General features: G+C 43.1%; 2 protein-coding genes and 2 long non-coding RNA genes across 7 annotated transcripts; 3 read left to right on the top strand and 1 right to left on the bottom strand.

Annotated features, from left to right (window-relative positions):
- Positions 1-6,889: 6,889 nt before the first annotated feature.
- Positions 6,890-34,907, top strand: RUBCNL (rubicon like autophagy enhancer). Its single transcript, XM_058685258.1, has 15 exons — positions 6,890-7,222; positions 8,879-9,487; positions 12,564-12,646; positions 13,371-13,581; positions 18,062-18,163; positions 18,643-18,703; positions 19,289-19,421; positions 20,360-20,505; positions 21,978-22,042; positions 28,566-28,804; positions 29,796-29,857; positions 32,237-32,390; positions 33,027-33,117; positions 33,604-33,669; positions 34,346-34,907. The coding sequence occupies exons 2-15, from the start codon at positions 8,971-8,973 to the stop codon at positions 34,456-34,458; spliced, it is 2,043 nt and encodes a 680-aa protein (XP_058541241.1). The 5' UTR covers positions 6,890-7,222; positions 8,879-8,970; the 3' UTR covers positions 34,459-34,907.
- A 17,264-nt stretch (positions 34,908-52,171) lies between these two features.
- Positions 52,172-75,082, top strand: LOC131485601 (uncharacterized). The gene is made up of 3 exons (XR_009248926.1): positions 52,172-53,617; positions 54,777-54,851; positions 74,949-75,082. It is a non-coding gene; the product is annotated as an uncharacterized LOC131485601 (long non-coding RNA).
- On the bottom strand, positions 74,378-117,196 carry LRRC63 (leucine rich repeat containing 63). 4 transcript variants are annotated; one of them, XM_058685216.1, is made up of 10 exons: positions 116,367-117,196; positions 116,019-116,263; positions 100,473-101,162; positions 99,861-99,929; positions 97,262-97,422; positions 86,822-86,920; positions 86,151-86,287; positions 83,072-83,155; positions 79,733-79,972; positions 74,378-75,071 (listed from the first exon to the last, which is right to left on the bottom strand). In XM_058685216.1, exons 2-10 carry the CDS (start codon positions 116,101-116,103, stop codon positions 74,852-74,854), a joined length of 1,785 nt encoding a protein of 594 aa, XP_058541199.1. In that variant the 5' UTR covers positions 116,104-116,263; positions 116,367-117,196; the 3' UTR covers positions 74,378-74,851. The 4 variants fall into 4 exon arrangements, with proteins under 4 accessions (XP_058541199.1, XP_058541216.1, XP_058541226.1 ...); XM_058685233.1 differs by lacking the exon at positions 83,072-83,155; XM_058685243.1 differs by lacking the exon at positions 86,822-86,920.
- A 128-nt stretch (positions 117,197-117,324) lies between these two features.
- Positions 117,325-140,002, top strand: LOC131485583 (uncharacterized). Its single transcript, XR_009248921.1, has 2 exons — positions 117,325-117,414; positions 139,422-140,002. It is a non-coding gene; the product is annotated as an uncharacterized LOC131485583 (long non-coding RNA).
- Positions 140,003-140,435: the final 433 nt, after the last annotated feature.

Below are 140,435 nucleotides of genomic sequence, written 5' to 3'. Positions count from 1 at the left end.
CATAAAACCTGTTCTTTGTTTTGTGTTGTTTTTCTTGCTGGCTCACTCTTCGTTTAAACTCGGTCTCTGTGGAGATTTGGGCCAAGGTCACTGACATTGCCAGCAGCTACTTCGTGCTTGATAAACTTGGATAGTCTCCAGAAACGTTTGAACCTCTGAGATTTAAAGGTCTTTCCTTCATCCCTGTGCTGTTGCGGGTAAGAATGCGAACTTGGGAGCAAGACTGCTTGGGTGTGCAACGCTCCCCTTTATTGGCTGTGCCTCGGGTCTGCATCTGTAAAATGAAAACAGTGTTGTTGTATCTACCTCATAGGTTGTTAGAGGGATCAAGTGCGTGTGTGTGCGTGTGTGTGTGTATAGAAAATCTAGAACAGTGCCAGGCACCTGCTAAACTTCATGCAAGTGTTAGTTATGAGCCGATGACGATGGCTAAGATAATAGGTGAGTACTCTGGAGGAAAAAAAAATAGAGCAGTAAATGAGGATAGTGTGCACCTTAGGGATGCAGTTTTAAAAAGGGTGATGAGGAGAGTCTCATTCCAAAGGTATTTTTGAATAAAGATGGCGGTGCCGAAGACTATAGAGGAGTGTAGGGGAGGGGTGCAGAAGGGTATAGAGGTGTAGGGATGTAGAGGTAATAGATAAGGAGGTCAGAGAGGTAACTCAGGGACACACGGACAGATATTGCAAGTGTTGAAGCGTTTATTTTTGTTTGTTTGTTTGTTGGGACCAGCAGAACCTCCCTCACGGTGCTGGTTTTAAGAGAAGGGTGGGTGTCTGACCTCTGGGTGTAGGGTCTGGGAACCGGTGCCCAGTTACTGGTTGCCATCACATTGATGATGTTGTCTTTACCAGTGCTTGGTTTCGTTTTTTTTTTTTTTTCTCTTTTCTTTTTCTAGATAGTTCTGCTGTGGCATTTTCACTTCTTCCTCTCTCTTCTCTATACCTACTTTAGGCACACATATTCAGTATGCCTCTTATTTGCTGTTTCCCCTTTCAGCTTTCAGTACCTTAGTTTGCAGCCTGACTTAGAGCCAGCGCTCCTTCCATCCCTCTGCCCATGCACACCAGCATTCTCCAAGCTTCCTAGACCTTGTTTAAAGAGAGATGGGTACTTCCTCCCATCTCATTTTTTTTTTTTTTTTGGACAGCATTATTGAGATTGAGATAGAATTCACATAACCTACAATTCACCCATTTACAGTGTACAAGTTAGTGGCTTTAATATATTCACAGATATGTGTCCTCACTGTCACGGTTGATTTGAGAACATTTAGAACCTCAAAAAGATACCCTGTACCCGTTAGCTCTCACTGTTTATGTTCTCATTCCCTCCTCCCCACCCCCCCCCCAAAAAAAAAACTCCACTCATCTATGTTTTGTCTGTATGGATTCGCCTATTCTGGACATTTCATAAAAATGCATCTGTAAATATGAAATACTTTTGTGCCTGGTGATTTCACTTAGTATAATGTTTTCAGGGCTCACCCATGTCGCGGTGTGTGTTAGTACTTCGTATTGTGGCTAGATAATACCGCATCGCATGCAGCCCCACGCTTGGTTTATCCGTTCATCAGTTGATGGCCGTTTGGGTTGTTTGCCCCTTTTGGCTGCTGTGACTGTTTCTGCCGTTGACATTTGTGCGCAAGTTCTCGCGTGAGCACATGCTTTCGTTCTCTTCGGTATATCCTCAGGAGTGGAATTGCTAGGTCAACTGGTAACTGTATGCTTGACCATTTGAGGAACTGCCGGACGGTTTTCCAGTACGGCTCCCCGTTTTATTTGGCCCAAACATGGGAACTTTGCCATTGTTCCAATGCAGGTCCCTACGCTTACTTCGGGTAAAGTTTTGAATTAATGTTTTTTGTAAGTCTTATTCAGTTATGTGATGTTCGTGTGTAAGTAATTTTTTGTTTGTTACTGTTTTTTTAAATATTTTTTAATGTTTTGTTTATTTTTGAGACAGAGGGAGAGACAGAGTATGAGCAGGGAAGGGGCGGAGAGAGAGGGAGACACAGAATCTGAAGCAGGCTCCAGGCTCTGAGCTGTCAGCACAGAGCCTGATGCGGGGCTCAAACCCACGACCCTTGGGATCATGACCTGAGCTGAAGTCAGACGTTTAGCCGACTGAGCCACCCAGGTGCCCCTGTTTGTTACTGTTTTTTATATAAAAGGTTTTAAGTAAAACATTACTTGAGTGGTGGTATGTGCCTTTAGATTACAAGATGATTTATTGGAAAGCAAGAACAAAATGTTATGTTCATGAATTTTTACATTACATATTAGTATACCTGTGCCTCTATAAGGTTTATAAATAAATATTGGAGCTGTTTGTACAATCACTTTTGTTTTTTACACAAATAGGTGTAATCATAACATTCTGGGCACAACTGTTCTAAAGACATGGAATCAAATACAGTGGTGTGGTTCTTAATCCTTTGTTTTGTGACAGATTTAATAGGAACGTTCTTAAATTTACATTGCTAACGAAATTGAAAATATCCCAACTTCAGCCCCAGTGATATACATAAATAGGAGTGGAAGGAGCTTTGGATCAGGTGTCAGACTTTTGTTTTTTTGTTCTCCTGGTAAATTACTGATGGTGAGGCCTTGGGCAAGCCCCCTAACGTTCTTTACGTCCATTCCCAAATTGGCATAATACCACCTGAAACACTCCGCGAGAGTGGTCACTGTGACCTACGCGGTGACCACAGGAAGTTAGTCATTTGTGTGTCTTAGGCAACCTTGCAGTTTTCTCAGGCACATGGTTCGTGTTCCTTGGTCTTTGCCTTCGTGGGGTCTTCCCAGGGGAACCTTACCCCACGCATTTGTCATAATTGCTTTGTGTCCTTCCTCCGTGTTCCCCTGAGGGCGGACCTTCCAAGTTAAGGGTCACTGCCAAAGTTCAGGCGGGCAGGGAGGAGCCCATGTGATGCCACCAGCCTCATTGCTATATGCCATTGCAATAGAGCACTGCTTCCTTCCTGGTGCTGTTAGTGTTCGAACACAGAGTTCAGCATGTGCCGTGGTGAGGGCGCAGCTGTGTGAAAACGGCAGTTGACTCTGATTGCGGACCGCGTTGTGGAAGCTATGGAGTCGCGTTACTGGGCCTCGAAAACAGTCGCTCTTCTGTTTGATTAGTGATGGTTTGAGTTTCTCAACATCCTTGGGGGTGGGGGTTTGTCCAAACGCAGAGCATGAAGGGAAGTAGATACGGAAAGATGGGGAGAGGACCGGGGAGCTTTGTGAACGAGACACCGTCCATGCTCTTTGCTCACCTGCATTTCGTTACTACTGAGCATGCTCAGTAAGCCGCCTTAAAGTGGGCATAAACGAATTTTACCCTTTACCCCAACTCTCGTTTGTGATTTCTGTTCTCTAGCTTCCTTTATCCTAAGGAAACAGTTGAACAGAAATTTTAGGTCGTGATCTCCAGCTTCTTCTAAAGGTTGACATCTCTTCTCCATTTTCTTTCCTAGGCGACAGAAATAACCAGCAGAACCATTCTTAGGTACTGTTGGTTTGTTCATTCGTTCATTGTATTCACACTCAATGTGTGTTTGGTTGAACACCTATTATGTGCCCCTGTTCTAGATTCTGGGAACAAAGCAGTGTCCAGAGTACAATTTTTTTTTTAAAACAGTTACCCTCAGAGATTTTCCATTCTAGTGGGTGTTCGTGTTTGAGGCTAAATACAATGGGGATTAATGCCAAGGAGTAAGGAGAAAACCAGAGGTGGGAAGCGGGGCGGGGGGTGGGGGGAGAGGAATTACTGGCTGGGGCAGTTGCCATGACATAGGGTAACCATGGAGGCCTCACTGAGGAGGTAACCTTTAAGATCAGTCTTCAGTGCTCCTAATCATGTATACAGTTGGTAGTTAGTGCTGGGGCAGAGAAAATCCGAAATCCGAAATCTGACATGCTTGTGTCTATTCATGGAGTCACTCTAAGATTGTTAGGGGTATTGGGAGCGAAAACTGCTCATCTACATCAAAATTCTGGCTGCTTATGGTCTGAGAGATGTTTATGAGGTCACTATAGAGGTCACGGTGGCTCATGCCCAACCGAGTCGTCCACCCCTTTGGCAAAAGCTGCATCTCTGCAGTCAGTATTGTGGCTCTGAGCTTGTCCTCATTATGCAGTCGTTCGTGACGGAACCACTGACTTTGATGGGCAGAGACCCATCTAGAATGACTTGCCAGGGGGAGTCCAGGAATCTCTCTCTTGTCTAGGACCTTTGCTGCCGCATATATGTTAACTAGTGGTAATCTGGCCTGTGCTCACCCTCAACAGGAAAATCACAGTAGAAATGATGGTAAGCTTCGTAATCTTCCTTTACAATGTTTTGGGAAGGGGGCCTGGGTGGCTCAGTCGGCTAAGCGTCTGACTTCGGCTCAGGTCATGATCTCTCAGTTCGTGAGTTCGAGCCCCATGTCGGGCTCTATGCTGATGGCTCGGAGCCTGGAGCCTGCTTTGGACCCTGTGTGTGTGTCTCTCTCTGTACCTTCCCTGCTCTCATTCTGCCTCTCTCTCTCTCTTAAAAAAAATAAACATTAAAAAAATTTTTTAAGTGTTTTTGGAAATAGATTTTAGCTTTGTACCTAAGCCTTGCTAATTCAAAGGACGCCATTTATCACAATGGGACGCATTTTGGGAAGATGTCAACCACTGCTTAAACCCATACTACCTGCCGGCCGTCGGCACTGAAATGTACGAATGTATAGGTTCAGTCACTGTCTTCCCTCTGCCGGAATGTAAGCTATTGGAAGAAGCACGGACTCATTTTGCTCCAGCGCTTCCCAAACAAAAACAGTGCCAGTCATGTAGTAGTTGCTCAGTAAATATTTAATTGATTACCAGACGACAAGCAAGGTGACAGTGAGCCAAAACACCGTATGATGGTATTTCATCAATTATCTGTTGCCCCAAAGATCAGGCAGTGGCGATGTGGACCCCCGGGGCTAGGGCCAGTGCTTTGTTTCTAACCATGGCTCTCTCCTGTGTCAGTCTCCCTCTCAGAGAGGCTCATGCTCCCGAGTGACTGTCCAACCTGGCTTGTCATCCTCTCTCTGCTGTGTCTTTAGACATGGCTTTGAATCTCTATGGGCCTATCCCAGCTCTAAAATGTGCTCATTTTATGGGACGCCTGGGTGGCGCAGTCGGTTAAGCGTCCGACTTCAGCCAGGTCACGATCTCGCGGTCCGTGAGTTCGAGCCCCGCGTCAGGCTCTGGGCTGATGGCTCGGAGCCTGGAGCCTGTTTCCGATTCTGTGTCTCCCTCTCTCTCTGCCCCTCCCCCGTTCATGCTCTGTCTCTCTCTGTCCCAAAAATAAATAAAAAACGTTGAAAAAAAAAATTAAAAAAAAAAAATAATGCATTACAATTTAAAAAAAAAAAATAAAATAAAATGTGCTCATTTTATAACCTGGAAAAGCCAACACCTGCTGGTTGTTTGTGTGAAACAAGAACACCTTTCTAGAAGGAAGTGGAGCAAGCACCGCTTCTGGAAATCACTTTTGAAAAGGAAGTCTGTTTCTGCTCAGTGCCGCTAAGTCAATTCCGTATCTGGGAGGCTCATAAATAACATCATTCTTCGTGAACTGTGGTCTTTAATCTGTTTGTAAAACACACAGGGATCCCTGCCACTTGTCATTAGTTTGAGGCTGTACATTTCTTTATGTGATTTCACATCTGTAATCATCTCCCCCCCCCCCCAAGAACAGCTATGACATGTAAAGAATTGATCATAGAATATGACTCATACAGCTTCATTCTCTTGGAAACAATGACGTTATCATGAGCTATGGACTCAGAACTAAAAGTTTAGCGAAAGAAAATTAATAAAAAGCAACATGAACAAAATTGTTCATCGCTATATATTTTATAACTGCGAAAAACTAAAAATACGTTCCCGTCAGTAGTCTGGTGACGTAAATTATGATCCTTTTATACTATAGAAAGTGGTAAGATAGTTGAGTGATATACAGCCTCAAGAACTTGTTGAGAGAAAAAGAAGTCTCATTGTAGATGTTGTCCAGTGTGAGCTCATGTGTACGTATAAAAGAGAAAACAAAACACATCTTCTGATCTGCCGTATGTATGTTAATTCATAGGGAAAAGTCTGGAAGGGATGAAGTGGTTACCGATGTCATTTCTGGGACTGAGGTAGGATTGGCAGGTTTGGCACAATGTGAGTGCTTCGTTCACTCTAGGCTTCTGCGTTTTTGCCATTTCATAAAAACACAGTCATGGTTCCCATTTGTAATTGTGATACTCGGAATTATTGGAGGGGAAAAGACGTGTGGCAAAGAGAAATTGGGGCACCAGGTGAGATTTGAGGTCTGGAGAAAGAAGACGAAGCACTTCAGATGAATTCTGAGAATTGCCACCACATCCCATGATATTTTGTGAGCAGTGATTTGGAGCTCACGCAGTATCGTGCAGTATTATATGTATACCATATACAAACACGCACACATACGTATATATATGTATGTATATATACATCATTGCAAAAGGTTTGACCTAGGATGGAGGGCCCCCACCTCAAGAAAACCCAAGGAATTTAGTACAGTTTTCACATGTACCTTCTTTTGGTCTATTTGTAGACATTGAGAAAAATGTCATATCTTCAGGAAATATGGATTCACTTCTATCCTTGTACAAACAGTTCTGTCACAGTAACAGAGCAGTTGTATCTACCACGGAAGTCTTCTCTCTAGCTCACGATGTTATTTCCACCGTTGAATTTGCTCTTTCAGTCGTAAGTGTATTGAGGTCCCGCGTGCAGCCATCGGACCTGGCAGAGAACAGACGAGGCCCCATGTTCTTGTGGAGCTTATCGGCAGGGGGGGACCGTGGGGGCGGAGGGGAGTGACAGTGAGGGGTGGAAAAAAAATGAGGAAGTGAGACTACTAGGATGAAAATTAAGCAAGGTGATGTGATAGAGAGTAACTGGGGAACTACTTTAAGAGAGGTGGTTAAGAAAGACTTCTTTGAGGAAGTAATTGATAAACCAAAGCATGCAACAGGACAGGAAGGAGCCACATGTATGATCAGTTGGGGGAAGAACGTTCCAGGCAGAGGGACTAGAACAGCAGCAGTAGGGTGGGCGAGAGCTTGTAGCACGTGAGAGTTTGGTGAGTGGTTGGGACTTATGGAGGGTGGACAGAGATAAGTGAGAGAGGTCTACAGGACGGGATCATGTCATGCCTTAAGGACAAGGTAAGGATTTTTGGATTTTATTTCCAGAGTTGATGGGAAGCTGTTGGGGGTGGGGGGGGTGGATGGTGATTAGGGGAAAGACATCTGATTTACACCTATTTTTAAAAATATTTATTTTGGGGAGCGCAGAAGCCAGGGAGGGGCGGAGAGAGGGGGACAGAGGATCCAAAGCAACCTCGGCTCTGACAGGCTTACAACAGCGAGCACCATGTGGGGCTCGAACTCATAAACTGTGAGATCATAACCTGAGCTGAAGCTACCGACCGAGCCCCCCAGGTGCCCCGTGACTTACACTTAAAAAGATCTCTCTCTGCGTACCTCTTGATTGTAAGTTGGCCAGAGTTGAAGCGGCAAAACCCACTGGAAAGATGGGAGGAGGCCCAGGTGGGAGAAGATGGTGACTTAGATTAGGGCAGTGGCGATAGAGCTGAATTCGCTAATGGATTAAAGATGGAGAGCTACGGAAAGATAGGATCAGAGAGGACTTCCAGAGTTCGGGCTTTAGCACCTGGGAGGTGTGGTTCCTGAGATGGGAAAACTAGGGAGGAGCAGACTTGGGCGAAATTAGGGTCTGTTTTGGATGTGTCAGGTTGTGGTGCCCCCTGGATGAATGTCAAATAGGCAGTAAAATATGGTAGCCCATAGTTGGGCGGGGCGGGCGGGGCGGGGGGAGGGTGTCAGGAGTAGGGATCCAGGTGCAAGCCCTCTGGATACATAACGGTGGTATCTAAAGCCCTGGAACTGGGGTGCCGGGGTGGCTCAGTCAGTTAAGCATCTGACTTCGGCTCAGGTCATGATCTCATGGTTCGTGAGTTCAAGTCCTGCATCTGGTGAGCATGAGCCCTGCTTCTCTCTCTCTCCCTCTCTCTCGGGCCCGCTCTCACTTACACCCTGTCTCTCTGTCTCTCTCTCTCTCTCTCTCTCTCAATAAATAATAAATAAATAAAGCAAGCCAGCCTTGGAACTGACTCCCAAGCCTCAGCTCACCACCTTGTAGCCCTGTTCTCCACTCTCCCCTTACGCTAAGCTCACCGAAGCAGACCACTTTCATTTCTTCCTCTTGCTGACCTTGCTTGTGCTTCCAGGGCTGCTTGGAGCCTCCCAGTGTGAAGGACAGTGGGAGCAGTAGAAAGTCACGGACTGGGCCAGTGACTGCTTCTCTCTTATCATAAACTAAGTCCCATAAAGCAAAGTTTTTAGTGCTGTGAGTTGCCCTCAGTTTCACGTGCCGCTTGTCTGCTTTGTTGAAATACAAGCACAGACTAAACAAAAATAAGGAACTGTGAAAATGTGTCTTTACTTCCGAATGGTATTCCCATTTCGGGTTTGACATTTAATTTCGTTGGAAGAATGCACGGCCGTCTTTCACTTTTATCTGTCGTATCAGCAGTTTGCTTATATGACTGTGTCCTTGTATAAAAGCAGTCCTCGTTTATGCCCTGAAAACCCTTTCCTATCCTGATGTCACGCCTCGTGTGTTTGCTGCCAGTTTTATTGCTGATTTGTTTGTTTATTTCTTGTCAATCCAGGTGGAATTTACTGTATTATACAGAGCGAAGTACAAACTTATTTTTTGTTTCTTCTCCTCAAAAGATTTTGGAGTTTACAAATAGGACTGAGTTCTTATTTACCTTGAATGATTTTTGCTCGTTGCAGGTAAGCTCTCTGGACCTCAGCTGGCCTCATGGTGAGTTCAAGGCCCTAATCCAGTAGTCCAACGGAGTTCACACCACCCTGAGCCTGGAAAGATGGTGTCACAGTCTATGGGCCGGCAGGATTCTCCTGTGCACCCTTGGGAAGGGGTCAGCAGTGACCCTGGTGACGTTGAGGACTCGCCCAATCTCCTGGACACTGACCAGCCTCCTTGCAAATCAGACGTCAGGTTCATGAGGCACAGAGCTGCCTGGATTAACCCCCAGTGTGCGCAGCAGCTACAGGATTTGCCCCCTCAGGTGCCGACAGCGGGGAACAGTGGGAACCACTTTGGAAGGGATACGGCCTGTTCCCTGGGCCCTTCACCGTCGTCCCTTGGGGACTCCATGGTGGAGACATCACTGTCCAAGGATACTGCAGACTCTGCCTGGGGCTCCGGTGACAAGAGCAGCGACTTCTTTTTTGCCTCCAAGGGAGAGCAGACAGTGCTCCCAGGAAAGTCTCCTCAGATGTCTGTGTTCACAAGCTCCAAGATTTCGGCTGCCTCCTCGTGTCCGGAAGCTGACAGCGCTTTTTTGAAGCCTTCCCATCTGACAGCTTCCGCTGATGAAGGTAACTTCAGTCGGGACTTGCCTCATTCTTGTCTGTTGACACGCAGGCTTTGCCTTGGCCTAAAGCCTGTCTTACCGTCTGTCTCATGAGGACAAAAGTCCTGGCTTTCCACTCTGATTGGAGGCCAGTGCGTTAGCTCTTTTAATAATCTCAGCCCAGCTACCTGGATGCCTGGATGGTCACAAAGGGTAAAAACAAATATTTCCACTCTCCTTCCGTAGCAAGATGTCATCTTTGCTCAGCTTAAGTGGTAATCCATGCCAGCTGTCATCTTTGAATGGTGTGTGCCTTTGGGAGCGTCCAGCTCATGAAGTTGCTGGCAAGGGAGAGTATTAGAAGTGCTCTCAATCCAGTGTGGTGGGAGAATGTGTTTCCAGACAGACTGGGCTCCATTTCACACCAGTGCTTTCGTAGGAGATGAACTCACCTCACCTACATTGACCTGGACAGGGTGTGGCTAGAAACTAGGCAGATTTAAAAACACTAATCGAAATTTCCCCAAAGACTATACAAAACCTTTTTTTTTTTTAAACTAAAACAAGGGCTTCCATTGCTATGAAGTAATGCACATATTCCTAAAATAAGATAATGCATGCAAATGCCACTCAAGGGTCAGTAACTTCTCTTATTGCTGTTACAATTTGTGGCATTCTGTTTTTTTTAATGTTTATTTTTGAGAGAGAGAGAGAGAGAGAGAGAGAGAATGAGCGGGGGAAGGGGCAGAGAGAGAGAGACACAGAATCTGAAGCAGGCTCCAGGCTCTGACCTGTCAGCACAGAGACCGACGTGGGCCTCGAACTCATGGACTTTGAGATCATAACCTGAGTCAAAGTCGGATGCTTAACCGACTGAGCCACCCAGGCCCCCCAATGGCAATCTAAATTTTTAAAAATATATTCATCATGTTGTATTTGTGTTAATTTATATTCTTGTTAGAGCCCTAGTTCAAAGAGTCAATGAAGTTTCTTTCTTTCCTAGCAGTCTGAACACTGCTGGCCTGCCTGTGTGTGTGTCTGTATGTAGCCATTTATTTATTTCTCACTAGCAAGAACCACCCCTCCACCTTTCCTAAAATATGGGGTTTCTTTGTTGTACTGGAAACACTTTTGAAAAGCTGAAGATGATGACAGTCTTTTAACATATTCATCGCTTAAGAACAGCAGATTTTGGACGGTCTTAAAATAGGGTCATTTTGAAAGAAGAACCAGATTTGAGCAAAATGACACGTTCTACCGGAATTGGTTCCGCAATTTAAAGTTATCCTGGAGTTTGTCTTTCTCCCATAAAGAAAACAGGTACCCTGGCCCCTTTGTCCAAAGACAATAGCCCCCAGCAATTTCTCTAAGTATCTTTAAAAACCATCTTCACCTTGGTAGGGGGATTCATCCCATGGGAGTAAAAAAAAAAAAAAAGGAAGTCCTGAGTGATCTGGTCTTTCTTTGCTGTGGGACAGCATTGCAGAGAACAGGCATTTGCTACTAAGACACAAGATTTTTCCTATGACTGCTGCATCACGAAGGATAGCACACTTTTCCTTTTCTAGATAATGTGGTAGAGAAAGGCCCTCCCCCACCCCAGCCTATAAGAATTTCTTGAGGCTGGAAGAAACAATCCCACAGTTCCTTTTTTCCTTGCGCAGGATTTGCACATTTATAGAGCACATTCACATGCCTTATCTGCTTTAAGCTCCTAAGGGGTAATTATCCAGTTTAAGGCATGAGGACATTTCTTTTTTTTTTTTTTTTTTTTTTTTTTTTTAATTTTTTTCAACGTTTTTTATTTATTTTTGGGACAGAGAGAGACAGAGCATGAACGGGGGAGGGGCAGAGAGAGAGGGAGACACAGAATCGGAAACAGGCTCCAGGCTCCGAGCCATCAGCCCAGAGCCTGACGCGGGGCTCGAACTCACAGACCGCGAGATCGTGACCTGGCTGAAGTCGGACGCTTAACCGACTGCGCCACCCAGGCGCCCCAGGGCATGAGGACATTTCAAGGCAGAGGCACAACCAGCTGGTAGAGACAGAATTGGAACTGGAATCCTCACTGTTTGATTCTTCTCTGTCCTTTTTCTTCTATACTCGGGGTCCTAACACTATGACCCGCAGGCCATAAAACCTCCTGGTTTTACAAATAAAGTTTTGTTGATGTTGCTGATGGCTGCTTCCTCACTCCAGTAGCAGAACGACATAGTGTTAACAGGTGGCCCTCAGATCCTGCAATATTCACTCCCTGGTCCTTTGCAGACAATGCTCACCCACCCCAGATGGATCCTGAAGCTAAGAGATTCAGCGTCCTTCACGGACCAGTCCCTTTCTTGGAGAAGAGACAGGGGATTGGGTGATTGTGGGCATCTCTGTCTGTCCCCCCGAGAGCTGTCTGATCATCAAGACGTCTATAACATTTTGTTCTAATTTAGCAGGTTGGGATAACCGAGCTCTTGAGGCTCTCACAGAAAGACTTTGCCTTAAATGCTCCAGGAAGAAATCACATGACAGGAATCATTTTGTTCTGACGGTGTTCCTGCCGGTAATGGAGTGGCTTCAGGGTGCAGAATGGATGAATCAGCGGAATATACCCTCTGTGGTTTCTTCTTGTTATTGGTCTGGAGGAAGACCATTTTAGAGAAGCAATGCTGGCCTTTCCAAATAGATTATCTCTGTAAACAAGAAGTTTGGGGTCAGTTGCAGTGCATGGGAGAAGTGATCCTATAATTTTTAGGACCCTGCTTCTAGACTGTTCCTTCTGGCCCTTCTCCATCTCTTTTAGGTAGTTTCCATGATCTCCTCCTCTTTCTACCCTCTCCTCCTCACTGGTCTCCTCCATTCCAGTGGTTCTCCCATCCCTCCTCTGAGGATCCCTCCCAATTTGCTCCAATGGGCTCTTGTAGAAACGATCACCATAAAGGCAATATCTGCAAAGCCTACCACCAGGAGGATCTGTCTTCTTCTTGCACCCTAATGTATTCTAGAATGCTGTTAATTTTTAAAAAAACAGGTTTTAAAGGCCACTGCCTAGAATTGTTTTGTTTTCCTTGAACATCTTTTTCTCCATTTTTAATAACTTGCTGCATTGGCAGGTGCTGTTCCAGTCGGTAGAAGAACCACTTCTTTGAATTCCTTCTCCCCAGAAGCATTCTTGCTCCCTGTCGATGTAGAAAAGGTGAACACATTTTTTTTTTCTTTAAAACACACACACACACACACACACACATGCAGAGTGTAAATCCCTTAGATAGTGTTGTTCTGATTTAAATCTGGAAACCTCACTTGATGAAGGATGGCAAATAGGTTTCGTTTCAGCCTTTGGCTAGGCACAGGCCACCAGGAGCTAAGGAGGGCTCTGAGGCAGCCCCTGTGCCCAGCTGGGAAGTTTTCCATGATTGATGCATGGGTCTACCATTGGGCCATGCACCGTGTGGGGTGTATATCACAGTAAATTCAACTTAGCTTGTCTTTGGGTCTCAGTGGGCTAAATTTGATGTGTCTGGAAGATATGGGCTGTACCTCATGTGATAACTCAGTTAAATGAACATCTAAATTTTTTTTTAATTTATTCATTTTTAAAAGAGAGAGAGAGAGAGAGAGACAGGGTGTGAGCTGGGGAGGGGCAAAGAGAGAGACACAGACTCCGAAGCAGGCTCTAGGCTCTGAGCTGTCAGCACAGAGCCCGACACGGGGCCTGAACTGAAGGACCGTGAGATCATGACCTGAGCCGAAGTCGGACGCTCAACCGATTGAGCCACCCAGGTGCCCCTTAAATGAACATTTATATTCCTATACATTAACTCTGCTTAAATACGGCGTCTTGGTTTTCAATTTAATACACCCTCAATAAAGAACAGTTGGTTACACTTGCAATTTAACTGATAATTATTTTTCTGCAGGAAAATGCCCACTTTTACGTAGCGGATATGATGATAGCAGCCATGGAGGAAATAAAGTGTACCATCCTCGGTCAACAGCACACACAGAGTTGGAGCGTAGAAGAAGCCAGTGCGTCGCTCGGGAATGATCAGGCGGACCGCGAAATGGCCTTTTATACGAGTATAAAGCAGGAATCTGGGTCTTCTGACTCTTCTGACAGTGGCTACGAAGGCAAGTGGGGCAAATCAGAGAGACTTTGCGCTGTGTTCCTGACGTACATCTCTTTTCCTGTCACACCCCGAAGTATGTCTTCAAATCTTTTGTCTAAAACGTCCTGAATAACCATCATCCTCAACATCTCTGCCGTTTGGGCTCGGCATCCATTATCCTCCCCTCTGTCGTTACATCGATGCGTTGTTCTGATTTGAACTCCATCCTACTTTTTGTTTGGCAGTGGCTGCTGGCTTCCTTCTTTCCCTGTTTTCTGCCACGTGGCCTTCCGCCAGCTCTTCTCACACATTGCTTCTTTTTTCCAAGTAGACCTCTTTTCATTCATTCCACAAACCAGGATTCTGAGATCCTGGATGCCGGGAATCAACAGGCAACAAGATACATTATTACATCCCTCAAGGAACATCCCTGCGGGAGCTGGATAGACACCGAGGACTGTTGTGTGGGGTCAGCCTGGTAGCGGAGGCAGGGGCCCCATGCAGCGGGCCCCAGAGCAGGAGGAGCGGGCCTTGCTGTGGCAACCGGGGAATCCTTCCTGGAAAGGAGGGTACCTCAGCTGAGAACTGAAGTTAGGGCGTGTCGTTTTCCTACCACTTCCTAAATGGGAGTCCTGCTTCAGTCCTAGATTCTTTCTCTATATTCACGTCCTGGGAGAAGTTGTCTACTGCGGTATCTTTCCCTGATTCTCCCCTGATATCTCCCAAATCTGGGTTTCCCCTCCCGTCCGTCTCGGACAAGTGTTTGTTCCATACTGCAGGGACCTGCTTCGCTGGTTGGCAGGTAACTAAACTAACTTAACGTGTCTACACTAGTTATCTATTCCTCACAACCCCCTTCCTTTAAAAAAAAAAAAAAAAAAAGATGCCTTTCGTCTTGATTTCCTTGACTTGAGCGTCTTAATCAGGAGCCTTACGGTAATGAGGGGAGAACTCACTCCAGGCAATACCGTGTAGCACAATGCCTGGCACAAAACCTATGTACCATCAACGGCTGTTGAATGCACTACCTGGCTCAAATTGAGGATACAGAGCATCCTCAGTGAACCCAGTGGTGGGAACCACAGAATGACCAGTGTGGAGGATCTGGCCTTTCTGGGGTCCCGTGGTCTCTTACCACGTTGTGCAATTACTTTGTTCTCCTTTCCTGCAGCCTGACTTCTCCTCCTCGTGCAGTATCTGGTTTCTGCTCTGCAGCTCTGTGGTCTTCCTGACTGCCGGCCGGGACCTCACAGCTCAACCCGGTCTTGCAAGGACCCCAGGTCCACGTTCGCAGGGAAGGGCGTGTGCGGGGGCGGGCTCTGATTGGGCGCCCCCAACTGGTCAGCTGGCCGTGGCCAGGGGAGCGAGGGAATGTGATTTGGACCATCATCCCCACTGAGGCCACTCCTGGAGAGAAAAGAAACGATTCCTGTTTCAGTAACTCTTGTACTTTATCTTTGACTCTTTCTTCTTTGTGCCTGTGTCCCTGCCCTGCTTCTAGTGAACAGATCGGCCCTGACTTTTCGGTAATCGTGACATCCCCTCCAGTCGTTCCCTATTCCTGCCTTTGACCTGGACCACCTCAGCCACTGCTGGCCAGTCATTCGATGGGAAGTGCAGTTAGGTGCTCAGTGCACATTTGCTGCCTTTGATTGTCTCTTTACTCACAGCCTCTTTCCTTTCCTTGAATGCTGCACACATCTGGCTTCCTAGGATGACTTGTGCTCCTCTAAGATGGCCTGCTGACTTTGTGCCACATTTTATCCTGGACTTTTTAGCCTCGTGGGATGCAGCTTCTCCGTGCCTTTCCAGCAGGCATCTCCCGCCATTTCCCATGGGCTTCAGTAATCCTGGCCTGTCAAAGTTGACAGTGGTCATGTCTCCCAAGCTCTTGCCTTCCTCCCTTAGCTTGGTCTAGGCTCCCCTGGAATGCTGGTTCCCCAGGAACTTCCCATTAGTTCTTTCATCCCTCCCATCCTTGAAAGCAGTCTCCTGCCGCCAGCACTGTGACAGGCTCCCAGATTTGCATCATGGGGCAGGGGCACCATTCATACAGAGTTAAGCATAAATTGTGCTCCAGAACTTTCTATAATTGTCCACGTGCGTGCCTCAGTCCCTCCCGGAGTTGCACGGTGTGGAGCCCCGCCTTCTTGTGTTTTCTTACAGTTATGTGTGTCCGTGTCTCAGCTCCTTATGAGGTTTTAATCTCGTTGGGTAAGTATTTGTCTTGTTTGAATTTGCCTTCAGCTTGGTGCCTTCCTCAAAATCGGTATTTTATAAATATTTGTTGAATGGTTGAGTGGAAGCTCGTGTCTAGCTCAGTTTTTTTTAATGTGAATGTAAATATGTGAAATGAAACCGTAAAACATTTCTACCACCCCGATAAAAATATGCATCCTTTATTAAATGTCTCTCCTGTGACATTTATGGTGAGAGATGCCACTCCGTTGGGGTAGGTCAGTATTCTTCAAGTTAACAGGTGGGTCTTGAGAGCATTTAAACACAAACCAAAGAATAGAAAGTATCCGCATTCCCCTCACCTAGAGTGAGCAATGCTTCCTGGAACTTTTATTCTTATTATTTTGTATCAGTGGTATAGATTTTTGTGTTTGTACTAAGTGTGAATGTATGTTACTGTGGATCATCATCAAAAGGGTGCCAGGAAGCACAGAGAGCTAGGGGAAGTTACCCCTATTTTACCCAGAAGGAGACCAAAGCCAAGAAGTTGGTTATCCATAGTCACATAGCTAGGATCGGACAGTGTGGTTTTAAACCTTGGCCAGTTCACTGCAAAGCCCACGCACATAACCTCTGCGTAACCTGAGGGCTAGAATTTTTCCCTAAGCAATAGAAACCCAAACATTTCTCTGTGTTTTTCTCTCACATTTATTCAAATGAATACAGTTTTGTAGTGATTATATACTCCTATTAATGTAATTGTATTCATAATATGATTGCATTAACAGTATTTCATATACAGCTTTCCGTGTTGTTACAGTTTTCACATTTTTCCAGGATGCTATTTCTTGAGTCAATAACATAATTTGTGAAATCAATGCACTAATATTTGTCATTTAGGTAGCCTTCAATATTTTAATATCTTAAATGGGCTGCAAATAGCTCCTTTATGATCAAAGTCTGCATTTTTCACTTAAAAAATTTTTTTAATGTTTATTTTTGAGAGAGAGAGGGAAAGATAGAGCTCGAGCGGGGGAGGGGCAGAGAGAGAGGGAGACACAGAATCTGAAGCAGGCTCCAGGCTCCCAACTTGTCAGCGCAGAGCCTGACGTGGGGCTCGAACTCACAAACCATGAGATCATGACCTGAGCCAAAGTCGGATGCCTAACCGACTGAGCCACCCAGGTGCCCCCATTTTTTATTTTTATTTTTTTTTTGCTTTTCAATGACACTCTAAGGATAATACCCCACACTAGCATTCGGGAAAGAAAAGCATGGACATATTTGTAGTAGTTTCCTATAGTTGCTTTAACAAGATACCACAAAAAGCATGGGGAGCTTAAAACAACGGAAGATGTATCATCTCACGGTTTTGGAGGCCAGAAGTCAGCAATGAAGTTGTTGAAAGGCTTGGTTCCTCGTGGAGGCTCTGAGGGAGAACCCGTTCGTTGCCTCTTCCAGCCTCCGGTGGTTACTGGTGCTCCTAGCCTGTCCTTGGTTTATGTGTGAGACACATCACTCCAGTCTCCGCCTCCACTGGGCCTTCTCCTGGTTTAGCAATGTCTGGATGCAAATTTCCCTCATTATGTTAATACCAGTCACATTGGATTTAGAGCTCACCCTAATCCGGTAGGACCTCCCCTTAACTTGATCACGTCCGCAAAGACCCTGATTCCAAATAAGGTCACATTCACTGGGTGGGTATGTATTTTGGGGGGACACTCTTCTACCCAGCACAACATTTATGTCGCTTATGCTCTTTGCGTCACTCTGAAGCTGATTTTTGCCCTCTTTCATTTTTAAAAAAAATTGTGTATTATGGAAAATTTCAAACACACATCAAAGTAGGCAGCTTACTCTTAGGGACCCCCTCATCATATATACTCATCAGTCTGCTTTCTTAGTCACAGTGAATGCAAGAACAACACAAAAATAGCTCTCTACATCTTTTAATTCTTTTTTTTAATGTTTATTCATTTTTGAGAGAGAGAGAGAGAGAGCACAAGCAGGGGAGGAGCAGAGGCAGAGAGGGAGACATAGAATCCAAAGCAGACTCCAGGCTCCAAGCTGTCAGGACAGAGCCCGACATGGGGCTCGAACTCATGAACCGCAAGGTCATGACCTGAGGTGAAGTCAGATGCTTCACCAGCTGAGCCACCCAGGCGCCCCTGCATTTTATAATTCTTAAAGCTGGATTTTTAAACTCTTTTAAAGTAAACTCTCGGCCCATTTTGTTCCCCAGTTTCTAGTTCATTGAATATGACAGGTTGTGCAGTTTTTCCTTTTCTCCTTGTTGGTGAAACTCCCTTCATTTCTTTTTCTAGGCTGTGCTATGTTACAGGGCAGCCCAGTGGCTGGAACCCCCACTTACTGTGATGTGCTCAAAGAAGGCTGTAAATGTGACTTCGATGACTTTGTTGTCGTAGGTAAGATTTGGAAACTCACCAGCTAAGACTCGGTACTTCCCCTCCCCTGCACACACATATTGACATGCATCACAGGTGATATTGCATGATAGTGGCTTTCAGAGAGACTTCTCTCAAGATCAGACTGTGGCCCTGATTTAAAAAAATAATAAGATGTCCTTCTTATTTCGGATGTCTTGATAACCAGTCTGTCATCTGACTTGTAGAATTGAACGCAAAAGCAGATACTCATTATGGTCTGGTATCTGGCCCCTCCATCATATTCTCATGGAGTCCCAGGTGAGTATATTTTGAAATCCCATCTCTGGTCCTTAGCTGTAGTCTCATGATAGAAACCCAGAGAACCTGAAGTATTAAGATGCTGAATACCGAGTTCTTTTTGAGATGCAGGCATTTATTTTTGTGTTCTTATAAAATTGGGTATGAACGAGCCAAACAGACCGAAAGACTTTAACACACTTTCTTTTATTTGCTTGCAGAAGTTGGTGAGTTTAACAATATCACAGAAACCTGTGGATGCCCCTGCAACTCCTCTAAGAGGTATCTATCTGTCTTCCGTGTCCCGCTGCACCTAGACCCCTGGGCCCTTACCTCTGAGGCACTATGAACACCAAGCCTCTGACATCTTGGACCAAGTTCAGCCAGTTCCAATAATAGAGATTAGTAATTAGCAATGAAACAATCACCGATAAAGTTTCTATAGAGCTTTCTACAGTTTTTATTTAATAGCGTTTAAAAGACTTTGGTATACAGTCTCATTGAATCAGGCTGGGCAGAGTTTTTAACCCCATTTTATAGATGGGGAACTGAGGCTCAGACCCAGTGTGCCTCAGGACATAATGCTGTTAAATAGCGGAGGTAGGACTTGAACTCAGGTCTTCGGACTCCAAATCCAGTGCTCTTTAACCACGTTTCCTCGTCTTGGTACCCTCAATAAATAAAAGCTGCTCTGTTGAGCACGGAGGAACTGCATTGAATAAGACATCCAACGGGTATAGATGCCTGGTCTCCTGCGTGACACATCTTCTGAGTTTTTGGAGTGGGAAGGATAGTTGAAAACACAAAGACGCTTAACATACTGCTCATGAGTATAGTTTTCCCCTTTTTGCATCTTGTACCTTTCAGTGTCACTTATGAGCCAAACTTCAATTCTGCTGAGCGAATAGCCAAAGAGTTGTACCGAGTATTCCGGAAGTGCTGGGTGTTGTCAGAAGTTAATCATCAGCTGGCAGGTTCTCCGAATGCAGCTGGCTCAATGGTAAGTACCAAAATTAGTTGGCCTTGAATTGGAAGTTCCTTAATTCTCATTTTGGCTGCCGTTCACTTCAGACATTTATGCGTTTCCTTGTATGGTGGCCGGGTGTTGCCGGGACACTTGAAACAAAGAATGAATCTGACATTTATTGAGTGTTTATTATGCACCAGGGGATTCAGCATTTCACATTTTTCATCCTTCTAAGTATCCTATTAGGTAGATGCTGCTATTATGTTTATTTTATTTTATTTTATTTTAATTTAATTTTTTTTAATGTTCTATTTATTTTTGAGACAGAGAGAGACAGAGCATAAGCAGGGAAGGGGTAGAGAGTGAAGGAGACACAGAATCCAAAGCAGGCTCCAGGCTCTGAGCTGTCAGCACAGAGTCCAGTGCGGGGCTCGAACTCACGAACTGTGAGATCATGATCTGAGCCGAAGTCTGACGCTTAACCGACTGATACACCAGGCGCCCCAACAAGTTTGAATTTTAAATGCTAGTAAGAAACTTGAGTGGTTCAGAGGGGAGCCACTGGACATTTTTAAGCAGGGAAATGGTCTTAAAAGAGCTGTTTCTGGGGAAGTCTGACAACAGCTGGGCGTTCTGGTTGGAATTGGTCTCAGCCTCTTGACTAAGAGGCGTAAGGCTTCTGCTGTGCATAAAAGCATTCCAGGTCGCAATGACCTACTTCCAGTAATTTGAAGTCTGGAAACAAATGAACTACTGAAAACACGAGGAAAAGTGATCTCAGCTGGGTGGTGTTTCAAGCATGTCTGCAGATGGCTTTAGATACAGGGAGGGCTCCTTTAGTTCAGTTGAAAGCAGTTTCAATTGTTCGTGGCAAATGTTAATGCTGGAAACACACGCGAACATTCCTTTTATTTCAGTTCCTGGAATGTGCTTGTTCAAGTTGCTCTGAAATTCTCTTCTGTGTCGTGCAGGTTGTGAATGAAGAGCGTGTCCGAAAAGACTTTGAATCCAGCGTGGATGTAGTTCAGGAAATTAAATTTAAGTCGAGGATCAGAGGGGCTGAAGACTGGACGCCCCCTAGATTTCAAATCGTATTCAGTGTTCACCCACCACTCAAGTAAGTCCAGATTGCCGCTTGGGCCTCCAATCCAGGTAGCACAAGTCGAGATGGCCCCCACTCGTGGAGCCATGGCTTCCTCTTCGTGGAAGTCGAGGAAGGGGAAAAAATAACACACCAGGGGACAAAGGAAGTTTTGTTTTAGGAATAGGAAAAGTTGGGCATATTTTTCTGAATTAGCTTCTTAGCACCCTGTTTATCATGGGTTTTGGAGGGCTTGGGGGTAAGTTTGACAAGTTGAGAGTTTAACTATGTCCTTAATTATGTACATTATATAGCAATTAAAAATCAAGTAGGTTTAAAGGGGATATTCTTTAAGTAGCTAATATTGAACCTTAAAAACCATATACAACAAATTTATTTATTTATTTATCTATTTATTTATTTATTTATAAAGTTTATTTATTTTATTTTAAGAGAGAGAGAGAGAGTGTGAGCAGGAGGGGGGGGTGGGGTGGAGAGAGAATCCCAAGCAGGCTCCACGCTGTCAGCATGGAGCTCGATGCAGGGCTGGAACCCACAGACCCGTGGGATCATGACCTGAGCTGAAGCCAAGAGTCGGATGCTTAACCAACTGAGGCACCCAGGCACCCCGACAGGGGGACATTTTTTAACCAGTTACAGTCTTTCCATTCCTCTTGGCTTGTATTTAATGTGGCACCCAAACTACAGTGTAAAGAAGGGATGGTGAAGGTTATTGCCCGGGTCCCATGGAAGTGCCTTCTAGGCTCTGTGTTACGTTTTCTTTTAAGAGAATGCCAGGAAGATCTCTGGGGCGGCTTGGGCAGAAGAGCTCCTTCTCCAGGACTTGCAAGGGGTCACTTTCCTTAGCAAGGGGTGACTCTTCTCTAGCATTTCCCTATGTCCTCTCTAAGGGACATGGGTAGGGTTCTGTACATTTTTACCTCCATCTTTTTTGCTGACCCCAAACTGTAATAAAATTTTATAGCTTTCTTCGTATTTCCAAATCACATGTGAAGTTGTGAAATCAATAGTTCAATAGAAAACCCTCCAGCAGACTGTCTCTCACCAGAAACGTCCGATACTTCTGTCTTCTATTGCCTCTTACTCATCTGAATTTCTTTGGATCCATTTGTCAACTTCCCAAGTGCATTACTTCTTGGTGTTTCATCTCCCTGAACTTTCTCCAATGCATTATGTGTCTTAAATTCTGTCTGATCAGGAACCTGTGCCCTCACAGCGAGAAGTCTCTAAAGATCCCATTGCGGAAGAGTTATTCATGAGACTGACTTCTGCTTTGGTGGTAGCTGGGGCTTTTAGAAGACCCACCAATCTCAACTCTAGAATAAAAAACTCTGTCAAATAATCCTATTTTTTCTCCAGATGAAAAGTGACAAAATTAAGGCTCCAAGCCAAGACAAGTACCATGATGTCAATTTCTTTTCTAATCAGTTGAGAAATGCTCCATTGACCATTTCTGAAATGTAACCGTCATCATTTTCTGTACTCAGGAGGGATCTCGTGGTAGCCGCCCAGAATTTTTTATGTGCTGGCTGTGGAACTCCAATAGAACCTAGTAAGTATGGACAATGCATTACCTGCTTAGTGTTCGGTCACAGGGCAAAGGGGAGCAAAGTTGGAGAGCGCATTGTTTTTATGAGAGATGCCTTTGATGAGGAGTTGTTCTAGGAACTTCACAATTCTTATCTAACTCAAGAGAGTTGCCCTCTCTTCCGCGAAGAAGCCATCGTAACTTACAAGGCTATAAGTGGGCCTTATAAGGCCATTGGTGGGCCTGTTACCTCTCGGCCTCATCCCCTAGGGCACTCAGCTCCAGCCACATGGCCTCCCGGCTTTTCCTTAAAGGAGGCAGGCTCACTGCTGACTTAGGGATTTTCATCTGTGGTTTTCTCCCCTTAGAATGACATCCGCATGGCTGGTTCCCTTACTTCCCTCACATCTTCATTCAGAAATTAATGAGGTTTTCTCTGGCTGCCCTTTTGAAACTGTCTGCCTAGCCACACTCCTGGCCACCAACATCCATTGTGTACTCTACATTACCCTTCCTTTCGATTTTTATTCCAGTACTTATCTTGCTAAAATATTCTTTTAGATTTTACTGGTTTTTCTTACCATTGTCTGTGTCCCTGTCTAGATTCTAAGTTCCCTGAGGACAGACATGTTGTCTGTTTCATTCACATGCTCCTACAAGAGCACCTGGTGCGTGGTTGTTCCTTAAAAGAAACTTGTTGAATGATTGAATGGCCTATCAAGGAGCTAGCCAAACTCCTCTGAGAGGGTTTGAGGAGGTGGCCTGAGGTGATCATTCCTGGGTGAGCTGAAGCCTAGAAGATCAGGCTTCTTCCAGGCAGAAATGCAAATTGCCCACTCCAGACTAGGAATCTCTTGTTCTGCTTCTGAGGGTAGCCATAGGCCTGACCTGTGGAAGGCAGGGAAGAGAAGCTTTGCTGGAAAGGGTCCCTTGGCCTTTGATGGAAAGTGTTGGAAAGAAAAAGACTTTGGGGACCTCCCGCTCAAGGAATAAAAATAGAAAACAGAAATCTGTCTGGGATTCTGGGCCCGCCATTCTTCACAGTTATAACTAGTTTTCTTTAAGTGACTCAGCCTCCCGGCTAGTTTAGTAGGGACCACGTCTATTTGGTTAACCACTATATCCTGGTGCCTCAGTATCTGCATGTTTGAGAGCATGAGTCAGAAACTATGAACATGTGACTGTGATTCCACCAACTTTTTAAGTATTTCCCCAAGTTTGTTCAACTGTGGAGATGTATGCCTGCCCTGGTGACATGATTGTGGTCCTTCACCCATGGAGCCTGCTTACAGGAAGGCGTAGACATCAGCAACGTTTGTAACAAAATAGAAAGTCAAGAGTGTTGTGGGATTTACAGCACAGGAACTGAATCTGGGCTCGTGGGGCTGGGAGTGAGAAGTTCTGCGGGGAAGTGATGGGCCCCAGAAGCGTGTGTGTGTGTGTGTGTGTGTGTGTGTGTGTGTGTTGGGAAGGGTTAGGGGTCACCATGAGCAAAGGGCCTGCAGCGATGGCAGAGAAGTCCTGTGTGACTGGAGAGTAATGAGGACAGGAGAACACATGCTGAAGAGGTACCCAGGGCACAGAGAGTAGATACATTATCAGCCAATGTAGGCAATTTTGGACTTTTCCTATGAGCTTCCTATATAGTTCTTAGGATATATTTTGACTCTTTATTTTAAGATATATTTAGACTTACAGAAGAGTTACAAAAATGGTACAGGGGCATTCCGTATTTCCTTCACCCAGCTTTTCCTAATGTTAACATCTTACAAAAATGACAATATGATCATTAAAACTAAGAACTTAGCATTGGTACACGTCTATGAACTCAACCACAGACTTCATTCAGATTTCACCAATGACCTAGAATTGCACATGGCATTTAGTTGTCAGGTCTCCTCCGTCTCCTCCAATCTCACACACCCTGAACCATTTGAAAAGTGAACGGACAACATGACGTTTTACCCTTTAATGCTTCAGCATGTTTTAAAAGTAAGGATGATGAACAGTTAGCATACCAAGGAAAGTTAATAACAACTCTCTAATATTCTCTCATACCAATCCATATTCACCTGCTGTTCTCAAGATGTCATTATAGCTAATTTTTCCATCCAGACTCTAACCATGTTTAATACATTGCGTTTAACTATCATTTCTCTTTAGCCACCTTTATTCTAGAACTGCACTATCCAACATGGTAGTCACTAGCTCATGTGGCTATTTAAAATTTAATTTAAATTAATTAAATGGGGTTTTTTTGAAGTTTATTTTGAGAGAGACAGAGAGAGAGAGAGAGAGAGAGAGAGAATCCCAAGCAGGCTCCACACTGTCAGCACGGAGCCCATTGTGGAGCTCGAACTCATAAACCACAAGATCAAGAACTGAGCTGAAATCAAGAGTCAGTCGCTCAACTGATTAATTAAAGTTAAAAATCCAGGGACACCTGGGTGGCTCAGTTGGTTAAGCATCTGATTTTGGCTCAGGCCATGATATTGCTGTTCATGGGTTCAAGTCCCACATCAGGCTCTATGCTGACAGCTCAGAGCCTGGAGCCTGCTTCAGATTCTGTGTCTCCCTCCCTCTCTCTCTCTCTGCCCCTCCCCAGGCTCGTGCTCTGTCTCTTTTTCTCTCTCAAAAATAAACATCGAAAAGAAAAGAAAAATCAATAAGTAAATATATTTTAAAAATTTATAAATGAGTGAATAAATAAAGTTAAAAATCCAGTTCCTCAAGCACGCTAGCTACATTGCAAGTGCTCAGTAGCCTCATGGGGCTAGTAACTGGTCTGTTGGAGGGCACGGGCTTAGAACATTTCCATCCTCACAGAAAGTTCTGTGGGACAACACTATTCTGGAATTTTTCCTTCCTATTTATTTTTCTGTGACCTTGCCTTTTCCTCAGCTGAGAGCAGTTCTGGTTTAGAGCAGGATTTCTCAACCTCAGGACCACTGACTTTGTCATCCAGGGCCGTCCTGTGCATTGTAGGGCATCCAGTAGCATCACTAGAGGTCGCCAGTGGCTCCGTGAAACTGTCCCCAGATATCTCCGAATGTTCTTAGGGAGAAAAAAATTACTCCTGGCCCGGAACCACTGGTTTAGGATACGTTGTTTTGCTCTGTTTGAATGAACAGACTGAAGAAACCAAGAGAGGTAGACGTAATTGATTCTGTATGGACAGAGTAGTGCTTAGTATATATTCAATGAAATTTGATGAGTGAGCGACTAGGTATTGAAATGTTGGGAAAGTAGATGTTAGGGGAAGATGAATTACATCAGGAACATGTACTGTCTCCTTCTGCCCCCCTCCTCTTCCCATTTTGCTAAGTTTGATCAGAAATGGTGAGTGGAAGGGTCAGAGTATACCTCATTTTGCCCATTTTATATAAAATGTATCAAGGCCCCATCACAAGCGAAGTAATACTCATTATCTGCCAAATCAGAAATCTTAATCCAGGGCAGGAAGTAGACACAATGCAAAAGACTTCTCCAGATTTCAAATTTGAGAAGTCAGACATAAACATGAGCTCTTAAGGTCTTAATGATAATTCATCAACCCCAGAGAGACGTCTGTACACACGTATTTATAGTTGAACCTGAGTATTTGTGATTCCATATTTGCAAAATCTTCTACTCGATAAAATGTATTTGTGACCACAAAATCATGACTCATGGTGTTTTCATAGCCAAGCACGGATATGCACAAAACACCAAAACTTTGAGTCGCCCGAAATTTGAGTTGCCCCGAAGCACACGTTTGCAGCCGAAGCTGAAGAAGGCAATGCTCTGCCTTCTTTTTCATCTCTCGTACTGTAAACAAGGTCTTCTTGTGGTTTATTTAGCACCCCCCCCCCGTTTCTTTTTTCACACTTTTGCCTTTTTTTGTCGGTGATTTAGCTGTTTTAAACACCCCCCACGTGTAGTGCTAAAGTGCTGTGTAGTGTTACTAAGCCCAAGGAGGTTGTGATTTGCTTTATGGAAAATGTACGTGCATCAGATAAGCTTCATTCAGGCATGAGTTACAGTGCTGTTGGCCCTGAATTCAATGATATAAATAAAAAATATATATATGTGTATTTTTTAAGCTTATTTATTTAAGAGAGACAGCACACATGCACATGAGTGGAAAAGGGCAAAGAGAGAGGGGGAGAGAATCCCAAGCAGGCTCCACGCTGTCAGCACAGAGCCTGATGCGGGGGCTCGATTTCATGAACTGTGAGATCATGACTTTAGCTGAAATCAGGAGTCAGACGCTTAGTCGACTGAGCCACCCAGGTGCCCTAACAAAATACATTAAATAAGGTATCATTAATCAGAAAACACACAAAAAACAAGATTATATATTGATCGGTTGGCAAAAATATTGTTACTAGAGGCCCACAGGAATCTAGCCCTGTATTTTACTCCGGGACACCCTTCAGTACTCACTAATTCAGTATTCAAGGCAACTTTGTAGAACATAAACTATTGTAAATAATAAGAATCATTAAGAATCACACTGGGTGTGACCTGGGTCGGAGGAATAATTTGGGCAGGCGCAAAGGCATTATTAGCTCTTCGCCCTTGCCCTCATCCAATGCAACAGAGGAAGAGTGGGATATAATGGCCAAAAGCTAGAGCGTCAGGCCAGATGTGAGGGGGAATCCCACTCGCCTGCTTACTGTTTGTGTGTCTCTGGCATGTGGTTTAACTTCACCGGCTGTGCTCTCATCAGCAAAATAGGGAAAGTAATAGTCCCTGCCTCTTAAAGTTTTGAGCAGAGAACGACACAGTGTATGTAAGACATTTAACCAGCGTAAGACACGGAGTAAGCGTTCGATAAACATTTGCTCCTGCAGGCACTCGGGCCTTATTTATTTTTCGTTCTTTCTTTATTTTTTGGAAATACGTGTGCAGAAGCAAATAGGAATAACCATGTACCTAACTCATGGAAAGCACATGGTGTCTAAAGTATCCTTCAGGCAACATTTCATGAAGACCTAAGTGGCCTTGTTTGTTTTTGAAGCTGGTATTTAAGGAAGCTGGATGTAGAATCTGCAGTGTGCCAGGTTCTGTGGTGGCTGCTTTCCCATCCACAGTTTCACTTAATCTTCACAAGATGTATCATCTAATATGTCTATGATGCCTTATGGTATTTAAATGACAAAGAAACCCGTGAGTTAAATAGCGCATGTAAATATCAGCCTTGCTCATCTTAGACTTGATATCGAGGGAGGGACACGCAGGAGACTTAACTGAATTGTTGCCTTCTTTAACTGGGTGCTAGGCACCCAAGTATGTATTGCATTTGTCTCTGTGCTTTTTGCTTGTCAGCGTGTTTTGCTAGCTATATTTCTGAAAGCCACGTGTGTTCATTTTACCAAATTCAAAAAATGTGAAGAACAAAAACCCTTCTCCCCCACCACCCCCAGAAGTAGTCACTGTCGGCCTTTTGGTGGGGATCCTCTTGGACTGTGCCAAGAGTGTGCCAACACTGACTGTGTTTGTATTTTTCAAAACAAAATCAAGATCACATTATACATATTTGTAACTGGGCGCTCACTGCCCATGGGCTAAAATGTATCTCGTAGGCTCTCTGGCATTTCACTGTGGAGTGCATCATACTTCCTTAACTAGTTGCTTCTTAATGTGTATTTAGATTGCTACCCCCTCCACTATAAATGTGCTATAATGAACACTTTTCTATGTCTCCACGTGTGCATGTTAGCACTTCTGTCTGGTGTCACAGAAGTAGGATTCCTGCCACATGTTGAAGAATTAAAGTGTATCATGGAACTTTCTTCCTGAACAGTAGCCTCCTGTCAGCCCTGTGAGTGCCTGCCCCGGTACCTCACCTGCTCTGGATGCTCTAAATTTGTGACAGTCTGATGCAAAACCAAGGAGTTCGCTCCGCTAACACACGTCTTTGTTACTGAGGTCGTTTCTCAACGTCATTACTGGCTATTTGCATTCCGTGTTTCCCTGTATCGCCTATTCCCATCCTTTGTGCATTTTTGTGTTTTTTTTTTTTCTCACTGATTTATCCAGGAAGTTTTTTTGGGTGTCACTCCCTAACTGTGTACATATTGTGCTTTACAATTTACAAAGCACTTTTCGTTATGTGAGATATCCTGGCATCTGGTTCTGAGTTGGCTTCTTATGGCCTCAGTACAGTTAGCTTGAAGCGATTCCGGCCAGCCCTCAGGCCGCCTGCCAGAGGGAGACAGAGTCTGGACTCCCACCAGATTTCCGCACTCCGAATCTCATGTTCTTTTGGCTCCACTGCAGTTTACAATGCCCATCTTCCAAATTCAGGAGTGTTTGGGGAGGTTTCTGTTTTTCTGACAACTGTTTCCACAAAGCAAAGCTCATGAGCGGCCGTAATGCGTGGCCTCCAGTCCCCACCGGATCTTTCCCAGGCGCTGTGAGGTGGAGTATGGTGCTCGCGGCACAAACCCAGCAGTCTTGAACGTGGGGTGGGAAGGGGAAGTAGGGGTGGAGGAGGGTGCGTCGCCAGCCCAGGCGAGCTGCGCTCACGTCCCGTGTGCTCACCCTCCCGTGTGCCCTGCAGAGTTTGTGAAGCGGCTGCGGTACTGCGAATACCTGGGGAAGTACTTCTGTGACTGCTGTCACTCCTACGCGGAGACCTGCATCCCTGCCCGGATCCTCACCTTGTGGGACTTCAGGAAGTACTACGTCAGCAATTTCTCCAAACGGCTGCTGGACGGCCTGTGGCACCAGCCGGTTTTCAATTTGCTGAGCGTTGGCCACAGCCTGTATGCCAAGGCCAAGGAGCTAGACAGAGTGAGGGTGAGCAGCTGCCTCTGCGGGGGAGGCCGGGCCAGAGGCTCGGAGGGCCCTGCGATGGCAGATGCCACCGTCTCAAGGGACCCAGACAGACCCTCCAAGGGGCAGGTTTACCACCGGCGGATGGAGCGTCAGCTTCAGGGCCTTTTCCAAGACCCCGTACCACATTTTATATTTATCCATAGTTCTGCACGTACACGTAGCTTTTGAAATTTGTTTATTATTATTTTCAAAATAAAATTGTTTATATTTCAGGTATACAGCATGATAATTTGATATACAAATACAAGTGAAATAATCACCGCTCAAACTAATTAACCTATCCATCTCCTTGCAGCCACCTTTTGTGTGTGTGTGTGTGTGTGTGTGTGTATGGTGGGAGCACCTGAAATTTACTCTCTCAGGAAGTTTCCAGTATTCAATACACTTATGGTTAACTGTAGTCATTATACCATCTATTAGATCTCTAGACTTACTCATCCGACAGAACCCCAACTTCGTTCCCTTTGACTGATGTCTTCCCATTTGCCTCACCTCCCCACCCCCCACCCCGCCCCGGTAGCTTCTGTTCAACAACTCTCTGCTTCTGTGTATTTGACCTTTTAAGATTCCACATAGAAGTGAGGCCCATGCAGCTTTTTCCTTTCTCTGTCTGCCTTATTTCACTTAACATAATGCCCCCCAGGTTCACCCATGTTGTCACAAATGGCAGGATCTCCATTTTTTGTGCACAGTTTTGTGTTCTCCTCAAAGAGGGCCCCCACCCCAACGGTTATGTAAGCTTCAGGCCCCACAATAGTTGGGTCCATCCTGGACCCTCTGCGGATCTCTGGACTCAGTCACGAACCCCTGCTATATCAACTGTTTACTTCAAAGACTTGTTTTATAGAGTTGTAGCCTTTCAAAGTGAGAAATAACATTTAGACTTAACTTCTACATTTTCTGTGTCATTTATCACATTAACTTTTCCCCCCCGTTTGGTGTCTTCCTTTAGGAAACCCGGGAGCAACTTTTTCATATCAAGAAGCTGTTGAGGACCTGCCGGTTTGCTGAAAGGTACTAGTGTTTGGCTGGGACAGGCCAGGCCTGGGTCCAGGAGGGCTGGGCGCCCCCACATACCTGCCAGTCCCCTGTGTGCCACCTGGTCCCAGCTCCCCCAGTCCACAGGGCCCCTTAGCACAGCACCTACTTCGGTCTCCCCTTGGTGATGCAGACCGTATTGTTAAAGTCACTAAACCTTCTGGCTCACTAGCAGTGAATGTAACGTGTTAGAAGAATTGGCCAGTACAGGGATGAAATCACTCTAGTTTTCAGTTGTGATAAAATACACGTAACCAAATACACTGTCTTAACCATTTTAAGGGCACAATTCCGTGTCCTTAAGTACATGCACATTCTTTGGCAACCGTCACCGCCATCCAAGCACAGAACTTTTTGTATCTTGCAAAACTGAAATTCTACATCCATTGAGCAGTAACCCTCTCTTCCCCCCTCCCACCCCGCCCCTGTAGCGCCTGGCAACCACCATCCTACTTACTGTCTCTATGAAGTTGATGACCGCGGGTACCTCATAATAGGACAGTCACACAGCATCTTTCCTTTTGTGACTGGCTTATCGCACCCAGCAGAATGCCCTTGAGGTAGCACCTGTGTTGCAGCATGTGTCAGGACTCCCTTCCTTTTTTAGGGCTGAAAAAGATTCCATTGTATGTATCTGCCACATTTTGTTTACGCATTCATCACCAGAAACGTTGCTTCCATCCACCTTCTAGCTGATGTGAATAGTGTTGCTATGAGCATGGGTGTTATCAACGGCCTTTTAAAAACCTCCGATAGAGGAGCATGTCGAACTGTCATTGGTTGTATAGTATTCTATACTAGGACGTGGTATTGATTTAAGTATTATTCTCTTATTCATAGATTTTTTTTATCTAATAGATTTTAATATCTTAATATTAAAATAGATTTTTAATATCCTTATAGATATTAAACCCAGTAGATTTTAATACCTAATAGATATTTAGATAGGTTTTTAATGTCTTGTGTTATTAAAAAACTAGGTTTTAGCTGAATCTCTGCACGTCCATAAACAAGGTCCTTAGGATTAATTTCTAGAGCTGGAATTTCTGGAAGCCATGGCCATAGAGGTATGGGCATGAATTCATTGACAGAGATAGAATTTTTTAAGTGGAAGAAGAGGTTGTTACTCAAGGGGTTAAGGTTATTTGTTATAGTAGGTGGGATCATAGTCTCTAAAATATTGTTTTGTTTTAAAGCTTCGTTCAGTTTCTGATCTTTATTTAATGATAACGTATTGCTTTTGAATTAAATTTCTTGGGGAGGAGCATGTCTCCGGTAGTCATTGGGCCTAACCTGTACCTACCTCATGGCCTTGGTGTAACAGGTTAATTACTTCTCAGGCTCTCAGTTTTCTTGTCTGTAACATATTGTTATATGTAAGAATACCCACAATTATTACTGTCTACAAAAATTTCTTGAAATTTTCTTTTCTCTGCTTCAGATAAGGTCTCATGCTAAGACCAGGGGAAAAGCACAAACAGATCTTGTGTGTTAAACACATACGCAGGGTGCCCTGAGGATGCAGAAAAGGTGTCTGAAGGGGTGGGGTGGGGAAGAGGACCACGAGGCTTCCTAAGCCTGAGCTTGAAGAGCGAGTTGGACTGAAGAAGAAGGGTCAGGGATCCCCCGGGAAGAGGAAGCCGTGGGGGCCAGCACCCCTGGCTGCATGGAGAATTCAACACAGCCTGGCGTTACTGGAATGTCAAATCCAGGGTAGGCAGCGGCTGGCTTGGGAATGCAGTGCATGGTGATGCCACTGACTGATTTAGGAAATTCAGAAGGAGATGAGTAGGAGTCGGAGAAAGTTACGTTCAGTTCTGAATGTCCTTGGGACACACAGGAGGCTGTGATCGGCTCACAGTTGGATGCTTGAGCCTTAGGCTGTGTGCTGGACTCGTGGATGAGGGGAGTCCCACACCTGCCTGTGAGCGGTGATTCTCCTGCTGGCTGGGACAAGGGTCCACCTGCTGATGGTTGAAATTGAGCTGAAATGAACAAGGTAGCGCTTGTTATCTCAGTATAGGTTTTTACGTCTAGAAAAATAGATTTGCAGTTGTCTTTCCCTCAGTGAAACCCTGCCCATGGGCAGGCTGCGAGAGGCGTGTTTTTCTGCTGGTTCAGCCTTCTGAAATCCGCTTTTGTAGAATTTTAAGTTCCTGGCTTCCAAACAGACTTGCAAAACGTAAGGTGGTGAGTAAGGCTAACTTGCTCTTGGGCTTTTTTTTTTTTTTTTAATTGAGCTCAAAAAAATGAAGTGTGAATGCCAGAAACAACAACTGCCTGCCCCCCACCCTCTTGTGTCCCCACCGCTGTGTGGGTGGGTGCCTGAATTACTCTTTGTTTCCTCTCTGGCAGCACGTTAAAGGAGTTTGAGCAGGTGCCCAGGCACTTGACTAATGAGCTCCACCTGTTCTCCCTGGACGATCTGGTCAGGGTCAAGAAAAAGCTGCTGGTGCCCTTGCTCAAGGACATTCTAAAAGCTTCCCTCGCACATGTGGCCGGCTGTGAGGTAAGGGTTCACCTGGAACTGGTGTGTCCCCAAGCTGTCCCTTCCATATCAGGACCTGTGGCGGGTGTTCTGCACGTCACCCCCTTTTAACCCCACAAATCCTGCAGAAAGTGCTGGGAGCGCCCTTCCCAGATGAGAGATGAGGTTCAGAGCAATTCGGTGACAGCCCTGGCAGGTGGCAGGGCCGGGATGCAGGCCTGAGCCAAGTGCCTTCCTAGGGAACCAAGCCCTGCTTGGGGCCTTCCTTGACTCCTGTCTGCCCTGACGTGCCAAGTACAGCCATGTGGACTCGGGATCCAGTGCAACAAGAGCTCTGTGTCCGCATGAATTCAAGAATTGTAGTGCAGCCTTCAGAAACAAAATCAGATCATTTAAAAGCACACATGTAAAATCATGACCTTTCCCGGTGCCTCAAACTACCTCGATGTGAAATTTCTCCGTGCAACACACACATGTGCATGTTCCGTTCGAATCCATTTACTATAGCGTGAGATAGCATCCTGTTCCTTCTAGAGGCTGCAATTACAGACACTTAAAACTGACGTGTATAAAGTTCTGCAAAGTAGGAACCTGGCTTCTCCATCAAAAGAAACATTGCCAATGAGGATAGTAACTCTCCGGCTCCTTCTCTTACAGCTGTGTCAAGGAAAGGGCTTCATTTGTGAATTTTGTCAGAGTGCCGCGGTCATCTTCCCATTTCAGACCGAAACGTGTAGAAGATGTTCAGGTATCTTCATAGCTTCATAACGTAAGCTTACTAATAGCTTAATAACCGAAACAGAAAATTAACTTAAGGGCAACTTAATAACTTAAGCCCAGTGTTGTTTGAAGTATATGATGCTGGTGTGTGCTTGTATGTTGGATGGGAGCTAATGGAATTTGGGGTGCATGGGGAGGAGTGTGTGGGTGGGGCAGGGATGAAGGGTGAGGCCTTCCTGTACAGCGTTTGGAGAGAAGAGTGGTTCCCCTTTGGCCCGTGCCCCACTTCTTTTACAGCAGGGCAAGCACTCCACAGCCACTGCCCCAGTTATGGGATTGGATCACAATCATGCCTAAGGCTGAGGTGCTGTCTCTGGCTTCTTTTACGCTGCACTGGCAGATTGTGGAGTTGTTGTGGAGACCGTGTAGCCCAAAAGACCTAATGCATTTGCTATCTGGCTCTTCACAGAAGAGATTTTTAGACCTTGTTTTACTGTATGTGTTAACCCTCCAGGAAGTCCCGTGATCTCTAAACCGTTTCATGGGAGCAATCTGGCAATGCATTCTGCCTTTACCCTTGGTAAGAGCTGCTCCTCCTCTTTGACCCCCTCCAGCGCTGTCTCCGCTAACCTGTTAGGCAGAATCATTAGGCTGTATCGCAGGAGAGGCTCCCCAGCAGACAAACTCCAAGCCACAGGTTTGCAAGCAGAAAGCTCACTGGGGCATGTCAGGCTCAGCACCCGTGGGAGCGTGAAGTCAACAGGGCTTGGCAGAGGGACAAGTTGAGCTGGATATGGTGGCCTTGAAGGCTTAGCACATCTCAGGGCACTCTGGAGCAGGGTGGCCTTCACTGTCGTCACATAGTCGGTCAGGGACCAGCCAAGCCTTTAAACCCAGGGTTGACCAGTCACCCACCAGATGCGAGCCAGTGTCCGCATGCAGAGATGACCTTGAGGGAGGCAGCTCTCTCCAGTTAGGGCCATTTCCAGTGAGGGCCACCTCCTCAGCTGTCAGCAGCTGAGGGAACAGTCCTTGGGCAGATCTGGGGGCACTATAGTATCAGGCTCTCTCAGCCTCAGGTCCATGACTTAGTGGGGACTTCATAATCGCTTAGTTTCAACCTGCCTCATTTCTTGTCGGATGACTCTGGTTTCTGGGTTCAGACCACCTCTCTCCCCGGGATGGGGATGACCATCTGTACATACGTGAGCAAGCAAGACAGCCCCTTTGCTGATAGCTGTCCCCTCTGCTCATAGGGTGTAGAGCCTGCTTTCACAAGCGGTGTTTCCAGTCGTCCGGGTGCCCCCGGTGTGCGAGGATCACAGCTAGGAGAAGACTTTCGGAAAGTTTATCCTCTGCGGCATCATGATGCCCCGAGCATTGTGAAAAAGACTCTTCAGTATGCCTCGTAACACCAATTTGTGTCTATTATTGATAACATTGTTTTAGATTTTGAGTATTGTATATTAAGAATGGCCGATATTACATATATTTAATGTTTTCAAAAGAATTCAGATTGTTATTAAGCATTAACTTGTTACTGGTGGTTTTGTTTACACATGTTCAATGTTTTTGCTGCTACTGTTTTTTTTAAAGAGTTTTTCGGATACTTCCTAAATTGTATTTGAGTGGTTGTGTATACCTAATATCGGATCCTATTTTTTTTTATGAATTATCACTGACAAGACAGATGACTCCGTTCCTCTTCCTGTAAAGTTTGTCTTGTGAAATGGATCGGTACTTCAATGAACAGAAATGCGACCCACAATCTATTTGCTCGGAAGTTTTTTCCGCCTTAAATGCCATTTTGTAATTGTATCAGTGTTACAGACTCGGCTCGTTCCTGGGTTCGTATGGAGAGTGTACGTTGTTTCTGCAGTTACATCTATTTCGAGATGAGCTTGAGTTGCTTAGCCGTGCCCGGAGGCCCTGCTTGACGCAGTCACCTCTACGTGGCGCTCTATGTTATCTCCCTTCCCCACACCAAGTCAAGGGAGGCATGGATGAGTAGAACCTGCCCTTTAGGATGTAGTCTCATACATACAACACTGAACATAAAGTGTTTGCAGAAAATACTGTAATAACATTAAAATACTAGTAATTACTAGTAAAATACTAGTAATAACATTAAAATCACAGACATCACCTTAAGAGGTTAAAGGAATCACTATGCTTTCTTGAGACATGGGAGTCTGTTTTTTTGTTTTACCTGCTACATTCTTTCTCCTACTTGAGAAGGGCCCTGGGCCTGGATTCCTTCCTGGAACATCTTCAGCCTGGAGCACAAGTGTCATATCCCCTGGGGTACATGTGCCCTAACTAAACGTATTCAGATGAACTTCTCAAACAGTACAGGCAGGCTGTAGAGTGGTACTGGTCCTCCCCTAATCCCATCCAGTGCATGCGTGTGTGCGTGTGTGTGTGTGTGTGTGTGTGTGTGTGGTATTCAGTGGAATAATATCGAGCTCATGAAAGAAATGAGTGTCTCCCACCAATCTGGTATCTTCTCCTTTTGTCACTTGTTTTCCCATCCCAGATGCATCCAGAGCTGTGCGCCCACTCATTATTTAAGCTAGGTCTCTTTTAAATATAAATTTAGGTCCATGGGATGAGATAAACAAGGTCAAATTTAAAGCAGTGTTTTATTCCTGCCCATAGTTTATAGTCCCTCTTGGGAGTCAAGGATCGGCATGGTATGTTAATATCACCTGTCTGTGAGATTCATGTCAGTGTCTTCATTTCACAAGTAAGAAAACAGGCTGAGAGAAGAGGAACAACCCACAGGTAGTGCACGGGACAGCTGGAGTTGGCTCTCGAGTCTGCCTGCCTCCAAAGCCCGTGATCCTAGCCCCTACCTATGTGGTATCTTTTGGAGACAATACAAGCGAAAGAAACCAATTTCTAACTGGTAAGTGCGGTCCAAGCCTCAGTTCGTGGCATGGGGCTGAGTGCCTTCTCAGTCTCTTGCATTGATTTGAGGAAGTTTCTGTGGCTTATGCATTGCTGGAAGGGCTCTGTGTTCGGGCTGCTGTGTTTGTAAGGCACTGGTATGTGTATGTGTGGGAGACACATCTTTGATGTTGAGGAAGAGGGCATGGCAGCTGCCAGGAAGTGATGCTTTTGACTTTTTATTTTGAGGCATATCGAGGCAATATAAATAACCATTCTATGGGCTTGGCTGAGACGTGGTTCCTCCCCACGTGGTATTAGACGGGTTTTCCCCGCAAGGTGCCTGTTAGAACAAAGAAGCCACCTCCACGCACAGGCAGCAGTCTGCAGGGAAGTGATTCACTGTGAAATATGTTGCTTTTTAATGGGATTTACTCATTGTCCTAGTTTTTCCACGTAACTCTTCCCTGGCCGCCAGAAGGAAGATGAGGACTTGGTCTTTCTCATCAGGCTATCATCCACCGTGAGGCCTCGAGTGGCAGTGCTGGGATCCCAGTGATTACTTTGGCCTTTACGCCGTTGCTCAAAGAATTCCAGTAACGTGTCGCTTACAGTCATGGCTCTCAGCTGCAGGCAGGGAGTTATACCAGGGGACGTGGAGTGAGGAGGGATGAGTCATCTCAAAGATGTTCTAGTGGGTTGGCTTGGGTGAGAATTATTGGGTCGATTCCCAGGTCTGCCGCTTTGTATTCGTGTGGCTCTGGGAGAGATACTTCGACGATCTGTGCCTCTGTTTGTAAAATGGGGGATAATAAATCTATACAGTTGATAGGAGGATTAGAAATGAAAATGAAGCACCCAGCAGAGGGCCTGGTACAAGCAATTATTAAGTGGTAATAATTAGATCTAGACAGATTAAATACTGAGTTATACCACCTATTTTCTGTGTACCTTTGTGGAAGTTACTCTGTATCTCAGTTTAGTCTGAGGATTAGAGCAATACCCACCCTATCCCCCCTCCCCCCCCCCCCACACACAAAAAGCCACGTTGAAGTTCTCAGTCCAAGTACCTATGATGTGACCTTCTTTGGAAATGGGTGTTTGATGATGTAGTTAAGATGAGGTCCTCCTGGGTTAGGGGACCCTAATCTAATGATGGGTGTTCTTACGAGAAAAGGGAAGTTTGGACAGAGATAGACACACGGAAATCACAGGGAGAGCGTCACGTGAAGGAGACGTGGGGCCACGTGTCTGTAAGTCAAGGAACCCTGAGCACTGCCGGCAGCCGGCAGACCCTAGCAAGGAGGTGTGAAGCCGGTCCTCCCTCGCGGCCTCACGAAGGAACCAGCCCTACCCACACCTTGACTCTGAACGTCTAGCATCCAGAACCGTGAGAAAATGAACGCCCGTGTTTTAACCCACTTGGTTTGTGGTCATTTGGCGGCGCAGCCCTAGGAAAACGACGCACCAACGTCCGGCGTTGTTAGGAGGGCTAGATGGTGATTAAGTGGCACGCTTCCTGGTGCCAGAGAGGCGTCATCCAGTCTGGACCCCTGACCTTCAGGCATCAAGACACAGAGAATGGACTCTGAAAGATAACGATGGCATGGAAACCGTACCATCTGTAGGTCGGTGGGCGTCTGGACAGACAGAGATCCCCAAACAGAGCGATGACGACCGAGCACTGCCTCCACCTTTCCTACTTCTGCTCTGGAGCTTTGGAGAGAATGGCCACCCTTAGGTGCCACGAGTTTGGAAGGTGCTAGTCTGAATCATGGTGGGGTGGGTGAGGGAAGTGGCTGTTACCTAAGGTTAAAAAGCAAATTAATCCGTCTTGATTTTCAGATTTAACATACATCGGAATATACCTTCAGACAAATCTTGAGTGAGGCTTTGATGACGAGCCCCTTGTCTGCCCGGGGCTAGAGGCGGATTGGGGCTCATTGCTGGCCACACTCATGGGCGTCTGTGTCTAACAGGGGACAGGTTCTAGTGGCCCTGCCCCATCCCAGTCCCCTGTGGGGGACCTCAGAGGGTGAGAGGGACTTGTGACGTAAAAGGTCGTTGTGGTGTCCTAGGGAATAACTTTGGCTGTGGCCAAAACAGGTCACGTTTGTAGCCCTTTGCTGAAGATGCTAAGAGTGTCCGTCTAGAACAGGGCTCCAACTTCAGCTCAAGTCTCAGGCATCTCTGGGGTAACCATCAGGCAGAGGAGAAGATCCATGTCGCTGTGGAGAAAGATCCATTGCAAAGGCCGTGAAGGAGATAAGCAGAGTATTTGTCAAAGTATGAACTGGAGCTAGAGGCTGAGTGCACGCTGAAGAGGCAGTTGGCAGCACGGTCCCCAGCCCTGGGGGTGGGGAACACAGAGCAGAATCAGCGATCAAGGTGCCCACAGTCGCCCCTAGGGAGGCCAGCAGGGGCAGGGCGACAGGTAAATAGCAGTCAGAGAGCAGGTATAGTCAAAACACTACAGGAGTGGCAGGATCCACTTGGGACACCACGAGCGCTCGTGGAGACTGATCCGGAAGGCTCAGGCAGACTCCACAGTGAACGGGAGGGTGGGAAGAGGCCCCAGGAGAGGAAGAGCAGCCCAGAGACTTCTCTGAGGAAGGGCGAGTACACGAACACCAAACTGAGGGATTTACCTAAGGATGAAGCCAGAAAGGCTAGCAGGACCCAGAACGTGGAGCCTAGAGAACGTGAGACCAGTGGGCATGATGGGCTTTGGATTCTACAGGAGGCAGGGTAGCTTTGAAAGAATTTTTGAAACATTTATTCATTTTTGGGAGGCAGAGCACGAGTGGGGAAGGGGCAGAGAGAGAGGGAGACACAGAATCTGAAGCAGGCTCCAGGCTCCGAGCTGTCAGCACAGAGCCCGACGTGGGGCTCGAACTCACGGACCGCGAGATCGTGATCGGAGCCGAAGTCAGACGCTGACCCAACAGAGCGACCCAGGCACAACCCCCCCCTTTTTTTTTAAGTTTATGTATTTATTTTGAGAGACAGCATGTGTGTGCGGGGGGGGGGGGGTGCTCAGAGAGAGAGAGAGAGAGAGAGAGAGAGAGAATCCCAAGCAGGCTTCACACTGTCAGCACAGAGCGTAATGTAGGGCTTGAACTCATGAACCGTGAGATCACGACCTGAGCTGAGGTCAGATGCTTAATCGACTGAGCCCCTCAGGCGCCCCTGAAGGATTTTGAGAGAGAGAGGCTCACCACTGAACCTCCACATAGGAAGATAATATTGGGTCCAGGTTGAGGATGGATGGGAGCCCAGGAATTGTCCGCCGACCAGCTGTCGCGATGACGTTCTGAACAAGGGCTTCCATGGAAGAAATGGGAAAGGGAAGATGCTTGAAGACGTGGGGAAGAACTGGGGTGAGGAGAACAAGGAATTCATCTCAGGCATAAAATTCAAAGGAACCCGAAAACTCAGGATTCAAGAAAGATCACCAATGGTTTAAAAACTTAATGTAAAAAAATTCACGATGAACGAAATTCAACATTTCAGATAAAGACGGGATCCTGCCCTGCCCTGGCCCGAATGGGCCTCACGCATCTCCCGTGAACCCCAGCCGTGGGAAGAACACAGGAGACACTGAGGCCACAGGCAATGTGTTGGAAACTGAGGAGTCTGGGCGGGAGGTACGAGAGGAAGGCCTCTGCTAACACTTACAGAGCCCGTGCCAGAAAGCAAACCTCAGGCCCACATACCAGATCGCTAACTACGTAAAAATTATACAAGATTCATTTTATCCTCCTACTGTGATGAATATGCCTTCATCAGGACCCAGGAAGACAGGGTTGGATTCAAACTTGAGACTCCATGGGGCGCCTGGGTGGCACAGTCTGTTGAGCATTTGACTCTTGGTTTTGGCTCAGGTCATGATCTCACAGTTGGCGAGTTCGAGCCCTGCATCAGGCTCTGAGCTGTCAGTGCAGAGCCTGCTTGGGATTCTCTCTCTCTCCCTCTCTCTCTGCCCCTCCCCTGCTCGTACTCTATAAATAAAACAAACAAACAAGCCTGAGACTCTTGGTGCTCTGGAGCATAATGGCTCAGAGCTAGCTGCGACCTGCCCTTTTTCTCATCCTGTCTCTGGCTTCATCCCGAGCAAGCTGCTGCTCCGAGCTCCTGGTGGGGACAGCATAGTTCACCTTCAGGAGACTGGTCCAAGGGAAAGGTCCTGACTGTCCGCTGTAGGTGGTCTGGGGCCACAAGGCAGGAAATTCTGGGGTGCCCAGAGCACCATCTGAAAGGAGGGGCGGGCCTTGGAAGGACATGTCCCCTGGGTCTTTGTTCCATCACCTGTGGGGAGGGACAGAGCCAGAGGAAGGCCACAGCGGGGCCTCGGGCTCCCAGATCTAAGGGCCCAGTGACCCCAGGGAGGGGGGTGCGGGAAGGGCAGCAGCGTGGAGGCAGGAACACAGCAAGACGAGGGTGAGGGGCGGCCCCGGCACGAGAGGTGAAGTGCAGAGGAAGGTACAGAATTTGTCTAAGCTCTATGGTCAATCTCTGGGATTCTTAGTCCTCTTGACGAGGAGAGCTGCCCCTAGTCGAGGGGAAGTGGAAGAGGCAGTTTTTCTGTTTTGTGCTGAGGTTTTCCAATTGCGTGCGCATTCTACCCGCCGCAGCCTCACTCACGAAAGCACTGTTTTAGTTTCCAGTGAAGTGGAAGGGAAACCCCCATTCCCCTTTTCACACCAGTTGGGGAATTGTTTATTCAGAGATAGAGACCCTTCAGTGTTCGTTTTAAGGAAGCGTGCTCCTAAAGGATGTTGACAAATGAAACAGTGTAATTCTCGACTTCATCCCTTTTCGGAGACAACCGAGAAGGTTCGTGACCGAGGCTTTCCGTGCGTGGTGTTTGCTGATGTGAAACCAGCTGAGACCTGGTGCACGACTGAAGGCCCAGCTCCTCCCCGACATGTCTGCAAGGTTCTCTCAGTAAGAAGAGGAACCTGGGGTGTAGAGGTGCTGCGTGGAAGCATTAGATCAGCAGACCTGGTGTCCAGAGTCAGGGGCCCGTGCACTATCTTTCCACTCACAGAGCTGTCCCATCGCCTCCCCAGGCAAAGGTAGAGAAGCTTCTAATTGCCCACTTGGGACAATTCCCCTTCTGCCACCTCCCTACCCCTCTGACATTGATCTCATCCTCTGTCCCATCCACTTGAGCACACTTCAACATTAAAAACAAACGAATGAAGACCTTCCGTAGGTCATTTATTGAGCAAGTCCAATGCCAGACACATAAAGATGCCTTTGGCGAAGGGCTTCACTATAGATCGGAACCCTTTCCCCTGTCCTCTGCTTACTATGGATTCCACAAGTGTCCAACAAGAGCACACTGCCTTCCCGCTGAAGGTGGAAGGCCCTGCAGGACAGCTTCTTTGTCACCATCCAACAGGAAATGGCTTATTAGTAGCTGGTAGACAATCTTTATTACATCAAGTTAACAGATAGTGGTCTCCATCCACCATGGGGCTGCAAGAAAACAAGAAGGAAGGTGTGTCTATGGCTTGTGGCGTATCCACCAACATCTGGCTTTCCTCTTCACGGGCACGCAGTTAAACTACGTGTCACCTGGGTGAGCCAACGTGGATTGAAGTACAAATGGAGGCGATGTACAGTACTTCCGGTCTAGCCCTAAACGTCCTCCTTGGCTTTTCCCTCCCACGTTCCTCTCTGGCTGTCTGGAAGCAAAGGACTGCATGACGGAAGAGCCACACAATGGAAAAAGCCTAGCCCCCTGAGTGGTTGTTTGAAGGAGATCTACTCATAAGCATGGCATCTGCATTAGACTTGGCATGATTGAAACTGAACTTTTATTCAGTTACTGAGATTTGGTGATGCTTGTTACGGCAGCATAACCCAGTCTTCCCTGACTAATACAAGAAGCCCTGATGCCTGTTGCCAAGTGGATCAGCAGGTGGGGGACAGTTTCATCACACAGATGGCAAAAGCTATTCTACTACCTCTAAGTCACCCACTGGCCTCTAGTATCCCTTATATCAAAAAATAAATGAATAAACAGAAGGGAAAAATTTTTTGGCCTCACATTCATCTCCATTTTCACTTCCATGTTCTTTTTCACAGCCCCATTTTTGAAAGAAGAGTCTTTAATTTTTTTCTTCATTTCCACACCTCCTGTTATCTCCTCTACTTAATCAATAGAGTTTCTATTTCAACAATTCCACCCAAACTGTCAAGGTCACTAGTAATATCTTTGTTACCGAATTCAATTATCATCTCATTGTTTTCATCTTAGTCTGTCCCTCAGGAGCGTCCCTGTGTATATTTTTTTACAACTTTAACAATATGTAAAAATGGAAAATCACTAGACTAGAATTAAATTCACCACATTTATTTAATGGTGAATATCTCTGTAGAGTGAGATTAGAAAAAATTTCTTTTGTAAACTTTACCATATAGAATATGTATCATTTGGCAAATCACGTCTAGGGGCGCCTAAGTCAGTTAAGCATCTGACTTCGGCTCAGGTCATGATCTCATGGCTCGTGAGTTTGAGCCCCACATCGGGCTCTGTGCTGACAGCTCGGAGCCTGGAGCCTGCTTCGGATTGTGTGTCTCTCTCTGCCCCTCCTCCACTTGTGCCCTCTCTCTCTCTCTCTCTCCAAAAATAAACATTAAGAAAAATCACATCTGCACTACAACCATGTTTCTGCCCCTGCCACCCCCTAAGAATTTCCTTTACATCGGACAACTTGTCTTTGGAATGTGAGGGTGATTGGCCCATGGGCATGATGGGAATGCAAAGCGGAGGATTAAGGTGGGAAACCTACATCTGAAGGATGGCTCAGATGCTTTCAAGTTGTGCGACATTGACCAGGGCCTTTCACTTCTCTGAGTCTTTTCTTCTCTATCTAGAAAGTGAGGTAGCACATCCACCTTGTGGGGTTGGTTTGGGCATCAAATAAGAGAATGTAAGTGAAAGCTGCTATAACGTAAAGCTCTATAGAGACGTAACTTAGAACACTACTCTCTTCTGACGCCAAAGCTCGTAGGAAACTGACACTTGTGGTTTCTACTCTCAACGCCCATGGAAATGACTATTGGCTTTCTGTGAGCTAATGTGACACTTTGACTACGCCCCGGCCAGCCTTCCGGGGTACACACCACCTTCTTGACCAGTCATTCTATCCAGGGGGCCACTCTTGGTGGCCATGGTCAACACAGAGAGTCACTTCCCAGCCAACCTTCCTTCACTGTCAAAGCCGGGACTGGCCAACGTTCGAAGTGTTGGATATCTGTTTTTTGAACACCTGGCTCCTGGTAAGAGGGTGCCTACAAATATGTCACTTTTCTCCACCTAGACTTCAAGTCACTGAGAAGATATGTTGTTATGGAAAAGGTCATTAAGTAGCCTCGGAGGCAAACGTAAGGTCAGTGTGCACACCTCGTCCTGGGAAACAGGTGTGTTTTAGTACCTGACGGAAGTGGATTAGTAATCACATTCCAGACTCTAAATGTGGACACTCTCATCATATACAGTTTAGTCTCCAACAAATTTTCACTCAGAGCACCCTCTTCCCAGGACCCAGATGTACAAAAAATAAATACTTCTCCTGCCTTGGGAATATAATTCAGGTTTTGTTGCTTGCTAGACCTGTGAGCCTTTCGTCAATCTCCCCTGTAGAGGTTGTGGTGAAGTATGATTGAGACCCTGTATGTGAAAGCATTTGAAGCCTGTGAAGTGCCACTCAAATGTCATCTTCTCTCAAGACACCCCACACGTGTTTAGGGGCGTTCAGCAGGAAGGTGATTTACAATTGACAAAGTGCCATATTTCTGTGGCTTTTATGCCCGAGTCCCCTCTCTGACTTTTAGCCAGAGAAGAGAAAGCAGAGGAAATCTGGTTTTAGCTGTGAGGGACCCAGGGAGTGGGTAACTGGAAAGAGGAACGTGTGTATGGGCGTGTGGGAGAGACACAAGCCAAACTCACTCACTTCTAACTATTCCCTCGGCCTTCCCGGCTGAACGAACCCATGCTGACCCGTAATGTGTTCTCTCCCTTGTCCTGCACCAACTTCAGCGCTGGAGGCACACGAGGACTTCAAACCGTAATTCTTTATGCTCATGGTTTTGCTTCTGTCAACAGCATCGGAGCCTGTGCTGTCTGGTAAAAAGAAGGAAATTAATATTTATCACATATCTATTATGTAGTAGAGACTGAGGTTTTATATTTTAAAATGAGTGGCCAGAAAGTGGCATTGATGCTCAGTTTTCAGTAACGCGGAGGAGACAGACTGCAAAGATTTGGGGCCACAGCATTCTTCTGGCAGAAAGAACGCCAAATACGAAAGACGCAAGGTGCAAAGGAGGCTTCTATGTGCAAAAACCAGATGGAAGGTCATGGCTGGAGGAACTCGGGGAGGGAGCCGAGAGCAGGCAGGAGCTTGATCATGTAGGGCTGCCCAAGCCATGGTGAGAGTCTGCATTTTACTCTGTGTGCCACAGGAATCCGCTGGGGGGTTATGTGAAGGGGAGTCTGTGCTCTGCGTTGAAAGTTATCACCTGGAGAGGGACGTGTGTAGGGGAGGAGACCGTGGCTGGTGATCAGCTGGAGGTGGTTCCAGATCCAGGTAAGAGATGATGGTGCCCGGAATGGCCATGGTGGCAGTGGAGTCGGAGAAGAGCTGATGGTCTGTCGTTCAGCCATCAACAGCCTGATTAAGAGCTCGGAATGTACTTCTGCTCTGATGCGCGGTGAACTAAAATTATGTCTTTGGCCATGATCACCACGAGGCGCCGACACAGCACACGGGGAGATGGGCTGAGATCGAAATCTACCCCCTCTCTCTCCTTGATTTCTACAACTGTTCGCATCTTTTAGGAAAGAGGGGGAAAGTCATCCATTTCTACAGCAGGTGGCAGCATCGCTTTGAGTTCCACACATCCCAGGCCTGAAGCAAAGATGCAGGCCCATCGGGGCTACCAAGACCCAGTGTTTCCAGCTCACCCGGGCGTCCCCACGGGAAGAGAAGCAGCTAATCAGTCTTTATTGTTGTCCAGGGAATCACCCGTTAGGAAGGTGGTTCATCAGATTCTGTTTCAAATGTGTCATTTTCCCATAAGGGCAACACATCACCCTTTTAAAAGGAAGAGTTGCGGGGCGCCTGGGGGGCTCAGTCGGTTGAGCGTCCGACTTCAGCTCAAGTCGTGATCTCGCGGTCCATGAGTTCGAGCCCCGCGTCGGGCTCCGTGCTGACTGCTCGGAGCCTGGAGCCTGTTTCAGATTCTGTGTCTCCCTCTCTCTCTGACCCTCCCCCGTTCATGCTCTGTCTCTCTCTGTCTCAAAAATAAATAAAAACGTTAAAAAAAATAAAAGGAAGAGTTGCTTTTTTCTGCCTTTTTAGTCATTACAAAGCGCGTACGGTGCCCTGGGCTGTTTCCTGACAAGTCCACAGGGTCTTTAGCAGTTTAACGGTGGGGATCCCAGAGCTGTGTTTTCAGGCCTGGTTGCAGGGGGGGGGGGGGGGGGGGGAGGAGGAGGGGGAGGGGGGGAAGGCAGGTGCTGGGTAGCACAGAGTTTGAGAGCCTCTGGATGCAGACCACTTGGATTTCAAAGCTGGCTCGTATACTTAACTAGTTCTGTGATGCTGTGCGAGTTACTTAACTCCTGCGTCTCGGTGTCCTCATCTGTAAATGGGCACAATGACAGTGCCTGCCCTGTGAGGTGGTTGTAGAAACGAAACGAGTTATAAGTGTAAAGCATACAGAGCGGTGCCAGCCCCGGGGCAAGCACAGGAGGGGCGACAGCTAACGATGCCGACACACCTTGTGCCCTCCTTGGGTGAGAACGGCTTTGCAGGACACCAGGCACTCACTGCCCCAGACCAGAAACGACTGGCCACAGACTATCTCCTTAGTCTTCCAAGGTTAGCGTCTAGGTGGTTGAACCCAAAGTCGCAGGGACTGAGAAAGGCTTAAAGTGTGTCCCTGCTTCTAGAATGATCTATATGCAAGCCCATATAGAGGCAGGGTAGGTCCTAAATTTGTACCTAGTCCTACGTCTTCTGCTTGTGGGTCCCCACCCCAGGATTTGGCCTCTGCTTGAACACTCTAGAAAGCACAGCATTTGCTAAGATTCCATCTGACCCCCCCATCATTTACACCCCTGATGCTAACTGCACATTCGCATCAGCCTCAGTAAATGGAAATCTGCCCCCATTCCAAAGGTTCTTCAGGGAAAAGAGATATAAGATGTCAACTTTGACCCCCAATGCTACCGTCGTTGGGAAATCCTTAAGGAAAGGGGACTGTTGGCAAATTCGTTAGGGAAAAGGGACTCTTTCTGAACTTAGCCTCCCCTTGCTTTTGGTGAGAAAACAGAAATTCATTACAGTAGGACCTTGACTGCAGGGTCAGCCATGAGCTGGTCTTTCTTTTCACAAGTGTCTAAGCGTCCTGGGTCCAGGGGCTGCATCAATAGCAGGAAGAAACATGGCTAGAGAATTGGAACGTCTGTGAAGCAGCAGCAGTGACCAAGGTAGGGTTTCACTGAGCCGAGCGAGGCTTGCCTCCGGATCCCACCCCCAGCCCACGTTGTCAGAGTCACGCGAAAGATGCTAGGATAGGGTTGAAACCCAAAGGCTAGGGCTTATTTGGAAACATAGTTCTTCCCTGCATCACTCAGGTTACATAACTGATGTAACCAAGTCACCTCACCTCCCTGGGTCTTCATTTCCTTGCCTGCAAGGTGAGCGTAAAGGAACTAACACAGTGTTTCCAGAAGTGAGTTCCCTGCCACGTTAATCCTTAGAGCTGCTCCATGAAGAAACAAATTCTGTGGTCTAAATCATGTTCCACCAGGTGCATTTTTGCCCCTCAGTGACATTTGGCGACGTCTGGAGCCGTTTTCGGTTGTCACAATGTTGGGGGGGAAGGGTGGGGGGCTACGGGCATCTAGCGGGCAGAGGCCGGGGTGCTGCTGAATAAACAGCCTGCAATGCACAGGAGAGTTCCCACAGCAAAGAACCGCCTGGTCCAAAGTGGTACAAGGTGGAGGAACTAAGGAGAAATGAGTGAGTTGGGGGATATACGTGGCATGTTCTATCACTTTCTTTCTCAGTATTCTATCTCATTCTTTCTTTTACATTGGCATAACGAAGGCAGGGAGATGTATCTCTGTACGTTCCCTTCAACCCAGTGTTTGTCATACTTGTTTGATCTTGGAACAGTCTGTCTCCCCACCCCCTCCACGATTACACCCACCACCTTATTATCCTCATGCAAAACCGCCTCCAGATAGGGGGCCATTTGGGAGGGAATACTGGCTAGATGATGCCTAAATTTGTTTTCCATTTTAAAAGACATTTAAATATATTTCCCTCTGATGAGGCAGCATAATGTTGGGTCCTGAATAAAGCTTGGAAATCCCCCTGCTTGAGTTCAGTGCTGGGGTCTGGGAGCTCTGTGACTTTGGACAGGTGACTTCTTTTCTTTTTACAGCAAATATAATTTATTGTCAAATTGGTTTCCATACAACACCCAGTGCTCATCCCAACAGGTGCCCTCCTCAATACCCATCCCCCACCCTCCCCTCCCTCCCACCCCCCATCAACCCTCAGTTTGTTCTCCGTTTTTAAGAGTCTCTTATGCTTTGGCTCTCTCCCACTCTGACCTCTTTTTTTTTTTTTTTTCCCTTCCCCTCCCCCATGAATTTCTGTTAAGTTTCTCAGGATCCACCTAAGAGTGAAAACACATGGTATCTGTCTTTCTCTGTATGGCTTATTTCACTTAGCATCACACTCTCCAGTTCCATCCACGTTGCTACAAAGGGCCATATTTCGTTCTTTCTCATTGCCATGTAGTACTCCATTGTGTATATAAACCACAATTTCTTTATCCATTCATCAGTTGATGGACATTTAGGCTCTTTCCATAATTTGGCTATTGTTGAGAGTGCTGCTATAAACATTGGGGTACAAGTGCCCCTATGCATCAGTACTCCTGTATCCCTTGGGTAAATATTGGTGGGTCATAGGGTAGGTCTATTTTTAATTTTCTGAGGAACCTCCACACTGTTTTCCAGAGTGGCTGCACCAGTTTGCATTCCCACCAACAGTGCAAGAGGGTTCCCATTTCTCCACATCCTCTCCAGCATCTATAGTCTCCTGATTTGTTCATTTTGGCCACTCTGACTGGCGTGAGGTGATATCTGAGTGTGGTTTTGATTTGTATTTCCCTGATGAGGAGCGACGTTGAGCATCTTTTCATGTGCCTGTTGGCCATCCGGATGTCTTCTTTAGAGAAGTGTCTATTCATGTTTTCTGCCCATTTCTTCACTGGGTTATTTGTTTTTCAGGTGTGGAGTTTGGTGAGCTCTTTATAAATCATTGTTATTTAAGTGTTCTGTTGTTACTTTGATTTTGTGATTTCCCGAAGACCCAGTTTCCTGGCCGTGTTCGGTGTCAGATCTGCCCACAAGAGGGCACTGGCGACACAGCCTCGACTGAGCATGTTTTCCAATCTCCCTGGAAGGCCGGGCAGCTTTGTGGGATCCCCGGTCTGATTTCTCAGGAGCTGCGGAACCACAGATTGTAGAGCTGGAAGAGACCCTGCCAATGATATAATCCAACCATCAGATTTGGCAAGTTTAAGGCACAGGAGGTTAAAGGTGGGGCTGGCGAGTGTGACTTCTGAAAGCAACTTAGCAGCAGGAAAAACAATTCCAAGTATGTTCTCCGTGGAGTTGGATGGTAGGACAGAAACTCCTCCCATCGTTCTGGGAGGAAGAAAGACATCAAATGGGTTAATGGCAATGCCAGGCTGTGAGGGAAGTTAGCCGCTGGTAAGTCCGTAGGCGGAGAAGACACCATGTCCCCGTGGAGCACCTGAAGGAAATACATACAGGGCTGCTGGTGCAGAACCTTTTTTTTTTTTTTTTTTTTGAAGCAATTTGTTTGGGTCTCTAGTTTTTTGCAAAGAAATTGCTTAATGAAGATAAAGAGAAAGTTTTGAGGGCACTATCAGACTGGAGACCTCCTGTTTTGCAGAGTAGAATCTCATTGTAAGGGAGCCTGCAGGGGTGTGGAGGTGTTTCCAGGGAACAGAGCAGAAGATGCTTCTCCTTCTCCTCCTCCTCCTCCTCCCCCTCCTTCTCCTTCCCCTCCCCCTCTCCTTTTTCTGTTTCTTCCCTTTCTCTTCCTCCTTCTTAGCTCTAACAGTAAAACCCTTTTTATTTGGCAAGTTTCAGAATTACAGAAAGTTGCAAAGATAGTACAGAGAATTCCCATTCTCCTTTGCCTAGATTCCCCAGATGTTGGCATTTTACCAACATTTCTCCCCGTGTGTGTAGATGCGTGCTTCTGAGACATCTGTGAGTAATTGCCGAAATGATGCCCTTTTACCTCCAAACATTTCAGTGGGGACTTTCAGAAAAATATAAGGACATTCTCTTGCATAATCAAAGGTCAGTGATGAAAATCAGAAAATGAGTACCGAGGGGCGCCTGGGTGGCTCAGTCAGTTAAGCGTCCAACTTCAGCTCAGGTCATGATCTCGCAGTTCATGAGTTCGAGCCCCACGTTGGGCTCTGTGCTGACAGCTCAGAGCCTGGAGCCTGCTTCGGATTCTGTGTGCCTCTTTCTCTCTGTCTGCCCTCCCCCCACTTGCAATCTCTCTCTCTCTCTCAAAATAAATAAACATCAAAAAATTTCAAAAGAAAATATTGATGTAATGGTGGTGTCTTATCAAAAATCTCTGAACCTTATTCCAAATTTGCCACTGGTATTCTAATCCAGACTCATACATGGCATTTATTTGTCCTGTCCCTTAATTTCCTTTCATTTGGATCAGTTCCTCAGTTCTTTGTCTTTTCTGACCTTGACAGTCCACTCATTTTGCAGAATGTTCCCCAATCTGGGCTTGTCTTCTCACGATTGCCGGGATGTTATGTGTTCTGTGCAGGAATATCACAGAAGTGAGGAGGTGTCCTTCTCAGGCAGGGAGACATGTCGTGTACTCTCCTTTCTCTGCTGCAGGGAACATGCAGCCTGACCCTCTGCTGGAGCGTGAGGAGCTTCCAGACAGTGCCCCGCCCTTCCTGGGCTTCCTGGAAGAATGGGCCCTTGAAATGAGTTTTGAAGAATAAGAAAAAGCTTTGAGATAAAGATTGAGGGAAAGTAACTCTGGAGGAGGAAACAGCGCGTTTGGCTGAAGGTGAGAAAGCATGTTGCACTAGGGACCTGCCGGCAATTCCGGTAATTTCGTGTGGCCTCTGCGGAAGCCTATGCGCATCACCGTCTCTCTCCTCCTGGCTCCGCTCACCCCATGCTCTCCTCCACCTGTTACCCCTTCCCCACCTCTTTCCTTCTCCTCTCTTGCCTGGAAAATTCCCACTCAGCCTTCAGAACCCAGTGGAGGTACTTCCCTTCTCCGGCTGCCTGAGAGCCGTAAAGAGCATAGCTTTGGAGTCCGGTGAGCCTGGGTTCAAATCCTGCCTCTGTCGCTTGAGCAAGTGAACAATCCTGAGCAAATATTTAACCTCTCTGAGACCCGGTTTCCTTCTTGGACAGATGAAAGGTTGTGGCTGATGCCTCACTGCCTGTCACAGGCCTGGCTACTCTGGACAAGTGCCTCACTTCCGGGAGCTACAGCCTGTCAAGTCCCATGATTTCTGAAAGTTCCGGGGCCTTAATTCTCATGCTTTTCTCTTGTAGATTTCCACACCTGTGTGTGCCACCATTTGGCCTTGCACTGAGTGCAGACATGAGGCTCAAGGCCTTCACCATTCTCGAAAAGATATTCAATACACTCGTCACTTTTGAGTTTAGTAAGCTCACTGCAGATTGGGGCGGGGGGGGGGGCTGTGGGAAGACAACATGTGTCCCATTGGGGGCCTTCTGCCCCCTTGGGGCCAGTGTCCCAGCCCCCTTGACCTCTGCCCCCTCCCGAAGCCCAGGCATGCTGCCACTTTGGCTTACTCATCTAACCAAACTTCCATCTTCCCATGGAAACTGAAGATTAGGAGGAAGGGCTGGATCTCAAGGTGGCCCTGTGGAGATGGCGGGACAGACGGCCCCATGGCGGCCCACATGGCTGCTGGGCGAGCAGGTTGTAAGATTTGTCCAGGCCCTGTGTCACCGTGGATGACCCACCCCCCACCTTGCCTTCTACTTTCTCAACCCCCTTGACTACCCACTCTTCAAATCCCATGACGTTGTCATCACTAATAATAGTGTCACCTCCAAAATCTTGACTTCAAGCTGCCTGTTGTCAGAGCACCATCCTTTGACCACTTAGTCCATTGTGATGCTTAATTTTGTGTGTGACTGGATCCAGGGATGCCCAGCTCTCTGGTTAAACGTCATTTTCCGGGATGTCTGTGAGGGTGTTTCCAGATAAGATTAGCATTTGAATTGGTTGACTCAGTAAAGTAAATTGCCTTCCTCATTGTGGGTGGGCATCATTCCATCAGTTGAATGCTGAATAGAACAAAAAGATGGAGGAAGGAAGAATTCACACACCTCTCTTTTCTTTTCTGCCTGGATGTTTGAACTGGGACATCTCATCCCATCTCCTGCCCTTGGACTGGAATTTACATCACGGGCGCCCCTGGTTCTCAGGTCTTCGGACTTGGACTGAATCGTACCACTGGTTTTCTTGGTTTCCAGCTTGTAGATGGCAGACCGTGGGGTTTCTCAGCCTCCATAATCGTGTGAACCACTTTTTCATGATAAATTCCTTTTACATCCTATTGTTTCCCTCTCGAGAACATTGACTAATGCTTCTATTATTCTCACTCCAGCACGTCTTCAACGTTATTGAGTCCCTCACTATCTTAGCCCTCATACTTTCTCGTCATCAATCACCCCACGTAGTCTAATCTTCTGACCTCATCTTTCTCTATCTTGTCCCCATTGGCTGTGCTTCAGCCACATTGACCTCCTCTCATATCCTGGAAAACATCTAGCTTTTTCCACTTTAAAGCCTTTGTGGGGCACCTGGGTGGCTCAGTCGGTTAAGCGTCGGACTTCGGCTCAGGTCATGTTCTCGCGGTCCGTGAATTCAAGCCCCGCGTCGGGCTCTGTGCTGACAGCTCATAGCCTGGAGCCTGCTTCAGATTCTGTGTCTCCCTCTCTCTCTGACCCTCCCCCATTCATTCTCTGTCTCTCTCTGTCTCAAAAATAAATAAATGTTAAAAAGTTTTTAAAGATTTTGTGCCTATTTCCTTTGTCTGCAATATTCTCTCTGCTTTTGTTTGTTTTTTGGTTTTGATTCAAAGCAATTTTGTTGGATACATGCAATATTTGTAAAATACGTAGCATGTTTAAAGAAAAAAAAACATACCTTATGTTCATGTACCCATCTGTCATTAGCCATTTACCGTCAACTCTGTGAGCTCCTCTGATTCCAGCCCTTCTTCTCCCCGCCCCAAGATAAAATGGCTGAATTTCGTATTGAGCATTCTCTTGTTTTTCTTTATGGTTTGCTTGCTTGTATCTTTAAACAACACAGTGTTTACATTGCATTTCCATGAAACCTGCTGTTTCACTCTGCTTTATGTTCCTGAGGTTCATCATGATACTGAGTGAGGCTGTAATGCATTCCTTTTCCCTGCTATGTAGTATTTTATTGCATTAAAACACCAAGATGCAATTATCTGTTTTATATCCTACCGTTGGTGGACATTTGAGCCTACCCCACTCTTTGCTATTACAACAAAACTGTAGACTTTCGCAGACATATCTCCTAATATGCACGTACAAGTTCCTCCAGGGTATATGCCTAGGTGTGGACTAGTGATTTCTAGGATAGAAGTATGTCAGCACTTTCTAGGTAACACAAAATTGTTTTCAAAGTGGCTGTACCAACTTGTACTCTCTTCAGCAGTGACTAAGAATTCCCGTTGCTCTAGATTCTTGCTACTATCTGGTGGCTTTAAAATTGTTGCCAATCTGATAGAAAGGGATAGCTCATTATGCTTCTAATTTTCATTTTGCCGCTTACTTGCCTTGATCCCTGCGGGCTGGTTCCCACTTATGATTCAAATTTGAGATGAAATAATCACCACCTTGAAATGCCTTGGCCACTCAACTCCGTTGCCCTATCTTCATTCTTACTATCTGATATCTTCTTTTCTCTCTTCTTAAAAAATGTTTGTCGGTCTCTTGTATTCCTTCTTATCCAGGGTGTGTGCCCTGTAGCTGCTTAATAGATTTCTTGAATGTTTGTTAAGTGAATGAATGGGCTAGCTTCAATTCTGTTTAGATCAGTATTTGCTGGCTGATGACGCCAGCTTCCTTCTTGTTTGGCTCAAGCCTCTCTTTCACATTGCTTTCAGTTTCTTTTCGTACATTCTCCATGGTCTTCCCTTCCATTTCTGTCCACTTTTCTCTTTGTTCTCCTTGTTGCTAAATTCTTTCTTCATGGCAAGCTCTCCCTCTTGCTTCCACACTTGCTGCCACAAGTGCTTCCACACTCATAGCTTTCAAAACCAACTTCTCCTATACCCAGCTCTCTTCCACCCTGCCTGGCATCCACTGGGGCAATGGTCAGTCAAAAGCCATCTGGATTCTAGAAGACAAGGAAAGAGCAAACAAAACCGTCATTCATTCAAGTCATCCACAAAGAACCCAGAGAAAGATCTCTGTGGGTCCACGTCTTTTGTTAGAGGTGAGTAACTCTAGAGGCAAAAGCTACATGCTGTCTGGAGTTCATTTCGACTTCAGCTTTCCTTCGCATATACTGTCGAATTTCGCAAATTGGTATTGCAACAGCAGGAAATGAGGGTTGATATACGTGGAATATAGAGCCATGTATCATCCAAAAAAGTTTTAAAGACAAATGAGGAAAAAAACCATTCCTTGTCTTCTGATTGTTGGAAGTAATTTTAATTTTTTTTGTGTGTGATACTCTTCTGGAATACACTAACATGTTACTACTTTTTTCTCCTTTTAAAGTTTACTAAGTTTGGAGAGAGAAAGAGAGTGGAAGTAGGGGAGTGGCAGAGAGAGAGGGAGACAGAGGATGCAAAGTGGGTTCTGCCCTGACAGCAAGAGAGCCCTACGCAGGGCTCAGAGTCAGGAACCGTGAGATCATGACCTGAGCCGAAGTCGGATGCTTCAGTAACCGAGCCACTCAGGCACCCCTGCCGTGTTACTGGAAATTCACCAAGACACAAATTCAGCTTTCATCATATATTTCAAATATTGTTCTCAAAAATGATTATTGAATGCTGCATAAGCATGGCAGGTTACCTACATGCTCCTTTCCCCCTCCCTCCTAGAATCCTATTAAAATGACTTTAGGGTCACCTGGCTGGCTCAGTCAGTTAATCGTCCGACTTTGACTCAGGTCAAGATCTCACGGTTCATGAGTTCCAGCCCCGCATCAGGCTCTATGCTGACTGCTTTGGATTCTGTGTCTCCCTCTTTCTCTGCTCCTCCCCTGTTCTCACTCTCTCTCCCTCAAAAATAAATAAACATTAAAAAAATTTTTTTAAATACTATAAAGGAAGTAAGAAAATACAAAAGTCCACGAAGGCAAAGTAAATCGGATAGGAAACAGCATCAGATGAAAGAGATTTCAACAGAGTTTTGGGTGCTGGAGCATTTACAGCTAATGTTGGTGGCTATAGAGAGGGAGCATGATGGGGGAAGTCAGGGATTCCTTTTTAGAGCCACAGAAAGGCTCTGCACAGGTGTGAGGGGCCGTGAGGCCAAGGGCTGAGAATAAGGAATTTCCTGGAAGTCTGTCTGTGGAGCAGACAACTGCAGTTGCCCTGTGCATGTGATGCTTTTCTGAAACATACTGCCCTGTCCTCTGCACTTAGGCAACTGCCCTCCCCCTGGAGAAACCGAAGACTTATCCTCAGAAGTTGGAGGCTTATTCTCTAAAGAAATTGAACGTAAGAAACTTGGGAGCATCACAGGGAAGAGGAGTGGGGAGAGATGGGATACAATTAAGTGAAAATCTGCCCTTTAAATAGGAGGCTCTCAGCCCCCTCCCCACACTCTAGTTGGCAGCCAGGCTTGCAGTCTTCCCCACCCCTGAGGACAGGATCGGAGGATTCTACGGTGGAGCCTGTGAATGAACCTGGAGAAAGGATCCCAGGCCAGGTACTGTTATTGGTGGGTCTTCCAATGAAAAAATGAGCTTGGGGCACCTGGGTGGCTCAGTCGGTTAAGCGTTGACTCTTGGTTTCGGCTCAGGTCACGATCTCGCAGTTTGTGGGTTCGAGCCCCGCGTTGGGCTCTGTGCTGTTAGCGCAGAGCCTGCTTGGGATTGTGTCTCCCTCTCTCTCTCTCTGCCCCTCCCCTGCTTTCTCCCTCCCTCTCTCTCTCAAAAATAAATAAACATTAAAAAAAGGAAAGAAAAAGCGGACTTGCCAATGATCTCCTGTGATGAGGTCCCACAAATACTCTCAGCTGAGCTTCATGCTTAACTATGAATGAATAGGCAACATTGCCAAACATTTTGAGTGGTTTCCAAAATGAAAGATAAGAAAGGGGGGGGGGCACTGAGGAAACATTATGCTGAAAACAGGAAAAAAATAACTTCATCTTTAAAAAAATTTTTTAAACGTTTATTTATTTTTGAGAGACTGAGAATGAGCAGAGAAGGGACAGAGAGAGAGGGAGACACGGAATCTGAAGCAAGCTCCAGGCTCTGAGCTGGAGTACAGAGCCCAATGCAGGGTTTGAACCCATGAACCGTGAGATCATGACCTGAACCGAAGTCAGTTGTTTAACCGACTGAGCCACCCAGGTGCCCCCCCAAATAACTTTAAATTAATATTCTATAGTGAAGGAGGAAGGATGAGACTATAAAGGGGTAGCACAAGGGGGATCTTCGTGGTGATGTGTTTTATGTGATAAAATGACACAGAATTATGCACATGCCTTGGACCAATGTCAGTTTCTTGGTTTTTGATATTGTATTATAAGTATGCAATGGGGGAAACTAGGCAAAAGGGTGAGGGGTGCTTGGGACCTCCCTGTCCATCTTTGCAATTTCCTGCCAATTCTATAATTATTTCAAAATAAAAAGTTTAACAAAAGCCAATATCCCCAATGAGTTAAGAAAAGATATTACATCCCAAACAAAAAAGAAGTACTATAAAAAATAAGCAAAGGAATAAACATTTGAGGTTAAAAATGGTACCTTTCCCCAAAATTAAAGGGCCGAAGAAATCTCACATAAAATAGAAGTGAAATAAAGCAGTGGAAAATGTGGGAGAAAAAAAATAAAAGAATCAGACTTGTCTCGAATGTCCAATATGAACGAACAGGACTTTCATAAAGCAGAAGAGAGAAAGCAGAAGGAAGTCATGAAAACAAATAAAGCAATGCAATGAGAGAAGTTCTCAGAACTGAAGGACAGAGTTCCCGGCGGCAGGGCTCGCTGAGTGCCCAGCGCAAAAGACTCACACCAAAGCTCATCATTATGTAGTTGCACAACGCAAGAGGTAAGATTCTAAAACCTTCTGGGGAGAGAGAGAGAGAGAGAGAGAGAGAGAGAAAGCAACAACAATCTACAAAGGCTTATGAGCTGAATAGCAATGCCAGAGCTAGTAGACAAGGTTCCATGCTGCGGGACCCCGAATTCTATAAGCCACACACATGGAGGCTGGATTAAAGGCATTTTCAAAGCCCTCAAAAGAATCGTCTCCCTTCTATGCTTTCTTGGGAAACTACCAGAGTCTGTCCTCCCCCAAAATAAAGGAATAAACCAAGAAAGAGGAAGATGCGGGTCCAGAAAAAGAAGATCTAACACAGGAGAACGGCACATGAAAAGTCCTGAGATGGCAGTGGAGGAAAATGATGGGACGAACTGTGTGCAGCAGGTGTGGGCAGAAGATAGTCCAGTTTGGAGCAGGAGAACAGGGCTTCCAAGGAAAAACGCTGAAAATAGCCGATCTGTTTGAGTGCCTAGAAATTGTGACTGGTGAGCAGCACATGACAATAGTAAGGAACATCTGGGACACTTAGCCATGCACTTAGTGGACCCGTTCTGCAGCGCACTGGCTTCACCAATAGGATTACTCGATTTTGGAATTTTAGAGCTGGAAGGTGTCTTAGACACCATACAGTCCAATATCTGGTTTTACCGTTGAGGATCCTGAGAACCCGAAAGTTTCAGCACATTGCCCAGCCCTGCAGTGGTTACAAAGCAATATGAAGTGGAGGCCAATTGTCCTGACTCTTGGTCGTTACCAGGGTTCCTTGAAATTCCTGAAGGAAGATGAATTTCCTCTGAGACTCCTGCTGAAGGATCTTCAGGCTCCATGTGGTGTAGGGATCCAGCAGAAGGGCCAGGTTGTCTCCCGGGTAGGAGCATAGTGTGGAGGATGGGTACGGGCTTCCAAAACAGATCTGGGTCATGTTCCAGCTGTATCTGCCACTAGCAGAATACCTTTGGAAAAAGTAACAAAGTACTTCGATTCTCAAAGCCTCAGTTTCTTGGTAAACGTTCCACCTCCAAGGTGGCTCTGAAGATTAGAGATGCAGAACTGAACTCTCTGGTGTTCCCTCTTGGGGTAGGCAGAAAAAGGCCCCTGCACCCCCCACCCCCGCCCAAAGATGTCTCCATTCTAACTCCTGGAGCCTTATGTGGTATTTCCTGGCAATGGGGAAATTAAGGTTTCAGGTGGAATTAAGCCTGCTAATCAGCTGATCTCGAGGAGCTTATCCCAGATTCGCCGATGAGCAGTGTAATCACAAAGGTCCTTAGAAGGAGGTAGAAGAGAAAGAATCAGAGAGACTGTGGGATTATTGAGCCCGCCACTCTTGGTTTCCAAGATGCAGGAGTGGATCCACGAGCCAAGGAATATAGGCAGCCTTTAGAGCTGGAAAGGGCAAGAAAATGGACTCATCCCTAGACCATCCAGAAGGAACACACCTTTGCCTACACCTTGACGTCAACCCAGTAAAACCCATTTTAGACTTCAGAACTCCAGAACGATAAAGGTAATACAAGCATGTTGTTTTAAGCCACTGGTCTGTGGTAATTTGTGTCCCAGCAGCTATAGGAAATGAATCGACCTTTCGCCTGAATGTTGTTCCTCTTCCCCCAGAGCGGCCTTTGCCTCGTCGTTTGGTTAGACGCAGCTTTTTGGAGGACACTCATAGTGGTATTCTTGGGCAGAACCCCTGCTGTAACATCAGACAACCAAAGCATAAAGGCTGCTTCTTCGCGGGGTGTCGCTTCTCTCTTGATGCTTCTCAAGTCCTTTTAGCTAGTTTGGCTACAGCTGAACTGGAAGCAATGGTTTGCATTTGGAACGCCTCACGCTCGTGAATGCAAATGGACTCGAAAATAGCTGGTAATCGGGTATGTTTTTTGCCTGCTCGATGATACATTTTTTTTTAGTTACAGCTGCAGTCTTTCCAGAAGGCGCTGCCCTCTTGCAAGGTGTCAGATGCTAGTCGCCAGGAAATGGTTGAGAGAGAGGCAACGGCGAGGTTCTGCACTGACTGGCAGCGGTGGCGGACGGTTTGTGGTCTCTGCCCCTTGCGACAGCCACCATCCTGTTTGACACAGCCATTTGATGCAGCGTGAAAGCCGCTGCAGCAGGAGTGAGGGTGTCTGTTTGACCTACTTTTTTATACTCAGGGGCAGGTATCGGGATTGGCGCGTTGGGTAACCACGTGCCAGTTAAGTTCCATACAATCCGACCACGTGCCCGTTAAGTTCCATACAATCCGACCACGTGCCCGTTAAGTTCCACACAATTCTCTGTCTGCAGAGACACTATAACATGACCATTGCCAGTGATGAGTTTATATAAGAAATGGAGAAAATGCAGGGTGAAGCTCCACCTGGTTTTGGTACATCCGTGCCCACACGCTTCCAGTCACGTGGGTTGGCCGCTCTCAGCCTCTCTGGCGGTGCTGATGATGGCGCCGATGTGGGCTGTTGAGAAGGGGAGCGGAGCAAACTTCTTTCTGGTTCCTCGAAGGAGACAAGCCGTTCCTACTTCTGGAGCAAGCTGTGGAAGTGTGGGTTACTTTTAGCTTCTCCCTTTTCTAAATTTTTCTTTTCCTTTTTTTTTAAATTTTTTTTTTAATGTTTTTTATTTATTTTTGGGACAGAGAGAGACAGAGCATGAACGGGGGAGGGGCAGAGAGAGAGGGAGACACAGAATCGGAAACAGGCTCCAGGCTCCGAGCCATCAGCCCAGAGCCCGACACGGGGCTCGAACTCACGGACCGCGAGATCGTGACCTGGCTGAAGTCGGACGCTTAACCGACTGCGCCACCCAGGCGCCCCTTCTTTTCCTTTTAAAAATAAAATAGCGAGGGGCACCCGGGTGGCTCAGTCGGCTAAGGGTCCGCCTCGTGATTTCGGCCAAGGTCATGATCTCACAGTTCATGAGATCCAGTGCTGCATGGGGCTCCGTGCTGACCATGCAGAGTCTGCTTGAGATTCTCTCTCTCCCTCTCTCTTTGCCCCTCCCCCACTCATCTTCTCTGTCTCTCCCAAAAGAAATAAACTAAAAAATGAAATGAAAAAGGGGCACCTGGGTGGCTCAGTTGGTTGAGCGTCCGACTTTGGCTGGGGTCATGATCTCATGGTTCCTGGGTTCCAGCCCCACGTCGGGCTCTGTGCAGACAGCTCAGAGCCTGGAGCCTGCTTCGGGTTCTGTGTCTCCCTCTCTCTGCCCCTCCCCTGCTCATGCTCGGTCTCTCTCTCAAAAATAAATAAACATTAAAAAAATGTTTTAATGAAATAAAATAAAATAAATAAAATAAAAAATAAAATAAAATAGCAAAGGCTGGCTCCCAGTAGAATAGTGAAGCATTTCATCCATTTGTTTAGGATTTCTGTCATGTTTGCTCCCTACAAAATTCAGAAGAAAATAGGACATTTAAGATAAACACAACTGAAATAACCACAGTAAAGTATGGTTTTCCCCCATCAAATGATTAAATATTTCAAAAGATAATCCTCAATGTGTTGGTGAATGTGTGGTATGTACCACAAGCAGGAGGTACAGATTTTCCAGAGGGCAAATTGACTTCCTCTACCAGGAACCCTAAACATGTTAATGTTTGTGACCCTGAAATTTTACTGTTCAGATCCTTCCTTTTAAAACTCACCCAACTAGGGGCGCCTGGGTGGCGCAGTCGGTTAAGCGTCCGACTTCAGCCAGGTCACGATCTCGCGGTCCGTGAGTTCGAGCCCCGCGTCAGGCTCTGGGCTGATGGCTCAGAGCCTGGAGCCTGTTTCCGATTCTGTGTCTCCCTCTCTCTCTGCCCCTCCCCCGTTCATGCTCTGTCTCTCTCTGTCCCAAAAATAAATAAAAAACGTTGAAAAAAAAAAATAAAAAAAAAAAAAATAAAACTCACCCAACTCTTGGGGCGCCTGGGTGACTCAGTTGGTTAAGCGTCTGACTTTGGCTCAGGCCATGATCTTGTGGTTCACGAGTTCAAGCCCCGAGTCAGGCTCTGTGCTGACAGCTGAGAGCCTGAAGCCTGCTTCAGGTTCTGCCCCTCCCCCACTCACGCTGGCTCTCTCTCTGTCTCAAAAATACATAAAAACGTTATAAAAAATGTAAAACTCATCCAGCTCTTGATTTCAGCTCAGGTCACGGTCTCACAGTTTGGGAGATGAAGCCACCCGCCACCCTGCCGGGCGAGGAGCCCGCTTGGGATTGTCTCTCTCCCCTTCTCTCTGCCCCTTCCCTGCTTGTTCTCCCCGCTTGTTCTCTCTCACTCTCTCAGAATAAATAAATACATAAAAGTAAACTAAAAAAAAAAAAATAAATCCAACTCATCCCTTCAGTTTCATCACCTGTAAAATCAAGCTATTAATAGAAACTGTTAGTGATGTAAGAATAGCGGACATCTGGCCCACAGTGTGTGCTTAGCAATCGTTAGGCGTTGTTATTGATGGAAAAGGAAGAGCCCTTCCAGATAAAAATTATTGCAGCATCATGGCATAGAGATTTCAGGCATGGATAGCCACCATATGCCTGAGCACACCTGAAACCCATTCTAGGAAGAGAGCTTTGGCTCACCCACTTGCCATTCAGCTCTTGAAATAGATCTCTTCAGATGTCTCAAAGTTATGTAAATTGGAGATCTTGATTTAATTCAGACATATGGTCATAAAAAGGGGTGAGGACTTCCTTGACATAAGAAAACTGCACATGTTATTTTTAATGGGATACTTCTGGGCCAACTTAGTGTTCTCTTGAGGGAACACTCTGGTGAGCGCCCTGTTCCTGGAGTTGCGTGTTAAGTGTGGGCTTACCAACCTTTCTCAGCAGGCACTGCTGTAGAGCTATGATATGGGGCTCTTTGAAGGTTTTCAAAGAGCTTTGAAGATGGCACTTTCTGGGCCCCTGCGGAAAGGGGATCCAGACTGGCTTTGGCTGGGAAGGAGTGGGCTGTGGTTTAGATAAGGAGATCAAGTTCTGTTGTGAAATAAAAGGAGAATACTGCTGTTTAGGAAGGCAGTAAAAATGGTGCATGGCAGGAAGTCACAGAAAATAGGGAAGACAGAGCTCTAGTGGTTATGGGATAGAGGCTCAGTGACCTGGGCCCTGAGTAAAAGAGAGTGGTCAGAATGGGAGGGGAGACTGTCGGGGGCTGGGGGGTGAGAGGAAGGGCTGGGGGAGAAGACTTCTAGGCCTATGCTGGGTCCCTCTCGTGCATCCAGGAACATCCTTGAATGGTGTCTTTATCACTGACCACCCAGCCTTCACCCACGTGGAAACCACTAAGTCCAGCTCTGAGCTGCACACAGGAGGAAACGGGGCTCCACCTGCTCCTGTACCTTTCCAGCCGCCAGACTAGCAGGTGTGACCCCCCCCCCCCCCCCGGCCAGCAATGCCATAGGCCGGCTTCTGTCCAACTGCCCAGTGCAGACACTTCCCCCACAACCTCCCAGGATACCTAAAACCCAAGAGGGGCGCTGGGGAAGCTCCGGTCTTCAGCTTGGGCACAGGTCCTGCCAAACTGAGCAACATCTAGACCCTCAGGCTGGGATAGTGCTTAAGGACATCCCCGTTACCCTTACAATGCGAGATTATCTTCCTACTTCTTTTAAAGCTATTTGCCTTTTACACAGGAAACACTGTCCACCGTGCCCACTGAGAGCTCGGAAGAGCTGTGATTCCATTTGCGCAAAGGAGCGCAGGCAAGGAGCGAGCTCTAATCGTCATGATAACAAACGCTCTCTATTATCGTAATGGAATGAACGCGGTTGGAATCCAAATACGGGGACATTTGAGGGCTCCTCGAGCTTTGCCAAAAGGAACCCTGTGGATCACTTTGGGTCTCTTTTTTGGCATATTGCCAGATAGAAGGGGAAATAAAATGGGAAAGTTCCAGTGAAGGCAGTTCTTTCTGTGATGTATGATGTTACAAAGAACTGTCCTTGTCTGGATGCTGTTTTTTTTTTTTTTTTTTTTTTTTTTTAATTTTTTTTCAACGTTTTTTATTTATTTTTGGGACAGAGAGAGACAGAGCATGAACGGGGGCAGAGAGAGAGGGAGACACAGAATCGGAAACAGGCTCCAGGCTCCGAGCCATCAGCCCAGAGCCTGACGCGGGGCTCGAACTCACGGACCGCGAGATCGTGACCTGGCTGAAGTCGGACGCTTAACCGACTGCGCCACCCAGGCGCCCCTGGATGCTGTTTTAAGGTCTGTTTATTACCGTGCTTTTGGACCAAGAGAATCCTCAGTTAAGTTCAATTGGAAATCTGGTGCCCGAGCAAGTATCTCCCAATTAATAATGACTTATTTCTAACTGTCTCTGTATCTGTCCTCGGCCTTCTGGAGACTATTGATCTGGTTGTTGAGCCAAGTTTTGCATTACTATAAATTACTCGGGTAATTCTTACTTTTTAGTGCCTCACTTTTCAAATTAGAAGCATATGACAGAAGCGAGAGTGACTCAGGGAGCAAAAAAAATGCCATTGGTGTGCCTTTCTTTTTAGTACAAAAAATTGATACAACCCATAAGCTATATGAAATTGAGCTAGAGAAAAGTAAAAGAAGAAAATCGAGCCATTATTTCTACAATTTTAAGTAACCCCATGGTTTTCACCGAACTTTAAAATATTATGGTAAGTGGCTTGGCTGAGTTCCTGAGGAAAACGCCCCTTTCCCGCATGAAGTATCAACTCAAGACCAATCTAGTCATAATACTATTCTGGGCATATCCCTGGCTTCTGCTGAATTTCTAAACGTCAGCTTTCTGTATTTGAAATATACTGAAAATTTAACTGGTTTGGATTTTCCCAGCAATGAAACGAATTCAGCAAGTTGATGTGGAAATGCTGAGGAGGGTTGGACATTTCAAATTTGATGTGACACTTTGAGGACACAGACTCCTATTGTCATGCTCTAGGTGTCAGGAGACATCCTTTCCAATTTTCAGGAGCAGCCAGGGTAGAAATTCTCTCAAAAGGGACGAGTAGTTCCACTGCCTCGGATTCAAGCATTGCCTGTGGGTCATGAGGGACCTGATGGGGAAGCTGGTGTGGCTGCTTTTCTGAGCAAGTGAGACCCAGTGAAGGGGGGGAGGCAGCTGGGGGCAGCACAGAAGGAGTAATTTGACCCTCCCCCCACCCCTCCCCCCCACTGGCCCTTTGTAACGTCTTTCAAGAACTGGTTCTTTCCTGCCTCTGCAAGAAATCTCTGGTAGATGCCAGAAGTCCTTCCTGCCCCTTTGGGTCATATGACCAGTATCATTGCAGCAACAAAGCATCCAGTCCAGTGTGGCAGTCATACTGGAAGCTCTTAAGCAAGTGAGAATAGTACCGAGTCAGGCTTGAAACCCACAGTGGGGTAGGGGCCCTAATCAACTGTGCTTGTCACCCCCTGGCTACTCTCCCCCCCCCCCCCCCCCCCCGCTTGCTCTCCCATCGCTTCTCTGTAGTTTCTGATGCTTTCCGAGTGATGCCAAGGGTGAACGGGATGGGAGAAAAGGACACAGTCTTTGTCACCGGCACTGCCGTGATCAGACATTGTGCCTTTTGGCCTTGCTGGGTGCTCAGTTGGACTCCATCTGGGCAATGTAGTGGGTTTCTTGGAGAGGCCCCCCACTCACCAGGAATCTGCCACTGCAGCTCCCACGAGCCGTCACAAAACTAGTTTGTCCTCTTCTTTCCTAGCTCTTTGGTTGGGAATGTTCCGTCTAACACCTCAATTTGGAAACGTATCATTTTGTCTTAAGCATTTAAAAGTGGGAATGCCGAGAGTCACATTTTAGCATCCTATTATCGTTGCTAACCAGGACGAAACAATAGCTTAGCAACCTAGCTCGGATGCATGCGTCTGTAAGGTGCTAACGTGTACCCAGAGAGAAGCTTAGTTGGGGAGTTTTTTATTTTTTAAGTTCATTTATTTATTTTGAGACAGAGAATGCAAGCAGGGAGGGGCAGAGAGAGAGAGGGGGAGAAAGAGAAACCCAAGCGGGCTCTGTGAAGTCAGCACGAAGCCCAACGTGGGGCTCAAACCCACGAACCGTGAGATCATGACCTGAGCTGAAATCAAGAGTCGGCGGACGGGGGCGCCTGGGTGGCGTAGTCGGTTAAGCGTCCGACTTCAGCCAGGTCACGATCTCGCGGTCGGTGACTTCGAGCCCCGCGTCAGGCTCTGGGCTGATGGCTCGGAGCCTGGAGCCTGTTTCCGATTCTGTGTCTCCCTCTCTCTCTGCCCCTCCCCCATTCATGCTCTGTCTCTCTCTGTCCCAAAAATAAATAAAAAACGTTGAAAAAAAAAAATTTTAAGAGTCGGCAGACGTTTAATCCACTAAGCTGCCCAGGTGCCCCTGGGGAATTATTTTATTAAGGAGTCAGAAGCAGAACAGGCTGAGCAGGTGAGAGCGTGAGGATTGCTTAGTAAAGTCTGCAGCGAGCTGGGGACTATGATAACGTGGGGCTGGCATTTTCCACCGTGGTGCATGTTGGCCACTCAATAACATGCTTATATGCTGTTCCTAGGCTTTCTTGGCTTGCTGGTTTAGAAGACATTTTATTTTCTTTTAAGAGGTATACAGGGGTATAAAAAGGAAAATAATTTGACCAGAAGTGGTCGATTTGTTCCTTGCCAGTAAGTAGGTCAGAGTCTGATGAGGTGAGAGAGCCTGCCTGACTCCCTGCCCTACTGCACAAATAGCCTTGCAGGTAAATCAGTTTGCTTACCCTTGTCCCCAACCTAATGTATAAACCTAAGTGAAATCAGGTTCAAAAGGGAGTTAAGACCAGCTGAAGGGAAAAAGAAATGATCTAAAAGCATATTACTTTAGTAGAGGGAATATGACTCTCTCCTAATGTATTTGATTGTAGTGTATTACAAGCTGTATCTGTTAAGATTAAATTTGGCTGGAGATAACAGAAAAGCCCAAAATATTGATGGCTACAACAAGATAGAAATTGAGTTCTTTCCATGTACAAGGTAGGCATACCAGTCTGATATTGTGGCTTATGGTGTCACCAAGGACCTAGGCTCCTACCTTCTATTTTCGAGGTGACCTCATGGCCCAAAATGGCTACTGGAACTCCAGCCATCCTGTCTGCATTCCAGGCTAGAGACAAGGGGAGAGATTAAAGAGCAAAACGAGTCTTCTCTCAAATCAATCTGTTCCCTTTAACCAGCCCTCCTGGAGTCCTACCAACACTTTCACTTAGATTTCATTGCCATGAGGTAGTGACTGAATCTAGCTTCAAGGGAGCCTGGGAAACAAAGTACTTTATACTGGGAGACAATTGTGCCTAGTTAAAAATCAAGATTCTACTTCAAAGGAGGGAAAGGAAAAAGGAAATGTGAATAATCCGTCTTCTGTGCCACACAGGTAATACTAAAAAAACAATGGCTTTAAAATCCCTCCTTTCCTTCAGTATATGAAAGTGCTTTGCAAATTATAAAATATTTAGGCAATGTAATCTGCTTTACAATGGTATGTAAGGGGCTGAAGTGTTGTGAAGACAGCACATTATTTGATGAGAGATTCAGTGAGCAAATTAAGAGCATTTAAATCATACTGTCTTTTTCTCCTTATAAATAACTTGAAGATTGTGAGCAAATACCTGAATTATTTTTTAAATGAGAATATATAGTCTGACATCTTGTCTGAGGCTGACAATAGATCAGAATATTTAAAACTGTGAAGTCACTTATGCAGTATATTGTTAGAGTCACTTTCTGTTGCGTGGAGAATTTATTCAGTTGAATAAATGTAGAAAAAGTCCCTGCTGTGGGCCAGACACCATGCTAGAAAATACGTTAAAAACCAACAAAAGGGAAAACAACCTCCGCTATTTGTAAGAAGAAAAAAAGGAACAATTTATGAGAATGCAAATTCCATGAAGACAGGAACTTTTGTCTCTTTCATTCACTGCTGTCATTGAAGTGTCCTACACAAGTGTCTGTCACACAAAAAGAACTCAACAAATATTTGTTAATTGAATGAATGAACAAATAAATGAATTCATCCGGAAAAATACCTGCCACTTACTCTAAAAAGACCAAAAAACTATCTTGGAAAAGAAAACCGACTAATCAATTCAAAAGTGACTATATGTCTGATTTTATACAATATATGTATTTCTGAGGAGCAGAATATTAAATCATATTTAGAGCTATTTTATTTAAAAAAATTTTTAATGTTTATTTATTTTTGAGAGGGAGCACAAGCAAGGGAGGGGCAGAGAGAGAGAGAGAGACACACAGGATCTGAAGGAGGTTCTAGGCTCCAAACTGTCAGCACAGAGCCCGACGCGGACCCCGAACTTACAAATCGCGAGATCATGACCTGAGCCAAAGTTGGACACTCAACTGACTGAGCCACCCAGGCGCCCCTCGAGCTGACAATTTAAAGGTGTCATATGAAGATTGATTTTATAAAACAAAGATCCTTTTATAAAGAGAATAATCACCTTTGGTTTGTTTGACAGATCTAGATTTTTAACTTTTTTTTTTTTAACATTTATTTATTTTTGAGACAGAGAGCATGAACAGGGGAGGGTCAGAGAAAGAGGGAGACACAGAATCTGAAACAGGCTCCAGGCCCTGAGCTGTCAGCACAGAGCTCAACGCAGGGCTCGAACCCACAGACCGTGAGATCATGACCTGAGCCGAAGTCGATGCTCAACCGACTGAGCCACCCAGGCGCCCCAGATCTAGATTTTTGAAATGTGACATTTGTATAAAGTCAACTCCACTTAGGTGTCCAGAAGAGAACAGAATATGAATTAAAACCAATATGCAGTTTTGAAGTATCACATCGTCTCTATAAAACTATTTTTTTCTATGACAAAGTGTTAGGCTTGGCAAATTGAGAGTGCAGTCAAGATTTTTCTCATGCTTCTTCTTCTCATGAAGTAGAAATCAAGGGAATCATTCCAGAGACTCCCCTTCTCCCTCATGCTCAACATCCTTTCTGCCAATTTTACATTCTAAATATTTCTAGAAAATTTTCCTCCCTATTACTACGGTCATGCCTTGTTGCAATTCCCAGCACCTTCTCTGAGTTTTCCAATCTGTTCACACAGTGGATCGTGTTATTATTCTTCCATTAAAATCTTCAATGGCTCTTCAGCAGCTAATGACCCTTCTTCGTATGGAATGTGAGAGCCTTAAGACTGCCCTGTTTACTTCTCTGGAATGTGAGAGCCTTATGACCCAGCCCTGTTTACTTCTCTGGCCTTAAGCCTTATCTCTGAAAAATCCTCTGCTGTGCAATTTACAACATTAACCCTGTTCATCTGGCTTAACAAATATGCCCTCCGGAAATCTTTCTTGAATCTCTATAATTGGTTCTGTGCTACTTCATTGTGGACACACCTCTGTCATAGAACATTCCACATGATACTTTATCCAAAGAGCCTATATTTCATGGCATGTAGTAGGTACTCAATAAATCACTGGCGAAACTTGAACTCACCTGGGGAAGAAGCGATCTCCAGGGAACACTAGCTTGAAAGTTTTACTCAAATAAGTTTAATGTGATCATTATTTATTTTCTTTATTCTGCTACAAAACAACAAATCTTCAGGGGTCCCCAGAGGTATGCAGCAGAAGGGCCCTTTGGCCTCCCGCACATATGTCCTCCCACAACCACTTTATGATCAAACGTGTAGCATTTCTTATTGGTGAAAAACAGGAATTCCTGACGTGTTAGGAAAGAGTGGCTCGGATGGTCAAAATGGGTTGGCGCTCTTGATTTGTGGAGTTATGGATTTCTGAGATTAATTGGATTTGGAACATTTGTATTGTTTGCTAGCCAAAAGAATCCTATTTAAAGATTAGAAGTGCTTAACTAAGCACAACTTGGAGAAAACAGAAAAAAGAATCAATTTTTGCCATTAATCTCTACATCTTCCCCCTCCCCTAAATGTAATGAAAACAACAAATAAAAAAATATGAGAGATCCTCAACTGACCCTCAATCAATTGGAAATGTCCTTGTGTTGGTAATTTAAAAGTAGGAGAAATTGGAGAAACCCATGTTTAAAATCCATTTAAAAAGACAAACCACAACACCCTTGAAGGCCGCCATCGTGGTATCGGAGAAGGGAGAATTGGGTGGGGTCCTGTAATGCTCGCCACTTGACCTCTGTTTTCCTTGACGTTATTGGAAGTAAGGACCCAGGGTCTGGGATTTTGGTAGGGATGGAGCATTAGTAGAGGAGACTGGATGGCCCAGTCACCTCTCTGGAACAGGACATTCCTTCCGCTTCCTAACAACCACCTCTGGGGCCTTAGGCCTTGACTCTGAGCCTGCAGGACGTGGAGGCCCTGGGTGGTACCATCTAGAATACTCACTGCAGCTGTACCTGCCGGGGCTGGAGAATGCTCTGGGCTGCCTCAGTTGAGGGCTGGTGCTTCCCCATTTCCACCCTTGTGGTCTCTGGCAAGCAGTGACACTATGGAATCTCTTCAAATTGTCACTTGCGGTGCGTCGTTGGAAGGACAGTTTATGGGAGACAGATTATCAAGAGTACAGGCTCAGCATGCATGAATTCAGGTACGTGAAAGTAAAGAACTTCCTCGATGGGTTAAGGTCATGGTTATGGTTAAACAGGGATACCAGTAAGCGACTGCTGAGTCCCTGGAGCCCGGGAGATGTCACATACTTCTGTCTCCTTAGATTCCAAGCAGGAAATGACAGTCTACAACAAAGGGGCTTAGGAGGCTCTGCCCTCCCATCCCCAACCCCTGCCTTTGGCCACAGTCAGCTAAGCATGCTGATTCCATAGAGAGCTCTGATGGTGGCCAAGAGGACAAAGCAGAGAGCGACCAGAGCTGGCATCCAGTTTTTCGGAGCTGGGCAGAATATTCCTCGGAGCTCTATTGATCAAACTTTTGAGCTTAAAAATTCTGCTTTTTGAATAAGTGCATAAGCAATAATAGCCACGATTACTGCTCCCAATAAGATGCCAGCATTTTAACATAAACAATATAGGTCATACAGAAGAAAATCTCCCAATGGCTGAATTGCTATCATTATCATTATTACTACATAAATGATGTCACAGAGTATATGTGCCTGGATGGGGAGACTCTATATTGTGCGGATATCAGTTTTCTTCAGTTTCCAACAAAAATCCACAGTAGTTTATTTGGTGAAAGGGAGGGACATAATACACAACAATTTTAAAGATTTTAATAATTATTGTAGAAAAATAAAGGTATAAGGATAACTAAAAAGTATTGAGCAAAAAACAGCAATGAGTTGGAACTTGAGAAACCAGATATATTAATTAAGATGCAGTTTCAGTTAAAAGAATTAAAACCGTATGGTGTTGGCATCACAGAGAACAAGTTAGTGGACTAGAGTAGGAAGAAAAAAGACAAAAAACAGACCTAATTATATAGGAATTTAATGCATAGTAAAAGTGACGTTTCAAGTTGGTAGGGTGAAGCTTTAGTTGCTATTAGATGGGGACCTAATTTTTCAGCATTCTAGAAAGATTTAAATTTGGAGCCACCCCTCATGTTCCATACTAAAGTAATTTTGAAATGAATCGAGACTAAAAGGTAAAATAAACTACAGATGGATCTTTATGTAACTGGAAAGAAAGAAGGATTTGCTAAGCTTAGCAATCAAAGACAAAAACATAAGGGAATGAATTGATTTTGACCAGTATCTGCCCATTATCCCTAAACCCCGGCTCCTGGTAACCACTGTTTTACTCTCTACTCTGACCTTGACTTCTATAGATTCCACATATATGGGAGATCAGGCAGTATTTTTCTTTCCGTGTCTGGCTTATTTCACTATTCACTGACGTTATGTCGTAACTCCAGTTTCATCCATGATTTTGCAACCTAAAATTTAAAATCTTATGTCAAGAAGTAAATACATAAATGAAATAAAATCTTCTTGTCAAAAAAACCCCCACTTTGAATAAAAATAAAAGGTTGGTCATAAATGGGGGGAAGAAAACCCCTTTCATCATAAATGACAGAAGGTAACATTCTCAACATATATAAACCATTACAAACCAGTAAGATGAACATATCCATAGAAGCATCAGAAAGAAGATGTAAAGGAAAAAATTACGAAAGATGACAGAATCATGATTATTTAACATGGAACCCAAATTAACTTTATTAGTAATAAAAGAAAGTGAAATAATCATATGTATGTACTTTCTATCTAATTGGCAATGCATATAGTTAATTAATTAACTAAAATCAACGATATTGTGGGTTTGGGGAAAAGGGCAGCTCACAGACTGCTGGTGAAAAGCTAAACTGATAATGAGGATAACAATTTAATCATAAGAATAAAAAGCTTTAAATCTCTGCACAATGTTCATCTAGCAATTTAAATGTCAGAAATTTTTGTTACAATCAAACAAAAACAAAAATAGATTTTGGCAACTATTTATCTTTGGTTTTATTACATTTATGAAATCTATTGTTGTTTACAACAGATAAACACCAGAGATAGTTTATTCAACAAGAGAATATTAGATAAGCAAGTTGGGGCATTTCCATGGCAACTTACCAATATTGGATATAAACAACCTAGAAAAATGTTTGCAATATATGACTCAGGGAAGAAAGACAGAAAGAAAATGTCGGCATTACATGATCCCATTAAAATCCCATTAAAACATTTTTATGTTTATTAGAGTAATTCATAATTAAACTGAAATTCAAACACTCAGAAGTGGAAACAATCACGTAATAGAAAGTGAAAGACCGTAGTCCCAGCCCCAGGTTCTATTTCCCAGAGGGCACCATGAATCCTTTGTTTATCATCCAGACAGTTTCTCCCACCCCCTTCTACATGTACCCAGATGTGTGCTCACACACATACTTGTTGTTACAGGATGACTTTGGGATTACCTTGAGAATTTTTTTTTACGTTTATTTATTTATTTTGAGAGAGAGAGAAAGAGCGCGCGAGCTGGGGAGGGGCAGAGAGAAGGAGAGACAATCCCAAGCAGGCTCCACGCCATCAGTGCATGGGGCTCGAATGCATGAACCACGAGACCATGAACCACGAGACCATGAACTGAGATGAGATCAAGAGTCAGACATTTAACCATTTAACCCACTGCACCACCCAGGGACCCTGGGATTACCTTGAGTATTTTACAGACAGACTGTTTCCATGATCCTTAGTCCTCCTTTGTGTTTAAATTTAATTAAGCACTCCCTACCTCAGGACTAAAAACAGGAAAAAATAGAGGTCCAAAGAAAGCAATGAAAGGAGGGAGGGAGAGTGAGAAGAAAAAATGAAAGTCAGGGCAAGTGAAGGAAAGGAAAGGGGGGAAAGGACCTACTTATTGAGATGTTTTGCACCAGGATAATGAACATCTAGAAAGAGAAACATTCGCCTGTCTCTGTTCTCTGCACTCTGGTGCTCATGGAGGTCTGGAGGTCCAGTGGCTTACACTGATCAATTTTTGAATGTTAAACTAGTCCTGGGATAACATTCCTAAATAATTTTTGTAGGATGAGATCTCGGGGATGACAGTGTATGGCTGAGATGAGAAGACAATAAAGTGCATTATGCCCAAACCTGCATCTTTATTTCTCTGACATCTTGGGGTGAGTCTTCTGACCTCTGGAGACCAGAGAATGTCCATGTTAGTGACCCTTAGAATCATCTGGAGAGAGAGTGATTATGAAGATTCCTGGAAACCATCCCCAGAGATTCTAATCTAGTAGGATTGGGGTGGATCTGGGATTCTGCATTTCCAAGAAGCTTACAGACGAAGTCAATATTGCTGCTATAGAATGTGACCCCCAAAAATTCTTTTAAAAAGCTACTGGAATAAGGAAGTTTCTTCTACATCCAGCTGCGTGCTTATACATGCTTAGAATTTCCCTGGAGGCAAAGACAAGAAGCTGGTAGCAATGTTTGCCTCTGAGGAGAATTGGAATCTGAAGGAAATTGATTGGAAAGACTAACTTTTCGCTCTGACCCAAATCTTGTTCCAAATGGGTACAATATATTAGTATTACATATTTGAAAGTGAACAAAATAAATATATTCCGCATGCCTCCAATTAAATATAAATGCACATACCTTTTGACCTAGCAACTTCACCTTTAGGGATTTATCTCGCAAACAGATTTAAACACGTGCAAATGACAATGTTATTCTTTGCAACGTTGTTGTTGTTTTTTTTTTTTTTTTTCATAACAAGAGGTTGTAAAAAGTCTAGAGTTCATTTGTACTGAACTGGTAAAGAAAACTATATACATTTCTCAATGGAATAATAGGCAATCGTAAAAAATAATAGAAGGTAATAATGTACTGATACAGAACCACCTCTATGGCATAGTTAAGAGGAAAGGTCCAAAAAGGAGTATATATCTGTTAATACTGTATAAATAGTAGGGAAGAAATATATTTACTTACTAGCTTACATATACAATAAAACATCCTGGAAGAATACAAAAAGCTTGGTATCACTGATTGCCTCTGAGACGGCAGGGCATTGGCGTTAAAGAATTTTTAAGATCTACTCTTTGGTATCTTTTGAATTTTATTTTTTTTTATTTATTTATTTTTTTAATTTTTTTTTTAACGTTTATTTTATTTATTTTTGAGACAGAGAGAGACAGAGCATGAATGGGGGAGGGTCACAGAGAGAAGGAGACACAGAATCTGAAACAGGCTCCAGGCTCTGAGCTGTCAGCACAGAGCCCAACGCGGGGCTCGAACCCATGGACCGTGAGATCATGACCTGAGCTGAAGTCGGACGCTTAACCAACTGAGCCACCCAGGCGCCCCTCTTTTGAATTTTAAATTATGTGATTATATTATCTAATAAATATCTTGTTAAGAATACTTGATAATTATCTTTTCATGTCAGGAAAAACAGAGCTATCTAATTTTTTAAGTGGCTGAATGATATGACCTTGTTGGATGTACCATATTTAACCAACTCTCTACTGATCAAAACTTAAAATGTTTCCAAGTGATCACTATTATATATATTTGCACCCAAATGCGAGTATTCTTGAGCAATAACTTCTTATAACTATGATGAAAATATATGTGCATTTAATTTTGTTACAGCTATTTAAATATTTAGCTCACATTTTTGTTATTGTTATTTGTTGTTGTCATTTATGCATTTTTGAGAGAGAGAGAGAGCACCCATGAGAGAGAGCAGGGGAGGGGGAGAGGGAGAGAGAGGATCTGAAGTGGTCTGTGTGCTGACAGCAGAGAGCCCAATGGGGGGCTTGAACTCACAAACCGGGAGATCGTGACCTCAGGAGGTCGGTCACTCAGCTGACTGAATCACTCCTGTACCCCCTTGTTGTTACTAAATGAAACACACACACCTGACATAATGTGAGTTTTCTGACATTCTCTAGAGATAAGATCCCTGTATAAATTTCAATCATGTGATTTCATCAAGTTTCATCATTAGCAATGACATTTTGGACTTCAATACACATAAAAATATGACGCATATGAAACAATTTTGTGCCATTCTGAAATTCAATTGTTTGTTATATCAAAATGCTCTTACCTTCCTGTTACCAAACACTAATTCTTAAAGAAGTAAGTTCTGCTGTATGCATATGTTGCTTTGCAATGTAATTTTGTAAGTTTTACCTTATTTTCTTGCCAGGCTATCTTTGGGTTTTTCTTTCAATTTTTTTTTTTTTTAATGTTTATTCATTTTTGAGAGAGAGAGCGAGAGCAGGGAAGGGGCAGAGAGAGAAAGGGAGACACAGAATCCGAAGCAGTCTCCAGGCTGTCAGCACAGAGCCCGACGTGGGGCTCGAACCCACGAACCATGAGATCTGACCTGAGCTGAAGTCAAATGCTTAACCAACTGAGCCACCCAGGCACCCCAATTGCCAGGCTATCTTTGAAGGCCTGGTGAGTGCTAGCACTGGCCTATGGAATCCGGCTTTATGAGATGAAGGTCAGGAGAACTGACAGATTGTACCAGTGTTCTAAAAGCCTGGGTAATGAATTCAGACAACTAAATATAGGACTGGAATAAATCTTTTATTACTGAAAACAATCCACAATGGAGATGGTTGGCACTGGGCAGATTTCCACAAAAATTCACGAACAGAATTCACATAGAGAACTTGGGTACATGGCTTTGAACCCATAGGAGGCACAAATGCCACTGGTTGACTTTGAAATGCTATCTTATCACTTGGAATGGATGCCCAAAAAAGCCAGTTGTAAGATAAATTGTGTTTTTTTGCGAAGGATTCTGTCAGTTCTCATTTTACGCCCAACATGCAATAAAAGAAATTTTCTAGATCTTCATTGAAATCCAAAGACCTTTTACTAATCTTCCTAAAGTAATTATTCTGCAACAATTCCCTCACAATCACAAAGTTCCTTAAGGAGCTGGGGTTACAAAGAGGCGTCACAGAAGACAGAACCTTTACTCTCAAAGACAGGAATTACCATATACACAAACTTTAATGGCTTTTAAAGTGGGACTCCTAAATCATTGTATGACTTATCAACTCAGAATTTAGAGCTCTTCTTTTACTGGGATCATTCTTTAAAATAAAACTGCTTTCCTTTACTTTTCTGTAGCAGTAGGAAGAACAGACATGGTACAAAACAGGAAGCTGTGTTGCTCCAAAAATATCACAGGATCGGATGACTCGAAAACCTTCACCAAACTTGGGACCGTGACACCATTCACATCTAGACGGGCTGTGAATGAGGAAACATCACGTCAATACTTAGTAAATATCTACTAAGGAAAAGACATCTTGCCTGATGCTGTGCAAGACTCAAAGTAGTTTAAAATGGGGCCCTTATCGTTATTGACCTTAGCATCTAATTAAAGAGCTAAAACATACACAAGTAAAAATTAAATGCTAAAAAATAGATATGTGAATACAAAACAATCCTAGTTTTCTAAAACAAAAAATATAGATGCATAGCAAGAAAACACTCTAAGGATAGACACAGAGAGAAAACAGTACTTATTCTTGGTCAATGTGATCACAGGACATTTTAAATGTCTTTATAAAGTTTTTCCATAGTTTTCAAATTTTCTGTAAGAACTACGTATTATTTTTAGAATTCAAAATAAATATATTATTTTAAAAATAAAGGGACTACCATAACCTAGTATAGGACTAGTGTCTGCATGTATTTTTAGATGCTCACAAATCAGTTAAAAAAAAAATAAAGACATCAACCGCTTATTCCATTTTCATGAACAGACTGTTCACAGAAGAAGAGACTTGAATGTCGAGAGCACATTGAGAAATGTAGCTTCTCAACCTCATTAGCCATCAGAGACTACAGATACCATTTCATAATCATCAGATGGGCACAATGGAAAAGTCTGCCAGTACAAAGTTTGGTGTGGATGAGAATCATCAGGGGCCACTCATACTTTCTTGGTGGTGTAGACATCGGTATGATTTACCAATTTTAAATTTAAAAAATAAAAAAAAATTGATATAAACATGGATACACGTTAAATTTTATGTACGTATAAAATCTCAAAAGAGTTAACAGAATGTCTTGGACAAATTTTTATGGCAATACATTTTGTTTTGCTTCATATTATGAATAGCATCATAATATTCCATAACATGGATACACCGTAATTTTATTTTACCACTTTTTTATTGATGCACATTTAGGCTGCAATTACCATCCCTATGCCTGACTTGTGTTCACATGTTACTATTTCTATAAGACGAATTCTGAAGACTTAAATTTCTCTTTCAAGGGATAAGCAGGGTACTGTCAAAATGCCTCCCACAAAGCTTTGACCAACTTACAGTGCCACGAATGGTACATGATAATCCAGTTTGGGGCATCCAAAGCCAACATTTAGTGTCAATCTTCTTCATCTTGATTAAACGGGTACATAAAAACCTATTGTTGCTATGTGATATCACAGTTCCTTGATTACCAATAAGATTTAACATTGTTCATGTTTATCAGCTATCAATGTATCATCACCCCTGAACTGCATGTTCCTATCACTTATACACTTTTTATTGGTTATATCTTTTCTTATGGATTTGTGGGAGACATACATACATGTTTCAACAGCTGTATGCATTGCAATATCTTCTTGATGGCTTGCCTCTTAGTTTTATAGGTGTCATGTTACATGGAAAGATTACACTTTTGTCAAATTTATGAAACTTGGCTTTACTGTTTATATTTTTCATTTTGCTCAAGGCGTGTTTTCCTATCGTGAAGTTATACATATTAGTCTCCTATGCTTGCTTGCGAAGGCTTTGAAGTTTTGTTTTTCGCATTTACATTATTAATCCAACTGGAACTGGTTTTGCTTAGGATAGTGACATACACATAGCAGGAATCTAATGATACATTTTTTCCCCTGGTAGGTGACCAAATATCTCAGTGTCACTTATTGAAAAATCTCTCCTTTCCCTACTGATCCACAGTGCTATTTTGCCCGACATCAAGCTTTTGCACACGCACGAGAACGTAATTGGACTATGTATTCTCTTCCATTGGTTAATTTGTCTTTCGTTGCACGTAACACCAGCTGTATTACTCTCTCTGACTTTATAATAATTGTTCATATCTGACCAGATATAAACCAACGAAGCCTTTAATGTTAGTCTTCTTTTTCAGGCTTGTCTTGGCTATTTTGGAGTCTCTGTTTTTCCATACACATTTTATAGTCAGCTTATCAAGTTTCTCGGAGATTCTGTTGGAGTTTTGACCAGAACTACATTGAACACACAGTTCTATCTGGGGAGAACGGATGTATTTTTGGTGTTGGATCTTATTATACCTGAATATGTATCTTTCTCATTTGATTCAAACTTCTTTATTTTTCTGTCATTTGATGTTTTCTCTCTGTAAATGCTTTGTACATATTTCACTTGATATATTCCTAGGTACGTTACGTTTCTTTACAAAAAGTATCATTTAAATATTACATCTCTAATTGTTTTTGATATCTGGTTTTAGTTATAGCTTCTTTTCAACACCACACCATAGACATTGTTGTTATTATTTCATGGATTCTAGAGACCATGTTTGTTTATCCGCATATTTCCAATCTCTTTCCCTCCATTCCTCCTTACATCTCAGAGCTTGCTTCTGGAGTCGTTTTCCTCCTGATGCACACCCTTTGCAAGTTCCTTTAGTGACAATCTAGAGGAAGTCAATTCTCTGTTTTATTTTCTCTGAAATGACATTCTTTCTCCCTTGTTCTTGCAAGTTCGTTGTGCTGGGCAAAGTAGCATGTTTTCGGTCATCGTCCCACTGTTGCTAGCAGTTGACTTCTTATTCTAAGTGCCTTTTTCCCCCCTCGCTGATTTTGAGTCTTTGCCTTCGTCTTTGGTGTCTATAAGGTGTGTTACTGCCCTCGTATAGAGCTTTCAGCGTCCGAGGTCACATCTTTCATTACTTCTGAAAATACACAAAATTCTCTGGGACTCTACGTCTGTGTTAGAGTATGTATTAATATCTCTTTACCTCCTGTCTGCATAGACACAATAATCTCTTCAGATCCCTCTGCGTGTCTGTATAGTTGTCTATTTAACCCATGCACCAAGTTAATTTCAACTGTTACACTTTTGGTTTCTAGAATTTCATTTCATTTAAAATTTCTTTTTCAGGGGCGCCTGGGTGGCTCAGCCAGTTAAGAATCCTACTTCAGCTCAGGTCATGATCTCATAGGTCATGAGTTCAAGCCTCTCATTGGGCTCTGTGCTGACAGCTCGGAGCCTGGAGCCTGCTTCAGATTCTGTGTCTCCCTCTCTCTCTGCCCCTCCCCTGCTCACACTCTGACTCTCTCTCTCCCAAAAATAAATAAACATTAAAAAATAAATAAATAGGGGCCCCTGGGTGGCTCAGTCAGTTGAGCAGTCGACTTCAGCTCAGGTCATGATCTCATGGTTCTGTTCATGGGTTTGAGCCCCACGTTGGGCGCCGTGTTGACAGCTCAGAGCCTGGAGCCTGCTTTGGATTCTGTGTCTCCCTCTCTCTCTCTACCCCTTGCCCACTCACACTCTGTCTCTGTCTCTGTCTGTCTCTCTCTCAAAAATAAACATTAAAAAATTTTTTTAATAAATGAAAATAAAATTTCTTTTTCATATGTGCCCACTCATATTTGATGGTCTTTTATTTCTTAACCATTTTTAAAATGAACATGTTTTATTACTTTAAACACTGAAAATAGGTATTTCATATTCTGTAAAGTTCAGATTCTTGGATCCTTGGAGGCTTGTACCTGTTGACTGATTTTGCTGACTTTAACTCTTGATGGCTCATTTCCACACGTATTTGGACATTTCTTTCAATTGTGAGATAATGTTCAATTTAACTTAATTTTTTCGGAGTCTTCAAAGTCCAAATTGAGGATGTTTCTCTCAAAAACACTTGGCTAGCTAGAAAAAAGGCATTTACTGCCCAGGGACACGTAGCCCACTCTTGGGTACAGATTTGAGGAATGTCAGGTTCAGCTTCCCTACTTTGCGGTGAATTCAAATCTTTTTGTACCACATCTGTTACCACTCACTAGTTTGGTTTTATTTCTTTAGAAAACCTTGTATCTTTTGAGATATTTCTTAATTTTTCATGTGCGTTCAAATCTCATGAACACTGACATCTCCATGCATTAAAATGGAAAACTTTGGGTCCTGGTCCCTTTTTACTGGTAGTTTAGAATCACCTTCTTCAATTTCTTTGATGATTACTAGTCTGTTTAGGCTTCCTGCCTTTTATTGAGTCTATATTGGTAATTTATATACTCCTGGGAAATTTTACTTAGGCATACAACAAATGTTTGTTAAATCAGTAATATACGCACTGATGGGTGTAACAACAGATTTATACCATCTGAAGGAAATAAGAGATAAGCTGAGTGGACCGCCAGTGGATGGGGTTTAAAAACCCTAGTCCTGAGATTAGGCAATGATTCTCACACTGGCCACGGATCACTGAGGAGAAGTTGCTCTAAATACGTCTGGTCTCTAGGAAGCTAGAGTATAAAGCATTTCCCTGCATAGTGTGCCTGGGACTAAAGGAGCCTTTTTTGGAAGAACCCACTTCTATGTCCTTAGTAATTCACAGGACCTATGACTACGGACTGTAGAGACATTGCCAGCTACCCCTCAGCAATGTGTAACTCCCACTGGAATTAAGTAGTGACTTGAGAATTTTAGCAAACGGGCTGAATTCAGACTACATCACATGCCTGAAGAGCCAGAAGGAGAAATTCGAAGAATTTTATGTATGCCCGAGGGTGTGGTGTGGTGTGGTGTGTGTGTGTTGACGGTAAAACTCTCACCTGGCCTCTATTGACGACCATTTTAAAGGCTTAAAGGTGTATTCTTCCTAAAAGGGCTTCAGCATTTGCTCACCATTTTAGCAGCTCTTGAATTTCCACTGGGATCTCATCGTAATATTTGTCTAGATTACTTTTTAAGAAGAACAAGGAAGTAAGATGAGTCAGACACGGGGGGCTATTTAAAGAATTCTCTTTCCAAAGAGTAGGATGCGTGAAAGTGTTCTCAAACTGGAGTTTTTTCAGGTTAAGCTTCAAAATCGCAGGTGGAAAAGTAGTCAGATCAGTCCCGTTAACATTCAGATTTTCAAGTAATCTGTAAATAAAGGAAACCAAATTTAAAAGGTGTTTATGCAACTCATAATACTGAAATAAAATTACGTCCCAATGTTCCGGAAAATTAGCATCAAACTTAGCAATAACATACAAGTGTTTAAGAACTTCTTTAGAATCAGAGAATTAAAAAGCAATTGAAACAGTATATTATGCCAATGAGTGCGTTTGTGTGAATAGCAAGAGTTAAAGCATATGTTTTGGATCTTTGCAACATGTCATTATGGAAAAAGAAATACTATAGCATAATGATACAAAGAAAGGATATACATTTGTTGAGCAATTGAACACCAGTACCTATTTTTTCATCCAAACCTCATCAAAACGGTGGAATTAACACCATCAGACGTATCATGTGCTATGTTGCACACGGATTTTCATCACCCGAGTCCCCCTGGTTTTTACTGTGTCTGTTGCTTCTGAAGCCCTGATTTCTTTGTTCAAAGAGAACCAACCTTACTGATTTTCTCATTTATACTACTTGTCTTGATGGTGTGTTTTACAGCCACTCATCTCCTTTGTAATTAGTGCTGGAGACAGGCAGAAAAGTATCTGTTTATGAGGGTCACATAAACACAAATCAAAGGCTGGTCCAACTTGTCAAGTGTGCTGGGAGTGAAGACGTTGAAATGACGACTTTTGAAGCGAGGGGCTCCTGGGAGCTCTGGAGTCTGTCTCATGTGCTCATGTGCAGCCTCGTTTCTTGTCCACACAAACTCTTCAGTTCTGACTCCTGACAATACTAAAACATGATCGGGGCGCCTGGGTGGCTCAGCCAGTTGAGCATCTGACTCTCGATTTCGGCTCAGGCCATGATCTCACGGTTGGTGGGTTCGAGCCCCACATCCGGCTCCGCGCTGACAGCACGGAGCCTGCTTGGGATTCTGTCTCCCTCTTTGCCCCTCCCCTGCTTGCTCTCTCTTTCTCTCTTTCAAAAATAAATAGATAAACATTTTTTAAAAATAGTATTAAAATAGTAAAGAAAAATGTTTGCGTGTGTTTGGGGGGAAAGATAGCCATTAATTTTTTTTTTTTTAACGTTTATTTATTTTTGAGACAGAGAGAGACAGAGCATGAACGGGGGAGGGGCAGAGAGAGAGGGAGACACAGAATCGGAAGCAGGCTCCAGGCTCCGAGCCATCAGCCCAGAGCCTGACGCGGGGCTCGAACTCACGGACCGCGAGATCGTGACCTGAGCCGAAGTCGGACGCCTAACCGACCGAGCCACCCAGGCGCCCCAAGATAGCCATTAATAGACTGGGAAAGTACAGTAGGGTTTCAAAATTAATAAGGCAGAAAAAAAGAATAAGTAGCGTCTTGAAAAAATCACACACACATATACACACAGAAAGAAGGCAAATAGGAGAAGGAAGAAGGAAATAAATAGTAAATACAAAGTAAAATGGAGGGCAAAAATTTAAATATATCAGTCCTAACAAATGCGAACAGGTTGAATACTCCTGTTTAAATATAAAGATTGTTACATGGGATATAATGACTGGTACAAATATTAGAAAAGCAGAGACAAAATTATCTCACTTTACTGAGGCTAAGACTATCCTCCTAGAAAGCCAAAGAAAATCCAGTAAAACTGAACCAGAATGAAGATAAATGGAGTTATATAACTTGATTTTAAATTCATGTAAAGAAGGACATAGCTTTTCTCTATTCTGTACTGGCAATAGTCAGCTAGAAATAAAAATTAGAGAAAATGTTACATTCATAATAGCAACACAATTATAGAATACTTAGAGGAAGTTAGTAATAAAGATAAAGGACTTATGTGAAATGAGTCATAAATTCTTTTTTTTTAATTTTTTTAGTATTTATTTATTTTTGAGAGAGAGCAGGGGAGGGGCAGAGAGAGGGAGACACAGAATCTGAAGCAGGGTCCAGGCTCTGAGCGGTCAACACAGAGCCCGACGTGGGGCTCAAACCCACAAACTGTGAGATCATGACCCAACCTGAAGTCAGATGCTTAACCGACTGAGCCACCCAGGTGCTCCCAGTCATAAATTCTTATAAAGGACATAAAACAAAATCTAAACATATGAAACATTATGCTGTGTTTTAGGATGAAAAGATTTAGTAACATCAGAAATATAAATTCTTCAGAATTTATATGTAAACTCAAGACAATTCCAATCGAAATTTCAATTTTGTGTTTATATTTTTTGGGGGTGGAGGGGCTTGGAATTATATTAAATGATCTTAAAGCTCATGATATAAAGAGAATAGGTTTTTTAAAAAATGTTTATTTATCCTGAGAGAGAGAGAGAGAGAGAGAGAGAGTAGGGGGGAGAGGCAGAGAGAGAGAGGGAGAAAAGAATCCCAAGCAGGGTCTGCCCTATACGTGCAGAGCCCAACTCGGGGCTCGATCCCATGAATCGCAAGATCGTGACCCGAGCTGAAATCAAGAGTCAGACACTTAACCGACGGAGCCACCCAGACACCCCCTAAAGAGAATAGTTAAAAGATTATTATTGAAAAATAGTCTCCCTATTAATTGTTAAAAATTATTCTAGGGGCGCCTGGGTGGCTCAGTCGGTGAAGCGTCCGACTTCAGCTCAGGTCACGATCTCGCGGTCTGTGAGTTCGAGCCCCGCGTCGGGCTCTGGGCTGACGGCTTGGAGCCTGGAGTCTGCTTCCGATTCTGTGTCTCCCTCTCTCTCTGCCCCTCCCCAACTTGTGCTCTCTCTGTCTCTCAAAAATAAATAGATGTAAAAAAAAAAAAAAAAAAAAAAAAGATTACACGATGTATGTGTATATCCTTACCCAAAATAAGTGAAGACTGATAAGAACACAGGTTCACACACAGAAAAATGAACAAGGTTCTCTCATCATTCTATTACGTAGCCATCAGGACAGCTTTTAGACAACCACTGAAAAATTTTATGTCTTAAAATGTTATGTCTTAAAAATACCAATCATTCAAATTCTGTTTTTGTAAACTTTATGCTTTCACATATTATGTTTTATGACCATTCAATATATGAACGAATTCAATTTTCTCCAACACAGTCATTACCAAATATACCCTTACAGGGCATATGACTGTGTGTACTTAGTACTTCCCAAATACCTGAGTTTCTGGATTTTGTTTGGGATAGAAGGAATACTATTGTAGGAGATATCAAGTTCCTCAAGATGAGCCAAAGAAAATAACCTCAAATAGAAAAAAGAAAATGAAATTAAAAATGACGACATGTTTGTCATTACTGGGCATGAATGAAGAATTAAATATTTGAGTAAAGAGGTAAAAGTATTAGAGAAGCTGTATTTTTCTAAGATCTTATAATTTATGGACTTCTTTTCATTATAGGCAGTGTAATTACAATCCAAGTTCCTCAAATAAACCATTTATCCTTTAAGACTGCCTTGAAATGTTTGGAGTGGATAAAGCTCCACGCAGAAAAAGCCACCTGAGAAATGTCTAGCACATTCGGATATATTATTTTCTTGGTTGCTGTATTAGTTTCCTAGGGCTGACATAACAAATGTCACAGCCAGGTGGCGTGGAGCAAGGGACATGTACACTCTCACAGTCCGGGAGGCCAGCGGTCCGAAATCAGGGTGTTAGTGGAGCCAGTTCTCTTTCGGAGGCTGTGAGGACCCTCCAGGTAGGCTTTGGGATGGAGAAGACAAGAACCAAGAAAGAAAGAGGCAAAAAAAAAAAAAAAAAAAAGGAAAGGAAAGGAGACATTCTGGTGATGTCATTACCCCTTAAACAAACAATGAAAACATATTTCATGAACAAATGCTATCTCAAGGCTTTGGGGAAAAGAAGACACCTTTTGGGTTTTTGAAATGATTTATCAGCTTTATTTTACAAGAAAACTGAATAGACCCATCAAAGGGCTTCCCGTGGTTACAAGACTTCAAACACTTAACCTGAGAGAGTTGATGACACCTCTACGTTGTATGATCAGGGGCATAACTCTAACTGTAGGGGGCCTAACGGCAAGGGCATAGCTAGGATGAGAACCCCTTTCTTTGTGCCTCCAGAGCCTAGACTTTCCTCTCTGCTTTTGCTTTACAACAGATGCCCTAAGCAGCTCAACACAAAATCGTAGCAACAAAAAATTGGGCCTCAGGGAATTTGTGCTGTGCTGTCAATCTTCCCCTAATACACATACAGAACCTGTTATCTAATAAAATATATACGGCTTTATTTTAGAAACACTAGTATTATTGAGAAATAGCTCCTTAAAACTTTTTGACTATAACCAATGGTTAACCAATAGTCCAAACTAATTTGCTTAATCTCTAAATAGTGAATAATGTTGACCCTCTACTTACGAACAAGTTGTAGTTGCTTTAGGAATTTTTATATTCCTGGGCGCCTGGGTGGCCCAGTCAGTTAAGGGTAGGACTTGGGCTCAGGTCATGATCTCATGGATAGTGAGTTCAAGCCCCGCATCAGGCTCGTGCTGACAGCTCAGATTCTGTGTCTCCCTCTCTGTCTGCTCCTCCCCTACATGTGCCCCCCTCCATCTTTCTCTCCCTCTCTCTCTGTCTCTAAATTAACATTAAAAAAAAGAATTTTTACATTTTGCTTATTTAAAATTTTTTTTAAATGTTTATTTACTTTTGAGAGACAGAGTGTGAGTGGGAGAGGGGCAGAGAGAGAGGGGGACACAGAATCTGAAACAGGCTCTAGGCTCTGAGCTGTGAGCACAGAGCCTGACGTGGGGCTCGAACTCACGCAAAACGGTGAGACTATGACCTGAGCTGAAGTCAGACGCTCAACCGACTGAGCCACCCAGGCGCCCCTACGTTTTGTTTAAATGACAGTTATGGTTATTAAAGCTTGTAATTCTAATTATAGATTATCAAATGTAAGTTTATATTTAGATGCATATATAGGTACATACACATACATATATGTGTCTTTATATGTACATATATATAGGCAGTTTGTGTGTGTGTGTGTATATGTGTGTGTGTGTATACATATGCAGGGTTATGTGTGTGTATATATATGTATATATGTACACACAGATTAGTGTACACACATATATTACTTAGCTCTGTTCACCGGGACTGTCTAGAAGCAATGTCATCACCATAGCAATGGGACATCCAGCACTCAGATCTCAGTTTTTAAACACCATCTTTCAATAAAAAAGAAACAGGGTTTCCCAAGAGAAATAGATGCTTCTAGTATCAAGGCAGAGAAAATACAATTTATGTTACTGTTAAAAAATATAGATGATTTAAACAGAAATAAAATATACACAAGGCAGTATTCTTACTTTCTTAGTGTTTATGTTTTTATATATGTGTAATGTATGATGCGTATATACACATTTTTATACAGAAATGGTATAACTTCTATATGCTTTTTGTTCTTTTAAATGACTGAATAGTGATACAGTTTATGAATATAGAATTTGTCAGATTGTTAGTTATAAACAATGCTAGGTGAACAGGCTTATAAATGAATTTTGATGCGGTTCCTTAATTGCTGTGAGAATCTTTACAAAATGTTGTTCAACTATTTAAGAGCCCCTGTCCCTTTGCCCTTTACCCATGTTCAATTTGTTAAACTCTAACTTGAAGAAGTATCTTGTTTTGCATTTGGTTACAGTTTTGGTTTAAAATTTTCATTAGGGGTTAAATAATTCCCTGTCCCTGTGTGGGGGAGGGGGAGGGGGGAGGAAACCCATCTCTCTCATACCCAAATATCAACATTCCTATTACAGAATCTTCGGTATTATACTAGCTAATTTATTAGTTTACAGATTAGGAAATTGAGACCAGGAAGCTTAAGTGACTTTCTCCAGACAAAACAGGTCATTATCAATTTTGAAGTTAAAAGTCTAGATTTCCTAATTCCACATACAGTGTCCTTTCCAAAAAGGCTGTCAAGGGATAGGTGCAAATTTCTCACTTGAGCCTCTTTATATGATATGTATTCTTTTAATCTATACTCAGATAATCGATCTCTAGATGAACGCTCTAGCCCCCATAAGAGTTGACATCTATGTAGCTGGTAGGATTCCTTTCAACACAATAACAAGAAGCAAATCAGTGAATCAGAACAAAATGCGAATTATTCGATGGCTAACAAGTTGCCAGCTGCTTTCAAACGGGAAATTGATCGCTTTCTAAATAGTAAATTCTTTTCTGTGTTTATAATCTCAGGCTATCGACCTTACCCAGGTGGAAGGGTCGTGATCAAATTAAAGGCGATGCTGAAAACTCTAAGGAACTTAAGCTGTTGAATTTCAGAAGGGATTTCTTTGATAGGATTATTTCTCAGGAATAGTAGTTGTAAATTTTTAAGACAAAATATCTGAGGAACAGAAAAGAGAAACAAATATGAGTGGCATGATAAAGTATAAAAGTCTCTGTTTGGGGCGCCTGGGTGGCGCAGTCGGTTAAGCGTCCGACTTCAGCCAGGTCACGATCTCGCGGTCCGTGAGTTCGAGCCCCGCGTCAGGCTCTGGGCTGATGGCTCGGAGCCTGGAGCCTGTTTCCCATTCTGTGTCTCCCTCTCTCTCCGCCCCTCCCCCGTTCATGCTATGTCTCTCTCTGTCCCAAAAAGAAATAAAAAACGTTGAAAAAAAAAATTAAAAAAAAAAAAAAGTCTCTGTTTGTTACAATTTGTAAGCCCTTTGAACTACCATAGTAGAATCAGCAAAAGAACATTAACTGGCTGTATTATTTATCTCTTTTTACACTCTTTTCCAGGGCATCATAAGTGGCGATTTTTTGGTTATAATTATTATTAGTAAGACATTATTCTTGAAAAGACAGTAAAATCAAAATCAAAATTAAAATTAAAAGAAATTATTGCAATATATACCAATGATAAAAATGGACTCACTTCTGTGGGAAAATAACGGATCTCATTAAAGGATAAGTTAAGATATATCAATTGGGAAGCCAACGGTGTTAAGTCTGGACAATTCATAATAAAAAAACCCTGAAAGAAAATGACAAGAGATTAGAGGTGAATCATTAACAAGGCACAAAATATTTTATACTAAAGTAAACCAAGCAAAACAACGAGCACATGATCTGAGTGACGGTGTTTATCACAACACACAAACGAGCCTATATTCACCTTCCATTCATGTATTTTAGTCTATCATAATAATAATTTCTTAATTATGTGAAGGACAGAAACGAAATAGAAACACCGCTAAGCATTCATGTGTGTGAGAAGTATAGTGTTACATGTGTGGCAGGAATTATTTTCATTAATAACAAGCAAACATGGCTTGCGTGTCCACTATATGCTGAAAAGTTAGTAAATATATTTTACATTCAATTACATCTTTTATCTTATTTTGTCATGTTTCTGCTTCTATTTCTCCCTAGTCTCGCTGTTAATCTAACAGCTAAAATTTCTTACTGAAATATGCCAACTCGGAATGAAGAAAACTATGTCCTGTTATGAACTAAATGTTTGTGTTCCCGCCATATTCACATGTGAAAGCCCCAACCCTCAGTGTGATGCCATGTAGAGATGAGGCCTGTGTGAGGTAATTAGGGTTCCACGAGGTCTGAAGGGTGGAGCCCTTCTAATGGGGTTAGTGCCCTTATAAGAACAGGAGGGGACCAGAGCTCTCTCTTTCTACCATGTGAGGATATAGGAAGAAGTCTGCTGTGAGCAAGAGACCTCGAACCAGGAAGCGAGTCAGCTGACCCCTCAATGCTGGACTTCCCAGCCGCCGGAACTGTGAGAAATGAACATTCGCTGTTGAAGTCGTTCAGTCTGTGGCATTTTGTCAAAGCAGCCGGAACTGATTAAGACACGCATGTTGCCCCCCCCCCCCCCCCATATCTTTAATGCTCCAGGAGAGTGGAAACATTTGTTTCTTCAGGATCGGAGACTCACTAATGGTCACCTGGCTGAACCAAGGGACTCCATTGCTCAGCTCGTAGAGAAGGGAGACGTCGCCATAGTGCATCAGGCTACGCCAGGTAGCGTATAAGACTGAAAAGGTTCACGGCTAAAGAATCTTGAAGTTGAAAGTGCTGGTTTCAGAACTGAGATTTTACTTGTTTGTTTGTTTGTTTGTTTACGTTTTTATTTTTTACCGAGAAAGCACGAGCTGGGGAGGGGCAGAGAGAGGAAGCGAGAGCATCTCAAGCAGGCTCCATTCCCAGCGCAGGGCCCATGGAGGGGCTTGATCTCACAACTGTGAGATCACGACCTGCCAAAATCAAGTGTCCGACGCTTAACTGACTGAGCCACCCCGGGCGCCCAGAGACTGACCTTGTATTAAAGTATTACTATTGGTAAACGTGTATATAGACAAAAAAGAGGCGTTCTTTTTTTCCTGTCATTAGACACTCCTCTCTGCCGAACTGGTGGGTACACTTATGTAGTAGAAACGTGTCTGTCGTAGTCTCCAATCACTCCACTTACTGTGCCAACAATTAGCGCCTTTACATTTCCTTCTGCCTTGGAAAGTGCTTCCCCCGTTTCCTTCCATGAACTGCCTTCTCACTTCATTAGTGGCCTGCGTATAGTCAGCCGTCAGCTCACAAGGCAGCTGACCAGAAAGGCCTAACCAACCTGTGATAAATAGTGGCCTCCCAAACCTGTTTGCTGTGGTTATCATGGAAGGGTCTCGAAGAACTAAATAGCGCTGAGAATGTGGAGCCTTTCCCCATCTCCCGAGCTGCTCTAGCGACCTTTAAGTGCTTAGACCCTGAGTCTGTATCATACTATTCGGTACACTTGTTTTGTGTAAATTTTGTTCATATAAAATCTACTTCTTTTAATAAGGCCCTGAAATAAATAAGGAATTATGACGTTTGATTCGTCTGTGTCGCCCCCACAGAACTCTGGATTCTACTCTGGAGTCAAATATTTTTTTAAATAATATTTATAGCCGTGGAAATAATTTTTTTTCTTGACTAGCTTCACCCAGCTCTTTAAAAGCTACATTCTCGGCGCCTGGGTGGCTCAGTCGGTTAAGCGTCCGACTTCAGCTCAGGTCACCATCTCGCAGTCCGTGAGTTCGAGCCCCGCTTCGGGCCCTGGGCTGATGCCTCAGAGCCTGGAGCCTGCTTCCGATTCTGTGTCTCCCTCTCTCTCTGCCCCTCCCCCGTTCATGCTCTGTCTCTCTCTGTCTCAAAAATAAATAAACGTTAAAAAAAAATAAATAAATAAAAGCTACATTCTCTCTCCATTTGAAGCAAGGATGAGCAAACCACACTTTGCCAACTGTTTTTTTCTAAATAAAGTTTTATTGGAACATAGCCGTGCCCATAAGTTTAAGCATTGCATATAGCTGCTTTTGAACTATCGAACAGAGTTGAATACTTGTGACAGAGACCATGCAACCCTCAAAGCCTAACGTTTTACGATCCAGCCCTTTACAGAAAAAGCTTGCCAACCTCTCATTTAAAGCAATTCGCTCCGGGGACACCTGGGTGGCTCAGTTGGTGAAGTGTCTGACTCTTCATCCCGGCTCAGGTCCAAATCTCACAGTTCATGAGTTTGAGCCCCACATCCGGCTCTGTGCTGACAGTGCAGAGCTTGCTTGATATTCTCTCTCTCTCCCTCTTTCTCTGTCCCTCCCCCACTCATGCTGTCTCTGTCCCTCTCGAAAATAAATAAACTATAAAAAAAATTTTTTAAATAAGATTTAAAAAAAAAAACAAAGTAATTCACTTCAAAACCAGATAATCTGATATTTTTACTTCTAATGGTTGACAATCTTATTTCAAAACAACCTTCCCACTGAAACCGACAGGGTAAACAAACACAACACAATAAAGGCTTGGGGAATTACCAAGGGTAGCTAGGATTTCATAAACCAAACTTCCAGAGAGGAGAGAATCTCAGGGAGGTAAACCCGACGCTCAACACTACTTTTCTCCCGAAGTCATTTGCTTCATCAAAAGCTGTGGTCAAGAGGCTGAATAGAATCATAGCCAGCCTAATTAGGGCTAGAAAGATAAAAACTGGAGTTCAGGGCTTACCAAAGACGAGGGGGGCCTCCGACTTGGTATGAAAGGGCCGAAAGGCTACAGCCTTAGGAGAAAAGGTTAACAGGAAAGCTCTACAAGATTGAAGCTCAGATTAAAATAAAGAGCTTTCGAAGCTTCTGGTCCAAGGTGGCAGTGTAGAAAGTCCCTGAACTCACCTCCTCCATGCACACACCCAATCTACACACACCTACTCAGAGAGCAATTCCTCCTGAAGAAGAACCGAGGGCTGACTGAACAGCTTCTGCACAACAAAAGATAGAGAGACCACGTACAGAACATCAAAGGAGATGGAAATATTGTGACGAAGGCAACCCGCGCCCTCCACGCACTGCAGTGGGATAGTACTGAGGGACCAGGAGCAGATTCATCTGCTCCGAGGCACAGAGGAAAAGCCTGGGTTTAACTGGAACAAAAAGGAACCAGCACGAGGACCCTGGCAAACCGCGGGAGAGCCGCTGGAGCTCTGGAACTCTCTCTGGGTTTGTGGGGCTGGTAAGCGCCATGGTTGATGCTCCCCCTCCACCTCCATAGCGCAGAGGGGAGCAGGCCCCGCTGGTGGCCCCAGGCCCCCAGCTCTCACCAGCCCCAGGCTCCCGGGGACACAGAGAAAAAGCCGCGGTTTAAAGGAGCAGCTAGAATAGAAAAGATTTAGCCCTAGAACGCTGCCAAATGGAGGGGGGGCTACTGGAACTCTTTCTGGGTCGGAGGGGCTGGTGAACACCACGTTTAACATTTCCCGGCTGCCTTGACAGTGCAGGAAGAAGCAGAGTCTGGGCACCATAGCCGGTGTGCTGTCTCAGCGAGCCCCAGTTCCCTAGCCCACACCAGCCCTAGTCACCCCTCCAAGATGGCCCCAGGATGGTACACACCGGGACACTCCCAGTCAGTGCTACAGGTTCAGCCATCAAGCCAAGGTGACAAGGGGGCAAATCTCTCCAGAATAGGCCAGGCCTGCCCCCACGTCAGCTCCAGATGGCTTGTCAGGGCACCCCCAGTGCAGAGGGCTTTGGGACTTTCTGGCTCATGCCTACTTTGGCCCCAGCATCCCGCCAGGGCCTCTCCCGTGAAAACCACCCCGGGGAACCCCCAGCCTGCACCCTGTATCGGCTCCAGCCACCCCACAAGGGTGACCCTGCGCAGAGTGTCCCGGGACGACCTGACTTGCACACACTTCAGCTTCAGCTGTCCTGCCAATGTGTCCTCTGCATGGAGAATCCTGAGACCCCCCACGCCCCCCCGCCCCCCGCCGGGCCCATACCCACTTCAGCTCAAGCCACTCCACCAGGGCAGCCCCGGCACCAGCTAGAACGATCTTTACAATTATTATTAATAATTATTAATTATTATTATTAATAACTTTATTTCTAATAAAGTTAGAGTTATTTAAGTTATTTAATAAGTTAGAGTTATAAAGTAAAGTTATTTCTAAAAACTTTATTTCTAATAATTTATTTCTAATTATTATATAATTATTATTAATAAATTATTAATAACGATCTATTACAATTACGATCTTTACAATTTCTTTCAACTCCAGTTTACTTAGAGGTATATTTGTTTTCCTTCATCCTCAGTGGGTGTTGAATGTTGTCAAGTTTTTGCATCTATTGAGATGATATTGTTGAGAATAACATTGATTTTCAAATATCAAGGCAACTTTGAGTTTCTTGCAAAAGCTTCATTTAGTCATGATACATTGTCCTTCGTTTTAAAACTTTTCACATTGCAGGATTTGAATTGCTAATATTTTCTTAAGAAATTTTGCACGTACATTCATGAAAAACAGTGGCCCATAATTTTTCTTTCTTACAATGTCCTTGTGTGGCTTTGGTATGAGAGTTATACAGGCATCATAAAATAAGGTGGTGTAAACAGGTTGTATCTCCCTTACATGTTTGGTAGACTCACTGGGGACGACCTATGGGCCTGGAACTTTCTTTGTGTGAAGGCTCTTAATTAAAATTTTAATTAGATTTTTTTACAGATACGAAACTGTACTGGTGTTCTATTTCTTATTATGCCTGTTTCAGCAAGTTGTGTTTTCCAGTGAAGTTTTCCATTTCATCATAGCCGTGGCACTCACTGGGAAAATGTTCATAGTGTTTTATTATTTTCTATTTTAAAGTCTGTGAGACATGCGGTGGTTTCCCCTTTTCTATTTTGATTTTGATATTTAGAATTTTCTTTCCTTTTTCCTTAACCAATCATACTATGGATTTAGAAATTTTATTCCTCTTTTTAAAGAACCAAGTTTTGTCAAATGCCTTTTCTGCATCAATTGAGATGATTATGTATTTTCTCCCCTTATGCAGGAATGTATATTGATTGATTTTCTTATGTTGAATCACCCTTTTATTTCAAGAATAAATGTCACTTGGTTATTATGTATAATCCTTTTAATTTTTTTTTTTTATTCACTTTGCTAGTATTTTACCCAGGAGAATACTTTGCTAGTATTTTGCGGGAGAGGGGCAGAGAGAGAGAGGGAGAGAGAGAATCTCAAGCAGGCTCTGTGCTGTCCATGAGTAGCCCGACAAGGCTTGATCTCAAGAACCACGAGATCATGACCCGAGCCGAAATCAAGAGTTGGACACTTAAGTGACTGAGCCAGCCAGGTGCTCTGCTGAGGATTTTTATCTATATTCATAAGGGGTGTTGGTCTGTGGTTTTCTTGTGGTGTCTTTTGTTCCTTTGGTATCTGGGTTATATTGACAGCATAGAATATGTTAGAGATTATGATATTCTAGTTTAAAAGAATATATATTTGTTCACTCAGATGACCAAAATATATCTCTCATATGTGTATTTGGTCTTCATTCCAAAGTTCCTGGCTCACAGCTTCCCACATCTTTGAAATTTCTAGAGTCCTAAGAGCAATGGGAACATCTTCTGTTCTATTTAATTCCTTGTCCTCCATTCCTGAAACCACATCAGAGCCATAAAGATGAAATGGGTGTCTTGTTATTCATGACAAGCCCCTTTCTACAACTGGGTTTCTGTTAATGAGGCGGCTTGTGGAAAGCCCTGAAGGATGGAGGCTGGTTGCCAGGGGAACCAACCATGTGATTAGAGGGTTGGCATTTTTGGCCTCGTCAACTGCCCTCCTCCAGAGAGGGAAGAGGGGAGGAAGATTGAGTTCAATCACCAAAGGTCAGTGGTTTAATCAATTATGCCTATGTAATAAAGCCTCCAGAAAACCAAAACGACAGGGTTTGGAGAGCATCCTGGTTGGTAAATACGTGGAGATTTGGGGAGAGTGGTGCCTGGAGAGGGCATGGAAGTTCCATATACTTTTTCCATACTTTGCCCTGTGTATCTCTTTATCTGACTGTTGATTCATATCATTTAATATCCTTTGTAATAAACCAGTTATCTAGCAAGTAAATGGGATTCCTGATTTCTGTGAGCCACTCTAGCAAATTAATTGAACCCAAGGAGAGGGTCGTGGGAACCTCTAATTTGTAGCCAATTGGTTAGAAGTGTAGGTGACAGCCGGGGCATGTGATTGGCATCCTGAGTTGAATGGCAATCTTGTGGGAGTGAGCACTTTACCTGTGGAATCTGGTGTTATCTCTAGGTAGTGTGAGAATTGAGTTGAATTGTAGGACACCCAGCTGGTATCTGAGAATTGCGTAGTGGTGTGGGGCAACTGCTCCCCCCCACCATGGTGGAACTGGGTTCAGAATACTATTAGAGGTGTTCTCTCCTCTTTCATTTTCTGGAAGAGTTTGAGAGGTATAGGTATTCATTTTTCTTTAAACGTTTAGCAGAATTCATCCATGAAGCCATCTGGTCCTGGACTTTTCTTTGTTGGGAGGTTTTGATTATTTACTCAATCTCTTTACTCTGTATAGGTTTACTCAGATTTCTATTTGTTGTTGAGTCAGTTTTGGTAATTTGTGTTTTTCTAAAAAATGTTTCCTTTCATCTAAGATATTTCATTTGTTGGCATACAGTTGTTCATAGTATTCTATTATAATCCCTTTTATTTCTGTAAAGTCAGTAGTAATGTCTCCATTTTCATTTTTGGTTTTAGTTATTTGTATTTTCTTTTTTTCTTCATTTAGCTAAAGATTTGTTGATTTTATTGATCTTTTTAAAGAACTATATTTTTTGTTGATTCTCTCTACTGCTTTTCTTTTCTTTTCTTTTTAATGTTTATTTATTTTAGAGACAGAGAGACAGAGCACAAGTGGGGGAGGGGCAGAGAGAGCCCGAGATGGAATCTGAAGCAGGCTGCATGCTCTGAGCTGTCAGCACAGAGCCCGACGTGGGGCTCGAACCCACAAACCATGAGATCAGGACCTGAGCTGAAGTTGGACGCTCAACCAACTGAGCCACCCAGGCGCCCCATCTCTCTACTGCTTTTCTATCTACTATTTCATTAATTTCTGTTGTAATCTTTCTTACTTCCTTCTTGCTGCTAGTTTAGGGTGTAGTTTTCTCTTTTGCTCAGGTTCTTCAAGGTGTAGAGTTAGGTTGTTGATTTGAGATTTTTCTTCTCCACATACCCTTTCCACACACATTCACCTGGTCTTCCCCAACATCAACGTTTCACACACCAGTATGATGTATTTGTTATAATCAATGAACCAACATTGCACACATCATTATCAACCCAAGTCCGTAATTTACATTAGAGTTCAAACCTCTTGTTGAATAGTCTGTGGGTCTTGACAAATGTATAACGAAATGAATCCATTAGCACAGTATCATATAAAATAATTTTACAGCCCTGAAAATCCCTTGTACTCCTCCTATTCAACCTTCCCTCCCTCCTCCAACATCCCTGGCAACCACTGATAGTTTTACTATCTCCATAGTTTTGCCTTTTCCAGAATGTTTTTTATTGTTGTTATTTGATTACTGCCTCACTGGTGTTTAATTATTTTGCAATCTGCCATATTGATTCTTGTCTTGTTCTCTTTTGTGGTATATTTTTAAGACAGTTTCTTAATAGTTGTTACCATGGAGATTATAGTTGGCATCTTAAATTTATAACAATCTAGTTTGGACTGATACCACATTAACTTCAATAGCACAAAAAAAATCTTTGTTCCTATACACATCTACCCCTGTCCTTGTTGTTTCATCAAAAATGACATCTTTCTACATTGTGTGTCCATTAACATATATTGGTAATTATTGTTTTATGCATTTGTCTTTTAAATAACATAGGAAATAAAAAGAAGTGTTGAAAACCAAAAATAGAACAATGCTGGGTTTTACATGTACCTATGTAGTTACCTTTACCAGATTTTATTTCTTTTTAAGGTTTTTAGTTCCTGTCTAATATCTTTTCGTTGCAGACTAAAGAATTCTCTTCGGCATTTCATATAGGGCAGGTGTACTAATAACAAACTCCCTCAGCTTTTGTTTATCTTGGAACATCTTAATTTGTCATCTGGTTTTTGAAAGATAGTTTTGCTGGGTATAGGATTCTTGGTTGAGAAATTGCTTTTCTTTCTTCGCTTTAAAAATGTCATCCCATTCCTTTCTGACTTCCATGGTTTCTGATGGCAAATTGGCTATTAAGTTTGAGCATCCCTTATGCATGACAAATCATTCCTGCCTTGCTGTTCTCAAGATTTTCTCTAGCTTTTGACAGATTACAATGTGTTTCAATGTGAAACTGTCTGTGTTTATCCTTTTGGAATTTGTCAAGCTTCTGAGATCTACAGATTTGTACCTTTAATCAATTTGGGGAGGTTTTGGCCATTATGTCTTCAAATGTTCTTTCTGCCCGTTTCTTTCTCTTCTTTTTCTAGGACTTCCATTACTTGGTACACTTGGTGGTGTCTGATTGGTCCCTTGGCCTCTGTTCATTTTTCTTTCTTCTTTCTCCTCCTTCTCTTTCTTCTTCCTCTTCTTCTTCTTTCTGTTCATCATATTTGATTATTTCAATTGACCTATCTTCCAGTTCTCTGATTCTTTCTTGTGCCTGCTCAAACCTACAATTGAAAGCTTCCAGTGAGGTTATTGTATTTTTCAGTTCCATAACTACTTTTTGGTTCTTCTTTGTAATTTCTATCTCTTTATTGATAAATCTCTGCTCACATATCATTCTTCTGTTTTTTGTTTGTTTGTTTTGTTTTTAGCTACTTCAGAATACTTAAGACAGTTGATATAAAGGTTTTTTCCCCCCTAGTAAGTCCAATGTCTGTGCTTCCTCAGAAACAGTTTCTATTAATTTCTGCTGTGACTGGCCACATTTCTTGTTTCTTCACATATTCCATACTTTTTGTTGAAAACTGAACAGTTGCATATTATAATGTGGTAACTCTAAAAATCATATTACTCCCCCTTTCCATTTTTTTTTTAAATTTTACTTGCTGTGGGCTGTAGCTGTTGGTTTAGTGATTTTTCTTAATTGTTTTCGTGAAGTCTATAATTTTTCATGTGTTGTGTTTGAAATCTCTGCTCTGTTGGCTAGTGTTCAGTTAGTGTTTTGACAGAGATTTCCTTGTACAACAGGACAGGAGTAGAGAGAGAATAATATTTCTTCCAGTCTTTTCAGATTGGCTCTACGCAAGGGCACCCTTTCAATGCTTAGCCAGGCCATTAAAAGGTAGTGATTGCAGGGATCTTCTCTAGAATGCATCCTGCCCTGGCCATGCACATAGCTTTCTAAATTCCCCAGTATCCATAGGACTTTTTGAATGCCCTACCTTCCCCCAAGAAACTCTCTTGTCGCTTTTCCTATTTTTGCAAGTTTTCTATGAGTTTGAACTTATTTCGAAATACATTTTTAAATGAAACCTAGATCTTGAGGTCAAAGAGCTCTGACTTCAAACCTAAGGCTCTGCTGCTTGCTGGCTTGATGGTCTTATTTTCATTGGGCTTCAGTGCTCCTAACTGTAAACCGCAGATTATAATACCTATTCGGCTGAATTGTAAGCTTTAAGAGTAACATTTGCTTTGCACAGAGTGGGTCCTTAATAAATGGTAACTATTATTATTGCTGTTCATCACACCAGGCTTGTGTTCAGTGAAAATTTAGCCTGTTGCTAGATGTGGCACAAGGGCCGAAGATTGCCCATAACTTCAAAATATAATTCCGAATCTCACTTTTTTTTACTCACGCCAGATAATGAAAATACACTATAATTTCTTTGGATCTTAACATTTTACAAAACTGGAATGAAGGCAAACTAGGACATAGGTTTAGAGATAAATTTGCATGCGTTCCTGGAAAATCTCTATTGTAACAGGAAGGCTCCCTTCAATACCGTGGAAACTAACCAAAGTTAAGAAACCTAGAGCAAGAATAATGGCTGATTTGAAAAGAAATTACCATTAAAAAGATGTAGCATACCTTAAGATTAAGTGCATTTCTTCCATGTATTTGACAGTTAATTATGGCTAGGTTGGTCATGGCTATTATTGTTTCATATCGTGTTGCATTAATAGTCTTAAAACCTTCACCCCGTATCACATGTGACTCCTCTCTTTTTATAGGTTTAATGTTAACGATACCTAAATAAACAGGAGAAAAAAATGAGACCTAAATGCATTAGCACTTAGAATGAAAGTTAAGAGGTATTTATATTACAGTCACAGTGAATCATGGTAAGTAGGTTAGCTGTGTACATCCTCTGGGAGAGAGTGCTCTGAGCCTTTACTAACCTAGTCCCACTGGTTCTATTTGCTAAACTGGGCTTTGTTGTGTGTGTGTGTGTGTGTGTGTGTGTGTGTGTGTGCATGTGTGTCTGTGTTTCAAATATTAGCTGGCACCTTTGTCTTTCCAAAGGAAAACCATATGCTCATAGATTTCTCTCCAGATAACTTAGATTCTATCAATCTCAGTCTTTTTGTGTTATGTGTACAAATATTTTCAAAACTTTTACTACGAATTACATAAGCAACTTCTTGCTTCACAAAACTAATAAAGGACATCACATAATCGTAAGTCAGATAGAGATCACCTCGCAAGGGACACCCTCGCTTTGTTTCAAGGGCCTTATATAATTCGGCTTTCTTGTCTCCGTTTGGAGACCCCACACAAGAAAAGAAAAAAAATCCAAACAACTTAGAAGTTAGTCAAACAGAGAGCATCTAAATTTACTTCCTCATGACCCTTGTGGGTTTCACCTTCAGAAACGGCCTATTCAAGTATAAACCCAAATGCAGCAGGAAAATATTTTGTGACCTCGGAACATATATTTTACATTCACGGCCATTCTTGCTGTATTATTTGCAGCAACATATTTTACAATCTCGGAAAGCCTTAGGCCATGGCTTCAGTGAAAGGAAATCATGCATCCTAGACCAAAGAAAGCAATGTTCAGTTTCTAGCGGCCAAAATAGGCCCTGTGTGCCCATCTCAGATCAGTAGATGTGAAAGGTAACTGCAGCATCAAGAGAGATGTATGATATGATAGAAAGAGTCGTTGTCTTGGGAGAGAGAGTGGATCAAGAAGGAAAGGAGAGCGAGTTAAGACCTAGGTCTCTGTGCTGTTCCCAGCCCACCCATCCCCATGGACTAGGCCCAAGATTGGCTTTGGAATGGAAATGGGAATTCAGGTGGAGAGAAAAATAGAAATGCCCTGATGGATCCCTGAAGGCTCTGGAAGCTTTCAAAAGGGGACCGCCAGAGTGGGACAAAGTCAACAAATCAGAAATGGCAGCATGATTTGTTTCGGCTGATGACCTGGGAAAAAGACAAAGTCCTATCATTGGAGCCTTCTGTGTTTAATCATTAACTGAATCGTTCCTTGGTTATTTCTTCTGCTCTAGAATTGTATTTGACTCCTATTTTTAAAAACAAAACTTCTAGTTCTCTGGTAACATTCTCTAACTCATTCTTTCCTTTCTTAAACATAGTCATCACAATTATTTTTAAAATCCCTCTTGCAAAACTTTGGTATCTGATTCTATGTGTCTGTTTCTCTTGCCTTTTTTCTTTCTACAGATCTTCAGACATTTTATCCTGTTTTTATAGGATGACTTGTGATTCTTTAATTTAATGCTGGATATTGTGTATGAAAATTTTAAAGGGTCCGGATAATGCCATATCTCTCCAACAAGTGTTAAATTTTCTTTGATTGAAAGAAAAGTGGAAAAAGTATCACTTTGATTCATTAGGGACTGGTTTTGAGCTTTGCTAGGGATAATCTATTTTAGTTTTGTACTTTTTTCTAAAACGTCATCCTTATTTCTAAGGCATGGGTCCTCTGGGTCTTCAACTAAAAGCCCCATGTGTTTACAAGGCCCCTGCATCTTGGCAGAGCTTTAACTTCAATAACTGTCTCCCATGCATGCTCACTTCTCGTAGCTTCTCTGCTGATGTTTTTTGCTGTGTTTCTTAGAGTATTGTCCTGCACATGCACAGCTTAGAAATCAGCGGATATGGGGGCTCCTGGGCGGCTCTGTCGGTTAAGCATCCGACTTCGGCTCAGGTCATGATCTCACGGCTCATGAGTTCAAGCACCATGTCGGCTCTGTGCTGACAGCTCAGAGCCTGGAGCGTGTTTCAGATTCTCTATGTCTCTCTCTCTCTCTCTCTCTGCCCCTCCCCTGCTCATGCTTTGTGTCTCTGTCTCCCTCTCTCTCAAAAATAAACATTAGAAAAAAAGAGATGATTTTTCATTTGTTTTTTCTAGGTAACTAAAGTTAAAGCACTTAGAACAGTGCCTGGCACATGGAAAGTAGTTACCTTTCATTGTTGCATATTTATCTCACCTACCCAGATTAAAAATGCTCCAGCTTTTATGTTCCCAGCATCAGTACAAACTTTGACTTATAGTCAATACGTCAAACATAGTTGCTGAGCAAATGGCTTAAAGAGCTGAAAATGAGGTGAGACATATGTGTGAACCCCACACACATACACCAACACAAAATCATGAATACTTCTGTAGAGAGATAAACTTATATACAGTTTTTTTAAAGAATGAAATACGCCTAGCGTTTACCTTCCGTCAGGTTTGACACGCTTTGCCTCGACGTGCTTTCCACATTGTCGGATTCTGTTACTTGAGTTTCTAGAAAAAAGAAAAAAAATGAAACAACTTTTTGGATACTTGTGAACACTCATGTTCAGGGTGTTATGATTTCATTATAATTGTTCATCTTTTAATGAATTTGGATTGTCCACGGAACCGTGCCCGTGAAGGGCTCCGTCCACACTGGCATTCTGCTTCTAGAGTTCATCTTGATCGCCTTCTGAATGACTGTTCATTCCCACTCCTCTTTTATGTTGACTTTTCTGATCCTTTGGGCTTCCTCATCTGGTTCCCACTACCGCCATCTGGGTAGAGCACCCAGTTTGACCTTGGCAGACCCTCAAGGTCAATACTTCTGTTACCTCTTTCTGGATCGTATATTGAATGTATGCATAGGCAGAAAGTGATCCCACCATTCCAACCTGCAAACCCAAGGGGAAAGCAACCTTCGCTCGCGTGCCTTCTCTTCCCTTTGGTCCACTTGACCCCATTATTACAAAGCATGCATTAGTTGTGATAGGAAAAAATGTAAATAATCCAGATGCCCATTTTGAACATGTATCATTTTAAACATGGATTTACCTAACAAAGACTGTCTTCGAGGTTTTCTTGGCAAAATTGGTGTTGGTAGGGCGATGGGACCTGGAAAATTACTAATAGTTAGTACCACCGCAGTATTTCGCTTTAAACGTTCAGACCACTGTCTTTCTGCTTTAACAGGCACACTTCTTGGTGGAGGGCTTGGCCCTGTTTCACTTAAATCTATCAGAGCCTGCTTAAAAATAAGGGTTTTATTCTTTGATAAAGGTGGATACTCAGAGAGAACTTCCTTGGGTTTGGGAGTAATAACTGGGAAAGGTGCACTTGCAGGTCTGGAGAACTCTGAGGAGAGAATCAGAATGTCTTTGAACATGTTATCAACATAAATGTTTTTTCTTTTTGACACTTCTCGTTTTGATTTTCTTGAAGTTTCCGTTTGGCTTGTTTCTTTCCCAAAAACTCGACGTGAGGCTGAATGACAGCTTGGAAAAAATATGCAACCGGTAACAGTCTCTGGAATGTGCCAATAGACCCTGTTAAAATATTTTCTTGGTATTGAAATAGTCGTCACTCTTTCTTGTACATGATGATCAAGAGAGAGGTTTTGGATACTGATAGGGGTTTGTGATCGATCTCTTGAAACATCAGGAAAACTAGTTTTCTTTCTTTCAGTTGAAGTGGTTTTGTCTGGAGTGAACGTCACACGTTTTGGCTTAGCTTTACCAGTCTTGGCTAAACCAGAAAAAAAAAAAAAAAGGCACAATTAGTTTATATTTATCAAGGTACCAGGGACAAAATTTAATGTCTTAACGTTCATGCTCACCCCTCTTTCACCTTCTAAAAATTTCTGCCTATACCTGCTCAGCTATGAGGACTTTTGTTTAACTGACTGGGGTAAAGTTTGAGTAATCAAATGGAAACGAGAAAAGACTAAATTGTATTAGATTTAGAAAGGGTAGGGAGAGACTCTTGGAAGAACAGAATTGATAGAAGAAAGGGTGTAAAGGTAATTTTTTGACCAGTTGCTACTAAAACTGGAAATAAAATGGGTAAATATTATTTTGATGAAGTTTTGTTATTTATCATTTCTCGTTATCCCTTCCTCATTGAAACTTCCTTGAGCAAAGACTCACAATTCTTCTCAACGCCAAATGTCAGACCAATGTGTCTTTTGAAACGATAACATCCTGATGCTGGGTACAACATACTACAAGTTCAGTTAGGTTAAAAGGTAAATGTTCTTTTCTCTCCTAGGTCCAGAAAACACACAATGCCTGTGTTCTTCGGTACCTCACCACACCAAATATGCTTTCTCTTTCCTATGGGACAGAATGTCAAATGACTCTTTTCCATTGTCTCAGTTGAGTACTAAATGATGAAGACTTCTACCTTCTAAAGAAGAGATAATAGATTCTTTAAGGCAAGGCTTGCAAAGAGATGCCAAAACAAATCCAGGTCTCATCCATCTGCTGTCTATGTATAAGAGATGGCTGGAGTCTGACCTGAGTTTAGAGAGAGGAATTCTCCTGGATAGAGTTATTGGAGTGCTATGTGTTTCCTCAATCTTCCCCTCCTTGTGGTGGGTGGAAGAGGATGATTTTTCCCCAACCTCAAACAATGTGACCAGAATTCTCAGAGAACCATTTAGAGAGCAGGAATGTATGCCAGGAGGAGAAAATAACATATCATTCCTCTACTCACCTTCCCCACTAATACTTACAGAGTAGCAAAAAGGGATCAGCCCACCCAGTCCTGGGTTCCAATTGGAGCAAGGCAAGAGAATCCTTGAAACTCCTTGACCTGAAATCTCCCGGCATTTCAGGGGGTACAGAGACTGACGCCTAGTTTTTAACTCTCCTTAACTCTTCTCCATCCCTAGCCCCACTTATGGAGGAGCAGAAACCATAAGTTGGGGGAAAGAAGTAAAGAGCCAGGTGGAAGACCTTGTCATGCCCCTGTCTCCTCTGGCGTGTCTAAAAATTTGCAGACCTAGTCTGAGCTGGGGGAAGGGGCAGGCCAGATAAAAGTAATGATTCAGATTGAAATATTCGTTTAATATCTGAAAAGGAAACAAGGCTAAGAGGTGAAGTTGACTAGAAAAGCCTTGGAGGAAAGCTGTGTGTCCCGGGTGAGTTTGAAGGGCACTAGTGGGAGAATAAGACCGTTTGCTTCCTGCTTGTATGGAATTAATAAAAACTAGCTCATTCAAGAAAAATGGTCACACCATCATTCAACTTTTTTCCCTCTCTCCCATATTAAAACAAAACATAATAACGCAAGCAAAATCCTCAACAAACTCCAGAATTCCTTCCAACCACCACAGTCTCACCATATTTATCCTTCTGGAGTGTGAAGTAACTGACACTCAGTTTGATGTCTTCTCCTCTCTGTTCTGTTTCACTTTATTTAGTCTGTAACTTTTAATTAATAGTCTTTCTTTTTAGAACAATTTTAGATATGAAAATACTTGAGCAAGAATACAATTCCTATATATTCCCCCCTACAATTTTATCTATTATTAACATCCTGATTGGTGAGTACATTTATTATAATTGATGAACCAATGTTGACATACAATTAATTCAAGTCCATACTTGACATTAGGGTTCATTCTCTGTGTTGTACATTTCCATAGATTTGGACAAATGTGTAATGCCATGCATCCACTATTACAGTATCATAAAAAATAATTTTACCACCTTAAAATTCCCCTGTGCTTCACCTATTCAACACTTCTCTCTCTAAACAAATTTCTGGCAACCCCTGATTTTTTAGTTTTTACCGTGTTATTGTTTTGCCTTTTCCAAAATACTACAGTGGTTGGAATCATGCAGTATGTGGCCTTGAATATAAGAGGGGTTTGTTTTGCTCTTCTCCAGAATTTGGTGGCATCAGTGTTGTGTATTTTAACTATTCTAAGAGGTACGCAGTGGTATCTCATTGTTGGTTTAATTTGCAGTCTCTAATGACAAATGCAAATATTAAGCATTTTTTATCTTTTTTTCTTAATTTCTTTCTTTTTTTGGCGTTAAGCATTTTTTCTTAAAAAATTTTTTTTAAACATTTTTATTCATTTTTGAGAGACAGAGAGAGACAGAACACTAGCGGGTTAAGGGCAGAGAGAGAGGGAGACACAGAATCTGAAGCAGATGCCAGGCTCTGAGCTGTCATCACAGAGCCTGACGCAGGGCTCGAACCCAAGAACTGCGAGATCACGACCTGAGCCTTAGTTGGACACTCAACCGACCGAGCCACCCAGGCGCCCCCCTCCTTTTTTAACAAAAAAATTTTTTTTAACGTTTAGTGTTAAGCATTTTTTCCTATGCTTATTTGCTTTCTGGATATCCTCAGTGAAGTGACATTTCCGATATTTAGCTCACTTTTATTATTATTATTATTGTTATTATTATTTATTATTATTATTATTATTGTTATTTTAGAGAGAGAGTGTGTGTGTGCACACAAGCAGGGGAGAGGGGCAGAGGAAGAAAGATAGAATCCCAAGCAGGCTTCACACTCAGTGGGGCTCCATCCCAAGAACCCAGGATCATGACCTGAGCTGAGATCAAGAGTCACTCAACCGACTGAGCCACCCAGGTGCCCCTAGACCACTTTTTAATTAGGTTCTTTTCTTATTATTTAAGAGATCATTAATTTGGGATAGAAAGTCCTTTATCAGATATGTGTTTTGTAAATATTTTCTGCCAGTGTGTGGCTTGTCTTCTTACTCTTTTAACAATGTCTTTCACAGAGTAGAAGTTTTTAATTTTAATGAAGTTCAACTTACCAATTTTTTCTTTCATGGGTTGTTCTTTTTTATTATTGTATTGTTTTATTTCTATTTAATGCATAAGGGAATGTTCCAAAAGAAACAGACGGAAATATAAACCTGATAAATCTTCAATTTCATGGACTGTTCCTTTGGTGTCATATCTAAAAAGCCATTGCCAAATCCATGGTCACCTAGATTTTCTCCTGTGTTATATTCTAGACGTTTTAGTGTTTTGCATTTGTACATTTAGGTCTATGCTTCTTTTGTGTTTATTTTTGTGAAAGGTATAATGTCTGGTCTAGATTAATTTTTTTTTTTTTTTTTTTACGTGTTGGTACCTCATTAATTTGTTCCAGGACCATTCACTGAAAAGACTATACCTTTGTTCTTTGTTCTTTTGTCAAAGATCAGTTGACTATATTTGTGTATATCTATTTCTAGGCTCTCTGTTTTCATCCATTGATCTATTTGTCCTTTATTTTGCCAATACAACACTGTATTACTTTAAAGTCTTGAAATTGAGTGGTGACAATTTTACTTCCTTCCTCTTCTTCAGTATTGTATTTGGTATTGTGTTTTTCCTTTACATATAAACTTTAGAATAATTTTGTCAATACACACTAAATAACTTGCTCGTATTTTGGCTGAGATTTCTTTGAATCTGTAGATCAAGTTTAACAATATTGAATCTTCCTATTCATGAAGATGAAATACCTTTCCATTTATTTATATATTTTTTATTTCTTTTACCACAATTTGGTAGTTTTTGCATATAAATCCTATAATACATTATTAGCTTTATGCCTAAATTAATTCTAGTGTGTTTAAAAACATTTTTTTTAGTGTTTTTATTTATTTTTGAGACAGAGAGAGACAGAGCATGAGCAGGGGAGAGGCAGAGAGAGAGGAAGACACAGAATCTGAAGCAGGCTCCAGACTCTGAGCTGCCAGCATAGAGCCCGACGCGGGGCTCAAACTCACAGACTGTGAGATCATGACCTGAGCCGGAGTCAGATGCTTAACCAACTGAGCCACCCAGGCGCCCCAATTGTAGTGTGTTTTGATACTAAAGTAAGTTGTAGTGTCTTGAATTTCACATTCTAACTGTTGCTGGTATATAGGAAAGCAAATGATTTGGGTATATTAATCTTGTATCTTGTAACATTGCTATAACTGTTTTTTATTTCCAAGAGTTCTTTTGTTGATTCTTTGGGATTTTCTACATAGAATAAAGGTAGTTTTATTTCTTTCTTCTCAACTTGTACAGCTTTTATTTCATTTTCTTGTCCTATTGCATTAGCTAGGATTTTTTAGTACAATTGCTGAATAGCAGTGGTGAGAGGGGACATCCTTTGTCATTTTAGGGGGAAAGCATCTAGTTTCTCACCATTAAAGATGTTGTTAGCTGTGGGATTTGGGGTAGATCTTCTTTATCAAGTTGAGAAAGTTCTCATCTATTCTTAGTTTGCTGAGAATTACTTCATGAAGGCATGCTGGATTTTGACAGATGGATTTTCTATATCTACTGATGTGATCATGTGATTTTTCTTCTTTAGGCTATTTATATGATGGGTGACATTAACTGATTTTTGAGTGTTGAACCAGTCTTGCATATCTAGAATAAATTCCACTTGGTCATGATGTGTGATTATTTTTATACATTGTTGAATTCAATTTGCTAAAATTTTGTGAAGGATTTTGGCACCTATGTTCATGGGTGATATTTATATGTAGTTTTCTTGTAAATTCTTTGTCTGGTGTTGGTATTAGGGTATACTGCTCTCACAGAATGATTTAGGAAGTGTTCTCTCTGCGTCTATCTTCTGGAATAGTTTGTAGAGAATGGATATAATTTACTCTTTAAATGTTTGGTAGAATTCACCAGTGACTATCTGGGTCTGGTGCTTTCTATTCTGCAAAGTTATTATTACTGATTCAATTTCTTAAAATAGGCCTATACAAGCCTATAAAGTAATAAATTATTTATAAATATAAACATTATTTATAGCAGATTATATATTTTACTTTGTGTGAGTTTTGGTAGTTTATGTCTTCGAAAGAATCTGTCCCTTTTATCTGTTACCAAATGTATGGACCTAGAGTTGTTCATAATATTTCTTTATCTTTTTTTTTTTTTAATGTCCATAGACTCAGAAGCAATGAACCCTCTTTCATCTCTGATAGCAGTAATTTATTTCTTCTTTTTTCTTAGATAGCCTTGTTAGGGTTTTATCAATTTTATTAATCTTGCCATAGAACTAGATTTTGGTTTTGTTGATTTTCTCAATTGATTTTCTTTTTTCAACTTAATTTCTGCTCTAATTATAATTTATTTTCTTCTGCTTGCACTAGGTTTATATTCTTCTCCTTTTTCTAGTTTCCTAAAGTAAAAGTTTAAAGTATTTGTTTTAGATTAATCTTCTTTTTCTAAAATATGCATTCAAGGTTCTACATACCTTTTAAGCCCTATTGTTTTACACTGCATATTTTGATAGGCTGTAATTTTATTTCCATTTAGTTAAAAAACATTGTAAAATATCTCTGTGACTTCTCTGACCCATGTGCTATTTAAGTGTGTTGTTTAATCTCCAAATATTTTTGGATTTCCACATATCTTTCTGTTACTGATTTTTAGTTTAATTCCATTGTGTTCTGAGAACAAACACTGTATAATATCTGTGTGTTTTTTTTAAGTGTGTTTTATGGCCTAGAATGTGGTCTAGCTTGATGAGTGTCTTATGTGAGGGAGAAGAATATTTTCTGCTGTGGTTGGATGAAGTGCTCTATAAATGTCAATTAGATCCTGTCAATTGTCGGTACTATTTGGTTCAGCTATATCCTTACTAATTTTCTGCCTGCTAGATCTGTTAATTACTGATAAGGGGTGTGGAACTCCCCAACTATAACAATGGATTTATCTATTTCTCCTAACAACTCTAGCAGTTTTTGCCTGAAATATTTTGCCTCTCTCTCCTTTAGGTGCCTGTCAGTTAAAGACTGTTGTCTTTTTAAAGAATTGACTCCTTTATACGTAAATATTGCTCCTATTTTCCCCTAATAACTTTTCTTGTTCTGAAATCTGCTCTGTCTGAAATTAATATAGCTACTATATATTTTTTTGATTAGTGTTAGTGTTAGTGTGGTATGTCTTTCTCTACACCTTTACTTTCAACCTCTCTGTGTTTTTATATTTCAAGTAAGTTTCTTGTAGGGGTGCTTGGGTGGCTTATTTGGTTAAGTGTCTGACTCTTGGTTTTGACTCAGTTCATGATCTCATGGTTCGTGAGTCTGAGCCCCAAGTCAGACTCTGCACTGAGAGCATGGAGCCTGCTTCTAATTCTCTCTCTCTCTCTCTCTGCCCCTCACCCACTTGCATGCACTCTCTCTCTCTCAAAATAAACAAATAATTTATTAAAAAGTAAGTCTCTCGTAGACAACATATAGTTGGGTCTTGTTTTTTATCTGCTATAACAGTTTGTTATTTATTTATTTATTTATTTGATGTATTTATGTATGTATTTATTTATTTATATAATTTATTGTCAAGTTGGCTAACATACAGGGTATACAGCGTGCTTTTGGTTTTGGGAGTAGATTCCTGTGATTCATCGCTCACATACAACACCCAGTGCTCATCCCAACAAGTGCCCTTCTCAGTGCCCATCACCCATCTTTCCTGCTGCCCCATCCCCCCATCAACCCTCAGTTCATTCTCTGTATTTAAGAGTCTCCTCTGGTTTGCCTCTCTCTCTATAATAGGTTGTTTTGTTATATGTAAAATATGTATACTGCACTGCTGCTTTTTTTTTTTTTAATATTCCCTTCCTTTTTTTTCTTTTTCTGGTTTTAGTTGAGCATTTTACAAGCATTCAGTTTCTCTCCTTCAGTTTCTCAGCTTCTCTCTTCTGTTAGCATATCAATTATGCTTCTTTTACAAAATGTTAAGTGGTTTCCCTGAAGTTTATAGTATACATTTACAGTTAACCTAAGTCTATTTTCTTTTTTTTTAATTGGCATGTACTTTATTGATTGGAATCAAAACTGTAAATTACAACTATCTTGCTATGCAAAAAAACAAGACAACTCAAGTCTGATGTGCGGCATTTAGAAAGGATATTTAATTCATAATAAAAAGTTTCTTTTATTATCCTTTCAATAATCGAAGTCTACTTTCTTTTCTTTTCTTTTTTTTTTAACTTTAATTCCAGTCATTTAACCTACAGTGTTATAATAGTTTCAGGTGTGCAATGTAGTAATTCAACACTTCCATACCTTAAGTCTGCTTTCAAATAATAGGATGCCACTTAACAGGTATTGTGGGTGTCTTTTAACAGAGTATTCCCAAGACCTCTCTCCCATTCTTTATAGTGTTGCTGCCATTCATTTCATTTATCCTTATGCTGTAATCACCTAATATGCTGTGGCTATTATTCATTCAAATAGTTATTAGATCAAGGAAGAATAAGAAAAATAAATTTTTATTTCACTCCAGTTTTCCTTCTCTGATACTCCTCCTTTCTTTAGGTAGATCTGAGTTTGGGACCAATATCATTTTTCTTCTTTTAACACAAAAGAACTTCTAAAAAGTTCTACTGGCCACAAATACCCACAGTTTTTGTCTGAGGAAGTCTATATTTCTCCTTCATTTTTCTTTTTTTTTTTAAGAGAGAGAGAGCATGAGGTGGGGAGAGGTGCAGAGGGGGAGGGAGAGAGAGAGAGAGAGAGAGAGAGAGAGAGAATATCAAGCACAGTTCATGCTCAGCCCCGGTGGGATCGTGACCTGAACTGAAATCAAGAGTCAGCGTTCAACCGACTGAGTCACCCAGGTGCCTCTCTCCTTCGTTTTTGAAGGATAATTTCACTTGAATACAGATTCTACTTTGGTGGAGTTTTTTTTTCTTTCAACACTTTTAACTTTTCATTTTATTCTTTTCTTGCTTGCATGGTTTCTGACAAGAAATCCAATGTGATTCTGAATCCTTTTTCTCTGTAGGGATTTCTCCCCTCTCCCCCTGCCCCACCTCCTTTCAAGAGTTTCCCTCTGTCTTTAGTGTTCTGCAGTTTAAGATATGACTAAGTGCACTTTTAAAATATGTTTATCCTGGTAGGTGTTCCCTGAGCTTCCCGGATTTGTGGTTTGGTCTGTCATTAATTTTGGCAAATTCTCAGCCACTATTACTTCAAACATTTCTTCTGCTCTCATGGCTCTTTTCTCTCCTCTGGTATTTCCATTACCCGTATGTCCTGTCTTTTGTTATTTTCCCACAGGTTTTTTGGTATTCTTTTTTGTTATTTTGTTTATTCTTTTTACTCCTTGCATTTGAGTTTGAGAATTTTCACCTGGCCTATTGTCAAACTCACAGATCCTTTTCTCAGTCGTGTCCAGGCTACTGATGAGCGCATTAAAGGCACTGTTTATTTCCATCGCAGTAATTTTTACTTCTAGCATTTCCCTTGATTTTTCCGTAGTTTCCATACCCTCCTTACATGATTCATCTGTTCTTGCATGCTGTCTACTTTTTCCATCAAGGTTCTTAATATATCAATCAGTTATTTTCAATTTGCTGTCTGATAATTTCAGTTACTGTGTCCTGAGTATGGTTCTAAATGCTTCCTTTTTGTCTTCAGACTGTGTTCTTTTCTAATCTTTAAGCATGAGGTGTAATTCTTTTGCCAAAAGCTGAGCACGATGTACTGGGGAATAGGAATGGAGGTGACTGTAGCTGTTGGTGTTAGACATTTAAGTTTCTTCTAGTTTTCTTGTTTTTCTTTTTTCTTCCTTTGTTGTCTCTGTGCTTCCCTACAGATGCCTTCTTAAATAAAGTCTGAATCTTAAAGCCCTTTCAGTTGTAATCCCCTCTTTTTATATTAGAACCCTACTGATGTGGTGATAAGGTATTAGGGAAAGGAATTATTGTATATTCTTATTATAAAAAAATCTCATGTATTTATTTTTATTTATTTATTTATTATTATTATTTTTAATGCTTATTCATTATTGAGAGACAGAGAAAGACAGAACTCAAGCACAGGAGGGGCAGAGAGAGCGGGAGACAAAGAATCCAAAGCAGGCTCCAGGCTCTGAGCTGTCAGCACAGAGCCCGATGTGGAGCTCGAACTCACAAACGGCGAGAGCATGACCTGAGCCAAAGTTGGACGCTTAACTGACTGAGCCACCCAGGCGCCCCATTTATTTTTATTTATTTTAATGTTTATTTATTTTTGAGAGAGACAGAGTGATAGCAGGGGAGGGGCAGAGAAAGAGAGGGAGACACAGAATCCAAAGCAGGCTGCAGGCTCTGAGCTGTCAGCACAGAGCCCGACATGAGGCTCGAACTCACTAACCGTGAGCTCATGACCCAAGCCAAAGTCAGACACTTAACAGACTGAGCCACCCAGGCGCCCCTCATATATATATATATATATATATATTTATTATATAAAAATCTCGGGGTTTTAGTGGGCCTGAATCCCTGAGTTGTGGCTTTCACAACCCTTAGCTTTTTCTTCCCCTTACATGGCACAGAAAGGCTACAGGGGGAAAGGGTTATCTAACTTGACCTTACCCCAGGTCAGATAAGGGTCTGGTGATGTAGTTTTCTTTAGAGGGCAGAAGCATGCTCTGGGAATGTTTCAGTGGTTACTTTCTCCCTCATACTGGGGAAAAGATGAACAAATTTTTCTCTGCTCTTCATGAGAATCTTGTGGAGCTCCTGGAGTTAAAACCCATGGCAGTGTGGAGGCTCCCCTAAGACCAGACCCTAGGAGTTTTTAACTCTCAACCTAGTCCACACTCAACCTCCAGCAATTTGTCAAAATTAGCATTTAAGTGTTCCTACCACTTACTGGCTTAAGTATCTTCTGATCCCAATAAACCAGTCTCAGCTGAGATTCTCTATAGCTGCCTGTCTCTCCAGATTTCAGGATGCTGGTTTGCTCTGTGACTCGAATATTCTGATGGATCTAAGAAAGTCACCGATTATCAGTTTATTTACTTTTCCCCCTTATGAGGATATGAGTGATCGCTTTCAATCTCTTTACATTTTGAGGCTGACACTGAAAGTTTCCTCCTATTTACGTTTCAAACCGTTACGACCTGGAATTTTCCACCTCTGCTACCAAAGCTGTTATCACAAAGTGATCGTTGATATCTTGTTGCTAAACCTAACGGGTACACATTATTATTTACCTTTATGTGACCTCCTCTTGGCATTCGATACTTTAATCCACCCTATTCTCCATGAAATCACTCTTTCCTTGGCTCTCATGAGAGCCATTTTTTCATTCCTACCCCTGTCCATTTATCTTCTCTATGCAAACCTTTCTCTTTCTCAACTTACCACTTAGTACTTCCAAAGATTCTATCATTATCCCTCCCCCAATTGTAACTAATTTTCCATCTACAGTAATAATTCTAAATCTGGGTCTGGAAGCCCTAAGCACCTCAAACTTGTCATGTCTACACCAAAGTCATCAGCACTTTCTGTCCTCCTTTATCTCATAGAGATACATCTGTTATTTAGTTACACACACACACACACACACACACACACACACACACTGGAATCCTAGATTCCTCTTGCATTAGTTTCCTCTAGCTGCTGTAACAAATAACCACAAACCTCATGGCATAAAACAACAGAAATTTATTCTCTTACAGCTCTGGAGGCCAGAAGTCCAAAGTTATATAACTGAGCCAGAAATCAAGGTATCAGCAGGGCCCTGTTCTCTCTGGACTCCCCTGTAGAGAATCCATTCCTTGCCTCTTGCAGCTTCTGGTGGCTGCCAGCACGCCATGGCTTGTGGCCACATCACTCCTATCTTCAAGGCCAGCACCTTCAAATCTCTCTTTGATCCATCTTCGTATCATAGTCTTCTCTCTGCCTGTGTGTGCGTGTGTGTGTAATCTCTGTTTCTCTCTTATAAGGATACGTGTGACTGCATTTTGGGCCCACCCGAATAATCCAAAATAATCTTTCATCACAAGAGCCTTAACTTGATCATATTTGGAACCCCATATAACATTTTCTTTTCTTTCTCTCTCTCTCTCTTTTTTTTTTTTTTTTTTTTTGCCATAGAAGATAACATTACAGGTTTGAGAAGTTAGGATGCTGATATCTTTTGTGGGGTTATTTTTCCATCTGCCATACTTCTAATTCCTCACATTTAACACATGCAATTAATCACCCCAGGCTATATTCAAATTAGATATGTCAACTCTAAAGTTTCTAATTCCCCACCCCTTTCGTCCCCCATCCCACTCCCCTTTCCTTTTCTACCATGAGAATCACAGAAGAAGTGAGCTATTGTTCTCATGGATTCATGTCCCCTCTTCATTTGGTTTACAGTGGAGATTAGGATCGAAAACCAGTGACCTAATTAAGTTCTGCTGTTTCAGAATAGAAAGGGAAGACCCGTTGACTGGATGACTTCCTAAGGCCACACATCATATTAGTGTTGAAGCTAAGACCAGAATTCAGATCCCTGGATTCCCATTCTAGGGCATTCGGCACTGTTCCAGGTTGCTGCAAGCCAGTAAGTTCAGACTAAGTGAGAAGTATTACAGGTACTATAACATCTTACAACCACACAGTGACTTTATAGCTTATAATGTGCTTTCACGCAGGCTATTGCATTTTAAACTCCTTCTCTCTTAGTTAAGTGACATTTTTAAAAAACCAGATTTTCTCTTCTAACTTTCACTGCCATCATCCCAGTCTACATCAATTTAACTTCACCCTTGATTGTCTGATGCAGCCTTATAAAGTTTTCATCAAATTATCTGAATCTTATCAGTGATAATTCAGACTTCTTAGTTTGGTGAATAACTATGTGAACTGTAAACATTTTTAAAAAACCAGGGCACCTGGGTGGCTCAGTTAAGCCTCTGACTCTTGAGTTTGGCTAAGGTCATGATCCAAGTTGTGAGATCCAGCCCTATGTTGGGCACTGAACTAAGCATGGAGCCTGCTTAGGATTCTCTCTCTCCCTCTCTCTCCCTGTCCCCTAAACGTGGGCTTTCCCTCTCTCTCTCTCCCTCTCAAAAATAAATAAATGAACATTAAAAAAACAAATCTATGCAAACTGGACCCACTTCACCTAATCTTGCTGTGTAACGATTCGTCAGTTTCCAGGAGAAACCCCCAGATACTCTAATTTATTACTGACAATCCCAAAGCCCATACTGCTCATTTGTAATTTCGTTTCCTATGTTGACCACACTGCATGGAATACCTTCTCCCACTAGCCAGTTGAAATCATTTTCTTCTTTCCAAGTCTACCTAAAAGCCTTACTCAATCCATTTTTCTTGATTAATGTAGCCCATATTTACCGTTCTCGTTAATTCACTAAACATTTAACATGTATCACATGCCAGCTGTACCCACAGTGCTGAGGGGACAGTCACACAGCACAAACCTTACTGCCATCAAACATCTCCCCATTAAGTGTAGAAACTAGGCAGGTAAACAGTTAAACTAGAGAAGGACAAATGCTTGGTAGGGGTAAACATGGAATACTATGGGAGCATAAAGGAAGGTACCCTGACTAGGTGAAGGGGGAAGTGGTGTTTAGGGATATCTTCCCAATGGAGATGGTATCTGTCTTCTCAATTCCATGCTTCTCTATTTCTTGACACATTTCTCCATGGTTTTTTTTCTAGTATATTAAATTTCTACTTTTCCAAGAGACTCTTCACTGCCATCAAAAAAGTACACAAGTCTCCTCTGTAAAACATATTTCACTCCGCTTTTCCTAATTCCTTACGTCTTCGTTCAAGCCCCATTCCTGCCCCGGTGCTCACTCACATGTATGAACTACTATTGCCTATACCATTAATTGGACAAAATTCTATGCTGCTTTATACTGTTAAGGTTCTTATTTCATGTGTATCTCATCTCCAGAACTTGATTAAAGGTCTTAAAATGTCCTGAAGGGCAGGGACCAGATCACTCACGTCATTAACTCCCTATGGCATCTAGCATCTTATGCAAATTCTAGATATTCATTTCAGGGTTTTAGTTCAGTGTTTGTTCATGTTTATAAACTGTACTTCAGTCATTTTAAGTATTAATGGATTTCAACAACAAATATTTTGAACACCTACTATATGCAAAGTACTCCACCAAGAGCCTTTGGAAACATAGGATTATTAACAGTCAAGGTCATAGAACCTCCAAGGTGCCAAAAAGCAAGAGAGCCCCCTCCCCCAAAAAAGAATTTTCCAGCCCAAAATGTCAATAGCAAGAACTGTGTACTAGAGGATAGACTTCAACCAAGAGATGAATGAAAAAACTACAACAAAAGAACTGGTAGTGAGCAGTAAATCCCCATAACTGTGGGCATTATTGTTACACAACAGGTTGTAAATGTAGAAATATAGAACATTCTAGAAATGACCATGTAGAAATGATATAACAAAAGCTGAAGGGAAAGTGGGATAGGAAATTGGAGGTAGTACGGGCATGTTGATTTCTACATCTTTAATAGCCAGGAATCAAAGGTAATAATTTAGCGTTGGAAATCAACTGATGGACTAGGCATATGTTAACAGTATAAATGTTGACACGAAAATAATGAAATACATTATAAAATAATGAACACAATGGACTAAAATCAGGTGACTGAGGAGACTGAAAAGGGGAAAGAAGTGGAAATATGCTTTTATCATTGCTGTACAGAGTCAAAAGATACCACATACAGAAATAGAGGATGAAGGGTATTATATAAAGTTCTGGTTATCCGAGGGACTCCTCTTCACTTTACTGCAGTGTAATTTGACAATTACTTATGTGATTATTTGATCCAAACAGAGGGCAACCAATGAAGAAGATGGACAAGGTCTCTTTTGCTCATTATTACATCCCCAATTCCTAGCGCTGCGCTAAGAAGTACAGTCAGTTCTTGTTATCGGTGGCCGTTCTGTTCTATAAAATCTCAGTGAACACTGAATTATCCAATACTGAGCCATTGCTTCTAAGGAAAATATAGGGTTAGGTTCCTCTAAACTTCTGGTCTCAACATTATCAGCAACCAATCAATACATAATCTTGTTTTACCCGTGTTTCTATTTAAAGACACTTAACATATATTGTTGATTCGTTAACACTGAACAAACAGCCAGCAACACTGCAACTCATGCCTGAAGGAAGCTTGACTAACGCATGCTTTTCTCTGTAAAGGCACATCGCAGCCTTCTTGTGCTTAGGAACACCAGATAGCACTTGAACGCTATTCCTGGGGGTGATGGCAAAAGCACCAACAAAAGGCACAAAAATTTTAAAAACATGGCAGAGGAAAAAGACTGAAAACAGAGTGAGAAAAGGGCAGTTGTTTACAGTACGAGAGCTGAAACAAGAAGGCAGAGCATTTTCCTTATTGGACGTCAGCTGGGAACATGTATGTTTGCACTGCCCGCCTCCTATCCATCCACTAACGACTGAGAGTTACCATATATACTACTCTCCTGCATACAGTTTCACCTATGATAAAAGGAAAAAGAGCTGTCTCTACTGCTCTGAAGTCTTCTTCATTGACATATCGTTGAGTTAAAAAGATAACATACAGCACAAGGTACTGGTTTGGGCGTTAGAAATAATTGTAGCAGTTAGGTAACTTTGCACCCATAGAGTCCACAAATAATGAAGGTCAACTGTAACTGTAGAATTGAATTGGATGTTATCCTCTCACAACAAACATTTGGAAGTTACTGGTTACTAGTGAGTGTCTTTTTTACTATTGTGATTCTGAACCGTGCAGCCTGAGAAATTTCTACGAAAAATAAATAAACAATAATATATCTGATTAATACACATACCTGCACAGACTCTCTTCTTAGGTAAAGGCAGCTTAGGGAGTTTTGGAGGTAAAGGTCTTCGAAGTAGTTGTGGGTGGTTTTGCATTTTAACTAACAATGAACACTGTTTTTCACAGCTATTGGTTAATCGGGAATTGAAAAGGCTTTCAATATGTTTGAATTGTTGCTGAAAAGTAATTCATTAGAATCTACATTTTAGTGAAAATCATTCTTTGCTAATACTGTGCTGAGTCCAAGCAGAATTCCTATAAAAGAAAAAGAGGATAAGGAAAAAAAATTCTTTAAAACTTCTAGAAAGACTCCAGATAAAATTTAGGCTTATGACTAACACAATTTTAAAATATATACACTATTACCAATCAGGATCATTCTAAAATTTCTCCTATTAGCAAAATGTTCAATCTGCCCATGCTAGATCATTTAGTAGATACTGATTTTCCCGAACAGTAAAAATAACACTCATTTTTTCACCTCTACCTTCAAACTGTTATTACTTTACATATTTGGGAAAATATTTGGTCAAAAAGATTAAGGAAATCCCTCCATGATAGCCTCTTAAGACTCGAAATATCTGTTTACAGTTCACAGGTAACTTGTTTTCTTTCTGCAAAAGGACTTGTTTTAAGTTTCAACCACGACTAGTTGGGTCATACTCTTTAACCCAAAACTAAGATGGTCTTCAATATAATCAGATTTTCCAGGATCTCTGTTCCAATTGGTACAATTTAGAAATAATGCCAGAAGCTCAAAACATGCACTAAGTTCTCAAGGCAACATCAAAGTGCCTGGCACATCAGGATTCCGTTGACAGTTGGGAAGGGAATGCTCTGGAGCTGCATAAATGGGCCGTTTTATCCCCCAAAGATAACTTTGCACACAAGCGCTCAAGGTATGGTCCCTGTTAGTACGTCCCCCTAGATGCCGGTAATTTTCCTTCCGTATTATTGGAGAAGATGCGCTGGACCCCTACACTATCCTTCAAGGCAATCAGCTGCTTCTCAAAACGACCGGCTTTTCCTCTTTCATCTTTTCCTCGGAATTGAGGCAGCGAGGTAAAGGTCAAGGCGGTCTCCCGCGAGAAGCAGTCGGCCGGGAAAGCACCTAGATTAACTACCCTCGACCCCCACCCCCGCCGCAAGGCCTGGCCTGAGGCCAAGGGCACGGGCCGTAGCAACCGGAAGCCGATAAACCCGCCCAGCCCGCGGGACTCGCTGGCGCTGGAGAGGAGGGCGGGGCCGGGCGGGGCGCGTGCCCGCCGAGCCCCGCGGAACCGGCCCCGCCCCACGGCTCGGCGCGCGCGGTGCCCACGGGCCTCTCTCTCCGCCGCGGTGTCCTGCTGCCGGGAGGTTGCGGGCGGTGGGGGCTGGAGGAGAAGCCCGCTCCGTGTGTCGCTGCTGTACGGAACCCCGTGGTGACAATCGTTATTACTTTTCTCCTTCTTAATGACATTGACCACTATTATTTATTTACTCTCCTTGATTACACGATGTATCTAGGGTCTGGGCTGGCGTTCCTTAATGCTGCACTTGGGCGCAGCGGGGTCCCGTGGCTGATTTTGTAGTGCCCCCGAAAAGCGAACATTCTGTTTTCTTTCTCTTACTTGAATGCAAACTGTTTTGCCTTTCTGAGCCTATGAAGTTCCTGGAGTAGGAAGAGGGGCATTAAGGGTCCAAGGAGGCTTTAAAAGAAACCCACCCGTTTCTCACGGTTACAGTCATTTGTTTTGATCATAGTATGGCTTGTCTCCTCTCTCTCGGTGTTGACGATCCTGTACGTGCAGGGCTCGGTACATCGTCTGTGTTTGCGTGTATGTCCATGTTTCTTTGAAGATTTGAGGGAGAAAGAGTATGAGGGAAAACTCATCAGGTAGGTGTGTAAATCCCAACTCAGAAAGTAATGCAGATGGAACTTCCTCACAGTCTAATTTTTTTTTCTTAAGTACAAGTGTAGGAACTTTAGTAACAGATGTTGGAAGGTGAGAGACTTCGTTATAAATCTGTCTAGCTTTGGGGATCCTTTAAGATTTACTCCCTAACCAAGTCTTCCTTCTTCTTAGAAGCAAGCATAGTCCTTGAAAAAAGTGGAAAAGTAAAAAGGTATTTCATCAGACTCTGGGAAATAGGCACCTTGTTTTTCTTTACAGTATTAGCATGTGGTTTCTTTTCCTTGTAAGATTAATGTGTCCCAATGAGGCCGCGGCCACAGACCATGAATTTATTCCGTTTTTGCCTGTAGATTTTGCTCCACGGATTGATAAGCCTCTCAGAAAGACAAGAAAATTGACAGCATTAGGCAGATCTGATTGCTCAATTTTGTCTCAAGTAGTATTTGTTGTGCATAGTGTGTAAGTGTGAAAAATGTTTATATTTTTAGGCCTAAAAGTGTGTTTCTCATATAAATGTGTGTTCCAGTATTTAAATTGAGTCAGGTTCCTGTGCTCTTAAAAGTTGTTTGAACCGTGCCAACTGCTGAGCTTCAGTTTTACTGACCAATGCTTGGCCTTTAAAATTTATGCTTTGTATTGCATGGTCAAAATCAAGGCAATGTGCTTATCAATAGTTTTTTTAAAAATGCTTTGTCATATATGGAATCAGGCACCAGGCTTCATTCCCTGCAGATTCCTTCTAGCAAGTACCAGGTAGAACCCAGGGCTTTAAATGTGGAAATGATGTACAAATACAGGCTGGATTTAGAAAGTACAAATCACATTCAATTTGGATTATTTTATTTTTATCAATTTTTTTTTACTATTTTTGAAAATGTTACTACCTCCATTTTTTTCCCTTTTAAAAAAACTCATGTCTCTTTAAATACGGTAGCTCCGTCGTTGATTTGAAGGATTTATTTTACCTGTTGTACAGTACAGCCATCCTGTTTACTTGTCCCATTAGCTTTGCAATTAGACAGAAACACGTGATGAGAAAAAACTGAACCACAACACTTCTCTCTTTTAGCAGATTGTATTAAGGAGACCAGAGTAATGGTGAGCCAAGGTTATATACATCCTGTGTTTTGTGCCTTTTTTTTTTTTATGTTGCTAAACTGAGATAAAAGCTTATGCAAAAGAAACCCTAGGCAGCCCACAGGTAATGCTCTTGATTTTCCTAATGGTGGGGAACACTTGGGGAACCTCTGATTTGCCATTGGTGAAAGGGCTGCGTGGTCTGCTGGAAAGGTGTAGCAATTGTTGCTAGAAATCTTTACCAGTTTCCCAATAGCTCTGTCGTTTATTTATTTTCCTTTTAAACAGAACAGAGGTTTACTAACCATTTTGGTCAGTGCAGATTTAATCTAACGTTTGCCCTATGGAAATAACTGGAGTAATTTGTATTTTTATGCTCAGTAGTTTTTAGAAGTTCTTTTAGAAAATGAAGAGTTATTTTTGAGTGCACATTGGTTAAGCTATTGAGTCCCCATGGTAACCCAGGGCACCAAAATGCTTTTGAGAAAGAGGTATTTTCTTGGTCTGAATTTACCTGTTTAATTATGTAGCCAGTACTGCAAAATGTCTTTATTCTAGTCACCCATCATGGTGGCTTAAATGTATACATATATTTCTTGTGTTTCCAGGCTACTGCATACAGGACAGTTTTATATTTTCTTAAATGTTAATAAAGATATTTTGAAGCTGCTTTTCTTTTTACCTCTCATATCTAAACATTTCACTTCTGTTCTTAATTATTTTAATTATTTTTGGCCAGTTATTTAGTTATTTCTTTTTGTCTTTCAGGATGACACTTATTTCCTTATCTTTGTTTGAAGTAGAGATTGATCCTGAGATTCGCCCCCAAAAAAATCATTACTAAGGAAATGATTTAAAAATCATTAATAAGAAAATATCATGCAACCTGCATCATAGAGGTTTTAAAAATCCTAGACATAATGAAAAGGATAGTGATTTATTGGAAACCTACTATGCATAAGGTCTTTTGTAGGTGCTGAACTTTAAACTTTATTCAAACTTAACAATGGTTCGTTTGAAGCTTTATAATTTTGTACATTGAAATGAAAATTTAAATCATTTTCAAAGACTTTATCTTATTTTTCTTTTTAACATTTATTTATTTTTAAGAGAGGGGAGGGTAAGGGAGGGGCAGAGAGAGGAAGACAGAGGATCCCAAGCAGGCTCTAAGCTGTGAGCACCGGATCCTGGGCTGGAACTCCCGAACGGAACCCCTAAGATTGTGATCGGAGCTGAAATCAAGAGTTGGCTGCTCAACTGACCCAAGCCACTCAGGTGCCCCTCAATGATTTTATTTATCTATAATTACAACTACTTGAGGTCTTTACATTTTTAAATCTTTTTTTGTGTTATGTTGTTCGGGTAGAATAGTGTTATTTATTCACACTACCCTGAATACTTGGAAATGATTTTGTACTTCCTTTGCTTCAGTGATGGTTTTAGACTGTTCATCTATACCCAGCGGATATTAGATATCTGTGTATATTGTGTGACTGTGTCCTTCCCCAAAGAAAGGTAAATAATATTTGTTTCCTTAATGTTAGGTTGACTAAGCAACGTTGCCTTTAGTGCTGTGAATGGTGAAATGTCCATGTGCGTTACTTACTATGTGGAAGGCACTGTTCTAAGTGTTGATTTTGTTTTATTTTACCCCACAGTTAATCATGTTAATTGAAAATTCTAGTGTGCATCAAGTTTCAGTCAAAGGCTGCATAACATAGCTCAGCTGGGTTCAAATCCCTGCCTGCCCCTTCTTAGCTCTCTGCCTTTGGACCAGCTCCTGAATTGCTTAACCTCTCTAAGCCCCGGTAGTTTCCTCACCTGTGAAATTGGGGTAAAATGGTACCTAACTCAGGGTATTGGGAGGATTTAAAGCAATAATCAGTGTCAAGGACTTAATTTTGTGCTGGGTACAGATGAGTCCTCCCTGGATGCTAATTGTTAGAAGACAAATGGTACAGGTGTCCTATCCCTGTTGTCCCTGCTTTATGTGATGATAGTTGACGTAAACCAAAGTATTCAGAGCATTGGGGGGTGAATCCTGGGCATTTATTTGTCCATGAAATATCACACTTAGTTTGCTAGTGTCTCCGTCATGACAGAAAACCTAGCCTGCCGATCTCAGATTGTGAAACAAATGCGTGCTCTAGACAGGTTTCCTATCCTTATGCCCTTCCGGGCTGCCGAGGATCTGTGGGACAGCTTGTACCCAAAAGAGTCCAAGTAGGTGATGTAAGTAAGGAGACCTTGATTCGTCCTTCGCGTGAGTTGGGTCCGCGAGCTGCTGTCAGGATTGATTGAACTGGACTGAATCCATGATGAATCTCAACCAGTAACCCAAGGGTGAAAGTCACCTTGTTGTCAACATCCTCCGGGCCAGCTGGTGAGCCTAACAAAGGTGGAAAAGGCGAGAGGGGCTGCAGCGTGACTCCCCTTTGAATGGCTAGAGGGAAACGTATTCCAAGAGCACATAACCCTTCCCAGGTTTTTTCTAATGTGCTGAGTCCTTGGAACCAGCTGGGATTCAGTCCTAAATTTATAACAAACACGTGCCATAGGCATAAGGTATATGAGCTGCGTGCTCTCTCAGTCCTCAAAAATGACATGCAGCATTTCGAACCACAGGTGAGCAGAAATGCTTTGTGATGACACTCTTCATTCTAAGACCAATAGCAGTTTATGACCTTAAACAGTAAATACAATGGATTTGCGCTTCAAACCTATCATTCTGCTTATGCTCACAACCCTGATTAAGCGTATATTTTATCCTTCCGTGCAACGAGGCTAAAATTGCATGTGGGGACTCGGGTAGGGAAGGACACAGGTTGCCTGGACAGGTGATGGCGCGTCGTGCTGTCTGTGTTGACAAGGAACTTGCATCTCTTACACCACAGCTGGACAAGTAGAAGGGCGGTTGACTGTTTCTGAATCGCACAGTGAGATTAGCGTGTTCTTGACAGTCCCATAGGATTTACAACAATCTCAATCCCCCACCCTCATGTTTTGATGTCAAGAGACTTTATCCGGGTTGAAAAGAGGAAGTTCCAGGACACTGCTTGTCTCCTCACCCTGTCCCACGTAGTGACCTGCCTCGGTGGCATGGAGAACATTGTTTTCATTTCTTCTGCCAGTTTTTCCAGGTGATGTGATATCCTCCAACGGAAGGAGATATGGTGTCCAGCTCCTATCAGGAGTCATGGGGAAGACAGACTATAGTTCTTTACTCTTCCATCCACGAGGAAAGATGGATGGAACACCTTTACAAGCAGAACACCTACGCTTTCATCTGTTTGACATATTAATATGGCTCTGCTTACGATTTGCTTTAAAGAAAAGGTTCTGTAACTACAAGAGGTTTGCGTGCAGACGACCAAATACGATGAGCCTTTGTGCTCCTGCTTCTCATTGGACGGTCCCTTGCCATCCTGCTTCTCACTGGATGGTACCTTCTCATTGGATGGTCCCTTGCCATCCTGCTTCTCATTGGACGGTACCTTCTCATTGGACGGTACCTTCTCATTGGATGGTCGCTTACCATCCTGCTTCTCATTGGATGGTCCCTTCTCATTGGATGGTCCCTTCTCATTGGATGGTCCCTTGCCATCCTGCTTCTCCTTGGACGGTACCTTCTCATTGGATGGTATCTTCTCATTGGATGGTACCTTCTCATTGGGTGGTCCCTTCTCATTGGATGGTCCCTTGCCATCCTGCTTCTCATTGGATGGTCCCTTCTCACTGGATGGTCCCTTGCTCTGAGCCATGGAACTCCTATATGTCAGTGCTGGTGAAGTCCCTTCCTTGTGCTCAGGAGCCCCACACACCCCTTCACTGACCTATCCAGAAGCAGACCCATAAGGAGATGCCTGTAGTCACCACTCCTTTCAGCAGGAGCTAAGAAAACCATAGCATTCCCTCTTCCCTGCTCCCCCACCCGGCCCCACCCCATCTCCCAAACCCAGACTCATGGCATTAAAAAGGATTGCTTCCAGTGGGTTTGTAACTTGGTGTATCACTTTACCCAAGTGATCCTACTTGGGAGGTGAAAAGGCATCTCCTGCACACTCACTCTGGTTATTCTCAGTGCATTGTTGTGAGACACTTGGTGTGTCCCCAGTAAAGGTAAGAGGAAGGTGGCACTAATGGGGTCCGTGAGGAGCTGAAGCAATTGGCCACGGTGACTGAAAGTGGATCCATTAATATAACAAATCTGCCTTGCCACCGTTTCTTGCTCAGTAGAGATTAGTTAGTTAGGAACCGGAAGGGCCGGTTTTGCTAATCTGCTGTAAAATAAGCTGTGATGAATTAGAGCAGTGTGCTTTTCAGACCCACACCTGAGAACTAGACCTGGCCCAGAGTGTTTATTAATACATTCATCTCATTTATCCTCATTTTCAAGAGGAGAGAGTCATTTTGAAAAAGAAATGTTTTCCATAAGGTGTAGAAGTATTAGAGCATCAAATGCTGCAAGAACATCCCTTAGTCGTGGAGGTGTGGATTTTAAGAAGCCAGAATTTTCTGTATGAGTTAATGACATGAGCCGGCTGGAGAATACAGGAATCACAGAAGGGAGGGGCTCTGGCTGAAATGGAAGCAAGGATCTTCTCTCCTGCTTGACCTCTAGACCTCCCCCAAATGACCTCTGCCCTCTTAAAACATCCGCACAAATCAGCACCTTTCTAGTAAGAACAGGTAAGGGAACCATGGCACCCATGTATGGGCACAATGGTAGCCCTCAGATGGCCAAGCACCGGGGGGCTGGCTCAGCCCTCCACCATCGCTCAGTCCCCGGCTTGCAACCTGGCACGGGTAACACCTGGCTGGCTCGCCAGGTCAGTCCATCTACCACACAAGGAGGCACCTGACCCCAAGAGGGAAGGGGTGTGCTTCCCTTTCCAACACGACCTTCCCCACCCCCACCCCGGCTCCCCAGATGCTCCACCAGCAGTGGTGATCCAAGGGGGTGGCTGGGAACGGGAAGCGAGGCTACCCTGGGCCTCAGGCGCCAGGGGAACCGGAGGCCAGGTTCAGCCTGCTCCAGCCCCACGGCTGGAGAAACACGGTGACGGTTCAGCCACCTGCCTCGGGGAGAGCCCCTGGTGACTCACAGACAAGAGGCCAGAGAGCATCTGCTGTGTCCGAGAACCCAGGTCTGTCAGCACCACCGAGAGGCAGAGGGTGGGAGGGAGTCCTCCACCTCTTCCTGCACACAGTGCCCACCAGCAGGGAGGAGAAGGGTGGCCACGGGCATGGGGAGAAGAGTGGTCCCATTCCCCAGGAGTGCTTTGGGCAACCTGGGCTGTGGCCCTCCCAGGAGAGCACGAGGTCACCACATCCATCTGACAGGCACCTTTCTTCCTGGTACCGCATAGCGCCTCTCTGAAGTCCAAGGGACAGACTTCTTATGGGGTCAGGGTGAAGCACAGGAAGTTGGCACCCGGGAGGGTGCACAGCCCTGATGAGAGGTAAGCTCAAGATCCTGTCTCCTGAGACCGTGAACGACTTTTATGGCAGTTGTGTGCCATTTGTTGTTAGACAGTGGGCACGTTTCCTGAGAGTGTGACCGTGAAGTTTAGATAAGTTGTATCATTACTGAGTCACTTCAGGACAGCTCTAGCCTAAGTTTCCAAAGGAAGATCCAAGAGAGTTGTTGGGATTGTTGTGTGTGTTTTCAACCTAAAAAGTTTCTACAGCTAAACTTGGTGGGACTCAGGGACCGGGTTGTCTCAGGTGGTGAACTTCTGTGAAGCCTGTTTCCTCACCTTTAAGGCTCTTTACATATTCATGCCCTCTGGTGTTATTACCAGTTTCCATTCGTGAACAATTATTGATCAATAACCGTTAAGTGTAGCAAAGTAATTATTGAATATCTTAACATTTCCCACATAGACCAATCTTGGAGTAAAAATGTCTATAAGTCTATTTGATTTTCAAGTACTAGACGGGGCAATTTGTTTGCTATTAAATAATATCCGTTAAGCTTGGTGGATGTTAACACTCAGTTTGGTACTTCCGTAACTTAACAAAAATGTGTGCACTTTATGAATTTTGATCAGCTCCTCCCTCAACTTTTGTATTTTTGTGTTATTTATTTTTTAACGTTTATTTGAGAGAGAGTGTGTGTGAGCAGGGGAGGGGTGTGTGGAGGAGGGGTAGTGAGAGATGGAGAGAGAGAATCCCAAGCAGATGGCTCAGAGCCTGGAGCCTGTTTCGGATTCTGTGTCTCCCTCTCTCTGACCCTCCCCCATTCATGCTCTGTCTCTCTCTGTCTCAAAAATAAATAAACGTTAAAAAAATAATAATAATAAAAAATAAAAAATAAATAAAAGCATTGTATATACATATAAACATATATATGTATATATATATATCTGTATTTTAATTTAAAAATATTGTTTCATTGTTGTTTTATAACCTTATTGTTTCTTTCAAACATGCAAGAATTTTTTTCCATATGGCATAAACATTTAAAAGCTTTTTGACAAAATATTCCCTATTTGTCTTCTGGAGTCCTGATTTAATTCCCACCAGCTGTGTGTAAGTGTTTATTTTCCTTCATGGGAGCTAACTGGTCCTGGGAATTCATCATTTTTTTAATCTTCATTATTCTTCTAGGTAGAAAATAGCATCTTATTTTAATTTGTATTTGATTATTAATGAGATTGAACATCTTTTCCCTCTGTTTATTACTGAATATTATCTATTATAAAGGACTCATCCTAGTCTCTTGCCTATTTTTGCATCATAGTGTTTATCTTTACCCCCAGTGATTTTTAAGGGATCTTTGTGTATTATGGATACCTACTCTACCCAGTTTGTCTACCTCAGCCATTTAAGATGAGATGTAATGTGATGATCTATTGGGACCCTAAAGCCAAACAGACACGGTTCGATTGCTGGTCCCACCATTTCCTAGTTGTATGACTTTGGTCAAATTACTCAACCCTTTAAGCCTTAATATCTACATCTGTCAAATTGGGACAGTAATGGCACCTGCCCCATAAAGAGCTGTGAAAATTAAATGAGAAGATCCTTGAAGTGCTTTAAATGGTGCCTGGAGTATCGAAAATGCTCACTAAATGTCAACTATTATTTTTCTCAGTGGCAATTCAGAACCTAATTGTATAAAGGAAATGTCACACCATGACCATTATTATTATAATTGCATCTGACAGTGATTTTGTTGCTAATTTATACTAAAATGGAACTTGTGCTCTTCTTTAAAAAAATATATATGTATATATGCAAATACATAGGTATACATGTACATATGCATTTATATATCTATACTTATATGAGCAGACATAAAGTTATGAAGTACATATGTATTTACACATGTATATATGTGTATATATTTATATATTTTCTATGAACAGTCATAAAGTTATTTTATGAGGATGTGTAGTTTGTTTAATTGGTTAGAAATCGATGCTAGGAATTTCAGTTTACATGGCCTCCAGTGCTGAGGTGGACGATCTCCTACCCAAATACATAGAAACGTCAGATAAAATATGTAGGTGAGATGAACAGAAAGGGAAATCCTGGCGTTGGAAATAAAAAGAAGTCAGTGGCAGTGAACCAAGCTTGAGGTGAAGCTGTGACAATCCACCGAGGTATCCGATTAGGACATGGGCTTTTAGGGGCCAGGCGCTGGGATGGTGGCACGTACGTGGGGTGTAGGCAAGAGCTCTCTGGTCAGCAGCAGGCAGAGAACTGAAACAAAATGCCCTGCTTCCTGTCCCTGAAACTAGAAAACCCACGCCCCAAGCCAGGAAAATGGGGGCAAGGGAGCTCTCCGGGACCTTTTTTATACAAGAGCACTAATCTCTTTCATGAGGGTTCCACGCTCGTGACCCAATCACCTTCCAAAGCCCCCCCCCCCCTCCCAATATCATCGCTCTGGGGACTGGGTTTGTACATATGAGATCTGAGGGGAAATAGACATTTCAGTCTATGGCAGCTGGTGTCCTAGTTTGACAAGGGAAGAAGCTGGTTAGGGATGACTGCCAACGTACGTCGGAGAGGGACTTAGATGTCAGGATTTTGAAACAGTAGAGAGTCACTGAAAGATTTGGAGCTGGGCAAATCTTTGGCAAAATGAGGTCCACATTAAGAAATGAATCTCGAATTGATGCCAAGTTACTCCTTTAATTTCCAAGGGCTAGTGAGCAAAGAACCAGATCCAAATAAGTCATGAGTTTGTGCAAAGTGAAGGCCAAATGATGTCACTGAAGGCTGCAGTAGTTCAAAGCAAGCGAAGTAGAGAATTGATCTCCTGGAAGAACACAGTAGATGGTGTGGGCGGTGAGCACAGAATAACCTGTGCCCTGTGCCCATGGGGATCGGCACCCACTCACAGGGCAGAGGGTGACTTAATTCCAGGAAGTCACCACTCTCCTCATTAACAGATGTAACTCGATTTTGTTGTTATTGTTTTGAATTTAATTTTTAAGCTAATTTTGGATCTATTGTTAGGATCTAATTGCATTAACAGTTTATACCAAGTTTTATGCTTGCTTGTGTAATAGCAGTCGTTAAAGACAACTGCGGAAGTCGGGTAATTTTTCCAGACGTTTATTTCCAGATGCTAGAGACGTTCCGGTCTAGCTGACTGCCCTTATTTTACAGTTACAGTTAAAATGTACAATGAGAGGCACCTGTGTGGCTCAGTCGGTTAAGCATCCGACTCTTGATTTTGGCACAGGTCGGGATCTCACGGTCGTTGCGATCGAGCCCTGCGTGGTGCTCCACACAGAGCGGGGAGCCTACTTAGGATTCTCTCTCTCTTTCTGCTCCTCCCCTGCTCTCACTGACTCTCTCTCTAAATAAGTATTTAAAGAAAGTAAGATGTAAAATGAAGCACAAAAGGTGACTAATAATAAGAGCAGCCATAACTGAAATTAAGTGTGAAGACTGGCACTTCTTGTGCCCGTGCATCTTCTCACGAATGCCTTGTAACCATGCTGGGACGTGAGTGCTGTTTACTTTACTTTTCTTGTTTTGATGAAGAAACAGGCTTAGAGGAATTAAGAAGTGTATCCAAACTCACAAAGACCATACATGCAGGACCCGGGTTTGGAAGCCAAGCCTTGGTAAACTCCGGAACACGTGCTCTTAGCTGCTTTGCTATACTGGCTTGAGCTGGCCACACAAGTTGACACTCAGGCAACTTTAGATTCCAGATCTCAGGATTTGTGTTCTATATTTTCCACCTCACCCCAGGCCTCCGTGGCTGTGAATATAGATGGCTGAAACCACAGAGTAGTTCAAGATCCCACTGTAAGAAAAATGTTTAATTAGGCACATCTACACTATCAGAGCTTTGGAATATTAAAAACTCTGACTTTTCATGGAGTCTCCAGAATGGTTTAATTAGTTATTTGATACATACTTGATTTTCCCTATCACCTGTAGCACACACCAGTTATTCAGGTTTTGGACCAGATATTGGCCCAATAAGTATCTGTTGTATGGACGAATAAAAATCTAGAACCTCTTTCTGCTTACAAATAACTTATATTTCAATAGGCTGCTTTCAAATGCAAATGTATGTAAGTCCGTAGTGACAAAAATTGATTTAAGAAGTATTTTCTAGGAAGTACCCGGAAGTCTTTCCACAAAAGCTGGGTATAAATTCATCAGTGTCACAAAACTTGAAAATCAGGGCTATTTTTCTTCTTTGAAATCATAAAATCCATCAAACTTCCTCTTCTATAATTGATTATCTTGGTCTACATGGAAAATCTTTTGAAGCAATTAACCTTTGTATTTGATGATATTGGCAACTGTTTTAGGTTAAACCTTAGCTAAGGTGCTCACTTGATAAACCACAGTATTAAATCAGTTCTCTACCTACTCCGTACCTGCCCCGGTGGAGATGAATAGGGTGGGAGAAAAACCATGCAGAATGCTTGTGTTATGAATTCGCGATCACCTAATTATTAACTACAAAGAGAAAAAAACAAACTTTCCAGTGGAGGACCGTGGCAGACATCAGGGGCTCTGAGATATCATGCGCTAAACAGGACATGTCACTTATGTGGAATTTACTGCCAAAAATACATACCTGCCTTAAATTGTGAGGAAACAGACAAGCCCAAACTGAGTGGCATTCTACGACTAGCTTTTTCCAAAGTGTCAAGGTGACGACAGACAGACTGAAGAAGTGTCCCAGGTTACAGAAGACTAAGGAGACCCCACAACCGCATGGAAAATGGGATCATGGATTGGGTCCTACTCCAGGAAAAGAACAGTAGGACAATATGCTAAATTTGAAAAAGGTCTGTACTTTGGTTAATAGTGGCGGGTCGATGATAATGTCCCGATATTGCCAGCTGTACTGTGGTTATATGAGATGAGAACATTTGAGGAAGTTGGGTGACGGGCATATGGGAATTCTTTGAACTATTGTTGCACCTTTTTTGTAATTCTGGAATGATTTCAAAATGAAACATTAAGTCAAGAGAAAACTATTTTTAAAGTGTCATCCCTAGCCTTGAATGTTGCTCAGGCGTCTTACCAATATGCCCCTGAAGCATCCGCTTCCAAACTCCTAGCCAGCCCTTTTGTACCCTCTCCTTTCTGTACAACCCTTCCATAGCTCCTTCCCCAAACTCATTCATTGTGGAAGTAAAGGCAGGCAGAAAAATTTGTGCAGGCCCACCGCCCGGCGCCTGGGACCATCTGTTCTGCTTTCTCTCCTGTCTTTGTGGATGGGCTCTGGAAGGAGTCTAGCCCTTCACTTGTTTACTAGAGCTCATCCTTTCTTACCTATTCAAGAAGTTTGCTCCAGCAGACCGTCCCTCTTGTCTCTTGCATTATTCCCCTCCCCCTCTCTTTGATGGGTAATCCCTAGAATCATAGAAACTTACTATTAACTTCTCCCGTCTTAAAAAAAGACACTTGGGCCCCCTTCCCCCCTTGAGCCAGCTTCCACAACCTTTCTTTTCTTCCTTTTACAGTAAAGCTTTTGAAGTTTGTGTATAGTTTCCGTCTCCAATTTCTTCTCTCCCATTCTTTTGGGAAAGTACTCCAGTGGGACTTTGGCCCCTCCTCTCCACCAAACTCTTCTTGTGTGATTACTAATGGCCTCCATATTTCTGTGCCCAGTGGTCAGTCCTCTATCCTTATCTTGTATAACTAACAGCAGCCTTTCAGAGACCGATCCCACTCCCTAACTTGAGATTTATCTTTACCAGGCCTCCAGCTCATTACGGTCACCTGATTCATTTCCTGTCCCTCTGAGTGCTCCTTCTTAGTATACTTTGCTGGTCCCTCTTCATTTTTCCAACCTTTTGTGTTGGAGTGCCTCAAAGTCAGAGCGTGGACCTCTTCTCTTCCTTATCTGTATTTGTTCTCTAGGTGATCTCATCCGGTCTCAGAGCTTGAAATACCGTCTATATGCCAGTGACTTCAGTGTGGGCCTCTGGACCCTCCAGCCCACTGCCTGAGCAGATCTCCTAACTGGGTCCCTCATATACGACTGGTCTAAAACTGAGCTTGTGCTGTTCTCCAGCTCCAAGCCGACTCTCATCTAGTCTTTCCACATCAGTGGAAACGTCATCTTCCCAGTGGCTCAGGCTAAAGGCCTCGAATTCATCCTCGACTCTTCACTTTCTTATATGCTGCACGGAATCTGTCAGGAACTTGTTTCAGCTCTGCTGGCAAAATAATACACAGAATCTGATGACTTCTTGCCATCTCCACTGCTAAGGGCTCAGTCCAAGCCAGCACCGTCTCTCCTGGATTACTGCAGCAGCCCCCGCTGGTCTTACTGTACCCGGCTTTCTCTGCCTTGGTTTAGTCAGGAGACTTCCTTCCCTACGATGGCTTCTTATGCCACTTCTTGTGAAAGCCAACACCCTGTGCAGTCAGGCCCCTCCGACCTCATCTGCGGCTACTCCACCCCTCCATCTATGCCTCATCACGTGGGCCTTGCAAATGGCAGATGCCCCTTTCCCTCGAGGCCTTTGCCCCTGTTGCTTCTGTCTGGAATCTTCTTCCTCCGGAATCTGCAGGGCTTACTCCACTTCTCCTTCTCGCTGTCAGCACCCATTTCCCTCACGTTTCAACTCAAAATTCTCTCCCCAGAAGGACACACACAGCTGTTCCCTTTCCCTGATTTTTTTCTTCCTAAGATTTATCGCTAATATATCACGTACCTTGTTCTATGTATGTAGACAGTTAGAATGTAGACTCCAGCAGGTCAGGAACTTTTGTGTGATTCATGCACGACTGTATCTCCAGTGCCTCTGATGGTACCTGGCTCATAGTAAGTGCTCAGTAAGTATTTGTTGAATGAATGGATGGATGGATGCATGAAGTTGCACTGGAGCCTCAAATTTTGGTGAAATGGGCTTTGAACCCGTGGAATGGTTCCATGCCCGGCAACAACTTTCAGAAGCAGTTTGCCACGGTATGTTAATTGCTCAGATTCCGAGCCTTCTTCGGACTGACCTCAGGCACCCAGTATTTACACAACCGAAGATTTTCCCCTCATTCCAGCTGATGAGGATAACAACAATGAGGATAACAGGTCAAGCTCGTGTCAACATTTTGCGTGATTCGTTCTCATCTTTCAGTGTCATTTTTAACTGTCAAACCACTCACCCCATATGTACAGTGGTAGTCACTAATGTTACCACCATTACTAAGTCTTTTGATTATAAATGGGTGCCTCTGCTGTCAGGTTATCTCAGTGTTCTTGAGTCTTTTGCCCTGGTTACACATGATAAGGTTAATGATGTTTGTAAATCTGCAAATGCCTTCCGTGTTCTCTACAAGCATAACGAACTCTCTGTAGACCAGAGACTGCAAATTAGTGACAGGACATTTAATTTTTTTTTTTTTTAACTCCTTGACAATATTTTAAAAATTAGATGATCTCACATAAAAATCTAGACTTCTGGTTTCTCCCGTGCGATCCAACTGGCATTCCTTGTGCTACTACCTTTGGGCAAGACGTACGTTTTCCAGTGTGTGTCAGTTTCTGCCACTTATACTCAGCCCGTGTCACCCAGTTTAACTGCCTGCATGGTCCCTGTGGGTGTTTGACAGTGACTCATACCACAGGCAGGGAAATGACTTAGAGATGAAGACAACCCTGTGCGCCCAGCAGAGCCACCTGCTAGGGTTGGCCGAATTGGCCCACTTATTCTGAAGCTTTGTCTTCTGTCCTGAACACTTAACAAAATGAAAAGTCTATAAACTCACTAGCTCCAGTAAATCTCCCACCAGCAGTTTGGGAGAGTTCATGCTTCATTCATTCAGGGGCTTTTTTAAAATTCTTAATTAAAAAAAAAAAATGCATATTTTTTGTTCATCTTCCATTTACCCTTCATTTCTGTGGATTTAGAGAGGAAAGGACAGTGAGGAGGGAGATGAGACGACAGAGGCCCCTTCTTCCCATGTTCTCATTCCTCTGGCTGGAGTTTGTAAAAGACTAGGGGGCCTGTGAAGGCCAAAACCTTCACTGTGTAGACAGCAGACAGAGCCCGCTGGAGAGGGCCACTCAACTACTGAGGTTAAAATGTGTGACCACTCGGGCACGTATAACAGTCACATCTAAAATAGTCCATCTAAAAGAAGACCTCCATCTGCTGGTTAGCAAACACTCAGCCTTCATCTGTAAAATGTTCGTAGCCAAAGGACAATGGGAAAAGCAAGTAGAACTCATTAAATGTCACTGAGGTCCAATCCTGTTTACTTTGGATTGGAAGCAAGAAGGAAGGATGAAAATTGTCAGGATTTCGGCTCTGCAGTCTATGGGAACAGAGAATGTGTGTCTAATTCACCGCTGTATACTCAATGTCCCGCCAAAAGTAGGCTGACTAAGGAAAACGGTGAATGAACTTGGACATTGTGGTCACTGCAGGCAAAAACAAGTTTTGAGATTTTCTGGGCACTTCCAGCGTCTCGCCGATGGAAGCAGATCTTACACATTATTGGAAATGGAAATGGATTGTTAATCTTCTTGTTCGGTCTAAGAGACTTCATTTTGAGCCATTTCCTTTCCCTGAATAGGAAGCTTCTCAAAATGACGGAATTTAAAGTGCAGTGCACATGCCTCTTCCTTTGTTGACACTTAACCTTTACTGGGACAGAAAAACAAAAATAAAATGTAGTCCTTTATTGTCTAATACAATCTAAAATAATCTGAAATCTAATATAATATTAGTATATTCAATTACATGCCAAAAATTGATCAAAATTTGGCCTTTCTTCTCTCTCCCTCTCTTGATGTTAGATGTCAGACCTTGAACTTCTGCTGATTTGCTCCTACGTGCTTCCTCCTAGAGAGCTGACCTTGTTGCATGGTTTTGACGACCTCCATGCTGATGAGGCGCAAATCTGTGTCTTCCGCCTCGACCTAGCCCCCCAGCCTCAGTGATGTGGCTTGCATTTTGCACCAGTGGGCTCTCCTGAGCATTTTCAGTGTTGCCTTAATGTCAGTGTGATCCAATGGATTTCCTTCTTGGCCTCCCTGAAATGTCACATATCTATCCAGGACATTATCACTCTCCCCTCAGTTCCTTAGCTGATTGACCTCAGTCATCCTTGACTCATTCATCTCATTTATCCTCTCCACATAGTCTCAGAGATAGTCTGTGTGCCTCTTGCTTCTGTCGCTCACTGCCATGATCCCAGGCTGACAGTTCCTGCCTCATACCTTAGTATGAGGTAGTACCTAGTACCTAGGTACCTAGTACTTAGGTACCTAGTACCTAGTGGCCGTGGCCTCCTACCCTTCTCCTTACTTCCAGTCACTGCCCGCTCCATTCCATTTCTCTGCCACCAGACTAATCTATTTCATTGTGTTACTCTCTACTGCGTATGTTTCCTCTGATCCTCTGTACCTTTGTTTTGTGTCTTCTACATAATAAATTCTTCCTGAGACCCATGAAGTAAATGCTTGTTTAATAAAGGAGTGATTGAAATAAGGAAGCTGTGTCATATGAACCGACTGAAGCTGCACTGACTATGTTTTGGCCGACTCTGCAAAGAATTAGCAGCTGATTCATATTCCTATTTAAGGAATGGAGAACTTGACCAGAAATATTTTCATTTTGCTGCTGCAGATACACAGTAAAAACAACAACTTTTCATCTGGGCCTCAGTGTCCTTACCTTCGGATGGAAATAGATGCCACTTACATCATGGGGTTGCTGGAAGTCTTAAAGGTGATGTGTTAAGGCCCTCAGCACAGGGCACTAGTAAATGCACAATAAATTCCAGTTGAATTTTAAAGAAAAGATTGAATGAATGAATGAATCGGACTTGGCGTAATGAAATATTTAGGTATTTTATGTAGACCACAAGTTACCAACTCAGATTCAGCTAAAATTTGGCACTAGCTAGGACCACTGTGTTAGCTGTGTTAGGAATAATCTTTATTCTTCAGAGTAACCCTGCGACATAGGTGGGAGTGTCTCCTATTTACCTATAAGTTCAGCTGAGTAAAGGGGAAACTCCTTACCCAAGATCTGATGCATATGCTGGAATCGGGATTTATCTCTAAGATTTCTAATTTCAGGTCTTTTGCTTTTCCTGCACACCATGTTCCCCAAATATTTTTCTTAGTAGCTTTTTCATTTTTATTTTTAGCTTTGCATTGTTAAAAGGCTCATGACTTTGCATCTTAAGACTTGATGCACACACCCTTTTTCTTGTATTGTTTTCTATGTGCTTATTTTAAAATCTCGGTCCGTGTATTTGTATTCTTGGTGGTTGGAAGGACATCAAATACTGTCTCAGCAACAGCAGCATATGTGTTCACAAAAGTTGAGGAAATACTGTATTTCCAGCATGGGAAGCCGAAGGTAAGTGGCCTACATTCGCTTCGGCCCGCATCTGTTTTAATGACTCTGTTAGTGCAAATGGGTTGTAAAATGCCAGTGAGTATCTACAGAGTTGCTATAAACTCAAGTTACGCAAATTCTCTACCTTGGAGATGGTCAGAGCCTGCATCGTTTGCTAGATTTAACTTTTTAATACTTAAAAATATTGCAGGGCTAACATTTTATTGCACTTGACATTTTATGAAAATAAAATTCGCAGCTGTGAACAGCCCTCTTCCGTTTATACTCTACCTGGCAATAATAGCTATAATTAGCTTTTGTTGTACTGTTATCAGAAAGGGGTAGTAAAATTAGCACTAACCAGATGTAAAGTCAGTCTTTATATGGCAGCTGCATATATATAAATTCTCCGGAAGACCTCTCATGCTTTGTAAATTTTAGATATGTATGGAAAATTTATCCTTTTGTTCAACTTTTCAGTCCCACGTTGTTTATGGAATCAATTTGCCTTCTCAGCTCATCCAATATTTATTGCATTTGTACTATGAGCAATGAATTGGATTAGGTGCTAGGTAAGGGTGCAATTCCTCTACTCCAGAAGCTGACATTTTGGCCGGGTGAGGCACGTAACAGTCCCACACTGTACGTATGTGCCGGTCCCTCTGAAATGCCCTTCATCACTCTCTTTCTCCTGCTTCGCCTGGCCAACTTCCATAGACTCTTGGGGGCCCAGCTCCACATCTTCTAAGATGCCTTCCTGCCCGCCGCGCCACCCCCATGCCACTGGTACCTTGGGCCTCTGTCTCTCACCGTGTTGATCAAAGGGCGTTATAATTGTTGGGATATTTAGTAACCTTCCATATTGTGAAATCCTTGAGCGTGTGAGATGAGTCTTCTGGTGTTGTCTTCTAAGGGGCTGGCACGGAGGATGTTCCTCCTAAGAGCTTGATGAATGAATCAAGATGTTACAAACACATACGGACATGCAGATGGACACAGAGATTAATGGACAATACAGACACGGAGCTTAATGGACCAAGAAAGGTCGCGTGCAGTAAATGTCAAGGATGACTTACAGACAAGTACTGTAGGTGTTAGGAAGAGAACAAAAGGTAAATTGGTGGTCAAGGAGCAGGGACTGCTTTGTGGACCTGTGACGCGTGTCACACAGGGCCCTCTGCTCAGAAGGGCTCCACCCTTGGCTTCATGTTCTGTCGTCAGCGTCTAAACATCCTTGGTCATTTTTGGTTTTTTTCAACTTTTTTTTTTTTTTTTTAAATTTTTATTTTTGGGACAGAGAGAGACAGCATGAACGGGGGAGGGGCAGAGAGAGAGGGAGACACAGAATCGGAAACAGGCTCCAGGCTCCGAGCCGTCAGCCCAGAGCCCGACGCGGGGCTCGAACTCACGGACCGCGAGATCGTGACCTGGCTGAAGTCGGACGCTTAACCGGCTGCGCCACCCAGGTGCCCCCCCTTGGTCATTTTTGAACATAGAGCCCCACGTTTTCGTTTTGTACCGGGGCCCACAAATGACGTAGCCAGTCTTGTTCTTAGGACCGGGAGAATGATTCAGATTTATAGAAATGGGGAGTGAAAGAGCAGGCAGAGAGAGCGCACAGGAATCTGATAGGCGTATGAGAAGTGTCCCAGTTTTGTCAGATGGCTAATAGACCTGCTCAAGAGCACCAGAGGGCTTATGCCGTCAGTACGAGGCCTGAAAGATAGATCGGGGCAGCATTTAGACATGATCCTGCAAGTGGTGGGTGATCTCCGATGATTAGTGAGCAGGAGAATGAGGGGAGGGAGGTGCAGCTTGAGGAAGAGGAGTATGGTGGTGATGTGCAGGATGTATTAAGGGTCGGTGAGGTAGGAAGTAGTGAATCAGGAAGTTGACCCGAAGCCCAGGGCTATGGTAGTAAGGGTATATGGTAGAAGAGGCATAGAAAGCACAAAATTGGGAAAGACTATCAGGGAAAAATAAATGCAACTTTGGCCACAGGAAAAAGGAGGAGTCAAAAAGTACCCTGGACCATCCTAGGTCAGTGATGCACTCCTGGCTGAACTAAGGACGGGGTGCCCGGGAGCTTCTTTGTCAGAGGAAGAAGGAGTTGAGCTTTAGGTATTTGCAATGACAGCGGGATTTCAAAATAGAATTGCTCGTTTTGCAATTATGTGTAAATAATCATTCGTGGAGAAGATGCTTAACGCATCAAATGTCACTTAAAGACATGACGTTAACAGCGAACACATTAACGCTACGTAAAGTCCTTTAGATCAGTTTTAGAAGAGGGGTGAGATGAGCAGCCCAGTAAAGACAGTGTGGGAGTTAAGAGATGGGGTCATCCTTGACTGCTTTTTTTTGTCTGTTCAGTCTCTTTCTTCCTCTGTATTCAATCAGTTCCTTCTTGTCCTTTCTGTTTACCAAGCCACCAAGCGTCCCTTGCATCTGCCCACCTGTCTTTGTCCCACCACTGCGTGCCCTCGCCTTCCACCCACCTGAAGCCACAGGTCTCTGGAATGGTCTGATCTTTATCCTCTCCACGCCCACTCTTTCTCTTTGGAGGTGGGGAGGTTTTTCTAAGAGACAGTAGTAAGGGTATAAGGTGTCACTTCCTGTTAAGACACTGTTAAGAATTGTGTCCTCCCCTAAAGATACTGAAGTCCTAACCGCAAGTGCCTATGAATGTGACCTTATTTGGATATAGGGTATTTGTAGAAGATGACATCAAGATGAGGTCAGAAGGGTAGGTTTTAATCCGGGATGGCCATCTCCTTATAAAAAGGGGAAATGTGCTACCACAGAGATCTGGGGGATGCCTCTATCAGAAAGAATTGTCAGCAGACCACCAGAAACTGGAAGAGCCATGGGTAAACCACCCGATTTGTGGTACTTTGTTACAGCTGCCCTAGGAAACTAGTACAGACTTTAAAATAGTTCCCCATTCTTTTCAGAGTAAAGACCAAACTCCCTAACACAGCTTGAAAGACCCACCACGATCTGGTCTCTGCCGGATTCCGCAGCCTTTTCTCTTTCTTGGCACCCCACCCCCCTTCCGAAGCTACACCTTTGCACTCATCACAGCAGGAGTACTTAGCTCCCCCATGACATTCCTTTGTGGCCAAAGTACATTTCTGCCTTTCCTTTCTATCTCCTTCTTCCAGTCAGCAGAGTCCTCTGCATTCATTTTATTCAACAAATACTGTTGAAATGCCAGATAGAGTGTTTAGAAGCTAACAAAACATGCACAGCCCTTGGTTTCATGGGCTTTCCAGTCTAGTAGGAGAACCCAAATGAGGTAATAGTCGATAAGAGATGTGAGCAGAATGTTGGAGGCCATAGAATAGATGGATTGCAGAAAGTGCTTAAGCACACACAGCAGCTGGCCCCCAAGCCTGGAATGAGAGACACCAAGAAGAAACAATTCAAATCCCACCATGGACTCAGCAAAGCTCAAAACTCTGAGATACCACATACTTTTGAAGGTTGTTGTGCAAGACGGAGCTGGAAAACATGAGGATTGGTAGACAGGTTATACGAAGAGCAGTAAGACCATCCTCACTCTGTCCTGACCCCCCTCCCCCCACATTGCTATTATATGTTAAAAAGGAGTATTCAGAGAAAAAGAAGGAGGCTTTGGCTATTAAAAAGAAGAAGGAAAGGAAATGTTCAATGGAAATCTTGAAGAAAAAGTTGACATACTTCCGTGACAGTAGAAATAGGCCAAAAGACAGGGGAGCCTGGGTGGCTCAGTCGATTAAGCTTCCAACTTTGGCTCAGGTCATGATCTCACTGTTCATGAGTTCAAGCCCTGCACCAGGCTCTGTGCTGATACTCAGAGCCTGGAGCCTGCTTCGGATTCTGTGTCTCCCCCTCTCTCTGTCCCTCCCCTGCTCGCACTCTCTCTCTCCTAACTAACTAACTAACTAACTAACTAACCGAGCAAGCCAAGATACAAAAAATAGAAGGAAAAATAAAATTAGAAGGTCAAGCCAGGTAGTCCAACAATCAAATCCAATCCCAATGAAAGAGAACACAGAAAACAGAGGAAATGAGAGAGAAAGAGAGAGAACTCTCCAGAACTGAAATATTTGAATTTTCCAGATTAAGTGATCACAGAATCCCTAGCACACAGTGGATGAAAACATATCCACTGTAAGGCATATCATAAAATTTCAGAATGCCAGGCACAAAATAAAAATCCTAAGTATTTCCAGGAAGAAAAAAAATGACATGTAAGGGATCATACATCAGAATGGTATCAGACACTGAAACAATCCCTCCAGAATTTTGACAAAAATGATTTCCAGTGTGGACTTCCAAGAATGAGACTAGACTATACATATTTCCAGCTATAAAAACATCTCGAGAGGGGCGCCTGGGTGGCTCAGTTGGTTGAGCGACCCACTTCAGCTCAGGTCATGATCTCGCGGTCTGTGAGTTCGAGCCCCGCGTGGGGCTCTGTGCTGACAGCTCAGAGCCTGGAGCCTGCTTCGAATTCTGGGTCTCCCTCTCTCTCTGCCCATCCTCTGCTCAAGCGCTCTCTCTCTCTCTCTCTCTCTCTCTCTGTCAAAAATAAATAAACGTTAAAAAAAATTAAAAAAAAAAAAGTCTCGAGAAATTTATGTCCCATGCCATCTTTCTCAGGAATCTCCTAGAGGATGTGCTTAGCCAAACAAGGAAGGAGATGGAGAAATGGAAGGTGCAGAAACAGGAGCTTCAACCCAGAGGGGGAAGAAGGGGAATCCCGGGATGATGGCAGAGGGAAGCTTCTGGATGGCAGCTGGGCAGCAGGACCAGAGAGGAGGACAAAGGACCCTCGGAAGAAGGGTAGAAACAAAAGGGAGATGTAAACATTGTGCCCGACATAACTGAGCTGTGAATATTTATGCAGTCATTGTCAACACGGAATGTTGATTTCACCAAGAGGTGTTATGCCTGTGTTAGAGGAAGGTGGGGGAGCTCGTGTGTACCCACTGGGGGAAGTGAGAGGGTCAAATCTCCGTCTCCCATGTAAGATGTAAAAAAAACAAAAAAAAAAAACCCACAAAAACTGAACGTGGACATCCAGACCCAGTATGAACATAGCATCTTAGAAATAGGGAGTAGCAAGTTCGAGCCCTGCATCGGGCTCTGCGCGGACACTGGAGCCTGCTTGGGATTTGCTCTCTCCCCCCTCTCTCTCTCCCTCTCAAGATAAGTAAACTTAAGATAAATTAAAAAAAAAATTTTTAAGAAATAAGGAGTAGCAGAAGAAATATTGAAAATCATTGTTTCTGGGGAATGGAAATTGGAGGTAAAGAAGGAGTGTGTCAGGAGACTCGTGTTTCTTCATAAGCCCAAGGGTAATGTTTGATTTCTTTTTTTTAAATTTTTAAAAAATGTCTTTATTTTTGAGAGAGAGAGAGTGAGCGGGTGAGGGGCAGAGAGAGAGAGAGAGTGAGACACACAATTTGAAGCAGGCTGCAGGCTCTGAGCTGTCAGCACAGAGCCCAGCGTGGGACTAGAACTCATGAACTTGAGATCATGACCTGAGCGAAGTTGGACACTTAACCACCTGAGCCACCCAGGTGCCCCAGTGACTTCTAAAACCATATGTGGTTGACCTTTGGGCAACATGGGTTTGAACTGCATGGCTCTACTTATACATGGATTTTTTAG

Source organism: Neofelis nebulosa, chromosome 1 (assembly GCF_028018385.1).
Source record: "Neofelis nebulosa isolate mNeoNeb1 chromosome 1, mNeoNeb1.pri, whole genome shotgun sequence".
Classification (NCBI taxonomy): Eukaryota; Metazoa; Chordata; class Mammalia; order Carnivora; family Felidae; genus Neofelis; species Neofelis nebulosa.
Note: the sequence above shows the minus strand (reverse complement) of the source record. Positions and strands in the feature narration are given on the sequence as shown.

What these genes read in the sequence shown, in the direction of transcription:
- RUBCNL (XM_058685258.1), top strand. Translation starts at nt 8,971, where the DNA reads ATGGTGTCACAGTCTATGGGCCGGCAGGATTCTCCTGTGCACCCTTGG. An exon ending in TCCCTGTCGATGTAGAAAAG is followed by an intron (nt 12,647 to 13,370) that starts GTGAACACATTT and finishes ATTTTTCTGCAG; the next exon opens with GAAAATGCCCACTTTTACGT. An exon ending in TGGAACTCCAATAGAACCTA is followed by an intron (nt 22,043 to 28,565) that starts GTAAGTATGGAC and finishes TGTGCCCTGCAG; the next exon opens with AGTTTGTGAAGCGGCTGCGG.
- LRRC63 (XM_058685216.1), bottom strand. Translation starts at nt 116,103, where the DNA reads ATGCAAAACCACCCACAACTACTTCGAAGACCTTTACCTCCAAAACTC. An exon ending in GAAATGCACTTAATCTTAAG is followed by an intron (nt 86,921 to 97,261) that starts GTATGCTACATC and finishes ATTTTCTTTCAG; the next exon opens with GGTTTTTTTATTATGAATTG. An exon ending in ATCACGACCCTTCCACCTGG is followed by an intron (nt 83,156 to 86,150) that starts GTAAGGTCGATA and finishes TTTCTATTTGAG; the next exon opens with GTTATTTTCTTTGGCTCATC.